The 121,896-nt window shown below is 37.9% G+C and overlaps 30 protein-coding genes across 36 annotated transcripts; 14 read left to right on the plus strand and 16 right to left on the minus strand.

Annotated features, from left to right (window-relative positions):
• The first annotated feature begins 561 nt into the window (after positions 1-561).
• Positions 562-2,147, plus strand: LOC18008000 (two-component response regulator ARR15). 3 transcript variants are annotated; one of them, XM_024153688.1, is made up of 6 exons: positions 562-668; positions 768-902; positions 1,013-1,089; positions 1,343-1,420; positions 1,542-1,612; positions 1,708-2,144. In XM_024153688.1, exons 2-6 carry the CDS (start codon positions 782-784, stop codon positions 2,021-2,023), a joined length of 663 nt encoding a protein of 220 aa, XP_024009456.1. In that variant the 5' UTR covers positions 562-668; positions 768-781; the 3' UTR covers positions 2,024-2,144. The 3 variants fall into 3 exon arrangements, with proteins under 3 accessions (XP_024009456.1, XP_006390374.1, XP_024009452.1); XM_006390312.2 differs by having other exon boundaries at positions 612-902; positions 1,711-2,147; XM_024153684.1 differs by having other exon boundaries at positions 612-902.
• A 326-nt stretch (positions 2,148-2,473) lies between these two features.
• Positions 2,474-3,720, plus strand: LOC18008002 (NAD(P)H-quinone oxidoreductase subunit O, chloroplastic). Its single transcript, XM_006390316.2, has 6 exons — positions 2,474-2,810; positions 2,912-2,967; positions 3,051-3,116; positions 3,184-3,225; positions 3,312-3,371; positions 3,471-3,720. Exons 1-6 carry the CDS (start codon positions 2,582-2,584, stop codon positions 3,498-3,500), a joined length of 483 nt encoding a protein of 160 aa, XP_006390378.1. The 5' UTR covers positions 2,474-2,581; the 3' UTR covers positions 3,501-3,720.
• A 643-nt stretch (positions 3,721-4,363) lies between these two features.
• On the plus strand, positions 4,364-5,152 carry LOC18008790 (putative F-box protein At1g67623). The gene has a single exon (XM_006390318.1). It carries the CDS (start codon positions 4,364-4,366, stop codon positions 5,150-5,152), a length of 789 nt encoding a protein of 262 aa, XP_006390380.1.
• A 207-nt stretch (positions 5,153-5,359) lies between these two features.
• LOC18008534 lies at positions 5,360-6,767 on the minus strand. The gene is made up of 4 exons (XM_024156751.1): positions 6,690-6,767; positions 6,316-6,382; positions 5,828-6,219; positions 5,360-5,776 (listed from the first exon to the last, which is right to left on the minus strand). Exons 1-4 carry the CDS (start codon positions 6,765-6,767, stop codon positions 5,360-5,362), a joined length of 954 nt encoding a protein of 317 aa, XP_024012519.1.
• A 980-nt stretch (positions 6,768-7,747) lies between these two features.
• LOC18008810 lies at positions 7,748-10,646 on the minus strand. Its single transcript, XM_006390320.2, has 4 exons — positions 10,517-10,646; positions 10,079-10,255; positions 8,273-9,298; positions 7,748-8,009 (listed from the first exon to the last, which is right to left on the minus strand). The coding sequence occupies exons 1-4, from the start codon at positions 10,529-10,531 to the stop codon at positions 7,956-7,958; spliced, it is 1,272 nt and encodes a 423-aa protein (XP_006390382.1). The 5' UTR covers positions 10,532-10,646; the 3' UTR covers positions 7,748-7,955.
• A 1,105-nt stretch (positions 10,647-11,751) lies between these two features.
• On the plus strand, positions 11,752-15,233 carry LOC18009061 (pentatricopeptide repeat-containing protein At1g74850, chloroplastic). The gene is made up of 4 exons (XM_006390321.2): positions 11,752-13,831; positions 14,276-14,590; positions 14,683-14,790; positions 14,897-15,233. Exons 1-4 carry the CDS (start codon positions 12,000-12,002, stop codon positions 15,231-15,233), a joined length of 2,592 nt encoding a protein of 863 aa, XP_006390383.1. The 5' UTR covers positions 11,752-11,999.
• Positions 15,234-17,350: 2,117 nt separating this feature from the next.
• Positions 17,351-18,978, plus strand: LOC18008499 (transcription factor MYB1R1). The gene is made up of 3 exons (XM_024155134.1): positions 17,351-17,727; positions 17,984-18,192; positions 18,365-18,978. The coding sequence occupies exons 1-3, from the start codon at positions 17,445-17,447 to the stop codon at positions 18,686-18,688; spliced, it is 816 nt and encodes a 271-aa protein (XP_024010902.1). The 5' UTR covers positions 17,351-17,444; the 3' UTR covers positions 18,689-18,978.
• Positions 18,979-19,615: 637 nt separating this feature from the next.
• LOC18009358 (probable myosin-binding protein 6) lies at positions 19,616-21,472 on the plus strand. Its single transcript, XM_006390323.2, has 2 exons — positions 19,616-21,177; positions 21,267-21,472. Exons 1-2 carry the CDS (start codon positions 19,698-19,700, stop codon positions 21,470-21,472), a joined length of 1,686 nt encoding a protein of 561 aa, XP_006390385.1. The 5' UTR covers positions 19,616-19,697.
• Positions 21,473-22,542: 1,070 nt separating this feature from the next.
• Positions 22,543-23,253, plus strand: LOC18008628 (germin-like protein subfamily T member 3). Its single transcript, XM_006390324.2, has one exon. The coding sequence runs from the start codon at positions 22,579-22,581 to the stop codon at positions 23,251-23,253; it is 675 nt and encodes a 224-aa protein (XP_006390386.1). The 5' UTR covers positions 22,543-22,578.
• A 212-nt stretch (positions 23,254-23,465) lies between these two features.
• On the minus strand, positions 23,466-31,853 carry LOC18009069 (boron transporter 4). Its single transcript, XM_006390325.2, has 14 exons — positions 31,837-31,853; positions 27,075-27,287; positions 26,813-26,895; positions 26,350-26,542; positions 26,114-26,252; positions 25,805-25,970; positions 25,540-25,706; positions 25,280-25,453; positions 25,099-25,194; positions 24,895-25,011; positions 24,471-24,808; positions 24,112-24,391; positions 23,880-23,999; positions 23,466-23,793 (listed from the first exon to the last, which is right to left on the minus strand). The coding sequence occupies exons 2-14, from the start codon at positions 27,194-27,196 to the stop codon at positions 23,734-23,736; spliced, it is 2,055 nt and encodes a 684-aa protein (XP_006390387.1). The 5' UTR covers positions 27,197-27,287; positions 31,837-31,853; the 3' UTR covers positions 23,466-23,733.
• Positions 29,160-29,780, minus strand: LOC112082195. The gene has a single exon (XM_024149537.1). It carries the CDS (start codon positions 29,778-29,780, stop codon positions 29,160-29,162), a length of 621 nt encoding a protein of 206 aa, XP_024005305.1.
• On the minus strand, positions 30,542-31,443 carry LOC112082201 (glutathione S-transferase T3-like). The gene is made up of 2 exons (XM_024149561.1): positions 30,727-31,443; positions 30,542-30,676 (listed from the first exon to the last, which is right to left on the minus strand). The coding sequence occupies exons 1-2, from the start codon at positions 31,441-31,443 to the stop codon at positions 30,542-30,544; spliced, it is 852 nt and encodes a 283-aa protein (XP_024005329.1).
• Positions 31,854-35,949: 4,096 nt separating the features above from the next.
• Positions 35,950-36,909, plus strand: LOC112082207. Its single transcript, XM_024149599.1, has one exon. The coding sequence runs from the start codon at positions 35,950-35,952 to the stop codon at positions 36,907-36,909; it is 960 nt and encodes a 319-aa protein (XP_024005367.1).
• A 4,819-nt stretch (positions 36,910-41,728) lies between these two features.
• On the plus strand, positions 41,729-45,661 carry LOC112086697. The gene is made up of 5 exons (XM_024155880.1): positions 41,729-41,741; positions 41,828-41,925; positions 44,021-44,152; positions 44,235-44,869; positions 44,944-45,661. The coding sequence occupies exons 2-5, from the start codon at positions 41,853-41,855 to the stop codon at positions 45,568-45,570; spliced, it is 1,467 nt and encodes a 488-aa protein (XP_024011648.1). The 5' UTR covers positions 41,729-41,741; positions 41,828-41,852; the 3' UTR covers positions 45,571-45,661.
• A 9,292-nt stretch (positions 45,662-54,953) lies between these two features.
• Positions 54,954-58,143, plus strand: LOC18009077 (hydroxyproline O-galactosyltransferase GALT5). Its single transcript, XM_006390326.2, has 7 exons — positions 54,954-55,979; positions 56,152-56,384; positions 56,511-56,801; positions 56,910-57,038; positions 57,139-57,312; positions 57,468-57,575; positions 57,673-58,143. The coding sequence occupies exons 1-7, from the start codon at positions 55,136-55,138 to the stop codon at positions 57,883-57,885; spliced, it is 1,992 nt and encodes a 663-aa protein (XP_006390388.1). The 5' UTR covers positions 54,954-55,135; the 3' UTR covers positions 57,886-58,143.
• Positions 58,144-58,440: 297 nt separating this feature from the next.
• On the minus strand, positions 58,441-61,528 carry LOC18009269 (HIPL1 protein). The gene is made up of 7 exons (XM_006390327.2): positions 61,125-61,528; positions 60,872-61,029; positions 59,989-60,768; positions 59,685-59,901; positions 59,422-59,600; positions 59,108-59,349; positions 58,441-59,035 (listed from the first exon to the last, which is right to left on the minus strand). The coding sequence occupies exons 1-7, from the start codon at positions 61,213-61,215 to the stop codon at positions 58,615-58,617; spliced, it is 2,088 nt and encodes a 695-aa protein (XP_006390389.1). The 5' UTR covers positions 61,216-61,528; the 3' UTR covers positions 58,441-58,614.
• Positions 61,529-61,906: 378 nt separating this feature from the next.
• LOC18008013 (protein NUCLEAR FUSION DEFECTIVE 4) lies at positions 61,907-64,395 on the minus strand. The gene is made up of 2 exons (XM_006390328.2): positions 63,838-64,395; positions 61,907-63,317 (listed from the first exon to the last, which is right to left on the minus strand). The coding sequence occupies exons 1-2, from the start codon at positions 64,306-64,308 to the stop codon at positions 62,193-62,195; spliced, it is 1,596 nt and encodes a 531-aa protein (XP_006390390.1). The 5' UTR covers positions 64,309-64,395; the 3' UTR covers positions 61,907-62,192.
• A 1,087-nt stretch (positions 64,396-65,482) lies between these two features.
• Positions 65,483-71,639, plus strand: LOC18009169 (zinc finger protein BRUTUS-like At1g74770). The gene is made up of 12 exons (XM_006390330.2): positions 65,483-65,873; positions 66,462-66,680; positions 66,812-67,006; positions 67,085-67,404; positions 67,497-67,725; positions 67,886-69,624; positions 69,737-69,958; positions 70,052-70,186; positions 70,336-70,570; positions 70,670-70,729; positions 70,914-70,985; positions 71,125-71,639. The coding sequence occupies exons 1-12, from the start codon at positions 65,607-65,609 to the stop codon at positions 71,224-71,226; spliced, it is 3,795 nt and encodes a 1,264-aa protein (XP_006390392.1). The 5' UTR covers positions 65,483-65,606; the 3' UTR covers positions 71,227-71,639.
• Positions 71,366-75,184, minus strand: LOC18008643 (pentatricopeptide repeat-containing protein At1g74750). 4 transcript variants are annotated; one of them, XM_024157429.1, is made up of 3 exons: positions 75,025-75,184; positions 74,286-74,363; positions 71,366-74,166 (listed from the first exon to the last, which is right to left on the minus strand). In XM_024157429.1, exon 3 carries the CDS (start codon positions 74,161-74,163, stop codon positions 71,584-71,586), a length of 2,580 nt encoding a protein of 859 aa, XP_024013197.1. In that variant the 5' UTR covers positions 74,164-74,166; positions 74,286-74,363; positions 75,025-75,184; the 3' UTR covers positions 71,366-71,583. The 4 variants fall into 4 exon arrangements, with proteins under 4 accessions (XP_024013197.1, XP_024013160.1, XP_024013127.1 ...); XM_024157392.1 differs by having other exon boundaries at positions 74,286-74,672; XM_024157359.1 differs by having other exon boundaries at positions 74,286-74,714.
• Positions 75,185-75,918: 734 nt separating this feature from the next.
• On the minus strand, positions 75,919-77,551 carry LOC18008254. The gene is made up of 5 exons (XM_006390331.2): positions 77,530-77,551; positions 77,257-77,447; positions 76,807-76,893; positions 76,252-76,687; positions 75,919-76,176 (listed from the first exon to the last, which is right to left on the minus strand). Exons 1-4 carry the CDS (start codon positions 77,549-77,551, stop codon positions 76,562-76,564), a joined length of 426 nt encoding a protein of 141 aa, XP_006390393.2. The 3' UTR covers positions 75,919-76,176; positions 76,252-76,561.
• A 3,186-nt stretch (positions 77,552-80,737) lies between these two features.
• Positions 80,738-83,271, plus strand: LOC18008819 (calcium-dependent protein kinase 30). Its single transcript, XM_006390333.2, has 7 exons — positions 80,738-81,392; positions 81,552-81,695; positions 81,780-81,932; positions 82,033-82,148; positions 82,237-82,404; positions 82,512-82,742; positions 82,840-83,271. Exons 1-7 carry the CDS (start codon positions 80,738-80,740, stop codon positions 83,011-83,013), a joined length of 1,641 nt encoding a protein of 546 aa, XP_006390395.1. The 3' UTR covers positions 83,014-83,271.
• Positions 83,241-84,416, minus strand: LOC18007886. Its single transcript, XM_006390332.2, has 2 exons — positions 84,124-84,416; positions 83,241-83,817 (listed from the first exon to the last, which is right to left on the minus strand). The coding sequence occupies exons 1-2, from the start codon at positions 84,271-84,273 to the stop codon at positions 83,374-83,376; spliced, it is 594 nt and encodes a 197-aa protein (XP_006390394.1). The 5' UTR covers positions 84,274-84,416; the 3' UTR covers positions 83,241-83,373.
• Positions 84,417-84,692: 276 nt separating this feature from the next.
• Positions 84,693-88,305, minus strand: LOC18008914 (protein QUIRKY). Its single transcript, XM_006390334.2, has one exon. It carries the CDS (start codon positions 88,175-88,177, stop codon positions 85,010-85,012), a length of 3,168 nt encoding a protein of 1,055 aa, XP_006390396.1. The 5' UTR covers positions 88,178-88,305; the 3' UTR covers positions 84,693-85,009.
• Positions 88,306-89,949: 1,644 nt separating this feature from the next.
• On the minus strand, positions 89,950-94,384 carry LOC18008910 (isochorismate synthase 1, chloroplastic). Its single transcript, XM_006390335.2, has 15 exons — positions 94,154-94,384; positions 93,855-94,043; positions 92,512-92,765; positions 92,296-92,413; positions 92,085-92,201; positions 91,848-91,994; positions 91,688-91,762; positions 91,543-91,611; positions 91,324-91,442; positions 91,156-91,213; positions 90,897-91,007; positions 90,719-90,803; positions 90,506-90,603; positions 90,313-90,405; positions 89,950-90,224 (listed from the first exon to the last, which is right to left on the minus strand). The coding sequence occupies exons 1-15, from the start codon at positions 94,268-94,270 to the stop codon at positions 90,171-90,173; spliced, it is 1,704 nt and encodes a 567-aa protein (XP_006390397.1). The 5' UTR covers positions 94,271-94,384; the 3' UTR covers positions 89,950-90,170.
• A 2,534-nt stretch (positions 94,385-96,918) lies between these two features.
• On the minus strand, positions 96,919-98,806 carry LOC18009177 (tRNase Z TRZ1). The gene is made up of 8 exons (XM_006390336.2): positions 98,516-98,806; positions 98,248-98,410; positions 98,074-98,144; positions 97,893-97,988; positions 97,648-97,761; positions 97,442-97,510; positions 97,273-97,347; positions 96,919-97,193 (listed from the first exon to the last, which is right to left on the minus strand). Exons 1-8 carry the CDS (start codon positions 98,789-98,791, stop codon positions 97,119-97,121), a joined length of 939 nt encoding a protein of 312 aa, XP_006390398.2. The 5' UTR covers positions 98,792-98,806; the 3' UTR covers positions 96,919-97,118.
• A 638-nt stretch (positions 98,807-99,444) lies between these two features.
• Positions 99,445-102,800, plus strand: LOC18007921 (protein IQ-DOMAIN 31). Its single transcript, XM_006390338.2, has 7 exons — positions 99,445-99,570; positions 100,147-100,247; positions 100,424-100,723; positions 100,800-101,003; positions 101,117-101,185; positions 101,317-102,415; positions 102,526-102,800. Exons 2-7 carry the CDS (start codon positions 100,167-100,169, stop codon positions 102,555-102,557), a joined length of 1,785 nt encoding a protein of 594 aa, XP_006390400.1. The 5' UTR covers positions 99,445-99,570; positions 100,147-100,166; the 3' UTR covers positions 102,558-102,800.
• A 348-nt stretch (positions 102,801-103,148) lies between these two features.
• LOC18009366 (probable arabinosyltransferase ARAD1) lies at positions 103,149-105,009 on the minus strand. Its single transcript, XM_006390339.2, has 2 exons — positions 103,826-105,009; positions 103,149-103,730 (listed from the first exon to the last, which is right to left on the minus strand). Exons 1-2 carry the CDS (start codon positions 104,675-104,677, stop codon positions 103,203-103,205), a joined length of 1,380 nt encoding a protein of 459 aa, XP_006390401.1. The 5' UTR covers positions 104,678-105,009; the 3' UTR covers positions 103,149-103,202.
• Positions 105,010-105,204: 195 nt separating this feature from the next.
• On the minus strand, positions 105,205-106,040 carry LOC18008350 (gibberellin-regulated protein 6). Its single transcript, XM_006390340.2, has 3 exons — positions 105,806-106,040; positions 105,670-105,697; positions 105,205-105,587 (listed from the first exon to the last, which is right to left on the minus strand). Exons 1-3 carry the CDS (start codon positions 105,899-105,901, stop codon positions 105,406-105,408), a joined length of 306 nt encoding a protein of 101 aa, XP_006390402.1. The 5' UTR covers positions 105,902-106,040; the 3' UTR covers positions 105,205-105,405.
• A 7,564-nt stretch (positions 106,041-113,604) lies between these two features.
• On the plus strand, positions 113,605-114,285 carry LOC18009007 (mini zinc finger protein 1). The gene has a single exon (XM_006390341.2). The coding sequence runs from the start codon at positions 113,704-113,706 to the stop codon at positions 113,995-113,997; it is 294 nt and encodes a 97-aa protein (XP_006390403.1). The 5' UTR covers positions 113,605-113,703; the 3' UTR covers positions 113,998-114,285.
• A 3,156-nt stretch (positions 114,286-117,441) lies between these two features.
• Positions 117,442-119,685, minus strand: LOC18009087 (myb-related protein 306). Of its 2 annotated transcripts, XM_024152062.1 has the most exons (4): positions 119,250-119,685; positions 118,996-119,125; positions 118,052-118,770; positions 117,442-117,466 (listed from the first exon to the last, which is right to left on the minus strand). In XM_024152062.1, exons 1-4 carry the CDS (start codon positions 119,380-119,382, stop codon positions 117,462-117,464), a joined length of 987 nt encoding a protein of 328 aa, XP_024007830.1. In that variant the 5' UTR covers positions 119,383-119,685; the 3' UTR covers positions 117,442-117,461. The 2 variants fall into 2 exon arrangements, with proteins under 2 accessions (XP_024007830.1, XP_006390404.2); XM_006390342.2 differs by lacking the exon at positions 117,442-117,466 and having other exon boundaries at positions 117,720-118,770.
• Between the last annotated feature and the right edge of the window lie 2,211 nt (positions 119,686-121,896).

The raw sequence follows: 121,896 nt of genomic DNA on the forward strand, positions 1-121,896 counted from the left end.
AAAAAAAAAAATATGGAAGTGCACCCTATGACGTAGGCATATGGATTCTGGATGGGATCATCGGATTCTATCCACACTCAACTTCAATATCAGATTTTCAGTAAAAGTGATTGAATGTACGAGAATTATTTGAGGTAATTAAAGTATGCAATATAATATATAGGTTTCAACATCCTGTGACTCAATGACAAAATCAGCTATTAACTACATGTCATAATCAAATTCAAATAAACCTCTAGACTCTAATCCTCTATTACCGATCATTTTTGGAGATATTTTTTCTATATATTATTTGTCCCCAAATAATACTATTTTCATCAATAAAAATTGTTTTTTCTTTTTGCAAACAATATAAGTAATTTTTGTATTTTAAAAATAAATGGTTGGTGAAAGTAAAAAAGGGAAAAAAATGGAAAAAATTTACAGTAGTTGAGTAGAGTAGTCGCTGTCAGAAAGAAAGAAAGAGCAGACAAAGGATTGTAAAATCAAAAAATTGGGTCCCTCAAAAGATATTGACCGTGAAGACACAATATTACGTTATCTGACAACACACATAAACACATCACTCATCGATTTTAGATTCTCTCAAGATCTTTAAACTACAACAAGATCCGATCCTCCAGATTCTCTGCGTTAAATCCATCACCGCCTCTCTCTCTCCTATTTATGTAACTCCTCGTCTTCCCTTACATTGATTTCTGTGTCCTTTGACGTTAAATTTCTTACTAAAACGCCTTCCTCTTTTATTTTTCTTTATCTTTCCCAAGAGAAAAAAAAAACAATGGCAGTCCGAGATTTATCTTCCTCTTCTTCTTCCCCTGAGTTACATGTTCTCGCCGTCGATGATAGTTTCGTTGATCGTAAGGTTATCGAGAGATTGCTTAGAATCTCCTCTTGTAAAGGTAATAAAGGCAATACCTTTTTTTCTCTCTTTCATTCTCATTCTTTTGCTTCCTTTTGTTTTGTCTCTGATTCTTTTCCGATAATAAATCTTCTTGGTTTGTTTATACAGTGACGACTGTCGAGAGTGGGACTAGGGCTCTTCAGTATCTTGGTCTTGATGGAGACAAAGGATCTTCCGGTCTTAAGGTACTGTTTCTTTATTTCTTTGTTTCCCGACAGAAAATTAAAAATTCTCTAAAGATTGAAACTTGGTGTTTTTTTCCTGCTTGTTTGGCTCCCAAGAAATCAACGATTTGAAAATTGAGGATACCAAGACTTTACCTTTACCTGAAAAACAAGGATAATTTATCGTCAGTTCTTGATATTTGATCTTTTGTGTATCCTAAAAATGTGCTTTTGACGCTATTTATATGAACAATTCTTCCAAATATGACAACAGGATTTGAAGGTAAACTTGATAGTGACAGACTATTCTATGCCGGGACTAACAGGATATGAACTACTCAAGAAGATCAAAGTAACCTTTTTTTTTTCTCTCTCTCTTCTTTTGTCAAATTTTATTCTTTTTCATTTATGACAGCAAATTTTGAATAAGACTTTACTTAAACTCTGTTTTTTTTAAATATTTTTCTTTCCAGGAGTCTTCAGCATTCAGAGAAATACCAGTAGTGATAATGTCCTCTGAGAATATACAACCTCGTATACAACAGTAAGTGACTATATATAGTTATGATACATACTGAATTAATGAATCTCAACACGGTAATCTGATTAATGTTTTTTGTTGATTCTGTTATTTGTAAGTAGATGTATGACAGAAGGAGCAGAGGATTTCCTACTAAAACCGGTGAAATTAGCAGATGTGAAGCGGTTAAAAGAACTTATAATGAGAAGTGGTCAAGCTGAAGAAGGAAAAACCAAAAACCCTTGTACTAAGAGAATCCTTCAGGACGATATTGATTCATCTCCATCATCATCATCATCATCATCATCATCCTCCTCCTCCTCCTCCTCATCATCATCATCATCATCATCATCCTATCATGATGATGTTTCTTCTCTGGATGACGACACCCCATCTTCCAAGCGGATGAAGTTAGAATCTAGGGTTCATGATTGAGTTTGAGCATTATCTTTCTTTGTTTTTGTTCTGTGGTTTCTGTAATATACATTGAGCCAAGACAGATGTTGGATAAACTTTTGTTTTGATATATGCAAGTCTTAGAGCATGATGCTCATCATATTACTCTGTTTTAAAAACAAAAAACAAAAGAGAAGATCTTTTTTTTTTTTGGTCGAAAACAACAGAAGACCAATGTATATCTGGTTCAACAATTTTGAAAATTAGAATACTTTGCACATTAAATTGTTTCCCAAATTTATTATTACATATAATCTATCATATAATTGAAAAAGTCAACGTGAAACGATTTTTACATGGTCTTCCACGCCATACACGATTTCACTTGTATTTCTTACATTAGAAAAAAAAAAAACGAATGTATAAAATTATATAAAATAATCCTATTTCTATAGTATGAAACTTGCTCTAGCACATACGTGGCACCTTATGATTGGTTCGGTGATACCTGTTTTAGACCGTTGAGACTTGAGAGGCAATTGTGATCTTATCCCCAAACTCCAAGAACACAGAAAATTTCTTGGGGTGGTCTCTCCAATGGCTTTTTCAGCGACTCTGTCTCAGCTTTCTTCTCTATCGACAATCTCCTCTTCACTTCCACTTTCTTCTAGAAGACTTCCTCTTCGACCTCTTTCTCAATTCACAGTCAAAGCAGAGGCAGAGAAAGAGAAAAAGAGCACACAGGCTAAATCCGAAGGGGAAGCATCATCAGCTTCAGCTCCAACCAAAACCCCTAAAACTCTTCCCAAGAAACCGGTTTACTCGAGTCTGTTTCCTCACACTTTTGTTTCAAATGTTGTGAATACAGTAGCATAGAATTTGATAGTTCTTTTGAATTCTTTATTTTGTGGTGGATGAGAAAAACAGTGAAGAAGGGTCAAATTGTTCGTGTAGAGAAGGAGAAGTACCTCAACAGCATCAATGTAGGGTCGAAATCTTTCTCAGTTTCTCAGTTTCTTCTTTTGAAAATCTGTTTTTGAAACTTGTTTTCTCCGTTTGGTGACAGTACTTATCAGTTGGACATCCTCCTTTCTACAAAGGCCTCGATTACATCTACGAAGATCGTGGCGAGGTATAACCCGAAATTCAATCCCTTATCTCACCAAAAAGGTTATCTAAATCTTGCTAAATTCTTGCAGGTCCTGGACATTCGTGTCTTTGAGACAGGAGAGTATGCACTTGTAAGTCTCCAGACAAATTGTTTAATTCTGCCATAGATAGAGAGAAATTGGTAAGATAATAGATCGTGAATTTTTGGAGAATTTAGGTTGGATGGGTTGGTATCCCTACCGCACCAGCTTGGCTACCAACAGATATGCTCATCAAGGTACTCAAAACTTTCTCAGTAACATCAACCATTAAGTATCATTGTCTTCTTCAGTGTCAAGTCATGATTGTTTTCTGTGTTCTTGGTTTCCTCCTGCAGTCAGAGAAACTTGTTTATGAACGACTTTAGAGTCCAGAAGTTTCCAAAAAAGAATCTTTGGGAGTGAAAATGATACCAAGGGTTGTGTGTTAAGCTGAGATGAATGATAACAATGGCACCATCATGATCATGTCTTCAAGAGTTTGACAAAGAATCAATGGTTATAAAACTGTTGTGGAATGTAAAAAATGTGATCAGATTGAATCGTATAATAAGAATGCAGATTCAGTAGATGCATTCCTTAAACCAATTTACACTACTCTCTCTCATCATCTACTTCAGAAACAACCCCTCATAGTCAATTCTAGAGGATTTGAAGGATCCATAGTAGGTAATTCAATAATGACATGGGACAGTTTCTTTGTATATCAGTTTATTCTGAATATGGTTGCAAGTTAATGACTAAAAAGCTTGCAGAAAGAATCATCATATAGAAAACCAAATGATGAAACAGGTGTTCCTCACAAAATCCTCGTGGTCAATGTACAAAGCCATATACCAAAACTTCATCAGAACAATCTTTTCCTCTGCTTCTCTTCTTTGGATTACATTTTCAGAAAATTTTCTGAGAAGACCAACCAAAGCTGCATATACAGTGAAAAATGGAAAAATTAACCTACATCGACATCTTTTCCACGCGGTTTTGACTTCCTAATTAATCTAGGATACTAGATTACGCTCATTATTAGTTTGGAAAAAAATAATGAGCGTAATCATTCTACAGATATTAATTTGACTTCCTCTATTTTTTTTTTCTTTCGAAACGAGGCCAGGGTTATGATTTCCTTTTTCAAACATATTATTGATTTTTTTCCAAATAAGGAAAAACGAAACCTAGACATATTCATCCATAAAAACCACCTCCTGACTCAACAAAGAATTCAAGAGGGACAATGAAACATGGTGTATCCTCTTCTTCTTTCAAGAAATCTCACAAAACAACAACAAAAATATCTCTAAACTCTCTACCAGAAGAACTTCTTGTAGAGATCTCTTCACGTGTTGCAGCTTCCTCTTTTTCTGATGTTCACAATCTCCAACTAGTCTCAAAAACGTTTCAAAATTATTGCAACGATGGATACGTTTTTCAACGAGTCTCCTTCCATGGAATTCCTCTTTTCCCATGGCATCGTCGCAACCGTGAAAAGTTTTCTAAATTTTTCAAGAGATGTCTAAGAAATGGAAACCCGGAGGCTTTATATCGTAAAGGACTCATCGATTACTTTCATCTAGATAGTGCTAAAGAACAAGGACATGGAGGAGGAATCGAATATCTAGCCAGAGCTGCAGAGAAAGGTAATCAAGAAGCACGATATGTCTATGGAATCATCTTAATCTGTCTTGGAGGTAAAACAAAACAAAAGGGTTTCAAGATATTGTCTTCTTTAATAAAGCCTTTAATGTCAAGTACCGTGAAGGAGGTAGCAACGCTTCGAAAAATTAACCGAGATATCATTTTGTGGCGTGGCGGACCGATGATGAGACAGCTCAAAGGAAGCTACGTTCGAGAGAAATGCAATTGCGATGGTCGAACCGAGATGTTCTTAGCGAAGAGTTGTGTTTCCAACGGTTTTGATGAAGACAGCAACATAATTACTTCTTCTTCTTCTTCTTCGTCTTCTTCATTTTGTGAGATTTGTTTGTGGCACCATGAAGTCCATCTTTTCTTGAAGAATGATTGATTGATTGATGTATTGAATAAAAGTGATTTGGCTTTATACATATATGATTCACAAACCTTAAATGAATTTTTATTGCCGAGATGACAATCTAAACAAAAACTCACAAAATTGTTCATGGTGAAACTGAGAAACTACTCAAGGCAACTAAAAAAGAGAAAAGAAAAAAGCATATCGAGCTTTCATGAAACTCTCCATCTTCTTCCTCTCTTAAGCTCTGTCAAGACCTTTAAACGATGGAGACAAGCGAACTGTGCCACGACCACGTTGCAGGAAACTTACTTCTCCACTACTACTACTACTACTTGTCTGATGATCATACTGGTTCCTGCAAGCTGGGCAACGTCCAACGTCCTCATTGATCTTATTATGGCAGAAGAGACATAGCCGAAACCCACAAGGACATGGTAAGAAACTTAGATCCGTTGCATCCATGTCTTCAGAGCAAATAGGACATTCACTTATCTCATCACCACATTCTTTCTGCTGACCAGACTTGTTTTTCTTTCCCCTGCTTTTGTTTCCGAGTGATGAAGATTTTTCACTGCGCTTGTCTTTATGAGAGAGCTTTTCAGGAGAAGAAGACTCGTTCCTCTGGCTTGTGTTTGGATTCTGATCTGCTTTTTGCTCAACATCTGCTGTCTCGTGTAAAGTCCCTCTGTTGTCTTCGTTCTCAACATCTTCTGGCTCACGTAAAGGAACTCTGTTGTCTTCGTTCTCATCAAAGAAGTTTAACGCATCGCTAAAATCGTCCCAGTTTTCATAAGCATCATCAAAAGCTTCTTCCTCTCCCTCTATGATCTGATTAGAGCAACAGAAGCAGTCGTCCCCGCTCTTACTGCTATGTGAATCTTTGTTCTTGAGGACACTCGTGGGGCTACTAGAAGAAAGATCATCATCGTTATTATCATGATCGCATTTGGTGAACTCGTAGCTTCTTTCTCCATGATCAATGCTCCAAGCTTTACCAGTGATAATTCTGTCGCTGGCTTTTTTTCTATCAGTCAGTTTGTCTCGCAAAGATCTCAGTCTAGAGCCATTTTCCTCTTCGCCTGCATTTGCTCTCTTCCCTACAATTTCACAAACAGGCCATCATCAACATTCACAAAGGTTGAACCAAGAAATTGAAAGAATAGATACTGAGATTACGATTCTACGCGACATACATTGATAAATCCATTGCCTGCGACGAGCATCAATCTTCCACTGCTTCAATTTCCAGAACCAATTAGCCTAAAAACCAAGATTCAATGAATATATATCAAATAACTTGGCAAGCCGTGACGAGTTTCAACAAGAATCTCCCTAAAGATTATCAACAATCACGACGAAAAGATCATCCCTGAACCAATTTTACTCTACTGACTGAGGATTCACAAACAGTCGCGGATCTATTATACGGGATTAGACACACACACGCACACACCATTGCCATAATGACGCAATATCGATTATATACTTTTCTTTGAAATCACGCATATTTACTCTACACAAGAATCAAATAGATCGCATCGAGTTCGAGTAAAATTTAAGAGCTCACCTTCCGTTTCATGGCGAAATCTCTAGAAATCGGAGAGCCATGAGATAGTTCAGAGTCTGTGATCGAATCAGCAACCATGATTATCTTCGAACAAACAACAAAGCACAGCGACGCACTCGCACACACACACAGAGAATAATGTATTATCAGAAATAAAAACCCTAATCCCTTAATCGGAGGAAGAGAGAGAGAGAGAGAGAGAGAGAGAGAGAGAGAGAGAGAAATGGAAATCGGAAACGGCTCTGCTACGCTCTTTCTATTTATCAGTCTCGGAGAACCGAGGCCTCTGTGTATAGCGGTATATATAATATATACACATTCGGTTATTCACATCCATAAAACTACCCCGATTTGATTCTATATTTACGTAGCTATACCCCTTTCCTCGTGTTTATGATGGTAAGGTCATTGTTATTATGGCAAAACGACGTCGAATCAATGGAATGTGAGTATAATCGCTTTTGGTCTATTGTTCAAACTTGGACTGCAAGGCATATACAGAGTTTACTTTCTCCATAACAAAATCAGGAAAAGAAGGGATACATGTGTTGATAATAAAGCAACCTATATATATATTTCTTACTTATAAAATTTAGTTACTTCTTCTTTTTATTTGGTAAATCTTGGCAAACACATGCATTATTTGCTAGGAAGATCTACATTTGATGATTTGAATATTTTTTGTTAAAATAACGTTACCATAACTAGGAAGTTGTCTACTCTTATTTTTAACCGAATTTTTAAGAAGTTTATATAAGTCAATTCAACCACGACATGGAAGGAAATGTTCCCTTTTTAAAGCCGGTAATAATCTTGAAAGTGAAACGGTCATTTATTCATTAATTTTAAAACAGAAGATTGAAGTTCAGAACTCACATCAAATCCCTTATTTATCAGACGATAGTTCATGGTGCCAGTCCAAATATCCATTAATAACTTTGACCAAGTGACAAAAAAACTATTTGATAAAAGACTTCTACGTTAGATTATAGAGAACTCTAGATTATATACGCAAGTAAAACATTAAAAAAATGGTAGAGATACAATGATAGCTTTTTGACCACCCAGGCTTAAGAATCTAGAGTTTCCATATAAACTTTGAGTTGCTCCAAATAAAATGTAACATGAATATATTTATATATATATATTAGACGAATACTTTATACTTTACTAAGCTAAAGCTAGGTTTGTTGATCAACAATGGATCCAAAAACTGCAATTGATAATATTAGAGCTTCGAGGTTACTTGCGAGTCAAGGGAAGATCCTACTGGTTGACTAGTTCTGCTGCAAAACCGTTTTTCTCCGAGAATGGTACAAGCTGCGCCCAGAAAACAAAACATTAAAGACGAAACAGAGAAATTCAGGATCCTGGACATCATATACATAAACCACCCACCAAATTGGACAAGAGTTTACATCCAGAATACAACAATAAAAGGCATTACTAGTGAAATCAGCTTTCAAACCAAACGCTAACACGGCAAAAAGGAAACAAGCAAACCAGATTCTCATAAGTTCTCCAGAAACATATTAAACTTAGTATGAATATAGCGAATTAGATGTACGTTGATATTTACTAACCTGCCGAGCCACCTGTGCTACGCATAGACTATCCCGAGATGATTCACTGGTGAAGCTAGGCTTCAGAGATTCCAAATAACCGTCGTCTTTCTCCCCAGTCTTCTGTTTCCTGCTTCTGCTCTCCTCAATGGAGGACCCTCCTTCAAGATTGCTTAAATCCTCCTTCTTTCTCTTCCTCTTGAATGTGTACTTGATACACCTGTTTTTATTAACTGCCAAAACTGGCATTTCTTCACACAAAGGAGATGCCGAAACCTCCATGTTCGCACAGCTCTCTTTTTCTTCCTTCATTGCCTCTGTTTCGACAACCGCAGACTTTCTCTCAATTTCATGTTCCCTCGGAGATGTTTTCAAATGTATCGGAGTACCACAGTCCTTCTGACAAGGGTTTTCAGACACCACTACCTCTTCTCCATCTCCAACAGAAGATATGGAGTCACTAGCATGAGCACAACCAGACAATTTTAAGGTCTCTACAATATTACAAGACGAGACTTTGTGAAGACATACTCCATCATTCACATCTCCTACTTCTACAGAGGAAGACAGATCTCCATTGGCCATACATCTATCTACTGCGTGGATCATCTGAGTGCATCCTTCAGCTTCCCTGCGTTTTGTCAATATAGACGGAAGAGTGTGGTGACAACGATCCTTGTTATCTCTTGATGAACACCGCTTAATACTATTTATGCGAGTCAAAGATGGGTTTTTTGTCCCATTAGCCAATACGGACCCACTTTGTTCAGCTGGGATGCAAGAAACTATAGCTCCTGATCTCTCGTGACTGCTAGAGACCTCAGGCACTACGGAAACTGCTGCACCACTGTTTTCCCAACAGGAGCCTTCCTCATGATCACTTTTAAGATGTGTCTGACCATTCGTAAGTTTCTTCTTGAGCTCATCACGAAGTTCTCGCAGCTCCATCCTCAGCTCTCCTACGATATCTTCAGCTTCTCCAAGCTGAGCTTCAAGTTCCTCAACCTTTTGTTGCTGCTTTAAGGATATCATCTCTGCCTCCTTGACCTTTATAACCAAAAAGACGTTTTCAAAAGTTAGATTTGAGGAGTATATGCAAAGCCAGCCACAGAAGAAAGATATACAGTTGTACAACAGGGAAAGCCAATCTTCAAGCAAAGCTGATACAGTATCTACGATGAAATAGCTATAACCCCGCATTCAGAAATATTTCACTTTATAATTGCACAATGAATTGAGGGCATGGCCAAAGTGTAAGCCTCACTGACAAGAAATTGTAAAACAAATCTAGTCAATTGAGTGATTAAGAACTTGCTGCTCAATTGGTATAACGAGCTTCAGGTTTCATTAACAATGATCGATGGATGAAGAAGAAAGCTCAATCTGTTCAAAGTGTCAGTGTAATATAGTCTCAGGCTCAAAGTGTCAAAGACATTGGCTTGCATGACGTTCATTGAAAAGAATCAGCAATGTCCGTGTAGTGTAAAAACACAGAAAAAAGCTGGTGCCGAAGCATACCATCTGAATGGAGGAATATCTTCCGGCTACTTGAAATATTAAAAGATTGAACAAACCAAACTCACAGTCACAAAGACAACATTCACTATGCAAAAAACCATGTAAGCAAGGCTCAAAAACTTGATTTCAGAAGCCATCTCACCATACAAAGCAAGAAACAATAAAATGTAATAGCATCAATTCCACAAACTAATCAAGATCCGAAAACCATAATCAGGCAGAAACCAAATAAAACCAACCGCAGCTCAGAGATGAGTGAAGAACAAAAACGAGAACTAGAAGAAAACATCTAGTAGATAGTTATTGTACCTTGGAATCATACATATGTTTAAGCCTAAGCAACATATGGAGTGCTTCATCTCTAACCGTCACAAGTTCTTGCTGATAACTACGCGCCTTCTTCTCAGAAAACATCACACGCGCCGCCGCTTCCTTCGTCGTGTTCAGAATAGTATCGGCGTAGGCTCTCTTCAACGCCGCTAAGGTCTGTTAACCAAACAAAATCAAAACAAACGAACAAAATCATCGCAAACGTAAATCACGAAAAACCCACATCCGGAACACTAATTTAGGACAAAAGTAAACGAAATCGGAAAAAAGAATCTGCCTGATAAGAAGAAACAAGGCCTAGAAGAAACAGGAAGAAATTAACGAGGAATCCAAAACTTTTGTTCACAGGGGGAAGTCCGGAATCGAAAAAAGGAACTCGAGAGCGACGGAGATTGAGGGTTAAAAAGGTAATTGTACCTCTGGGTCGGCCATTAGCGCCGATAATGCGGTTGCGGAGAAGCGATTTTGATTTTCCGACCGAGGTCGCAGACTCGCTCGTCAAGAAGAAAGAAAGGAAGAAAGAAAGGCGAAAAAGGGTGGTTTGTTTTTGTTTTTTCCATTTTTTTTTTTTACTTGAAAGCGTCTGTCTGTTAGGAACAGAAATGGGTATTGAATGACTTATTTGCCCATGACGAGTCCACTTTATTTCTAAAACGCCACACACACGTCACGCCAGCTTCCGCTCCGTAAACTGCAAACGGCGGTGCGGTTTCCCGTTTTTTGCGTCAATCGCTTTCGTACTCGCTTTTGCTTTTCACATTTTCGGCGATATCTAATACTATCATAGAGTAATTTTTTTAATGCTTTACTTACACACACTTCAATTTATTACCTCATTTAGATTTTACGACCTGCAATAGCATTTATTTACTGAGTCATCAACTGAGTACAAATGAATACATACAGTATGTTACTATATATGTTATTTTTTTATATATTAAATATCCGTATGCATATGATGTTAAAACAAAAAAGATGTTAAAAAAAATCCAAATGCATTTCAAATTCTAAACTGAAATCTAGACGAATCCTAAGATATGTAAATAATTGAGTTAACCGCATATGAATATAGACTATAGTGGACAAAGTTCAATTCACAGTCTTGATCTATATGACGATTCTCAACCACTAAACTATTATCTTAGCTAATTCTAATTTACTAAATTTTGACTTTAACTATTTTAACAACAAAAGTAGTGTTTGAAATTGCAGTCATATTTTGTTTTTTAGTTTCAGAATATTGTTCGTCAATGTGATTACAGTTTGACGACCAAGTTTTTTTTTTGCGGTACGTCAATACTGTCTACCGAATTTACATAAATTATCAAGATATGAAATGTATTTGTTTTTGCGATATGAAATTTTAAGATGCAAGAAATGCAATTACCAAATAAAAAGCGATCTCTCTAGTGTACTTGAACATTATACCAGAGCTTTTTTTAAAAAAAATTCAAGAGTATGAGAGTAACAATATTTATCTTATGATATTTAGGCGCCAAATTAGTCAGACCGAATTTCGAGTGAACCAATTCAAACCGGCAGGTATTTTGTGTAAACCGAGTAATGACCGGTTGGTTCCTGGCGACTGTTATCCACAATAAGAATCCACGTGTCTTCTCCAAGCTCTCCTCTTCTTCCATTTTTCCGCCATTTCACGGAGAGCACTTTTGGGTGAGAAAATCATCTTCGAAAACATTTCTTCATCTAATTCGTTTGTCTCCTGTCCAGAGTTGGTAGTGACTAGTGAGTGAGGCCTTAATCTTCAATCTCTGGAGTCATTTCAGATTGGATTTCGACTTGCTGAGTGTGATTTTCCCGAGAAAATCTCGTTTCGCTTTGCTGTGATTGAGAAATTACCCGGAGGATTTCTGGACCCTTTATGTGAATTCTAGCTGCCAAAATGAACCTCGCAATTCCGAATCCCAACTCACATCAGCTCTCGTTCCTCATCCAGAACACCAGTTTCGTCGGAAACCGGAGATTCGCCGACGGCAACCGTCTCCGTTTCCTCTCCGGAGGGAAAAGACCTTGCTCTCTCGCCGGAAAAATTAAGGCGAAGACGAAGGATCTCGTTCTGGGAAACCCGTCCGTATCGGTGGAGAAAGGGAAGTACAGCTACGACGTCGAATCGCTGATTAACAAGCTGAGCAGCCTTCCACCTCGCGGCAGCATCGCCAGGTGTCTAGACATATTCAAGAACAAGCTTTCTCTGAACGATTTCGCGCTCGTGTTCAAAGAGTTCGCTGGTCGCGGCGATTGGCAGAGGTCGCTTCGGCTCTTCAAGTATATGCAACGGCAGATATGGTGCAAACCAAACGAGCACATCTACACGATTATGATCTCTTTGCTAGGCAGGGAAGGTCTACTTGACAAATGCCTTGAGATATTCGATGAAATGCCCAGTCAAGGCGTTGCACGAAGCGTCTTCTCTTACACGGCTCTGATCAATGCCTACGGTCGAAATGGACGGTACGAGACCTCCCTTGAGCTTCTTGATAGGATGAAGAACGAGAAGATATCACCTAGTATCTTGACTTATAATACAGTGATTAATGCGTGTGCTAGAGGTGGCTTAGATTGGGAGGGTTTATTGGGTTTGTTTGCAGAGATGAGACATGAAGGGATACAACCCGATATCGTGACCTATAACACATTGCTTAGTGCTTGTGCTATTAGAGGTTTAGGTGATGAGGCTGAAATGGTTTTTAGGACCATGAATGATGGTGGGATAGTTCCGGATTTAACCACATATAGTCATCTCGTTGAGACATTTGGGAAGTTAAGCCGGCTAGTAAAAGTTTCTGATCTCCTAAGTGAGATGGCGTCTGGGGGCAGCTTGCCGGATATTACTTCTTATAATGTGTTGTTAGAGGCATACGCAAAATCCGGTTCTATTAAGGAGGCAATGGGGGTCTTCCATCAGATGCAGGCTGCAGGGTGTACGCCGAACGCAAATACATATAGTGTTTTGCTAAATCTGTTTGGACAGAGTGGGAGGTACGATGATGTTCGGCAGCTTTTTCTTGAGATGAAATCTAGCAATACAGATCCTGATGCTGCTACATACAACATTCTGATAGAGGTTTTTGGGGAAGGTGGGTATTTTAAGGAGGTTGTAACTTTGTTCCATGATATGGTGGAGGAGAATATTGAACCTGACATGGAGACATATGAGGGTATAATATTTGCTTGTGGGAAGGGAGGACTCCACGAAGATGCTAGGAAGGTTTTACAATATATGACAGCTAAGGATGTTGTGCCAAGTTCCAAGGCTTACACTGGGGTTATTGAAGCATTTGGGCAGGCTGCTTTATATGAAGAAGCACTTGTTGCGTTTAACACTATGCATGAAGTGGGAAGCAATCCAAGTATTGAAACATACCACTCACTGTTGTATTCTTTTGCAAGGGGAGGACTGTTCAAGGAGTCTGAAGTGATTTTGTCTAGGCTGGTGGATTCTGGTATTCCCAGGAACAGAGATACGTTCAATGCACAGATAGAAGCGTACAGGCAAGGAGGAAAATTCGAAGAGGCTGTGAAGACATATGTAGATATGGAGAAGTCAAGATGTGATCCTGATGAAAGGACGCTTGAGGCTGTTTTAAGTGTGTATTCTTGTGCACGACTTGTTGATGAGTGCAGGGAGCAGTTTGAGGAGATGAAAGCTTCTGATATACTCCCCAGTATCATGTGCTACTGTATGATGCTGTCTGTTTATGGGAAAACGGAGAGGTTAGTGCCTTCGCAAGTATTACGCTCTTTCTTATGTTGTCTTTTGCGTAAATACCTTACTAAGTATTAAGCATAACAGTCACGCGAATGGATGAAATGAATTGCAAATAAATCAAGTGTGATAGTCTAGTAGTTTCCTCTTGTTGGTCGAGGGCTCAGATCAATTCCTACTGGATGCATTCACTTGGCAATTTCAAAATTTACATGGTGGTTGCAAGCTCATGACTCAGGCATTTGACTATTCCATCTTCATAGCAGTATTCTCTTTCAGTTGCCTTGTGTTCATGCATGGGCAGGCATGGAAGAGATATGCTAGTGTAATGTAGCACCCTTGTTAATTTTTTGCAACTAACTTGAGTTTTCTGGATAAGTAGTCTTGAATCCATTGTTTTAAAAAATAATTATTCATTATCTTATTATTACACTTCTGATTTTTGTTTTCAGGTGGGGCGATGTCAATGAGTTACTGGAGGAGATGCTTTCAAATAGAGTATCAAATATTCATCAAGTTATCGGCCAAATGATCAAAGGAGATTATGATGATGACTCAAATTGGCAGATAGTAGAATATGTCTTAGACAAACTCAATTCAGAAGGATGTGGTTTGGGAATAAGGTTTTACAATGCACTCCTGGATGCCTTGTGGTGGCTGGGCCAGAAAGAGCGAGCTGCAAGGGTACTCAATGAGGCAACAAAACGTGGACTTTTCCCTGAGTTATTCCGGAAAAACAAACTTGTGCGGTCTGTTGACGTGCATAGGTAGCTTTAAGAGCCCTAAGCTGACTTCATTTCAAGTGTATGAAATGGTTGAGTACCAGTCATTCTAATTTTTTTTTTTCTATGTTCTGCAGAATGTCAGAAGGTGGCATGTACACAGCACTATCGGTTTGGCTAAATGATATAAATGATATGCTTTTGAAAGGAGAGGATCTTCCTCAACTAGCTGTTGTTGTTTCAGTGTAAGTACTTTGATGCTGGCTATGTAATGGCAGAGGATGCTTCCGAGCTGTGCTTTTATATTGTATTTTGCCTTTTGGTAACTCTTTTTCTTTCTTAAATTTTCAGACGGGGACAGTTGGAGAAAAGCTCTGCAGCAAGAGAATCTCCCATCGCGAAAGCTGCTTTCTCCTTCTTGCAGGATCATGTCTCGTCATCATTTTCATTCACGGGATGGAATGGAGGTCGCATTATGTGCCAGCGATCTCAGCTCAAGCAGTTACTGGCTACGAAAGAACCAACTTCAGAAGAGTCCCAGAATAAATACCTAGTCGCTTTATCAAACTCGCCAATTTTTGCTGCTGGAACAAGAACTTCAACAAGCAGTGACACTAACCACAGCGGTGGTAACCCATCTCAAAGAAGAACCAAGATGAAAAAAGAACTAGCAGGAAGCCCAGCTTAACCGGTATCCTCAATTTCTGTTGCTAATTTCCAGCAATCAAAGGCTTTTTCCGTCTTCCTCCATCTTAGACTGGTTGGTGAAAACTGTGCTCTTATGGTCTTTAACACTCCATGTCCATGATAATATGTTGTGGTGCCAAGCAGTAGTGTCAGCGTCTGATAGACATGAGAGGCTTATAGAGGGAGATGAATGGTCATCTTAGTTTATATGCAGAAGCAATGCTACAAAATGTCGAGTAAGAAGTCAACTAAGTCTTTTGATGGGAATTGTTAGACAGACCCCATGATTTTGCAGCCATAGATTTAATGTTTTTTTTTTTTCATTCATCTGTCTAGTTACTATGAAGCTAAATGCTGGTGTAATATCAAAGCTCTTGTTAGTTGTTACAAATACAGGATCTATCAGTCAAGATTCCCTACTTGATCATCTAGTTTGCTTGTGATCTTATGGTCTGTCACCATCTCGAAATCTAACTTATTAAGCAGCAGTGACCCTGGTCTGAATTTTAACTTGGAACACAACTTGTTATTGTGCAAGATTCTTCTTCTGTCTGATTCATCTTCTCTCTTTCTCAGATTTGTGTTTGTTTTCTGAATTTGGAAAGTCACAACAAGCTTCTCATCCTAATTGGGGGAAAAAAAAAGAAGAAAAAAAAAGGAGAAAGAAAAGCTCTTCCTCTAGTGCTTCACACACTACTCTTTAGGTTCCCACTTTGTGTGCATTAAAGTAATGGTGGTTGCTTTGCTTCCTAACCGATACTAGTGCCTTATGTTTCATTGCTGTCTTCCAAGACTATTTACCAAAATTATGTGTATACTTTTTAGATTTTTTTCCCTATAAATCTCTAACATGAATAAATAGTAGTAATTGTAATAGATAGATGTGATCATTTTGCTTATAGTCAAATCACATCCTACTAATATTTAAGTAAAGTATTACCTCTCTAATTACTGTTAGTCTGTTACAGACTTACAGTTTTCATCAAGTTATGAAAATTCTAATTTTGTAAGTTCTTGTGTTGAAACGAAAAGTTTAATCAAAAGGCTTTTCCTGTCTCCAAGGTCTATTCAAAATCTAGTCATAGATCGAGAAGATATAGTTCTTTATAAAATAAAGTACAAGGATGGAGCTGTAACTAAATATTATAAGAGTAGAGAGTACAGAATCATTTCAGAAGCACATCTTTTTCTAAGATCAAGAGCTGTAACTAATTTCTCTAAGATTGAGTTGACCAGATTCGCCTTGTACACTATTTATAACCCTACATTTTGATTCTATCATAAATAAATAGAAGGATAACGTAAAAAGAAAAAAGAAAAAAAGAGGGTCGATTTAATCTCTGTTCTATAATTCTAGTCTATATACAATTAGGTCTTTTCTCTTTCAATTTTCTTTATAACTTTTGAGTTCACAAAATTATTATCTTTTCTTATCCATACAGTTTTCATTTGATTATCAGAGGTCAGACAAGAGCTCATATTGTATCAGGATTTGCCAAGTTAGGATCGGTGAATTCATCTTTACAACACAGAAACATTATGAGTTCTTCATGTTCTATAGAATATTTAGGCTCAAGGTTGGCATAAAGTCATTGAAAAGATAATATCAAAATGACAAAGGTGATTAATAAAAGGAAGGAAATTACAGAGATAAGAAATATATTATGATGAGGAATCAAAATAGTGACAATGCTCTGTGGAAGTATCAAACCGCAAATATCTCGAAGAAAGCTTATGAATCAAATTTGTTGTATTCTTCTTTCAATATTCTGTCAAGATGATGGCTAAATAAACTCCTTATACAGTTGAATAAAACTAGATGTAAAACAAAACAAAAAACCTAACTTTTTTATATACCATAAAATATCTTGTAAATGAAACCAACAAAAATGATTATAGCTGGAGACATAATATCTAGTCAGCCAGAGAAATAAAAAAGTCTATCCAAATGAAAAACTATGTAGAGAGACAGGCAGGTAAGACAGAAGACAATGACAGACGAATAAAAATAAGACACGTGTCAGATGATACCATCACCAGCAGCTACAACATGTAATTGTTTAAGAGAAAAACACGTGGCTTTTGGCTTATAAAATCATCAACAACTCAAAGCACAGATCTACTCACACCACTCCATTGCCATTGCTCTGTACTTTTTGATCTCCTTCCGTTGAGTGAAAGGGGAAAAAAAAAACCAGCGCAGGCAAATCTTATGGCCGAAGGAAGTAATAGTTCGTCGGATTCCACCGTCTCTTGCGGCGGCGGCGGTATAAGAAGAGAGATTATGCTGTTCGGTGTCAGGGTTGTGCTTGATCCGATGAGAAAGAGCGTGAGCTTGAACAATTTGTCCGAGTATGAGCAGACGGAGGAGATTCCTAAGATCTGCGGCGAGGATGGAGATGTACAAGATAAGAACAAAACCTCCTCCGGTTACGCCTCGGCGGATGACGCTGTTCCGATTTCTTCTTCCGGCGGAAATCGCGAGAGGAAACGAGGTACTTTCCTGGGTTTTGATCAAAAAATCTGTTTCTGGTCTTCCGTATTCGTTTGATTTGTTTCCTTCCTCTTTTTTCTGGATCACTTTTGACCTTTCCAATTTGCTTTATTTTTTTTTTGGTTTCTGGCTAAGTATATGATTAGAGATATGTTTATGCTTGTTGAGGTTTCTGAAGATATGCTTTTTAAAAAAAAAAATGTTGAATTTGGATTTTGAAAGATGGCTAAAGTTATATATGTCTTGTTTATATTCAGGAGTTCCATGGACTGAAGATGAGCACAAGCTATTCTTGTTTGGGCTGCAGAAAGTAGGAAAAGGAGATTGGAAAGGAATATCCAAAAACTTTGTGAAAAGCAGAACGTCCACGCAAGTAGCTAGCCACGCTCAGAAATACTTCATCCGGCGAAGCAATCTCAACCGTCGCCGACGAAGATCTAGCCTTTTTGACATCACCACTGATACGGTAAAATCTCTAATCCTCTTGTCACTCTACTAATCAAGCCAAAAATGATTCACCCTATAAGTGGTTTTTGGTTTAGTTTTTAGCTTAGTTGCTCAGGATAAGAATCTATGGTGATTGTTGGTTAGTGAAACCTTAAGTATAACACACAGATCTTGCTTGGTTTTATTATCAGGTCATGTCCACGGAAGAAGATCAGGTGCTTATGCAGGAGAACACATCACCACAATCACCTTCTCTTGTACCGGAAATCAACAACTTCTCTATGTATCCGGTTATGCAAGTCTTTCCTGAGTTCTCTGTACCAACATCTGGTGGTGATTCATCAGGGAATCAATCACATGGACTGATTCCTTCCTCTAATTTCATCAACTTGGTTCCATTAACATTTCAAGCAAGTCCTGCACCGCTCTCTCTTAGCCTCTCGCTAGCCTCGTCTAATCTTTACGAGCCTTCTTCTTCAAGACAGTCAGCGTTCAACACGATTGGAGTCGCTTAGAACAAAATCTCAAAGGTGCATCTGCAACACAAACACACCCTGTTTGTTTCTTTGTTGTACAGATAGGTCTTGACTTTTTTTTACATTTATCGAAAAAATCTGTGGTAAAGAAGAAGAATAAACAGAGGAGTTTGTAGAATAGGACTACGTGGTTTTTTTTTTTATGGTTCATGATCATCTTCTTCTCTTTTTTTTCCTTCCATGTTTGGAAGTTGTTGTAATACTATCTGGTCATTCGCGTGGATTTATTAAAGCTTATAAATTATATCAAGTATTAACGTTATGTTTCATTCATGATCTCAATCAAAAACAGAGTCGTCCTTGCTTCTCATGTGGCCATCTCAATCAGTGTTTGGTGATTTATGGGGTTTCAGGGTCTTAATAATAATATCTGATTTTCCAAGGATAAGATATTGTAGGGTTTGTAGAATAATGTCATTATCTTCAATGATTCCAATAATGTTTCATTTCATTGGTCACGTCCATGATAGTGGAGCTTTTTCCTTTCCTATCAAAATCCAGATTCTTTTATATATATATATATATATATATATATGTAGTGCGGGATGATTAGGTACAATACCTGTTTCGTAAGCAATAATCTTCCAATCACAGAACATGATCTCCATTCATTTATAAAACAATATCATGTATGATGTACATGTCATATGTGTGTGTTGGCATGTCCTCTGTTTCGGTCATGTATGGTTTATATTCAGTTTTAGCGTCAACGACAAAGTTCTCCTCACGTCTAAGCGGGAAAAATCTACACAATTCCAAGTTGTGTTTTTTTTTTCTCTCTCTCTCTTGTATTGACATTATCTCTAAATTTGTCAATATCAAATCTGCGATTAGCCTTTGTTTTTGGGCACTTTCTCTCAAATTCCAGACTAATCTAGTCTGTTTTAGACTCTCCACGCCCAGAAATAGAAACACAAAATCACAAAACAGTGAGAAAAATCTCATGATCTCTGTTTTTTTGTTGATCTTTTGACCAATTTGATCTCACATGATTATTCAATTGCTGTGCTTCTTCTTGTTCTTGTTTCTGCTTTTACAAGCCACCATGTCTAAACGTTCTTTCAAGAATTTTGTGGAACAAGAACTCGGATCTTTCCCTCAGTTCCTCATCTACACCGTTCTTGAATGGGTTCTCCTCACCGTCCTCTTCATCGACGGTGTTCTCGCCTTTTTATCAAACCAATTCGCCAGATTCTTCGATCTCAAAACTCCTTGTCTCCTCTGCACCAGAATAGACCACGTTCTCGTCCCTAGAGATCCTAAATTCTATTACAACGACTCAATCTGTGACTCTCACAAGAAGAAAGTCTCTTCCCTTGCTTATTGCCATGTCCACAAGAAACTCTCTGAGATAAAACATATGTGTGAAGGATGTCTCCTCTCTTTCGCCACCGAGAAAGAATCTGATTGTGATACCTATAAGTCTCTCATTGGGATCTTACACAAAGATCTTGAGCTTCTCATTGACGATGAACGAGAGCTTCCCTTGGCGTTCAAGAAAGACGACAATTTTGTTCAGACAACAACAAATCTGGTGGATTACAAGACTAACAACAACAACAACACTAAAAAAGATAGCTTAAAGCAACATTGTTCGTGTTGCGGAGAATTATTGAAGATGAAATCTGAGAAGTTGCCGAAGACCAACAACTCTTTCCTTGCTCCTGCTCCATCTCCTAGGGTTCCTTACAACAAACTGTCTGAAAGCGAATCTGAGTTCAGGGATTTGGATGTGGACAAAACACCGAGTTTTGCACGAGGAGGCAACAAGTTCTTTGGGATTCCTCTGTCTGACACGGCGCAAAACAGTCCACGATGGTCCGTTCGATCTCTCAAGAAATCATCTTTGGATAAGACAGAGAATGCGTCCTCTTTGGATAAAACAGAGAATGCTTCGGACATGGCAGATCCAAACGGTGAATCCATCCTTCATCAGCTCAAGAAAGAGGTTCGCTTGGACAAGAAGTCACTGATCGATTTGTATATGGAGCTAGATGAAGAGAGAAGTGCCTCAGCTGTTGCAGCCAACAACGCAATGGCTATGATCACAAGACTTCAAGCTGAGAAAGCGGCTGTTCAAATGGAGGCTTTGCAGTACCAAAGAATGATGGATGAACAAGCAGAGTATGACCAAGAAGCTTTGCAGTCTATGAGCAGTGAATTGGCAAAGAGGGAAGAGGAAATGAAGGAGCTTGAAGCTGAAATTGAGGCTTACAGAGAGAAATATGGATGTTTGACTGATGATGAAGAGTTTCTTGAAGAAAACGGCAATGCTAGTGCAAATGATGATTGCCAAGAAACCAAACCAGTCTCTGATATTGCTGTTTGTTCTTCATCTCATGAGGAGAATGAAGACAACGTCAATCGAAATGGGTCTTGTAAATCCCAAGAATCGGACTTTTTAGTAAATAAGAAAAGTTCAGAGGAGTCTGCCGTGGCAAATGATGTCTCTGCAGAGGAAGTAAAAGGTATGAATTTTACTCGAGGTTTGATCAATCTGTTCTGTGTTCTTTAATCTGACTAAAAACATTATTCATCTTGTGATGAAATTGAGCAGGGATTGAAAGCAAAGAAGGGATAGTAAAAGAGCTTTTAGCGATCACAGAGAGGCTAAGTGCTCTTCAATCGAATGGTGAATTGTTGAAACATATTGCAGATGTTTTAGATGTTAGTGAAGGAGAAGCAATTCTACTGCAGATATCTCAGAATTTGCACATGCTTCGAAGTTTTGTTGCTATGCCTTCAGAATCCATGAACTTGTAAAACATTGTTTCTTAGAGAACAAAACAAGCATCCAACGCCTTGTCTCAACTCTCGACTTCATAACATTTCTTTTATTCTTTACCCCTAATTAACAAGTTTCAGATTTGCTCCATGCATCATTTGCAGTGAGATTGAGACTTTGATTGATTCAAACCAGATTTGTATGTTTGTACTACATATGATTGTTTTCTGAAAACGTTTTTACCTTTAAAGGCAATAGAGCATTTTTTTTTGTCAAGTCATTTTTAAGTCAATATTTTGCCAAGTGCTAATACTAAACGCAAACCAAAGCTCTTTCTTGTATACAATATTTCATAAATTGTGAACACAAAATGTTAAACAAAATGAAAAGGAAAAAAAATACTCTATCTGTTCATAATTATTTGATGTTTAAGGTTTTTGCACACAAATTAAAGATTCATTTAATTTTTATTTTTTTTACATTAAAAACATTATTAATAATTCATTTCAATATCATTTAGCCAATAAAAAAACAATCTGAGAATATAAAAGGTCAAAAACAATAAAAATGTATTTAATTTTGTATTAAAAAGTGAAAACATCAAATAATTCTGAAAAAAAAACCTTTTTAAACATCAAATAATTCTAAACAGAATGAGTATATTGTTTCGGGTTACAGATTGTAAATACAATTTAATTTTTAAAATCTAAATATGTATTTTCTGTAATATGTAAAACGAAGTAATAAACACTTAAAACGTAAAGATACAGCGTATATAAAAACAATCAACGTCTCAATGTGTTAGGGTCTATTTTCTGCCTAACAAATATCAGCCAAAACCTAGCCCTACGTACCCACTAGGTCTCAGGGAGTTGGGGTTTATCTTGAACCTAACTGATTTCAGCCCTAGCAATAAGCTTTGCCTTTAAACTGAAACTAGCACTAAATTACACAAATATGAACACAACATTCACAAAGATTCAATCTTTCACGTGTTTCCCTTAAACTCATCTTTTTCTTATCCAATCTGGTTGTAGGGTCGATCCAAAAAATACCAATTTTCTAACGCTATATAATCTGACAAGAAGCGTGCATGGTGATATATCATCATTATCAACATCATCACTATTAGAACTCCCTAGCAATGGCTAATATCCCAAAAATCTCTTTCTCGAGAATTTTATTCCTCCTTACACTCTGCATCACTCTCTTCCCGAACTCAGCTCTCTCAGCCTTAAACCTTAACCCCTTACAAGACTTCTGCGTAGCTGATCTCTCGCGAGCTTCCCCAACCAACAATGGCTTCCCTTGCAAATCACAAGTCTCCTCTGAAGACTTCTTCTACTCCGGATTGAACAAGCCATTAAACACCTCGAACCCAAAAGGTGTAGCCGCTAATTCAGCAAATTTCATGACGTTTCCAGGACTATACACGATGGGAATATCCATGTACAATGTTGCACTCGGTGTTGGAGGAGCTAATCCGCCTCACTCGCACCCTGGTGCGACCGAGGCAGGGTTCGTGCTCGAAGGCTCGTGTTTGATTGGGTTCTTGACGACTAACTACACGTTGTTCTCCAAGGTTGTTAGACCCGGTGATATGTTTGTGGTTCCTCCAGGACTCATTCACTACGAAATGAACGTTGGGAAAACGCAAACGCGTCTTTTGACAGTGGTTACTAATGACTTTCCTAGCGAGGTCGTTCTGCCGCACACTCTGTTCCTTGCGAAACCCCCGATTCAAAACGCGGTATTGATGAAGGCGTTCAAGACGGATGGTAAAACAATCAACATGCTCAAGTCCAAGTTCACTAATTAATATGTGTGTTTTCTATATTTCCTCTGAAAATGTAATCTTTTAATTTTCGTATTAGTTTGCTTAAATGAATAAGTGTAATCGGTCTCTTGTTTTTTCTTTTTTACAAAACATTCGATAACAATCTCAAAATATATTGGAGGGTCAATCTTTTATCACTACTACTTTTAGTTTTATATCTTCTCACAAACAACCATTTAGTACAAAATATGAAATGTATTGATTTATGAAGTTAATATAACGGAAATAAAAGAAAACGATAGTTTTCTCCGCAAGGTTTTAAAACATAATAACCAGTGGTTAATAGATTCATACAGCTAAGAACATTGTCTTCACAAACACGTCATCTTGATACTTGGGCTTATTTGAGGACAAAAATCCAAGTATCATCTGTGTTTTGTTTTACAATAATAGTACATGGTTTTGCATGTGACCTACGGTCACTTGAAAAATGATCTTTGATTGTGATCGATCGTTGAAAGATCACTCTCTCACAATACTAATGTCCTCATCCCCTGCTTCTACTATCTCCTTGGGGTAAATCTGCAGGTTAACAACATGAGTCTATTAAAAAACTTCTTAAGATTCAACTCAACGAAAAGATATCAAACATAAAAAAGGTATTAAACCTGGTGGCCTTTGTCAGGGCTAAGACTGGCCGGACGGACTCTGAGCTCGCCTCTGCTCGTGGTTAACTCATCTAAAATCTCAGCATCGCACTCTAGGACCTCTCTCATCGAGCCAGTCGACTTCAAAACAAAGGTTAACTCAGGCATCAATTCACAATATTCAAGTCTTTTCACAAGCTCCTGAGACTAGTATAATGTAAATATTATTATATAGAAAATTGAGTCGACTCACCCGGAAAGAGAGCTCGAGGGGGTTTCTAGGAGTTCCAGGGATCTCCTCGTACTCAGAGGCATCGAGTTCTCGGAGATGGGCTGGTTTAAAGAGCTTCGGGAGAAGGTATTGCCTGATGGCTATTAAGAGGAAGAAAGGGACCGGAAACATGATCCCGGCCACCGGAATCCACGTCACTCCGTAGCACAGCCCAAAGTAGAATATCTGCAACAGTGTGAACGCAGCTATTGACTTGAAAGGAACTTTCTCCACGAAGGACGCGTGCGCTCCTTCCAAGAGCCTGCAGGTGATATGATCAGTTCTTGCAAAGAAATCTGAGAAAAGATGAAACAAAACAGAGCATTTTCAAGAGCACATACTTGAATCTCCGGCTTGGTGGGACGAAGAGAAGCACCGTGCGTTCGAAGAATTGATTTCCCGGGAGACTATCGATGGCCATGTAAGCGAAATAGCCCCATAGGAGAGAAGTCGGTATGAGCTTAATGGCTGGTATAGCCAAAACTGTACCTGCCACTAGCAGTGACTGCAACAGGTTGCTCACTCTCTGCTCGTTGACTCGAACAGGTAAGAAAGCCTCAAGGTGCTTCTCTGGATCGAAACCGCTCTCCTCGAAGCTATCTCCATCGTCGTCACTTTTCTTCATCACTGCGTCTTTCAAGTCTTGAAGCTCCAGTATATGTGTTGCGTTTGTCTGAGGCTATAGATTAAATAAAAGATGTTACAATTTTTTTGTTGGTTCTTTTTACCAAGGGGACATTGAATTATGAGTTGAGTAATACATACAAGTGGGCTTTTGTCCATTTCTATGAAGACTTCTTGCATATTCTCGTACACTTGGGAGGAAGTTGCTCTCCTTTTAATGCTTTCTTTGGCCGTCATCGCCATCTTCCTCCGGATCAACTGAACATAGAAAAACCACCCAAAATAAACCATCAAGACCAGCTTGATCTGAAACATCTGAGTGTTGAGATTTAACGAGAAAGAAACCTGTCGTTTGAGAACAGCGAGGCTTTTGGTATGCATAGGTGACTGTGGAAGAACTCCGTTGGAGGGAGGCAGACCAAGCAATCCGCAGACCAACACCTAAAGAAGAAGAAAAACAAATGTCAAATGTTGTAAAGGTTTAGCTTGCGCAAGATAACATTGAAATGGAGGTTTGAATGATTACCATGAAACCCAACAAGAGGATGTCGTAGTGATACGAAGAAGGGTTCTTGAGGTTGAACTCCTTCTGCTGCGCGAGCTGCGAGACAACGCTGTGGTCAAAGAAGTAGAGCCCTGCGATCATCACCGCCGGTATAAACCCTGCAAATATGTAGGCCGGAGGGACCTTCCCCATGTCCTGTAAAGAACAAAGACGGGTCTTAAAACAGGTTCATATCTTGATGAAACAAGATTTTCTTTTAAAAAACTTGTAGTGGTTGCGACCTTGATGACAGTCCAGTGTCCTAAAGAAGCAGAGTCCCATGGAAGAGGACTAGAGAGTCTTCTCGGGACACCAGAGGGAAGTTTTGATGGCGTACTGAAAGACAATGCTGTCCAAACCACAACCATCAGAGGAACTCCGTAGTCTGCGATGAAGCTTCTGCACCATCCTTGTTTAAACAAAAAAGGAAAAAAAAAAAGATTCAAGATATACACATGAGAAATGGTCAAGAAAGCATGAAAAGATAAAGGCCTTGTCTTGGCTTACCTGTTCCATATCGCCAAGACCTAGCTTTTCTGCTCTTCAGAGAGGTGTAGAGAAGGCCAAAGGTAAAAATGAGGCCGAGAAGTCCGTTTGTGTAGAGCCACTCAAACTGATACTTTTCTAGTTTTGAGTCCTCATGTTCTGGCACCTTAAATTCGCTCACCATTCCCTTTCAATATTTCATTTCAAACATCCCATATGTTTAATTAATTTCGATTGATATTATATATATATATATATACTCAATTTTTTTAAGCTATATAAGATTTGATAATATATAAAATCATCATTATTAAGAGGTGGTTGAACTACCTTAATGGTTTGTTGGATGAATAGAACGGAGATCAACATACCAAACAGCTCACCAGCGATCCTCGTGAACCGGTTTATGATATTAGCCACGTTAAATATCGCCATTAGGAACAGTAACAAAGCCGTCCACACACACACCCTTCAATTTATAACACCCAGCAGAACCATAACTATACATAAACCCAAAAAAAAAAGAAAAACAACATACAAGAAAAGAGTTGTGTTAGTAAAATTACCAAGCAGCCCAAGCTAAGAAGAGTTCTTTGCCCAGTTCTGGTCTGCCTTTGGCGAAGTGGTACACGTAAGCGTACATTAAGACAGTTGGTTCTGCAACTCCAAGAATCAGCAATGGCTGTCCACCCAGTATCGAGTGTATCACCCCACATAACGCTGTTGATGCTAACGTCTCCACTGGGCTCAACGCTCCATCTATAAAATATACATACATATTATGAAAACGAATCTTCTCTTGAATTCAGAGATTTTTTTGGGGGTAAAACTGAAATCAGAGATATTTCAATTCACGTGCGCAACTTGAAAACTTTTGTTCGATGTGAACACAAACCCGTAATAAATAAATAAATAAATATCGAAGCCACTTGAAAACTTTTGTTTCACGTGAACACAGACCGTGAAGAAGAAGAAAAAAAAAAAAGATAGTCAAGTGTCTTTTTTTTGAGAGGAAGGGTTAAGATAGACCTGTGTCGCGGCTGAGTTGCTCGCCAAAGGCGATAACCGGAAGCGCAGAGGCGAAAAATATATACGTCGTTGGTGCTAAAATCCTGCAAAAACGTCCCCCAAATAATAATAATTAGTTCATCACAGTTTTATTACTCTTTCGTCTCAATAAGAATCTAGTTTTTTTTTTTTATTGTTTTTGAACAAGGTAAGAATCTAGTTTGGATCAATGAGCAGGTTTATGAGTACCCGATACCAGTTGACCAATAAAAAAAAGGAGTACCCGAAACCAGAACGGAGACCAGCGACCCAGTCATGCTTGTAACACAAGGCTCTTCCTCTGAGATCTGATACGATACCTTGAAATGGCCTCCTCTTCGAGCCTCTCATTCTCTCTTCCTCCATCTCCCAAAATCACACTCGGAGACTCCCACAACTCGTTCAGTATTTCGCCTTTAGTCCGGCTTTTTTTTCTTCCTAAAGGTCTTTTCGTTATCTAACCACAAAAAAAGGAAGCTATGTATATATCTTAGTATTACTCTCTCTTTCTCTCTATTTATAGTAAAATGATTTTCTATCATTTTCATACAAATTTAAAATATTTAATACCCCTTACTTGTACATGCATTCTTCCCTCTGGCTAAATACTTTTCCCATGAATAAATAAATTTCATAACAATAGTATTTCAATTCATTTTTAAAAATTACTGTATTGATGAATATTTCTTGAACTTCACAATTAATTTATTAACATCAGTTAATTAAAAAAGCATAAAAAACCTAATAAATCAATAATCTTTATGAAACAAGAATACATAAAAAAACTAACAAACAATTTTTATAAATCATATTTCTTTTATTTTTTCTAAAATTATAAATCATATTTCATTGACTCAAAATCTTGCATTTAACTGGGTAATATAATATACCATAATTAGTACTGATATTATCTTTCTCTAATTTTTGTGATGATGACTTTTATTTAGAAAATGATAGCGTTTCTTCCACCAGCTGTGAAAGAAGACCTTCACATGTTGTCAAAAAAAAAAAGAAAAAAAGAAAAAATAAAGAAGAACTTCAGCTGTAAAAGAAGACCTTCACATGTTGTCAAAAAAAGAAAAAAATAAATAAATAAGACTTCACAGCATCTTTTTTTTGTTTTTTTGTAATTTTGTAATTTAGTAACAATGTCAAGTTGACTGAAATAAAAAAGAAGTAGCAATATCAGTTTTGTTTTTCCTTTTTTGTGGAGGATATGTGCCCATCTCACAGAGAAGAAAGACCATAACGAACAAAAAGAAAGCAAAAAGTAATAAGCTTTTCTATTTATGACTCAAATCTAGTCTGAAAAATCTAAAACGCATATGTAGAAACTTAGAGCATGATTATCAGAGAAACTTTGTGAGTTTCTACTTGAATAGTTTATTATTAAAATTGGTAGTAAAAACTCAATTAGAAACTTTAGTTTTTTGTATGTGCATTGGAGAAATTTAGATGATTTTCCTAATTTTTTTTTTAAAGTGCAAAAAAAACTATTATTTAAAAAGAAACTAGTAATATTACATTTTTAAAATGTAAAAACAATACAAACTTAATACAATATTTATAAAACATAAAACAACACAAATTTAACAATAACACTCAATTTTAGTATTATCCAAATTTTTGCCATATGTTCAACCAAATTCTTTTTCAATTGGGCATGAATATGATTATCCCGAATTCTATTTCGAACATCGAACATATTAGCAATATTTGTAGGCATGTTTGTAGAATAATCTTGATCCACTTGTGCATTTCCGTTTTCATCTCCTTGTTGAAATTCAGAGACATTTCGTAGCGTGAATCCATCCCGTTCATCCTCTACGATCAGGTTGTGAAGAATGATGCATGCTCTCATAATCTTCCCAATTTTGGCTTTATCCCAACAAAGAGCAGGATTTTTAATAATGGCAAATCGAGCTTGCAGTACTCCAAAAGCACGCTCCACATCTTTCCGAACGCTTTCTTGATTGGTAGCAAATAATTTTGCTTTTTGACCCTGGGGAATTTTTATGGATTGTATAAATGTAGCCCAGTTTGGATAAATTCCATCTGTGAGATAATAAGCCATATGGTACTCCCTTCCGTTGACAGAAAAAGTTACTTGCGGAGCTTGACCGTTGATGATATCATCAAAAACCGGTGAACGTTCAAGAACATTTAAATCGTTTAGAGTACCTGGAGGTCCGAAAAATGCATGCCATATCCACAGATCATATGAGGCTACAGCCTCTAAAACAATGGTGGGTTTGCCAGAACCACGGGTATATTGTCCTTTCCAAGCCGTGGGACAATTCTTCCATTCCCAATGCATGCAATCGATGCTTCATATCATCCCGGGAAACCCTCTCGACTCTCCAACAGCAAGTAGTCTTCGAAGATCCTCTGGAGTGGGTCGTCTGAGGTACTCATCCCCAAAGAGAACAATTACTCCTTCTACAAAATGTTCCAAACATTTACGAGCCGTAGTTTCACCTAGACGAAGATACTCATCAACCGTATCAAAAGCGGTACCATACGCCAAGAGACGGATAGCTGCTGTACACTTCTGAAGTGCTGAGAGACCAGGTCTTCCGGAAGCATCATTCCTCTGTTGAAAATAGGGAATTTCATTGCTAAGCCTCTCAACAATATGCATGAACAATGGCTTGTTCATTCTAAAACGCCGGCGGAAGAGATTATCGGTATATGTTGCATTTTCTGCGAAATAATCATTCCACAACCAGTTGTGGCCATCTTCGCGATTCCTCTCAATATAAGCTCTTTTCTTCCTTGGATTGCTTGTCTCCTGCTGAGCAACATAAGCATTGTAGAGATTTTCATACGTTTGATCATAAATTTGATTAAAAGCTTGATCAAAATTTTGTGTATAGGCTTGCTCGAAAAATTGATCAAAGGGGTCATTTTCAGATTCCTCATAATTGTTATTGGAAGACGAGGAAGCCATGACACAAAGAGAGGAAAAGGATTTGTGAATCCGAAAATAATTGGGAAAGCGAAATTGTATTTGAGAAGAACCACAAAAATCTTGAGAAGAAGAAAAACAAACAACAAACTTGAGGCTGCATTGTCGTTTGGAGTGATGATGGAAAAGAAGATGTTTAGAAAGGCAAAGATGTGAATTATATGGAGCTCGTTTGTCATATTTATAGGCAAAGTTGCATTCAGATTTGTGGCTGTCAAATTCACAAAATATATTACATCACACACAAAAGAATAGAAATTTAGAAATGTCCATAGACCACACAGTTTTGTCACGGGCATCTTCTCTGTTATCTTTATATTGATATCTTTGTTTCCTTGTGTCACGGGCATCTTCTACAATGGCATTGTCTCTTTATGCCTTTGTCTTTTCATGTCACGAGGAGACATGAATCTCCAATTCTACAAAAAAAGGAAACACAACCACAAAAGCAGAGTTCATTAAAACAGAAACATGTATTAAAACAAACATCAGTCCTCATAAAAGGCTTCCCTCAACAACTAAACAGACTTCATTTAAAGAACAAACATAAATCCTCAACAACTAAACAGAGTTCATTTAAAGAAAACCAGCTAGATTCATTAAACAGAAGGGGTTTTAAAAACCGATACACCAACCAAACAGATAACTAAAACAACAAGGGTTTATGACACAGATAACTAAAACGGATAACTAAAACAGATAACTAAAAGATCATATGACAAATCGAACAAACATGACACAAATTATGCATTCAACAAGTCTGTTATCAGCTTCTGCTTCATGGCTTCTTCGAACTCTGTCAGGGACTCGTTCTTGGCGATGAGACGGTCAAGCAATGACATCTTCGACATTCTCTCCTTTATGGCCAGTTCTTTCTCCTTTATGCCCCACAGATCATTAAACTTGAAACAGCTTTCTCATCGATCACAAAGCCTGACTTCTTCCCTTTGGCTTTTGAGGCCTTAACACCCGGAGGCCTGCTTCCTGCTTGAACTTCATCGGCCTCTTCATCTGGACCCGACTGAGCTCCATCTTCAACCCTTCGTCGTTTACAACCTCCATCGATTTTGGAGCTGTTCTGCTCACACCACTTTTGATCACTACGAAGCTCCTTCCAGGCGTGATCCATTGTGAACCTCTTCTTATTGTCATTGTAGTAAATCTCGTGTGCAAGCTTTAGAACATCACTATCGTTTTGGCCAGATGTTCTCTGCCTTGTTGCAGCATCATAGGCACCACAGAATTTGCAAACTGCTTCATTTATCTTCTGCCACCTTTGTTTACACGCAATGGGCTCCCGGTTTACAAACTCTGATGGCTTTTGGCTTCCATTGAAGTAGTCAGCAATTCTCCTCCAAAAAGTACCTGACTTCTGCTCGTTTGCGATGACAGGATCCTTCGACGTGTTGAGCCAAGAGCTAATCAGAAGCACATCATCACTAGGCGTCCACACCCTCCTGGAGCTTGTTTCCTTCTCCTTCTCCTTCTCTTCACTGAAGGTTACATCTCCCTGAAACCCTTGAGAACAGAAGACTGGAGGCTGCGAAGATTCTAGTGGGACACAGGGGAATGTAGCCGCACTCTCCTGTTGACTGTTCAACAGGTCAAGAAAAGGAGAAGACTGGCTGAAAGGATATGAAGACATATCGAGAAAGGGAAATGGGAAGAATGAAGTTGGTGGTGTGAGAAGATAGAGACGAAGAAAGACAAAGAAGATGATAGAGAACAAAGAAGAAGAGATGATGTTTTGCTTTGACTGATCGGAGATGCAAAAACAAAGTGGCCAGAAACATCCTTTAAGTACAATGAGAAGAAGGAGATGCAAAAAGAAAACAACTGCATTCAACACACACAACCATATCGACATGACAAGCATTCATGTTGATATGCAGCTCAGTCTAACCAGCTTCTCCTAATCCAATTACAACCTAACTAACCGATAAACTAGCATTACACATTTATTATTATCAACCTAACCATTAAACTACACTAACCTATACAAACCTAGACTAACCTAAACGCAATTATAAATACTAACCTGAGATATTGGCAGGACTGGAGGACATGACTCTGTTGTTTTTAGAGACATGAAGAGGAACCCTGCAACCAAAGCTTCAGACAAACAAATAAATTATCAGAACCAAAACTCAAGTCTAACAAGGACCGAGACATTTGACTTCTTTTCATGTTAACAAACTCAAATCATCTAAAAATCCATTCAAGTATAAGACATCATTTAAAAATCCATATCAAACTAGCAGCACAGCATATCGAACCATATTAATGCATTTTCAAAACAAGTAGAAGACATATGACTCTCAAAACCATCGAACCATTTCAAACTCATATAAAACATCAAGCATGAAGCTCAAGCAATAACAAAATCAAAACATCTGAAGCAATAATCGAATACATATCATTTTGACAACCATCGATCCATATCAATCTCAAATCACAACACCTAAAACCAAATCATCTCAACAAATAATCGATTTCATATGCATGCAAGGATAAAAACAAAGCACATCAAAAACCCAAATCAAAACGTCTATAAACTATGCCCAAATCGATTTACAGGTGAGAAACATCACTACCACAACAACATAGATTAGATTCGTTTGTACTTATCTTTTTTTGTCGATTCGATGCAGCCCAAGAATCCGGCGATGATGCGAGAGGTCGTCGAAGAAAAGACACCGACGATGATGCGATTTCAGGCCGCGATTGGAAGAAAAGACGCCGCCGGTTAGTCGATTTCTCCGCCGGATGACGGTCATCGCCAATGACAGATGAGCATGGCCGGAAGAAATCGCATCGGTGGTGGCTCCAGGGTTTTTTTTCACGCGATATGAAATATGAGCCGACCCAAAAAAAATTTTGCAACACCAAATTTCCTCCAATCTTCAATAGCCAATGAAAAATGTCCACGTCACAAACAAGAATCGATCCTTTTAATCCTAAAATTAGGATCGATCCTCTTTATTAAACATGCTTTTTAGATTAAAAAAATGCTAAAAAATACTAGAAACTCTCTCAGAAACCATTGATAAACATGGTCTTAGAAACCGAATCCAACTTTTTCAGTCAACTCCATTAATTTACTTCCGTGATGAATCTAACCTACACCTATTTGTGGATGTTGATGTAAAAGGCTAAAAGCAAATAGTATAGTATATAACTTTCTATTTTTGGTTTTTGTGCATCGAAATAAGCAGTTTCAAATTCTTTGACACCTCACCAAAAAAAAAAAAACAGACAAAGAATGAAATTAAAAAAAAAAAAAAATCAGGCAAAGAAAAAATTAATGTGCAATTAGATAGAAGAGAGAGCAACATTACCGGAGCCGACTGTGTAGCGATTTATTCTAGGTCGTCAAAAAAGGCAACGGTCTCATCCAAATATATAGGCGGGAAAATATGCAGAAAGGACTCACTTACAACCCGCCACGTGTCAGTTACTGAATGGCTGATTCTTTCGTACTTAATGTTGACGAAATAACTCTGACATTTTCCTAGGAGACAGTGACGATAATTAAAAGAACAGAGCGATGGAGGACCCACTTAATTACCCACGTATTTTGCTGGTCCCACCGTGACGCCGTTTACTTATGCGATTAGTCACGCCGTGACGGTCACGGTGTCTCTTACAGCCGTGACCTTGAAGTTGATGCTGTTTGTTGCTGTAAGTCTGTAAAAGACACACTATTCAGTCAGACAAATTAGATGAAGACATCCTTCCGCTTAATTTATTTTGTTTTGCTTGACATTTTTTTAAATATAGTTTACCTTTTATTTTATTTTATTTTTTTAACTATCTTTCTTTAGTTTTCTTTCGGATTCAAAGCATAAGAAAATCTTAGAGCATATTCTCCATTCACCTAAACTAACTCATATGCACCGCACGTATATATAGTTTGTCATTTTAAGAAGAAAAACCATATTTACACAACAGATTACATAGTGTTTTTTATGGGTATATATTTGAACGGTCTTCGTTATTATGAAAATAAATTACTTTTTTCTTTCATTTAACCTATTCGGTATGTCCCATATGTCTATATTGGAGGATATAGTTATAGATGGTTTATGTCCAGTTAAGGTTAGTATCAGTTTCCTGGTTCAACTGTAAATTAAGATTAGGTGTTGGTTTAGGCTGGTTTACACATTGCAACTGTATATATTGTAAACGGTCACATTTCTGAGGAATAAGAGAAAATATTCTTCAACAAACTTTATCTTTCTCAACTTCTTCTTCTCCGATTCTAGATCGTAATAGTCTAGTTAAGAGTTATAACCCAAAAATAAAAAGCTACAAAAACTGGCCTAAACAGAGTTCACCGGACCACCGCGAACATAAATCTTCACAAAGCCCGCCACATCAACTCCGTCCTATCCCTACCGGTTTGACCTAGAGAGAAATTTGACCATCAACGGGAGAGGACGCAACTGAAAGCAAATCAAATCATATTAAACATCTTAGTTATGATATTCAGTTCAAAACTGACCTAATTACTCTCTAATATTTCTACACTATATCTAAGCTAAGATTCAGTTCTTAGGAAATGAGAAGTTTCTATGCTAAGAAAGCTTCCACAATTGCATAGTGTTCAAAGTACGGGTTTTGTTTTGTTTTTTCTCCAAAAAATATAGAAAAAAATTATTAAAACTTAATTCCGCCAGTCAATAGTCAATACATATATACTGTATATTCAAAAAAAGTTATTTGTGTTATAAACAAATGGACTTCTAGTAACCGGCCCATTAACCATCAGGTTAATGTCTCATGGCCCATTAGGGTTTCTAATACATTAGTTATGTAATGTATATATACACTGCTTATGGAAATAATAAGATTAGAGTTTTTCCCTTAATACATTATCAGCACGAAGCTCAACTTCAAACAATCATATCTCTCAAAATACAAGGAGTTAGAAGGCGATCTACATATCATTTTGAAGCCCTGGAAGAGAAGAATCTAGTGGTGAAAACCTCTCCTCAATCCGACACCAGACGCGCCCTCAAGACTCAAAACAATCGGCGCTGTCCCACCTTAGCGGGTGATTCTTTCCAAGCGGTGGTTCCTCTATAGTAGCAGCTGTTCGTCCTCCCTTCTGGCCATCATTCTCAGGAGTTTCCAGTAGATATCTGTGGTCTTTAGCTCTCAGATCATAAGCCGGTCAGAAATCCATTTGGCGAAAAGGTATTATCTAAAACTATAGATCCTAATCAAAGTTTTGGTTTTTTTTTTTTTTTGAAAATCCTAATATGGATCGGTTCTTTTCATGATTCTTCATCGTCTTTTTCGTTTTTAAAACCATAACCAAACCGATCCTCTTTCTTCTTGTCAAAACCCTAATTGGTTTTATTTTCCTAACCGGCTTTATCATATAAAACCTAAACCCTAATGCTTTGTTCAAACCCTATACCGATCGGTCCTAGCATCATCTAAACCAAACACTAAAATTCCTTGCAAACCGAAACCTAAATCTTTGCAAAACCCTAGATCTAAAATCGTTTTGGTTTGTCTATCGTTAAACCGAGATTGATCGGTTTAAATCCTAAACCGATCGGTTATTTATCTTAGATCCGATCCTTGAAAACCCTAAAACCGGTCTATGCAAGCTCCTAAATCCTAAACCAATCGACCCCTTAAACTCTAAACCAATCGATCCACCTAAACCGTTTATAAACCGATAAATTCTAATCCTAAATCGATAGGGTTTAAGTTTAAACTGATCGGTTTTTCCTAATAAAAATTAAACCCTAGCAAATCCCTTAACCGATTAATAACCCTAATAACCGGTTTCCAAAATTAAATCTAATTTAACCGGTTTTGTTGTTTAATCGATCAATCCGATCGGTTTAAGCTTAATCGGTTAATTTCAAATTAGTTTCCAAAATTAATCTAAAAAAAAAAAAAAAAAATTAATTTCAAATTAGTTTATCTATTAGAGCTAAATTTGGAAACCCTAGTAAACCGGCTAGGTTATAAACCCTAAGGTTCGATTTTAGAGTTCCCTTATATAGCAAGTTTCCTAAAATAGCAAGTTTCCTGAAATGGAAAGTTTTCCCAAGAATACCTTAAATCCCTTATTCCAATGACCATAGTCTCATACTATTGATTATTTAACATAAATTATTATATGTTTCAGATGTCAAACATTCAGAAAGTCGAATATGAGGTACTCACTGTCTCCGGAGATAACTACCTCAAATGGACCCTTGACACCAAGATCTACCTCAACTCAAAAAGTCTGGGTGAATGCATCAAAGATCCCAACACCGCAACTCAAACAGAACGGTACTCGGCGATATTTATTATCCGCCATCACCTCGCTGAGTCTCTCAAGCAACAATACCTCACTCTTGAGGATCCACTCAAACTTTGGGTGGCACTGAAAAAGCGATATGACCATCAGAAAACGGTCATACTGCCCCAAGCCAAGTTCGACTGGAAGAACCTACGGTTCGAAGATTTCAAATCCGTCGAAGAATTCAATTCCGAACTCTTTCGGATAGTTGCACTCATAAAACTATGTGGCGAGGAGGTCACTGATAAGGATATGCTAGAGAAAACATTCTCTACTTTTGGCACTCCCAATGTTGTTCTCCAACAACAATACCGTGCCATGAATCATAGCACCTATGAGGATTTGATATCTTGCTTACTGCTTGCTGAGAAGAACAATCAGCTTCTGTTGAGGAACAGTGCCATGCGGCCTCCAGGATCAGCCTCATTGCCAGAAGGAACCAGAAAAGAGTCCAACTTCGTCCAACGTAACAGATCCTCAGATCGTGGACGTGGACGTGGAAATGGACATGGACTGCGCGGCAGAGGACGCGGTAGACCGAACCAAGAAAACCGACCTAACCTCAGTTTTGGTCGGGGTAAGGGTCGTGGTATCAACAAACCAACCCAAAGAGGCAGTTCATCTAGACCAACTCCTTGCTCAAGATGCGGAATGACTAATCATTGGATCAAGATCTGCCGTACTCCCAAATATCTTGCTGAGCTCTACCAGAAGTATGGGAAAGATAATCATGAGGCTAACCTGGTTCATCAAATCAATGAAGATGACTCAAAGGATGATAAGATTGATGGCATGGATTAAGAGCTCTCCGACCTCCTTGATTGATCTAAAAAATCTGAATTTGTTTTTCATTACTCCTTAAACTTTTATCTTTTGTTTTTGGGATTTATTGTCTTTACTTTGGATTTTTAAGACCTTTTGCTTTTACATTTTAATTTATGGAGTAATGTTTTATTTACATCTCATTTTTGCATGTTATTGAATTATAATTCTTGTTTAATAAAGATATGCAAGACAATATGGATATCATTGTGGATAGTGGATCGAGCCACACCATTCTAAAAGACAAGAATTACTTCATAAATTTAGTAATCAAAACCGCAAACATTAGCACTATAGCGGGTAGTTCGAGCCTAATAGAGGGCCATGGCCAAGCTAATGTGTTGTTATCAAATGGCACATATCTAGACATCTCTGATGCCTTATACTCACCCAGTTCTAAGAGAAACCTATTGAGTTTCAAAGACATAAGATTGAATGGTTTCCATATCGAAACTCAGGATGAAGGGAACAAAGAGTTTTTAATTATCACTAAAATGATAAATGGCCATAAACAAGTTTTTGAAACTATACCCGCCGTATCTACTGGCATTTACCATGCTAAAGTCAGTATGATTGAGGCTAATGCTGCTATCAAAGCACGGTTTTTAGATTACACTATTTGGCATGATCGTCTGGGTCATCCCGGTGCGAACATGATGCGTAAATTAGTCTAGAATTCTAAAGGGCACAGCCTTAAACCAAATGGTATTTTCCCTCAGCACCTCAAGTGCACAGCTTGCTCACAAGGGAAACTGATTACCCGACCTTCACCAGTCAAAGTGTCTAAAGAGACCTTGAACTTTCTGGAAAGAATCCAAGGAGACATATGTGGACCAATTCACCCACCTTGTGGGACATTCAGATATTTCATGGTCCTCATTGACGCATCGACCCGCTGGTCGCATGTCTGTCTGCTCTCTTCTAGGAACCAGGCTTTTGCTAGGTTATTGGCCCAAATCATCAGATTACGAGCCCATTTTCCAGACTTCCCATTAAAGACTATACGTCTTGATAATGCTGGTGAATTCACTTCCCAAGCATTTAATGAATATTGTATGTCCATGGGGGTAAGTGTTGAACATCCCGTTCCACATGTCCATACACAAAATGGATTAGCTGAATCCTTCATTAAACGAATTCAATGGGTTGCTAGACCATTACTCATGAGGTCACAACTCCCGGTCTCAGCTTGGGGACACGCAGTCTTACATGCCGCTGAACTAATACGCATACGACCATCTAGTGAGCACAAATATTCACCATCCCAATTGCTAACGGGTCATGAGCCAGACGTCTCCCATATTAAAACATTTGGGTGTTCAGTCTATGTACCCATTGCACCACCACAGAGGACTAAAATGGGACCTCAAAGGAGGATGGGAATATATGTTGGTTTTGATTCTCCCACCATCATAAAATATCTCGAGCCAACTACAGGAGATCTGTTTAAAGCCAGATATGCAGATTGCCGATTTGATGAATCGGTATATCCTAGATTAGGTGGTGAGACAGACAAGCTGGTAAAAGAACTTTCATGGAATCAAACATCCACACAATGGCAAGATCCTCGGACTCTAGAATGTGATTCAGAGGTCCAAAGAATTATACATTTACAAAAGCTAGCTAATCAATTGCCAGATTCCTTTGCTGACCCGAACAAAGTTACCAAATCGTACATACCAGCTTGTAATGCACCAGTACGAATAGATGTCCCCTCAGGGAAAAGTCAAGTTGCTAAAGAGTCTGACGCACGTAAGAAACGTGGCAGACCACCAGGTTCCAAAGATAAGAATCCCCGGAAATCAAAGAAAGGTGCAATGATTGAAACCGGGATTCAAGAGAACACGGATACAGCCTCAGCTGATACTTACCCTATCGAACCCTCTCAAGAGGTTTGGGACGCCAAAACTCAAGGTTCTGAAGGGATTGATAATAATGAGATCTCAATCAATTATATCATATTCGGTTCTCTATGGAACAGAAAAGATGTCGACATCAATGAAACTTTTGCATACAAGGTAGCACTTGAGATTGTGCACACGCAAGAGGATCTAGAACCCACGTCTATAATTGAGTGCACTCGTAGATCAGATTGGCTGAAATGGAAAGAAGCCATAAACGTGGAGTTGAATAGTTTAAAGAAACGGAATGTGTTTGGTCCGATCTTAAGGACACCATTCGATGTTAAACCAGTGGGAAACAAATGGGTCTTTGTGCGTAAAAGAAACAAACTCGGCGAAGTCGTTAGATACAAGGCACGCCTTGTAGCACAAGGATTCTCACAGAGACCCGGAATCGATTATGAGGAGACTTATTCTCCAGTGGTGGATGCAACTACATTTCGATTCCTCATAAGTCTGGCCATAAGAGAAAACTTAGATTTGCGGTTAATGGATGTTGTAACCGCATATCTTTATGGACCACTGGACAGTGAAATCTATATGAGATTACCAGATGGTATTGAGCTCAAAGATAAGCATGCATCTCGTGATAAACACTGCATTAGGCTGAACAAATCCTTATATGGACTGAAACAAAGCGGACGTATGTGGTATAACCGGTTAAGCGAATATCTCATCAGAGAAGGCTACGAAAACGATCCGATCAGTCCATGCATCTTCATCAGAAAATATCAAAACAAAGGATTTGTAATCATAGCAGTATACGTGGATGACTTGAACATCCTCGGAACATCTGGTGAAATCGCCCAAACAGTTGAATGCTTAAAAGCAGAGTTTGAAATGAAAGACCTAGGCAAAACTAAATTCTGTTTGGGATTACAACTTGAGTACGTCAATGACGGAATCCTTGTGCATCAATTGGCATACACTGAAAAGGTACTCAAGAGATTCAATATGGACCAGGCCCACCCATTGACCAGCCCAATGGTTGTGAGGAGCCTTGGATTGGATAGTGATCCATTCGGTCCAAAGAAGGATGATGAAGAAATCCTCGGTCCTGAAATGCCATACCTCAGTGCCATAGGAGCATTAATGTACTTGGCTAGTCACACTAGACCAGACATCTGCTTTGCCGTGAGCCTCTTAGCTCGCTTTAGTTCGTGTCCAACTCAAAGGCACTGAAACGGTATTAAGCACATCCTTAGATACCTTCAAGGTACTAAGGACTTGGGATTATTTTATTCTAACCATAACAAGGATGGTCTAGTTGGTTTTGCTGATGCAGGATATTTGTCAGATCCGCACTATGCCCGGTCTCAAACCGGTTATGTTTTCACGCATGGAGGAACAGCCATATCTTGGAGATCCATGAAGCAGACTATTGCCGCTACCTCATCCAACCATGCGGAAATCTTGGCCATTCACGAAGCTAGTAGAGAGTGTGTTTGGTTGCGGTCCATGACTCAGCATATCCGATCAGATTGTGGTATGGACAAAGATAAGGAGCCTACGGTGATGTATGAAGACAATGCAGCTTGTATCGCTCAACTCAAAGACGGCTACATCTAAGGTGACCGGACGAAGCATATTCTGCCCAAATTCTTCTTCACTCATGAGCTACAGAAGGATGGTCAGGTCAAGGTTCAGCAAGTCCGATCAAGCGAAAATTCAGCCGATCTATTCACTAAATCATTACCGACTTCTACACTCCGGAAGCTCATTCATCAGATAGGAATGTGTAGACTTAGAGATCTACAGTGATGCCTAAACCAGGGGGAGTAATGCGTGTTGTACTCTTTTTCCTTCACCATGGTTTTTCCCACTGAGTTTTCCTGGTAAGGTTTTAATGAGGCAACGTTCCCCAGCGCATTATAGAGATCCCGGTTTTGTGACAGGCACGGTTACCTTGTCCAAGGGGGAGTGTTATAAACAAATGAACTTCTAGTAACCGGCCCATTAACCATCAGGTTAATGTCTCATGGCCCATTAGGGTTTCTGATACATTAGTTATGTAATGTATATATACACTGCTTATGGAAATAATAAGATTAGAGTTTTTCCCTTAATAATTTTGGATTATTCGAACTTTTGTTGCACCGTACATTAGCTTTTATTCTAACCATTTGTTATCACTTGTTCAGTTTGTTCCAACCAATTGTACATTAGCCACATTTATTCCTAGAGCGTTCCTAATGTTTTAGAGGTAAACAAAGTATAATCGTAAAATTAACACTATAAAATCGTAATTTGATATAATTTAAGCTTAAGAAAAAAATTACACACCAAAAATTAACACATAAGATAGTGAGTAGTAATATCTTCAATCTGCAAAATATTTCAAATTAACCAAAAACATTTTTGTCCAAATTTATAAAAATATATCAACGAAACTGACCAAATATGAAGAACTTTACATGAAAAAGTATAATTTTAACAAATAAAATAAACAATATAAATTAAATAGTTATTGCACAAATAGTGAAATAGGGATAAGTATAAAAGTAAAAAATATATCAAAAGAATCAAACTAATTAAAAATCCATGCAATATGATAGGAATATGAAACGCTTACCAGTACTCAGTACTCACCACTACGTTAAATATCAAACTATATAATAAGGGCTCAAATGTTTTTTTAGAAAAGTATGAAATGTCTGCAAGTTGTTTCCATTTTTTCTAAGGTAGGCACGGCTGACGGCCCTGGTTACTTCCAGTGATCCACTTGTCTCCTTATAATCATCCAAATTTCCTCCTTCGGTTTTCTATTGTAAATCACAGAAATCTTATCGTCAAATTTACTTTCCATACATTTCTTATCTTGATTTTCAGCATTTCAAATTATGTAAAAACTAAAATATATAGGAAACTATAAGAAATGAATTTGAAACTAACACTCACAAAGAAGAATACGTACAGTTCCTTGCGTTTTTGGTGAAATGTTTTCCTCTTTTTTTGGTTCAATCTATATGCAACTATAAATGGCTAATTGAATCCAGGGCGTGCTAGCTCTCTGTGGCGTGCATGATGCAGAAGCCAAACCGGTATTGCTATGCTCGTGCAATGACAATTCCTTGCACCTCTATGACTTGCCATCGTAAGTCCTTCCAGTGTCGTTAGTTTCAAGAGTCTACAATTATGTTTCCATTTTCAAAAGTTTAATTAGTAGTTGTTGATATGCAAATATCGACAAGGGACTAAACAGTAATTTAGATTGGAAGTTCGGTTTTATTAGATCAAATCAAGCAAAATACAACTGAGTTCGGTTATTTCGATAGGTAATAACGAACTAAGACTTAATGCGACCAAGAAGCTATCGTAATGAGTTCTCAGTCTTTAAGTCTTCTCGGGAAATAACTTGTGTTCTCTGGTGTCGATTCGTCTCCCTTTATATATATATCTCCTAAGTCGGTCTTCAAGCCCGCCTTAGACGATATGGGACCGAGAGGAGTTTCCTTTTCTCTCGGTTCCTTTCCTTTTCTCTCCCAAGTTTCCTTTTTCCATTAGGAAACTTTCCTGTTTCGACCGAACTCATGGAAACTCTCTATTTCTTTGAGAGGTTTCTCACCGACCTCGGCCTGATGGGCCGTATTCGGCCCATCTTTGTTCGGCCCATCTTTTCTCGGTACGTCCCTTCGTAAACCAGACTTATGGTTTACCGATCTCGGTTTGTACCGGAGAAAACCGGGGTGCGGTTTTCACCTCCAACAGTTAGCCCCCCCTTCAGTTCGGTGAAAGGGGATGACTTTCAGTCGAACTCATTTCTTAGTTAATGGATCACGAACCGAGCTCGGCAACTGCCGTCGATTCGCATTCCCGGACGTTTCGCCCCTGTCTTCAATGAGGCGCGTGAATTACGGGATCCTTGCAAAAATCGAGGAACCCACGATTCCCACTGTGTATAAAAGGCAAACTTCTTCTCGCATTCATTATTCTCGCCTCAAGCATATATAAGGTACGCCGCTTTCCCTTCTCTCTAGATTTCATTTCTCTCTCTAGCTTTTGTTCTTTGTTTCCTCTCGTTTCTTCAACTCTCGCCGCCGCGAATCCTTGATTTTTCCGAGCTATCTTCGAGTTGTCCGTTCGATCTTCAAATTATCCGATCAATCTTCATTCTTTTCTGGTTGATCTTCATAATGTTCTTCATTTCTCCCAGATTCCCTTTAGATCTACTTTTCCGAACTCAAAGATGTCTTCCAGCTCTTCAATTAACTCTTCTTCTAACCAAATCCTTCCGGAAGATCGTCGCGAATCCTCAGAACCGAGCTCTTCCTCTTCAAACCCTCATCTACCGAACTCGTCTCAAGAAGAGAATAGCCCTCCACAGTTAGTCCGAAAAAACTCAAAATCGGTTGATGCCAATAGTAGCCGTTCTCGACCACGAGTCAAAGTGACCGGACAGCCAGAAGCTCGTGAGACAGATGCTCGTGCTGGGCCGAACATCGATGAGGAGATTGAGGAGATCGAAGGGGTCGAGGAGATTGAGGAAGGCAATGCCGAGGAAAACGTTACTGAAACAGGAGGTGCCGAAGACGATCTTGAGGCGGTAATTCATGCTTCACCACCTCTTCCGAGACGAAAAGTCGTTCGCCCCCACACCGTACCTTCTTCTTCCGTTTCTCCTGGCGCCGTTCGTGCCGTGCTTGAAGAAAATGGGCTTGAAGATAAAGTTGTCTTTATCATCCCGGAAGCTGGAGATCGGCCATGGGACGTCCCCGAGGGCTTTCTCTGCATCTATCTGACGTATTTTACGCAGTGCGGGCTCTCCTTCCCAATTCCTTCTCGCTTGATCGGCTACTGCAATCGTCGCGGCGTTGCTCTCTCGCAAGTGATGCCAGCTTCGATAACGAACTACGTAGGGTTCGTATCTCTTTGCGACGAGCTTGGCAGGGATCCAACTAGTCGGCTTTTTGAAGATCTCTTCTCGGTCAACATCCACAAATCGAAGGAGTGGTTCTTCGCTGCGAACGCCAAGCCGAAGAAGAATATTGTTACTGGACCGAAACCCAGTAAATTCAACGACTGGGAATCTCTCTACTTTTATCTAGAGATGAACGATCTCACCGTCAGCAACTCTGACATCCCAACTCAATCGGAGTGGAAGATTCCGATCGGTGAACTAGACGAGCTTATACTTTTACTAATTTTTGACCTCATATTTGACTAACTTTCTTTTGTTTCATCTTTCGCAGGTCGTCATCTCCCGAGCCTTATCCTCAACTCCGGACTCACCTCTGAGTTCGAAGAAGCCTTCAGTGAAGCTGGTAAGCGTCGTTGGCCTGAGGTTTGGGAAGAAATCCTTCAGCGCCGAGCTAAGAAAGCAGGTTTGTTTACTAAATTCCGTTTTTACTCAGTCTACTTCTTTATTTGCTTCGACTTCCTCCTTTTGACAGATTTTCATTGTAGGTTCTGTTCGCGAACCAAAACCGCGGAAACTAAAAACTCGAGCTAGCAAGCCTCGAGCCGCTCCTAAATGCAAAGCACCGAAGTCGCGAACTCAACGCACCCGAACTGCCAGGATGCTCTCAATAGACGAGATCCCAACTCTCTTCGACGAGGAGGAACCGAACGTGGCTGATCCGACTCCATTCCTTGCTACCGAACAGGCCAATGTACAGCCGGAGGAGTTGCCACCTGCTACGAACTCATCTGACCAGGTTGGTCAGAAGAAGACGAAGAAGAAGAAGTCTTCGAAGAAGACTAAGAAGACAGAGGATTCTCCTCGGGTGCAAGATGTACCCGCTGAGATCGATCCACCGGCGGCTGTGGCGTCGGACCTCGCTCTTTCTCAAGACCGAGCTGAAGCTTCGCACTCCCGCAAAAGGCAAACCAGAGACCATGTCGAGGGTTCTCCAGAGCACGGGCCGGCTAAGAGGGTCCGAGTTTGTTTTGACTACGATGAGGAGACTCCTTTCGAGGAGAACGTAGATGCCTGCGCCGAGCTTTATCACAAGATCTCCTCAGAGGTCCCAAGCCTTCCTTCGGTTCCCGAGCTCCAGTTTCCCAACATGTACAAGGGAATCGCTCACACGACTGCAGTGGTAATCTACTTACTTTTTTATAGATTTGGACATTTCTCCAAGTATGAGTTTTAATTATTTTTTCCTCTGTGCAGCTCGCCAGTCAGACCAATAACTTGGTCGCTGCATACGAAGTAGCCCTGTTCGACGAGCAAGTAAGGATCTCCGAGCTCGAGGAAAGGGTAGCCAAGGCGGAGGAGCGTCTCGCCACCGAGCTTCAAATTAACGAGACTCTGCACTCTTCGGTGGAGCTATTAAAACAGGAGAGCGCGGAGCTGAAGGCGGTGAAGGCCAAGCTGACTGAGGCTCAGAGCCTATTTTCCAGGGAATTCGAGAAAGACAAAGGGTGGTTGCAGGACCTGGTGGCACATTGGAGGGCTCGGGCTAGGAGCGTGCACGCAAAGGCTTGCGAGCGCCTAGAGAAGGTTATCCGAAGCTTGGATGACGCTGACCGAGCTCGTAAGCCGTACCTGGTCTACAACCAGCTCACTGGGGTCCTCGGTTTTATCAAGCAGCTCAAGAGGAAAGGCTTGTACATGGTTCCACCCGAGATGGTGGCGGACATTGAGGCGAAGCACACCAAGGCCCTGGAGGAGTTCCGTTCGGTCGACGCTTGCGTCCTTACTGAAGAGGATAAACGGATGTGTCCTTTTGCTGAGGAAGAAGATGCCCCGGCTGTGAACGCGACTCAAAGCGCTCAGGATCCGATGATTGGTGAGTAGTTCGGTTCTAACGAAGAGATGCTGAAGGTCGATCAAGCTGCCACCTCTAAGACTGCTTAGTTTTTCTCCTTTCTTCCTTTTAATCGAACTCGACTACCCTTGCATGGGTTCTTTTGTAATTTTTATTTCTTTCTGGGCCCTTGGTGGGCTTCTTTTGAACTCGTTTGCCTTTCAGGAGGCTTTTAAGTAGTAGATCGGCATCTAACTCGAATTTTAACTTTGTTTCGTCGGTAATGATTTGAGATTAGTGCTCAAGTACTAGATCGGTATATAAGAGATGATATTTGAACGTGGTTTTCATCTTTTGATAGCGAATTGCGATAATTCGGCTTACGTTTTGCGAGTGTTGTGAACTCGGCTTATGGTGCGAATCTGAGGAGTTCGGCTTATTGTGCGAGCATACGAGCTCGGCCTGGGGAACCCAAGTGAATCATTTCGTACTGGAAGAGTGAACTAGTTCGAACTCCTGTAAACGCACGAAACGAGTTCAAGGTTTTTCTAAGTCGAACCTAAGTATGCGAGATGTGCTCGGCTTATTGTTCTTGGTGACTTAGAAATTCAACTGCGGGACAGGGCCCAGCTTTTGATATGTGGCTTAACCACGACACCATGTGGGTGCTCGCGAGACGGATCTCGGCTTTTAAGTTTGCATTCATGTGGAATGCTATCGAAAAACTGGCCAGGAAGTCGATGTAAAGACAAGGAGTTTGGTCCCTTGTGATTTCCGAACTAAAACTTAGTCATATTTGACTTAATAAAATTTTATTGATGTTATAGCTCGACTCGGTAACGAGCTGCCTACGTACCCTTTAAAGGGATCAAGCCATTCGTAGTTCTAAGTACAAAAGGGGTTTTTGCTCCGACTAAGTAGTTCAGAGGCTTTTTTTTTTCTTTTTTTTTTTTTTTTGATCGAAGCTCGAAACGAACTAGTAGTAGTATCGTTTGAGATGCATTGAGTTCCAAGATCGCGGGATCGGAGTTCTATCTAACTTCATGAGTTGATAAACACAGGGCTTAACAACCTTCATAATCTGATATAGTCCTTCCCAGTTCGCGCCAAGTTTTCCTGCGTTCTTCTCTTCTGTGTTTTGATAGACTTTGCAAAGTACGAGATCGCCATCTTCAAAGTGACGGCCCTTAACTTTTTTGTTGTAGTAACGAGCTGCAAGTTGTTGGTAGTTCTGTATCCGGAGCAATGCTCGTTCGCGATGTTCTTCAACTAAGTCGAGTGCGTCGATCATCATGTTGTCATTCGCGTCGGGTTGCTGGGTAAGCATAGTTCGGCGAATACTTGGGACGTTGAGTTCGGCTGGACACATAGCTTCTGCGCCATATGCAAGGAAGAATGGTGATTGACCGGTTGAACGTCGTGGTGTAGTTCGGTGAGACCACAAGACGCCGTCAAGTTCGTCCGCCCAGGTTCCCTTAGCGGTATCGAGTCGTTTCTTTAGTCCATCAATGATGGTCTTGTTTGTGGCTTCGGCTTGTCCGTTTCCTTGCGGGTACCGCGGGGTAGAGAAACTTAGTCGGATTTTCCACTTGGCGCAAAAATCTTGGAAAATGATCGAAGTAAACTGGGTTCCGTTGTCCGTAACGATCTCTTACGGGACTCCGTGTCGGCAGATGATGAACTTCCAGACGAACTTCTTGACATCAATTCCATGGATCTCGGGGTATGCTTCGGCTTCGACCCATTTGGTGAAGTAATCCGTGACGACCAGAACATACTGCTTCTGGGTTGTAGATCGGCAAAAGGGACCGATGATGTCCATTGCCCAGCGCATGAAAGGATATGGTGCGGTCGAGGTCATCAGGAGCTCGGTAGGAAGATTGATCATCGGACCATGACGTTGGCATTTCTCGCAGCGTACCATATACTTCTCGCAATCAGAGAGCATAGTGAGCCAGTAATAGCCAGCTTTTTTGATCTTGAATGCCAAAGACCGAGCTCCGGAGTGATTGCCTCCTTCTCCTTCGTGAACCTTCTGCATTACTTCCATGATGTCGTTGCCGTGAACACAAGTCAAAAGTACCCCGGAAGCATCCCATCTGAGAAAAGTACCTTTAATGACCACATATCGAGCTGCGCGAGCCTTAAGGCGCCGATTCCGACTTGACGTTCTGGCCTTAGTTCGTCGATGCAAACTTGAACGATCGACTCCTGTTTAGGTTTTGTATTCTGGACGATGAGCTTGTCAGTCGGTCCTAACGAGCTAATAACACAGGCTTGGTTGGCCGAATGAAGTCTGCACTCGTTTATGTAGCACGATCGAGCAACGGCTTGGTTTCCTCGGAGAGTGTTAACACCGTCGGGAGTCGGGAACTTTAGGCATTGATGGTACGTCGAGGCGACTGCTTTCATTGCGTGTAGCCAAGGTGTTCCGAGAATAGCGTTGTAGATCGCCGGTTTATCGAGGATAAGGAACTGGATAATCTTTGCGACTCCACCGACGTAGATCGGAATATTGACCATGCCGACCGTCATACAACGTTCTCCATGGAATCCGGTAAGTGGTTCGATAAACGGTTCAATCCTATCTGATGCCAACTCGAGTTGGTCAAGTGCTTCCTTGAAGATAACGTTAACCGAGCTGCCCGTATCGACCAGAATGCGGCTAACTTCGACGTTGTCGAGGATCAGCTCGACAACGAGAGCGTCGTTATGTGGTTTATGCAGCCCGATTGTATCGGCCTCGGTAAATACCAAAGGCGTTCCCTTCGGCGGATCATGCGGGGCTTTGGGCGCGCTGGCGGCCTGTCTGATGTACTCTTTGATGGCTCGGACCGAATAACTGCAAGCTTCGATGGCCCCCATTATCATGTTGACGCGTTTCCGCGCCTTAGGAGCGTGATTCTCTGGTGCTCGGTCATCACGATTCCGTTTCTGTTGCTCGGGCAAAACAGGTGGATTCGGTGGTGGCGGTGGTAGTGTCGGTAAAACCGGTGGAGTTGGTGGATCTTTGGCGAGTGCTTTCTCAAGCTGTTCATTGTTTGGTCGAGGCATATGTGAACGACGGAGATCGTCAATTGAAAGTTGCCCGCCGCTCTTAGATGCGTTTGAGCGTCGGAGTTCGTCAACCGAGATCGGCTCCTTGCGATATAGGCCGAGTAGATATTCTCGCAGATGCCTGCATTCTTCGGTGCTGTGGCCCCTTCGGTTGTGGAATTCGCAGAATAATGACTCGTCTTGGTCTTCTTCACCGCGGACCCATTTATTGTTCCACTGCTTGTTCGGTTGTTGGATTGCGTTTGCGTAGAACTTCTTGCGATTCTCGTATCCTCGACCGTATCCTGACTACGGCTCATTAGTCGCGGCTTTTGGACGTTCGGGTTGCTTCGTTGAGTAACTTTGCTCGTACGCAGCTTCTTCTTCTTCTTCAGCAATGTAAGTATTAGCTCGGTGCAACGCATCTTCTAACGTCTGCGGAGGGTTATGCGTGATCGCGCTTCGGAAGCTAGTCTTTATCCGAGCTCCTTTCTGAAGACATAAGAGAGCAGCTTCGTCGCTAATCGTACAATTGGCGACGATCGTCTTGAAGCGCTGGATGAAGTCGCGAAGGCTCTCGCTTGGTCCTTGAGCTATTTGCCAGAGTTCGGAGTTCTTGGTGTTCTGTCCAATGAACATGGAGAAGTGTTTGACGAAAGCCGTTGTTAACTCCTTGTAGTTGTCAATCGAATTGGCTTCGAGCCGTGAGAACCAGTCGAGGGCTACTCCTCCCAGACTTTCCACAAACAGTTGGCACTGAACCGCGTCTCTTTCCTCGGCGGACCTGAATTGGTATCGGTTCATGCAGATGCCGAACGATGTCAAGAAGTGTCGGGGGTCAGAGTTGCCTTCATAGACTTTTATCTTTAGTTTCTCCATGTGTTTGACCGGCGTTCCTGCTACGCGCGATGTGAAGGGAGTCTTCTGTGTTTCCTGTATGACGCGCTCGATTTCCGGAGCCGCGCTTGTGGCTTGATGTATCTTTGAGGTGATATCGCGAAGCTGCGCCTTCATTGCTTCGAACTCGGCGTCTCGGCTTAAATCTGATGCTGGTGCGTTTGCTGACCCGGCTGCGGCTGACCTCATAGTTCCGGCTGGATCTCCGTCGGTATTGAGATCGTCAATGATGTTCCGAACTCGGAGAGGAGTTCGTGTTTGACTGAGTTCGGCGATTTGCGCCGCCATCTGACTAAAACGTTCCTCACTTCTTTTGTTGATGGCTTCGAATTGGGCATTAAATACTTGAAGTAGCAGTTCGGTTCCATAACCTCCTAGGGGAGTCTGGCCGGCTGCAGTTCCAGCATTTTCTCCAGAAGTTCCTCCTCCTTGCCCGGTTGGGGCGTTGGCATTCTCTCCTCCGAGACGATATGGGACCGAGAGGAGTTTCCTTTTCTCTCGGTTCCTTTCCTTTTCTCTCCCAAGTTTCCTTTTTCCATTAGGAAATTTCCTGTTTTGACCGAGTTCATGGAAACTCTCTATTTCTTCGAGAGGTTTCTCACCGACCTCGGCCTGATGAGCCGTATTCGGCCCATCTTTGTTCGGCCCATTTTTTTTCGGTACGTCCCTTCGTAAACCAGGCTTATGGTTTGCCGATCTCGGTTTGTACTGAAGAAAACCGGGGTGCGGTTTTCACCTCCAACAGTAGTTCTTCCTTCTTATGTAAGGTTTACGGAAAGTGGCAGAATTTTAGCAAAGCAAGAGATAAGGTCTATCCAGATAGGTCCAGGAGGCATATTCTTCACCGGTGACGGAACTGGTCAAGTTAAAGTATGGAAGTGGTGTACATAACCAACTGCCATTCAGTCTTGATGGTTTGTTATACAGACTGCTAAGATGGATTGAAGCATTGTTGAGACGTTTATAAATGTTTATGAATACAAGAGTTACTTAAGAATTGTGTATAAATGTTTGTCAATGAATTGTTGAAATTGAAATGACCGGTTGTTTAAGTTTTTCATTTCTTATAGTTGAATAATTGAATAATAGTGGGATAGTATTATAAACCCACATCATAATTTTTTACAAAATTAACATTAGTATATAGGAGGTTTAGGTCAAACCATTTATTGTCAATTAATTTTAAGTCTGTAACCTAAAAAATGTAATATGATTTCAGAGTTTTGTTTATTGATCAAAGTAGAATAGCCTAATAAAGTGTTTTTTTTTTATCATTTTAAAGTGAGATTATGTTTGAAATGTTCATTAAAATGCATCATCCAAAAATGAGTATTAAGATCTCACATCCGAAATTTAAAGAAACCTATATTACTAATACATATACTAATACAAAAAGAATACTAATACATAAAAGTCTTGGACAATAGATTCATTGTTATTTCATTTTAAATTTGAAACTCATCATCAATCTTGACATATTATTACTAGCATATGGGTGGTAGATCATATCATTTTGAAAATAATCAGGACTTATAAGAATTGAATAATGAAACAATTAAGTGGAATAATTACATGCACATGTGTGGTACTGTAGATCGTTTTAGAAAAACAATGAAAATCCAGCTTTGATAAGTAGTCGAAACTATAGACGTCGTACCATGAGATCACATGTATATCATTTTCTATTGATGAATCATTGTTTATAACACTCAAACATATAATCATACACTAACATTTTCTATGTTAACCGTAAATATAAATAATATTAATTCTGCCCACAACTTATCTCAAACAGAAGGACAAAATATAATTATTCGTGGTCTTGAATAATAAACATGTCTTTGCGATGAAAAAATATAACCACATTTGGAAGCGACTGACCAATTATTGCTAAATAATCTGAGATGATAGACGAGTTAATTTGAAGTTTTGGGGCCATATGTCGTATTAAATATAAGCCTTTATTCATAAAGTCTTGTGAGCGTAACGAGCATCCACGTCTCTGCGAATTCTTCTCTGTGTTAGGCCAAAGAAACAATACCAAAAATAAAATCAGTTCTCTTTTCATCATTTCTTTTTCTTTCAGTTTCCTCTTTTCAATTTTCTAAATTTTATAAGTGTGAACAGAGTTGATCCAAGATTATTACTATTAGGGAACAAAATCTGGGCAGTTCTATAGAGAAAAAATATTTTGGATCTTTTATTTAGAAGAGAATAAATCTAAAATCCTTTTGAATGCCTATATATTTTGAGAATCAGAACACAAAATAATGGATATAAATATAAGGGGCAAAGCATTCAGCTATCAGATTGGAATAATCCCTAAAATATATATAAATTCTCACAAATTTTCTCATTTTGATATATTTTGAAAAATTTGGATAGGTGAAGTATTTTTGTTTACATAGATTTTTTTTTTGCAAAGTTAATATGTTCTCAAACAGTTAATTTGAACTATACCTGCTATATATGCTAAATCTATATTCGAGATTTGTACATGATAAAGAGATTGTAAGATTAGATTTTCTATATAAACACTTACATTGATGAATTAGATTTGTATTGATTTGATCGAATATGTTAAAATAATTTGACTTCATGGTTTTAGAACCCATATCTAAGTTCTGAGTAAATTTTCACATTCTATAAAATGTCTAGAGCTATATGACATACAAAACAAGAAAACTATACACTATCGAGTGCTATCCAAAATTAGAAGAACTGAATCATGAATGATTGGGATGATTATATATGGGTGGTAGATTATATTAGTTTAAAAAACAATAAGGATGTCTAAAATCCGAGTAATGGAAAACTAAGCGAAAGAAAAAAAAGTGGAAAAATTACATGCATATGGGACCATGTGTGATATCACATCATTTTGAAAACACAAAGAAGATCCAGCTTTGAAAATGACTAGAGATTCTAAGCGCCTTGCCGTGAGACCATTTGTGAATAATTATTTTTTGGGTTCTCTGACAACATGTATATCATTTTAAATTTGATGTATCATTGAGTCAAACACTCAAACATAATCATGCACATATAAACATCATAATCACTTTCTCATCCATATCTACCTCTCTCAATATAGATATGAAATGTAACCATGCAAACGTAGCTTATTGAATTTTATCTAGGTTATTTTTAGCATTAAAAGGAATTATCACAAAGTGTTCCAGTTTTTATAAATATTCTATATAAAAAAGAGCTAATACATTGTTTAGTTTTTGGACATTTTATTTTGGAATACATATAACATTTAAACCTATATATATACATACATTTTATATATTAGACAAAAATTACTAAATTATTATTTAAAGAATCATTTAAAATAATGATTTTTTAAAAACTTATTACATATTATACCATTACAAATATGAAAAGGTTAATAAATAATAATTGTCTTTTAAAATTATTTAAAAACATAAATTATGTATTTTCCATTGAAAATGTTATTTACTATCTAGTTTATTAATTATTAAGATATTAAAATATTCTATTCTAAATAATAATTAATTATTTAATTTTAAATTATTTTTTAAAAAATTATTTATGTAGATTAAATCTTAGTATATAAATAAATATTAATTCTGTAGACAATAACCGTACTGTGAGATCATTTATATATATATTTTTCTTCTGTAGGATCCACATTAGAATAAGCCAATAGCTAAATCTCAAGTAATAATTAACAATTGTTATTTAATCGGATCTTCTGAATAATTTTGTTTTTGTCGTCTCTCCTGAATAAAATTATGGTTAGTTGAAGTTCTCACGTAGCCTCATCACCTAATTTTATCCCCATAAAAAAACCCTTACATGATTGGGGGGAAAAATGTTTTCGTAGGGGTATTTGGCCATCGTTAAATCTCAAGTGATTTACGAAATAATTTGAAGTTATGGAGCCATGTAGTAAGTTGTATTGAATAAAAGCACTTATTTGTAAAAACACGAATATGTTTCTAATTACTGAGCATATATGAGAGCATCTCTACTGGGTACTATCTTAAAAAAATGAGGTTCTTTCAAATGAAGAAAACGATAAATTAGGATTCTATCTAATTGTTTGATTCATTTTTTTTTCTTCAAAAGTAATATTTCATTTATATTGATCTTTATTTTACTACTAGTTTTTTTATCAATACCTTTATAAAATTAAACTTTACAAATTTAAACATAATTAGTTTATTTTTAGCAATTATTCACAGAATCAAAATTTTATCGAATAAACATTTGTTTTATATATTATATAAGTGATACAAAATTTTATTGTTGGCTATGTTATTGTAAATTTTTGTTGATAAAGGTAATCAATTGAAAATGCATTCTAACTATTACGAAAGCTAGGATCTTTTGAGTTTTACAGTTGGTAAAATAAGTTTAGAGAACAATACGCATACACTTAGTCTACCTGCAATAACACTCAAAGAATCACCTGCGGAAGCACTAAAAAAACCACACAATAAGCTAATATTTTTGTGTTCCTATTTAATAAATGTTAAATTGCATTTTAATTCATAAAGTGATAGGAGAAATAAAAACACATAATTTTAAACTAATTACATAAAAGAAAAACACATAATTTTGTTTGGATATGAAAAAACATATCATAAATAAAAGTTCATCTTCAAAATATGAAATAATGAATAGTTTCCTTCAAAGTTATAAGTAACATTATTCATTGGATGGGCTAACGGCAATCGTCTCCGCCAGTTTTTCTGTGCGTTATGAGGCCATGTTGAATAAATCACGTTGTTCGTGTATGTGCTTTGTCAAAGTGAAGCTCTAGTTCTTTTCACAAAGCTAAGGAAATTGTGTGATGTCTAACTTCTTCTAGCCCATTGAAGAAGATATGCATATATGGGCCTAGACGAATTTTCTAGCCTTCAAATTTTCTAATGGCGGGTTAAATTATTTTATAGTTATATGATAATCTAGTCACTACCGTTATTTCTTCTAAGATATATTATGGGCAGTCATTCACTCTATTACTTACAATGAGAGAAACCGATTTTATCGTTGGTCTGTTCAACAGTTCATTTTCAATATTTATGATTTATTAGTTTTGTATGTTTTTCTTTTATATATCGTCACCTTTGTTTGGGTTTAATTACGTTTTGGACTTTTTGTCTTTGAAGATTTCGTTGTATTTTTTTTTTTCTTGCCGGCGAATATTTCGTTGTATTCTGTCGGTTTTCGTACTTTTTAAACAATTAAATAAAAAATAATTATGGGCTTATGTGACTATGTCACATCACATGTGTCACACATACACATGTTTTTCGATATGTTAATTCATATAACACACAATTATGTCCATCGGAACTCGAACGAATCTTTATGTATTGGTGATTTTTTTTTTTTTTTTGTATATCTAAAAAACTAAAAAAAGAGAATATTATTTTTACGGAAGTAATATTTAAAAAAAATAATAAGAAAATATTTCTCTACTAACTTACGCCTAAAAAATTTCCACTTACGCGTATCTCAAGAATCAAGATCTCATTTTCTCCTTGTTCATCTCTCGTCATCATCGGCTGCCAAATTTTGTTCTCTTAATTCTTGCTCAGTGAACAGATTTCCGAACTTTCTACCACTTTCGGATCCCTCTTAATGCAAAGTTAGGTTTTTATTTTGTTTATTATATTGCTTGGATCCTAAGCAAAAACAGAAGAAATGAAGAAACCCAAATCGTCGAAAGTGGAAAAAATCGACAAGCTTGATCTGTTCTCCTCACTATGGAAGCAGAGATCGGTTCGTGTAATAATGGCAATTGGGTTTCTCTATCTGCTAATTGTCTCAGTAGAGATACCACTCGTATTCAAATCCTGGTCGAGCAGCTCCGTTTCCATTGATTCTCTTTCCCGGCTCGACACCGAGCAAGAGCCCGAAGTCGAGAAAATCCCTAATCCACCATCGAAGACAGTTTCTTACGACCCGACCATAAACCGGACGGACCAGAACAAGGTCCGTGAACATCACCGAGGTCTTCTCTCAAGCTTGAGATTTGATTCGGAAACTTTCGACCCGAGTAGTAAAGACGGGTCAGTGGAGCTTCACAAGTCAGCTAAAGAAGCTTGGCAGTTAGGTCGCAAGCTGTGGAAGGAGCTTGAATCAGGAAGGCTTGAGAAGTCAGTGGAGAAGCCTGAGAAGAACAAATCAGATTCGTGTCCACACTCGGTTTCCTTAACCGGGTCAGAATTTATGAGCCGGGAGAACAAATTGATGGAGCTGCCGTGTGGTCTGACATTGGGCTCGCACATAACCTTGGTAGGGAGGCCGAGGAAAAGTTATCCCAAGGAAGGAGATGGTTTCAAGTTGGTGTCTCAGTTTGTGATAGAGCTTCAAGGTTTGAATTCTGTTGAAGGAGAGGATCCTCCTCGGATCTTGCATTTCAATCCGAGGCTAAAGGGAGATTGGAGCCGGAAACCGGTGATTGAGCAGAACACTTGTTATAGAATGCAATGGGGATCTTCACAACGGTGTGAAGGATGGAGGTCAAGAGCTGATGAAGAGACTGGTGAGCTTTATTCTTTGCTATCTGATTTCGAGGTTAAATGTTAGCTAAAGTCACCTTTTTTATAATCGTTTTTGTGGTCCATTTGCTAGCTAACAAATTAGTTGCAAACCTTGTGCTTCAATTTTAGCCTTGACCACCAAGTGGAGTAATTAATACTTTAGTGTGGTTGCAGTTGATAGTCATGTTAAGTGTGAGAAGTGGATCCGTGATGATGATAACTACTCAGAAGGATCGAGGGCAAGATGGTGGTTGAATCGACTAATAGGACGGAGAAAAAGGGTCAAAGTAGAATGGCCGTTTCCTTTTGTAGAAGAGAAGCTGTTTGTTCTCACTCTTAGCGCTGGTTTAGAAGGTTACCATATCAATGTTGATGGACAGCATGTTACATCTTTCCCTTACCGCACTGTGAGTATATATATCATACTCCATTCTTACATGATTGTGTTTAGATTAATGGCAATGAGTTGGTTGGTCTGTTTTGTTAATTTTTTTTTTTTTGTTTGTTTGCCATTTTTTGTTATATGTTAAAAGGGTTTCACACTCGAGGATGCAACAGGGCTAACCGTTAATGGAGACATTGATGTCCATTCTGTTTTTGTTGCCTCTCTGCCAACATCACATCCAAGCTTTGCTCCCCAAAGGCATCTCGAGTTGTCAAGGAGATGGCAGGCCCCTTTAGTTCCTGATGGGCCTGTGGAGCTCTTTATCGGCATTCTTTCCGCAGGCAATCATTTCGCTGAGCGGATGGCCGTGAGGAAGTCCTGGATGCAGCATGTTCTTATTACATCTTCAAAAGTTGTTGCTCGTTTCTTTGTGGCACTCGTAAGTTGGATTTAACATTGTTCATCAAGTACAAGTCATGAAGGCTTAATAGTAAGGAAGCCGGGACATAATTCTTATTTTATTGTTTCCGTGATGTGCATTTCACAGCATGGGAGGAAGGAGGTGAATGTGGAATTGAAGAAAGAAGCAGAGTATTTTGGAGACATTGTACTTGTTCCTTACATGGATAGCTATGATCTTGTCGTACTGAAAACTGTTGCCATATGTGAACACGGAGTGAGTTATCAGATCTTATAGGAGATGCTTCCACGTAATCGTTCATGAGTAAGTGCTTCTGAGGAGTTGATTGTTGAACAAATTACTCTGATTGCCGCAGGCTCTTGCATTCTCTGCAAAGTACATAATGAAGTGTGATGATGATACATTTGTAAAACTTGGCGCGGTAATCAATGAAGTGAAAAAAGTACCCGAAGGTAGAAGCTTGTACATTGGTAACATGAATTACTACCACAAACCTCTCCGTGGGGGTAAATGGGCAGTCACATACGAGGTATACATTTTTCTGCATCACACTCCATCTCTGTATGTTTCATGATGCATGAATTAGTTCAATGGTTTTGAGTGTTTGTTTATAAATTCTTCTTCGGTGCGTCAGTTCTATGGATACATCATCACTGATACATGTTTGTTTTGCGGATATATCAGGAATGGCCAGAGGAGGACTATCCGCCCTATGCAAATGGACCCGGATATGTTTTATCTGCTGACATTGCACGCTTCATCGTGGAAGAGTTTGAGAGACACAAACTACGGGTAAGCAGAAGAGAGAATTATAACCTATTGTATCACATCTCTTTTTTTCACTTGTCATTCTCACTGTCTCCAATTTTTGTTGATTCACATACACCAGCTGTTCAAGATGGAGGACGTTAGTGTGGGAATGTGGGTGGAGCAATTCAAAAACACATCAAACCCAGTGGATTACAGACACAGTCTGAGATTTTGTCAGTTTGGTTGTGTTGAGAACTACTACACAGCTCATTACCAGTCGCCAAGACAGATGATATGTTTATGGGACAAGCTCTTAAGACAGAACAAGCCAGAGTGTTGTAACATGAGATGATTATTGAGGGAAACAGTTACGTTTGCTGATATATATAACATGCTTTCAAGCGTGCTGTAGAACGCCTAGACAGATTAAGGAACCAATTTTGCAAGCTCACCAAAGAGAGACTCTTGACTTCCGTTCGATTGGTCTGCGAGCTTCAAGCCTTCTAATCTGTAGAAGAAATGGAGAAGAGTAGGGAAGAAGGCATATAGTCTTACTGTATGAATTAATTAATTTATTTTCATATGTATAAAACCCATCTCTTAATCTAAATGGAATTTTGTTCTTTCTTTGTCTTTCCACTTTCACAACAATATTGGCTGAGAGCAAGAAACAGTGGCCTTTATAAGGATTCTCCATGGCTACACATGCTAGAATCAAAGAGAGTGAAAATGTTCCTTTTGGTTAACTTAGTACAAAGTTAGAAAAAAGTTAATTGTACACTTACTCAGAGATGACATTCAACAGTAAAAACATAATCTACGTACCTCTCAAAACAGTTGATGTACAATTTAGAATATATCCATGAATTTGTTAATATTTCTAACTACTTTTCCAATTCTTTTTGTGAAGTTTGAAAATTTTACCTCAATCTGTCTCATTCATCATACATGTATCCTCTCAAAACATCCTGAAGATACAATTCAATAACAAAACTCACGAATCTTCTTAAACACAAACAAGGGACAACTTTTGGAAACTTTCATCCTATGAAAAAGATTAAACCTTTTCAACATTGTACATTTACACTAACAAAACCAGCAGAATCAGAGATAGAGACACCAATAAAACCACCGAGCTTCCATGGAAACCATTCATATGCCTATAACAAGAAGACGCTGAAGAAGAAGGAGAACTCGAGGGACTGGGGTTTCTTCTAGCCGCCGTGGTATTCTCCTTGGAGCAAGTCAAGTTGCAACGGCTTGGCCTAACCACTCTATAGACACCATTGCTTGTGAGCAAGTAGATGTCTTTGTTGTTATCCTCCCCAAAGGAGAAGATATAGCCTAGAGTTAAACCTGTAGATCCCGGAGAATCGCTGCATTTCATTGGTGAGTCACCAGCACAGCTAAAGGTTGTTCTGTTGCTCACAAAGTTACCGCTATTAGCGGGCGTCTCAATCCCTGCCCACACTCCATTTCCATATAGATCAGCATACAAGTACCTGCAAAAGAACATTTCAGTTGCAATGTGTTTTGTTTGACAGCAACAGAGCAAAGAGAGTGTGTTGGCTCACATTCCAGCTATGCAAGGATCAGTCTCTGATCTATAAAAGTATCCTCCAGTGATTGAAGCTGATTTTCCGCTTGAGTCAACTTCGGAGTGATTGTAACCCATCACAGGAAATATCGAGTTTACGGATTTAGCAGATGTCTTTCCTCCAGGGGATGACTCGGGATGGAAAAGATCCGGGCCTTCGTAAACACGCCAACCGTAGTTTCCTCCTTTGGTAATGAGATCAACCTCTTCATATGTGTCCTATTAACCGCAAAACCACATCAAGAACAGCAAAAGCCAGCAAACAAACTCATTGTCAAAGCGAGCCATTACCTGTCCAACATCAGCACACATGAAGTAGGAAGGCCTAGAAGAATCAAAGCTGCATCTCCAAGGGTTCCTCAATCCAACAGCCCATATTTCTGGTTCAAGCTCTTTGTCTTCACGGAAAGGGTTGTCTTTTGGTATAGAGTAGTTCCCCCAAAGACCCATTTTGGAAATCTCAGAAGCACCTTAAGACATTTGTAAATCTTGGTAAATGATATACTGTTGTGTTACAAAGAGAAACCATGCAATAAATCTTAAAGTATACCCACTAGGAATGTTATCTACATCAAGCCTCATGATCTTTCCAAGCAAAGACTTCTTGTTCTGTGCGAAATTATACGGGTCTGCGCCTCCACCTCCATCTCCCATCATAAAGTATAGGTACCCATCTGAAGGACCAAAGAGAATCTGTCCAGCATGGTGAGATGTGAAGGGAAGTCCCATTGTGAAAATCCTCCGGACTTCAGTCGGCTTAGCGTTCTTTGCCTGAACAATGAGAAGAAAAAGGCTTAAAGGCTCTACGAAAAGCAACAAAAGATTAAGATGCTGAAAAGGGTCCAGAAGAGTACACACCTTAGAAGGGTCTGAGGAAGTTCCATTGGTTGTATACTCAGCTATTACAGTTTGGAATTGGCATGGTTGAGAACCACTGTCAGGAGTTAGTTTAGAAGGATCACAGTTCACATCGGAGTTGCACGAGCATCTTCCAGTACAGCCTGGCCACTTGGACTTATCACAGTTGAAAGAAGCGAAAAAGCGCCCATTTTGAGCAAACTTTGGATGAAAAGCCATACCCATCATCCCAAACTCTGTATCAAAATGAACTTCATCAGTCAAATCTACAAACGGGCTAGATGGATCCACATCCAGTACCCCGCCCGAATCCTGATCCGGTAGACCAGCCAAGAACACTATTCCAGGTTGTGTAGAGAAGAATGCACGGTTCGAGCCATCAGGGTGAGGAACCATGTTGAGGTAAGAGCCGTTGCCGATTTTCTCAAGGCAAAGACCAGGAGGCGGTTTGTCAGGAGTAGTGTCATTGAGAGTAACTGGCTCACCGCTAAAGCAAACAGTTTCATTGGAGCTAGCTCCACCAAAGGAGCTGCAGAAATCGGTTTTGGACTGCCATAGATCAGCGAGCTTAGAGGCATTGTTGTTAGCTGGCGCTCCGACTCGGCCTTGCAACGAGGCAGCGAAAAGAGAACCCGATATGGATACGTTTTGGCATGTCTCCCATGTCTCAGAGCAAAAGTCCTTTGTGGAATTTGCTGAACTGGTTGAGTTGCAGAGGATTGGAACAGACTGCTGATCTGAATTATCTCTGAATAAGTCCGATGAAAAAGGATCGCATTTCTGTGACATCAGACAAGGTAAAACTTAAAACAAAGTTTCCTCTTTTGCAGATTCTTTTCAAACTAAAACATCACAATTTGGTTTCAATTCAGATTGTACTTACAGCACAGAGGATTGACTTTACAATAGAAGCACAACCCTTGTCCGAAATGTTCATAGCTTGAAATTGTTTATTCAAATTGGAATCTTCCATTGTATCGCAGCATGTTTTTCCTTTGTAAGGGCAAAAGCTCAATGTTGAATTCACCTCCAAGGGAGCTCCTGAAAACACAAAAAAAAAAAAAATGACCATTGAATCAATCTACAATACAAGAACTAAGATCAAGTCCATAAGCGGATTAGAAAAAGAAACTCACTTGAATCGGAACATAGAGGAAGAGCCCATGAAGAAAGAGCGAAGCATGAAAGGAACAAGAAGAAGAACACAAGAGATCGATGAAGCGTCATCGTGTCTCAGAAGAGACAAATCTTGGGGATAATGGATAATGACAGTAGAAAAGAAAAGAATAAAGAAGCCTCTGTTTTATACTGCATCTGATCTCAGGACAGGACAAGAGATGAGCAAATAATAATAAAATTAGTTTGTTTGACTCTACAGACAGAATAAATGCAGTTGCGATGGCGTTTACTGTCTTCCCATGACTACCAACAACCATATCCCCAGAAATCTCTCATCTGTTATCAATTATTGAATATCATCATGTTTGAACTTTCAACTGTCTCGTGTCAAAGAAAGAGAGGACGATGTACAAAGTTTCCGTCTTTTTTTCTTTTATTTTGCTTTGCTAGCTTCTTTTTTTCAACTCTTCTCTCGTTCACGGACTTATCTTCTTTAGATTTTGAAAGTCAAGTTAGTTGACTTTTTGCATCTGGGTTTTGGATTTCTAGGAACTTATTATAGGGTTCGAAAAAGTAGGTTTGAAGTTAATCAAAAGGTGACAAAGAATACGACTTTTTTTATACTAATAAGATAACTCTTAGATTATGTGGAAATTGTCAAAAAGTATAACTGGAAACGCAATGAATAGGTACTGGTGAATGGTGATTGGTGATTGGTTTGTGATGAGTCTGCACCAATAAAAGGGACTTGATGGCCCGCAGTTATTATTGAAATGCATAATTATCAATTAAAGAATTTCAACATCTATTATCTGAGAAGATGTGTCTATAGTATACAGTTCATAAATCAAAACTCACATTTGGTAGAAGGAACTCCAGAAAAGAAAAGAGAGACAAGATATCAGCCTTCTGTCTTTCCATTTATCTAAACACAGACAATTGATATAAACATAAGTTACAGAACAACTTATAGGTATATATAATTGTTGTACACTTGTACCTATGCCTCTGGGAATCATAAACTACCATCGATGTGGCAAGAGAAGCGGTATTCGTTTTCCTATGTTTCATATTCACAAGAACTCTTATCGACGATGCTGCCTCTTCACATGGATCTGCCGATAGAGCGTCTTTGTCCGAAAGAACAACACAATGGCGACAAGAAACCCAAAGAATGCAACAGAAGCCATTATAACAAAAGATAGCCTGAAGCAATGAGAGCCATAACATGTGTTTCCTTCTCCAGAAGCAGTCTTGTCATATATATAACCGATCAATCTTACAGAGAAGATATAGGAACCGATGGGACTAGCCACTGATATGGTGTTGAAAATGGTTCCCATGTGTCGAACCCCGAATAGTTCAGAGGTGATTGTAGGCATCAGTGACCATTGTGAACCATAACAAACGCCAACTATAACAGAACCGACATAGAGGTTTCCTTGAAAACCAGAGGCTATGATTAGATGGCCTATGGTCATTGTTCCAAGTGTTGCAGCCATTAGCAATGGACGAGGCCAACCTTTTTTGTGTAGCAATGCATCTGAGGCATAACCGGCTCCAAATCTACCAAGGAAGTTCCATATACTCCACAAGGAGACCAATGAATTTATCTCAACGGAGGAGTATCTAAGAGACTCACCTATTTGTCGGATGTTGTTTATCGTCGAAAGTCCGGAGCCCATTCCACATATCATAGCAAGAAACAACAACCAGAAGCTTAGTTTTTTCATAGCTTGCAGAAGATTCAGGTTCTCACTCAGACCAGGTTCTATTTGACTGCCGCCTTCAGAACTTTGGTTAACGGAGGTTGTTGCTTTTGGACTGCTTATGAGAGGGGATTTATCAGGTAATGCCGGTTTTTCCATGCGGTCTCGATGTGCTCTTCTCGCAATAAGTAGAGGCAAGCCAAGCAGAACAAATAAAAATACAAGTGTGACAACATTGGCCCATGATGACAAACCAAAAGTGTTCTTCAGAATGATAACGATCATAAGATAAGCTGCAATGATAAGAGATACAGCTGAAAGGCCATTTAAATGTTTTTTATCATCGGCTGTGCTTGTCTCATAGATCCTGACTAGAGGCATGACCAAAAGGGAGAGAAGTGTTGGTGTTATTGCCAGTAGAAGAATGAAGCTAGCTGGATCTCCTGCGCAAACTGTCTCATACAGTTGAATTAGTATCGCTCCGCTAAGACCAAGAAAACCCTGTCAAGAAAGAAGGCGAGATAAGCTTAGTTCTTTCGCTACGATCAAACAAACCAAAACACCGTATCAACAGAGCAAAAACATCTTGAAAACAGATTGACCAGTTTGCGCAAGACCACGATGTACTCTTTGGAAATGCATCATATTACCCACTGCAATTCAATCATAACCAGAAATTAAATTTCAGAGATAAGAATAATACCAACAGTTTCTATGGCTTTTTGAAAATAGAGTCCATCCAAGACATAAACTTAATTATGATGAATTAATCAACTAGAAACACAACCCACAATTCTGGAAACCTCTGTCAAGATCTAAGATTACAACCAAGATGGAATCAACAAAAACATCATCTACATCTCAAAAAGCTTCCAGCTTTAATAAGTTAGCTCCCAAAGCCACTATATTATTTGAATCCATATTCCAAACTTGAAACCATGAGTCACAATCTCAAGCGTGATCCAGCAACACAGACCCATTCTAGACAGCGAGAAATTGAAAGGGTATAGTAGAATCTCACCTTCATGATTCCAACGGCGGTTCCACCATAGTCGGCGAAATTCTCAACGGCACTAACGACGTTGGCCGTATTGAAGTACGTTTGCGATTGCGCCGCTAAGAACATAAAGAAGCACATCAGCGTCACCGGCGGCTTCCCGATCATCCCAGTGACGGAAGCCCAAATGAGAAAATAACCGGCGAAGCACTGAATTGCCCCAATAGCGAGCACGACCCAAGGCCCTCCCGCGCCTCCGCCTCCCTGAACGCGGCGGCGATTAGAAGTAGCATATGTATATAGAAGCCCAGATAAAACGCCGGCGTTTGCGCCGATGTCCTTGAAGACGGAGATAGTGTCGAGTGTGGATTGATCATACAATTGGGAGGATTTAAGAACAGCGGAATAGATGCTGAAGGTGTAGGAAGCGCCGCTTGTGCATTGTATCCAGATACTAGCCGCCATGGCCACCCATTTCGTCCTCAGAATATCCATCGCCGCCAGTTACTCACCACCTCTCTCGCCGGAAAAAGAGAAGGTCAACTCCAATCCTTTTCCCTCCTAGAGAAGACGAAGCGAACACGATCACGAAAATATATTTACAGTATTCGCAAATAAATTACTTTGGACTCCAGACAAATCCTTTTTCTTAATGGGCTGAAAAAATTGAGTTAGGCCCATCTACTTTAGAAGGCGCGGTCTTTTTGTTCTGCGAGTCCAATAAACTGGAGATAGTTGGAGAGCCACGTGGAGTTAACATGAAGAGCAGAGCACACGACAGCCACGAGACGGCGCGTGGAGGAGTAAAGACGGAACGGGGCGTTAATAACGGAATAAACTAACGGAGTCAAGACTGACCGGTCAAGGGATGGAGAGACAACTGTACGGCCGGCAATAGTCATGCCATTTTTTTTTGCATAACGTATGTTTAAATCGAACTATCGTTTTAAAAATCACGAGGCTGACTCGACCAATCACCCGCAAATCACGAATTTCTTTTTAATGTTCTTCTAAACATTTAACAATTCTCATATGAAAATACCAAATCTGATACTATAATATGATCTATATGTCGGATCACGCATTTGTTAAACATCTAATTAATGTTTACTGTACTTATATATCATAATCAACGACGTTGGAGAAATAAACTAATGTTGAACAACAGTTGACAAACAAAAAGTTTATTATTTCTTCTTTTTTTACTGATGAAAATTAGTGTTGAAGAATCGTAAATGATACCTCCGTTCGTGTTAAATAATTAAAGGTTTGGCCATTGAAGACATTCTGAAATAAAATACTTCATCTGTTCTTTCATAAATAATGTTTTAGGTATGTTCTAAGTCTTATTTATACTTTTACACAATTTTCGACTTTTTTTTTTTTTTTTTTTGACTTCTCATGCATGCGTGGGAGAAAAAAGCAATACTCAAAAATACCGAAAGAAATGAGCAAGTAATGTTAACAAATAAAAAGAGACAAAACAAATAGAGTAATGTTTTAATCCCGCCAGAAGTATGATATAAGCTTTGTTGGTTTTCAGCTGCAACGTCTCGGTCACTTCCAATATAATAAAGGATTAATTTGATTAATTAAACCATAAACCCCCCCCAAGTTGATTAAAAAACTCTGGCTAGCTTCAGCAGAGAGAGAGAGAGAGAGAGAGAGAGAGTGACGACGACGAAGACGATGATCAATGCCTTACAAAACCTTCTCAACTCGTCAACTCGTTTCCTTCTTTCCCTTTTTTCTCCTTCACTCCCTCGTTTATTCACGGTGGTTGTTGCGGGTAGATGGGAGGCGGAGATCTTCATCGACTTCCGCCGGAAAATGCGTCGACTTCTTCTGCTTCCGTCGGAGATACCAAGCTCTCGGATGCTCCTGTTCTGTTTTTCGTTTACTTCCACAAGGCTTTCCGTGCCCAGCTCGTGGAGCTCCGGCGTTTCGCTACCGACGCCGCAGCTGCCGGCTCCTTTAGCCGGGATCTGGCCAGGGAGTTATGCCGGAAGTTTGAGTTCTTGAAGCTTGTTTACAAGTATCATTCCGCAGCCGAAGATGAGGTTTATATTCTATCATTTTGAAGCTTCTTTATTCTAGATGTTACTTTACTACTGTATGGTAATTTCGATAAGAGTTTGTTTCTTGTTGATGATGTTGATTTGATTACCCAGGCCTCATATGTCACTTCTCTCTATGTTTACAAATACATCTTTTCGTTGCTTGTAGCTAATTCAACTAGAGGAGATCTTTTTTATTTTATTCAAATGCTTTGTCTTTCAATAAATTGTCAAAAGAAACATGTGAAAAGAGTTGCGGATGAGTGATGTCGTATGGATAATATTGTTGAAGAAGATTAGTACATTGATGTTAGCCAAAATGAAAAGAAAAAAAAATTGCATTTTGGTGCTAAATGATGCCCATTTGTATACACAAGAGCTTTAAGTAGTCATCAACCCATATAATCTTGGTGACTACTTAAGCTTTCGATGTCCTCTGTTTTTGGCTTATCTACATACTTGCCTCTTTATTTCCTCTGTTTTTAGGTAGACTCTGGTTTCTACGTTAAAAACCTTGTCCAAGTTTCGTTTGTTGTAAATTCTTAAAGTTTGATGATTGACAGTGAACTGAAATGATTTTTCTACTGGCAGGTTATCTTTTTGGCGCTCGATGCACGTGTGAAGAACATTGTTTCTAATTATTCGCTCGAGCATGCTGGCACGGATGATCTCTTCACTTCTGTTTTCCATTGGCTAAATATTATTGAAGAGGAATTGGGTAGCATAAATGATGTACTTCGTGAAGTTATATTATGCATCGGCACCATTCAATCATCCATATGCCAGCATATGCTTAAAGAAGAGCGGCAGGTATATATATATATATATATATTGTTGCTTCCCATAACTGATTAGTCTTTGAAGTGCGAATCAGATACTTTCGTGTCTTCTAGTTAAGATCTTAACATATTTTGCTTATGGTGTGCATATGCTTCATGCAGGTCTTTCCTTTGTTAATTGAGAAGTTCACTTTCCGAGAACAGGCATCACTTGTGTGGCAATTCATTTGCAGTGTTCCAGTGATGGTGCTTGAAGACTTTCTGCCATGGATGATGTCTTATCTCTCTCACGAGGATAGAACTGAAGTTGAGAATTGCATAAAAGATGTTGTCCCAAACGAAGACTCATTGCAACAGGTATACATCTTTAGCTGAGATTAATTATATGTTTTCTATCGTCTTTGTAATTCTGATAAGAGAAAAGACTTTATCAAGGTCATAAGCTCTTGGCTCCTTGAGGACACTCAATCTACAAAAGTCATGAAAGGAGTCCAGTATGAAGATGAAGAGTCTAGGACACATCCATCCAGTGGATGTTTTCAACGGTTTTGGCAATGGAGTAAAAAGTCCCTTTCTATTCCAGACGTAGGACACAACCCGATTCATGGTCTTAATCTTTTTCAAAATGCAATTGAGAAAGATTTGAGAGACATTCAAAAAGGACTATGCCAAGCAAAATTCCCAAGCCTTCTTTTGGACCTTGATGTACTGATGGCTCGGTTAAACTTTCTTGCTGATGTTCTTGTTTCTTATAGGTAATAATTTGTTGGATAACTTGATTTTATTTTCTCTTCGTGTATGGTGCCTAGCTAGTCTCTTCAAACATGTCTTGTTTTTTTTGTTGCAGCAATGCATTTAAGAAGTTCTTTCACCCGGTGTTAGAAGAAATCATAGATGGCTGCTCTTCAACTCCCAAACAGTTCACCATAGATGGCTATCTCGAGAGTTTTCAGAGATTGCTATACAAGAGTGCTGATGATAAACCGAGGACGGACAATTTTCTATTGATGCTTCAAGAGGAACTTGAGTCCCTTATAGTCCAAGTAGCAAACCATTTTTCCGTACAGAGAACAGAGGTAAACTTCATGATACTATTACAAACAGTTTCAGTTGAAAGAGAACTCTAAAACTTAATAGAAGCTTTTCAAGGACTAACTAATTTATGTTTCTCTTTAGTTTCAATTTGCCTTGACTGCATATAAGATCCAATTTTTTTGACTCACTCTTCTCTTCCAGGTGTTCCCAATCATCAGCAAGAATTGCAACCATGAAATGCAGAGGCAGCTACTATACACAAGCATACATGTCTTACCTCTTGGCTTGCTAAAGTGTGTCATACTCTGGTTTTCTGCTCATCTATCAGAAGAGGAATCTCAATCCATTCTTCATTTCTTAACTTTGGAAGATTCTTCTTCCAACAAATCATTTGCACGCCTCTTGTTGCAGTGGCTTCGCTTTGGCTACTCAGGCAAAACCTCTGTTGAAAGCTTTTGGAAACAGCTGTCCGTAATGTTCAAAATAAGATGCTTCTGCCAAAAGGAGCACACTGAAGAAGCATCTGGATCCTTTTCCCATCAAGCACAGCTCCAACCATGCAAAGGGTCTAGACTTAATTTGCTTGTATGTCCTGGCAAAAGAAACAAGTCTTCAACCTGCTTCCTCTCTATGGATCCGGCTGCTGGAGACATGTGTGAGACACCTTACTCTAGTCGAATGAATCAGCAAATGCTTTTCTCAGGAAAGCTTAGGCCTCCTCTCCATCTTCCAAAATTTTTTGGTGAGAAAAATGTGGATGATCCATTCACTATGGACGTAAAACCAATTGATCTCCTTTTCTTCTTTCATAAGGCAATGAAGGCAGATCTGGACTACCTTGTTTGTGGATCTTCTAGATTAGCAGCCGACTTTCGCTTCCTCCGGGAGTTTCAACAGCGATTCCATCTGATAAAGTTCTTGTATCAGATACACTCTGATGCAGAGGATGAGATTGCATTTCCAGCATTGGAGGCAAAGGGAAAACTACAAAACATTAGTCACTCATTTAGTATTGATCATGAGCTAGAAATTACACACTTTGATAAAGTATCATTCATTTTGAATGAGATGTCAGAACTAAACATGTTGGTTTCTACTATTAAGTCCAGTGCAGCCGACCAAAGGAAGATGAAGTATGAGCGGTTATGTCTGAGTCTCCAAGAGATCTGCAAATCCATGCACAAGATATTGTCGGAACATTTCCAACATGAAGAAACTGAGCTATGGGGTCTGTTCAGGGACTGCTTCGTTATTGAAGAACAAGAGAAAATCATAGGATGCATGCTTGGGAGAATAAGTGGGGAAATATTGCAGGATATGATCCCATGGTTAATGGATTCTTTAACCTCTGAAGAACAACATGTCGTGATGTCCTTGTGGCGTCAAGCAACAAGGAAAACAATGTTTGTCGAATGGCTAACAGAATGGTACAACGGTCATTTCATACAAGAGGAAGCAGAAGAAGCAAACAACGATCCATTTGGGGATTCAGATCCACTAGAGATTGTCTGGAAGTATCTCTTTGAAGGAGGTTCTGATGGGGATAGAGGGAGCATTGACAAAAAACTTGTCGAACTTGCAGAGACAGACATGGCAGGTATCATGAATAAGTCCCTTGGAAAGACTGTTCCTAATGAAAATGTCGAAGTTTGCAACAAAGAGGACGAACATGAGCAACTTTCAAAAAGTAAAAAGATATGTAGAGGAGCCGACAAAAAGGAAGACAAGGAACAAGCTGCTGTCAACAATTGCCAGATCATAAATCCTGCTCAAACTTTTCCAGTGTCTCAGAAAGCTAGCCAGTTTTGTCAATCCAAGAAATATGAACACTTGTTAACATTGAGTCAAGAAGAATTGGCGGCTATGATTAGAAAAATATCATGCGACTCTTCTCTGGATCCTCAGAAGAAATCATATATCCGGCAGAACTTGTTAATGAGGTAGGCTCTGCTTATTGTCCTGTTAAGCTTATAATTTTGTACTCGGACAAATAACTTTGTAGATTATCAGTTTTTGTGTTGAGACTAATACTATGTCAGATACTTTTTTCAGCCGTTGGATTATCTCACAGCGTATATATAATCTAGAACCATCCTCTCTCTCAAGCAATATAGAAACAGTTCCTGGTCAGCATCCATCTTATCGAGATCCTCAAAGTTTGATCTTTGGCTGCAATCACTACAAGAGGAATTGTAAGCTTCTTGCTCCTTGCTGCGAGCAGCTCTTCACGTGTATACGATGCCATGATGAAGAGGCTGATCACTCGGTGGATAGGTAGTGTAGCATCTTCTACTTCCATGTAAAAAAACTTGTCGATATTCTTGTTTGGCACTCAACTATCTCTGGTTATCGTGACTTCTTGTGCAGGAAACAGATAAAGAAGATGATGTGCATGAAATGCCTCCTGATTCAGCCAATTGGTGCAAACTGCTCAAATACTTCGTGCAAGCTGTCAATGGGAAAGTATTTCTGCAAAATATGCAAATTATATGACGATGAAAGGTAACTATTCCCTTGCTTCACCATATTTAACTTTGGATGCTGCCTCAGACCCTTTACTTCTTACCTTCAAACGATGAAATGAAATATTGTAAAGTATATTACTTCTCACCCTTTGACAGTGGAGACTAACAATAAAAGGTTGTTAACAGGAAAATTTATCACTGCCCCTACTGTAATCTCTGCCGATTAGGGAAAGGATTAGGCATAGACTACTTCCATTGCATGAAATGCAATGCTTGTATGTCACGCACTTTAGTAGAACATGCTTGCAGGGAAAAATGCTTAGAAGATAATTGCCCGATTTGCCACGAGTACATCTTCACATCCAGCTCCCCAGTAAAGGCTCTTCCATGCGGTCACTTGATGCACTCGTCATGCTTTCAGGTACTTTTAACTTGGTCAAGATATGTTTTTGGGTAATAATGAAAACCAGAAACACATTGCTAAAATCACTTAAATTTGTTCTTTAAATTTTGTTGGTAGGAGTACACATGTTCACATTACACATGCCCTGTCTGCAGCAAGTCGCTAGGAGATATGCAGGTCAGTTAAACCACATTTTAAACAACATTTTGTTTTCCCTGTTAAAGACTAGTAATTGCATCAAAACGCTCTCATACCATGTATAGATAATTCTGCTTTTCTTCTGAAGTCCAATTACGTGAGTCTTTATTGAACCAGTTAATACTTTTCATTCACTAAACATAGGACTGTATCACATGTACAGGTCTACTTTAGGATGTTAGACGCATTACTTGCAGAAGAGAAGATGCCTGAAGAATACTCAAACAAAACTCAGGTTTACATCTCTCTCTGCTTCTTTTATTTCCATATTGTTACATTAGGACAAAGAAAAGCATCTCGTTCTCTACTCCTCTTATCTCTAGATGGATTATTGAGATGCAAGAATAACTGAATGGAAAGATGGTTTGGTGCAGGTGATACTGTGTAATGACTGTGGAAGAAAAGGAAATGCTCCTTACCATTGGCTATACCACAAATGCACATCTTGTGGCTCCTACAATTCAAGGCTCCTTTAGATCTTCCTTCGATTTTCCTTTTCCATTTACAACATTATAGAATCAGCAGTATGATTAGTGCATGGCTGGCAAGTAAACAGTTTTGTAGTCTTTGATGTTGTATAAAAATAAAGCATACAAAAAATATTGCAAATACTAATAAATTCGGGTCTCATCACCCTGAAAGATTGATTTATATATTCCCATTACAACCCATTGCAAAAGGAGATAAATAACAAAAATCTGGAGATAAATTCCAGTCATCACTAACCTTTAAACTCAAACTTACGACATACAAAACCAAGCCACTGAGATCCATTGAAAGATTCATAAATCAATAGGCGTTAAGAAGAAGAAAACAAAACAACTAATCTACAACTAGAGCAAATGCATCCTCTCCACATATGATTCAAGCAACCAATTCTTGAGAGGCTCTCCGCATCCAACAAAACACCCTGAGTTTCCATTCTCAGTGAAAAACGGGAAGTTGAAGATGTTGAGCAGTTCCTCAACTGCTTGTCTTACCATTGACGTGCCCGTGACCCTGCTTCGTCTTCCCCAACCAGTTACTATATCAATCCGTGAAGGACATTCTCCTGAAACCAACATCTGCTTACGGAACCATGCAAGTGTCCTAGATAAGGCGGTGACTGCAGTGCCTTCTGACATTACATGTAGATTTATAAGCCAATAGCTGCAGCTTTTCTCCCTCAATGCATCTGGGTACACATTCTTAACTGCAGCCACTTCCCAGACCGAGCCCGCCTCTTCTTTTAGACCTGACTTGTGCAGAAAATCCACCACTGCATCCATGAGTCCCCGCTTACTCTCTCTGTCCTCGCTGTGCATATAATCAAGGAAATTGCTGACATGGTCACGCACCTTTTGGCCATCAGGACCTGCAGATGGCATTTTAAGGAGAAACATGTGTGCCGGATGACCTGAGACTGCCATTAGCTGGCCACAGAAATCCATGTCAAAGTTTGACTGAGCGTCTGTGCAACAACTTAAGAGCAATGTGTATGTCTGCAAAGAAGACTCCAAACCAAGCGCCAGCATGCTCTGTAATAAACTATAGGCTTCAGACAGCCTATGAACCCTTAGGAAAGTACTGAGAAGGGAATTGCATGTGGGAACATTAGGTCGCAGACCTGCGTGAAGCATTGCTTGATACCACTGCCAAGCTTTTTCCACGTTGCCAGCTTTTCCCCACAAGTCCACCAAAAGACCGTAAACCGGTTCATCAGGAACCCAGCTCTTACACTGCATCTCTGTGAAAACAGCCTCTGCTTCCTCGAGATATCCACAGTGTCCAAGCACCTCCATAACTATACTGTATGTCACTTTGTCGGGTTGAAACCCAGCATTTTTCATGTCTCGGTAGAGCTTCAACGCGCTCTGATAGTTCCGCGCCTTGGCATGCAAAGTTATCATGATGTTGAATGTGACCAAGTTAGGGGTACAACCTTGACCAACCATCTCGCAAAAGAGCCTATGGGCAGCAGGTAAATGCCCCGCTTTTCCAAGACAGTTTATTATAACACTGTAGGTGAAAGTATCAGGAGAAAGCCTCGCTGCTTGCATTCTGTGGTACATGTCCATGGCAATGTCAAGAAATCCAGCTTTAGCATGGATGTCAATAAGGGTACAGTAAGTCACACGGTCAGGCTCACATCCAGCCTCTTGCATTCGATAGAAAACATTCATAGCTTCATTGAGGTAATTTGCGCGGCCATAGCTATGGATAAGCCGGTTATACGTAACGGTATTTGGCTGACATCCATCGCTAACCATCTCGTTGAGAAGCTTGTTTATCTCTCCAAATTGCTTTGCACGGCCAAGGTTACCTACCATAGTGGTATAAGTATGCCCATCATGCTTAAATCCAGGTTGTCTTTTTAGCCAATAGAAGAAACCAAGCGCATTGGCATAATTATCCATCTGTTTAAGAACTTGGTTTGCTTGATATGCATCCATCCTGAAACCAAAACTTTGAAGAGCCTCTTCAGCAGCAGGGCCCCATTTGAATCTCCGCAATATACTAGAAACATTTTCTACCACATATCCAGAGTTACCATACTGCCTAGGTGTTGGAGCGGTACCTGGTGTCACTCTCACCATTTCCCTTGAGGGTTTACTGAAACCTTCAACAGAAGAATGCACATTATAGTCATAACCACCCGACGCATGCCTGGAATCAATACTGGGTCTTTGCGGCATGCTTTTCCTCTTTCCAGATGCAGTATTTGTGGGTAAACCCTGAGCTTCAAACGGATTCCCTGCCACATCATTTGAAGCGTGGTTCAAGCCTTTGACAAAGCCAGATCTTTCAGCTACTTTAGTACCACGAGAGTTGTTTACATGAACTTGGTCTGGTGAATCTTTTGAAGCGGACCTAGGGTAGACTTTAGCAAGGTGCTCTCTTCTGATGACTTTCACATTTGAAGATTTAACACTTGAAATAGGCCTAGTGGGATCAACCATACGGCTTTTAGGCAAACCAACAACTTCGGTTCCACCGGATAGAGGGATCTTGTAGCTTGCTATATCCGACAGGAAATTTACAGTTCCAATACCAGCCTTGAAAATCTGATCCCCAATAGTTGCTACCGCGTCTTCTTCAACAATAGCGGAAACATGGTTTACAGAATCTGATTTCATCGGCAAAACAGGAGAAGAAACATGTTGGGGAAGAAGAGATGGTCTAGTGAAATGCTCAACCTTGGTCGGTTTACTAGTCTCTGCTGGTAATATATTTCCCGCTAGTCCAGCTGCTAAATTAGATGCTCTTTTCCCAGTCTGTACAACTTCAGTCCTAGTTTGCTGGCGTCTCAAGACGCAGCTTTCATCCTCGGCGGATGTACAAGAATTACCATCAGCTGCACTAGATCTTGTCCCACTGATAAAAAAGGATCTTGCTGAACTGGAAAGATTACTGATGTGCTTTGCACGAATCATTGTCTGCAAAAAAGAAAAAAAAATAGCACCAGCTCAGAGAAAGCTCAAAAAGATTCAAATATGGAGCAGAAAAACCAAAAGAGGGGATTCCCTTAAACTATCTTAGCAACCTATTACACTACCTGATATCTCTCACCAGAAATATGTCAACGGAGCCACCAACGCGGTAATTAAGGTTCATGCATGGTCGTGTAACCAAGCTATGAATTAAAAAGAAAAATTACATTTAATTAGCCATATAGCTCTCTTCACCACAAAGATGTATACCTCTCTGTCAAACTTTGTACATTACTTATTCAAAAGTCACCCTTAGTCTTGTACAATTCCACATAGACTCACTAAACTATTTAACGGAAACAAAAAAACTGAGCCTTCCATTTTTCTTTCAGCTTCTCCATAAAGTATCATCCTTCAACACACCAGGAAACCCAGAATATACCACAATGTCTATTAAACAAGAATACTTTTGAGCATCCCCATTTTCGAGATGCAATCTAGCCACATGCAATCTAGCCACAGTGAAACTGAGCCTCTGTTAGAATTTCCACCATCTGAATTCACAGAATCACAGCTAGCTAAATTTAGACCCAACAACTATAGCATACAGTCATATGTTTTGAAAACGTTTAGTCTAAAGGAAAGCTTTAAGAACACTAAGTCCCATAAAACTGAAAAGCAACCCGAGTTCCAAACTCAATCGCTGGGAAAACACCGAGAACGACTCTGAACAACGAAAAGCAGAGAACCCAAGGAGACAAGAGGAGAAACCCACAAATATGTGGTATTTATAGCTAAGAAAGAAGCGAGATTTCCATCGGAAAAGTAAGACAGAAGCGAGATCAACGAGACTAGCAAAGTCACCTTAGAAATGGTGGCGTTTGACTTCCTTCGTCTTGCTTCGTGTTCCCCAGATAACAAAAGATAATAAAGACGAAATCTTCAGGGGAAAGGGAGAAACGAAAACGAGAGAAAAAGGCTGATTTGCCTTCTCCCTCTGTGGCCGTCAAATGTGGAAGCTTCAGGTTTGTTTTGCTCTCCAAGTAAAATTGGGCAGCTGCTTACGACCTTGCAAAGGTCACGACTTTTTGCTTTTACTGTCTCTCTTTTTATTTTTATTTTTATTAAAGGCTTTCTTTAACCTATACCTACTTTTTCAACTATACCCCTTACATTTTTATAACTATTATATAACACCCAGAGACGATAAATGTTTTCCTTTAGGAACTAGCGTAATTGACTGACTACATTTTCAAACTATTAGTAATTATTAGAAAATATTATTTTTTAATATAACAACTCGATTTTCCCTGTCAATTCTATACCAATGTAATGTCGAATTTGTTACTTTTAAAAAGTTAGTGGTTGATTTGCGAAAAGAAAAAGAATATCCGGGTTTAGCTATAAAAACGGCACAAGTTGAGATTTTTATTTGTGTTTATTTCGTCTTAACTTTGCTCCCCTTTGTGCAACGTTTCGGGTTTTCCCTCCTCAAATGTCGCTGTACACGTGGCTTTACTTTCATGTCTTGAATACGACAGCTTCGTTACTTGTTGAGAGAGAGAGGGAGAGCGAGATTTGGAGGATTTACAGTAATTTGATCCGAACTAAGAGCATGATTATCCCCGAAACAGAAATGGGTTTTTTAAACAATTATTTATTATTATTTTGGGTTAAAAGATTTTGATAAGAAACATTTAGTTTTAGGCTGATTAATGGTAAAAACCCAAATGGGTTTCTTAAAAAAAAATGTGATAATAATGTTTTATTATAATATTACTTAATACAAAAATCAAGAACAACCTCTAGAGAATTCCTTTCACTGTAAATAAGAATTTGAATTTTGGTTTATGACTTATGAGTAAGATGTTCGAAGCCTGAAGGAACACATATCTCTTCTCTTCTCTTCTGCAGTTAACCTATCTGGTTATCAATGCCGCTACGACACGTCCATATATGAACGTCTGGCCAAAACGCTGCAGCGCTCTCGTATTCTTAATTGTATACATTTATGATCTGACAGAAAATAAAAAAAGATGTTCAAAAATCTGCTTTGAAACCGATACGAACCACTTGAGGAAGGAAACTTACTTGACGACGATACACAATGTAAGCAAGGGCAAAGAAGACCAAGATAAAAGGAAGAAGCATTGGTGTCACAGGAGCATAGACAAGACCGAGAAGGAAGTAGAGCTGTATCTGAGGCTCCCCAGTGTTAAAACTTAAAACCAATGCTTCCAGGGTCCATTGCTTCCTCTCTGTCTTTCTCAGTCTTAACCAAGAAGGCGTTTTCGAGATGGAACATAATCAGAGGTTTCAGCATCAGAATCTGAAACTATTTACAAGCAAAGCTAAAACAGCTTGCAAAGTAACGGATCATCTTTGGAGCTTTTGTTTATTTTTAGCACTCATGGTGTCTTTGCTTCATCTCTTCCATCTCTTCAGCAATCTTCAGCGACAAATCTTGGTATCTTCGTTTCAGCTCTTCGATTTCATTCTCCATCTTCGCATGTTTGCGTCTGATTTCCTGGTAATCAAATATGAGCAGAGAGAGAGAGAGACTTTCAAGTGTTTGAAAGAAAGAACAGTGGGGAAGAGTTGTGGAAAACTCTTAGAAAGTAACGAACAGAGAAGATGCAAGCTCACCTGTAGTTCTTCTTGTCGCTTCTCTTCTTTTCTAGCTTCTCCTCTGGAATTTTTCTGCACCTCATAGACAAGAGCAGCACCTGCAACCTATAAGAGAAGAAGAATATGTTTGTCAAATTTCATAACCAATCCAATTGATAAAAACAAGTTTAATTAAGAGGAGCAGGTGATCTAATGGGTATTGAGTATTTGATGTTATGTTCTTGGGATCTTGCAGACGCAGACGAATTGAATGGAATACGAAGAACTACGGCTGTAAAAAAGTCTCCTATTGAGTTCTTAAGAGCGATTAAATCAAGAATACGCATGTTCGGGGAAACACTTATGATCAGATAATAAAGACACACACAGGAGTACTCGTTCCGATGGATGATAATAACCCAAGTCTCAATTTTGGTGGAGAATCAAACTCAAAAGATCGGAAATTGGGGGCGTTGAAAAAGGGTTCACCTGTGCAATGTTGATGATGAATTGACGGAATCTAGGGTTGACTCCAGCTTCCTTTTTGAGGCGATTAGCGATGGGTTTGCAGATAGTCTGAAGAGCTAGGGTTCCTAGATTCAGAAGTGGAAACACTATGCTCTGCTGCAACAGAGTCTTCGGCTTGCTCACGAGAAAAATTATCGACGAAAGAAAGAAAACTGAGAAATATCATTTTCTCAGCAAAAAAATTTAACCAATAACGAATGTACACGTGGCCGCTAGAAACGTTTCTTTAGGAACAAATAAGAAACGTTTCTTCCATATTTAGGCTAGATTCGATTATATTTATTATTAAATATTGAGAAAAAAGGCTTAATAAACAGGCGATAAAGATGGTCTAATATCCGTCACCTCCTCTTTAATTTGGACTCTTTTTTTTGGTTCTTACTTGTAGATTTTGTTTCTTTACAAAGTAAATTGAATCAAAGACTATTATAGTAAAAACTGAAGACTCAAAAGATAAAAGACAATCCCAAAACGCACAGAAAATTTTGTGGAATGATGAAGTCAAATAAGTTAGAGATTTTAGCCTATTGATGTGATATTAAATAGGGATAAATGTAAACTTTAAAAAATTTGTAATCAGGGTAACCATGAGTATGAGATCATTTGCATTTTGCAATATTTCGTTTTAAAAAAATGGGCTTTTGTATCTTTTAGCCCTACTAGCCCATTTTTATTTGTTCCGAGCCCAACCATCTGTGTTTTTTTTTCTTTTGAACTGAAGAGCCCAACTATCTGTATTAGCTCGGATCATTTTTCTCTACTAAGAATATAATGCAGAAAATAAATCACTTGATTCTTTTTTTTTTTTGGTAAAAAAAATCACTTGATTCTTGATCCATGCTTATTGGCTTTTATCTTGCTGCCTTCTTATTGTGCTTCATGAAAAGAAACTAAACTCCACCGGATATACATCTTTTTTGAGTTTTTTATTATTATTTATAAGTTTTTATAGTCGAGATTATTTAGGAGTTTATAAATTATAACGTTTGAAGTGGTAAAAAGAAAACTTGAAAAAAAATGTGGTAAGAAAAAAGAGAGGAGCAATCAAATTCTATGGATGGTAAACAACCACACCGAACCCAAATAATAACTAGTTACAGTCTTCACGGTCGAAACACAATTACTGGTGTGTCTCCTCCATATAAACTTAAAAGCCAAAAGCATGGATTCATTTGTATTCTAAATAAATGTTTAATTAGGGTATCCCATAAAGTATATAGTTGTAGCGTTGTAGTTTTGTAGATAAGGGTTTATATGCAAAAGGTGATGGGACTTCAATAAATTAAATAGTTGGCATGACAACGCCACATACACATGCAATCTCAAATATTTGAGTTGAGCCCATCATTTCATACACAATCTCATGTTTTCTCTCATCAAACAAAGTCCCTTTTACGATTTTTTTTTTCAATTGTTATTTTCTTTAAATCATTTGCCAGCTTAAAAGTTGCACAAGATAAAACATGGTCCATCAGCTTGTCCTCTTTTTTTTTTTCTTTTGTGAAATCAAACCTCATCGATATTACCTCCGAAATCGTAATTAATTATGTTTCATGAAATTTTTAAAATAAATTTATACCATATTATGATATATATTTTTTTGAACATAAACCATATTATGATATTAGTGTCTATATTCTTATATATTTATATATTTGAGAAAGTTAATGAGTGTAAACATAAGAAAGTTCGAAGAAAATGTAGCATAAAGTTATTGAATTTTTTTGGGGCTTGTATATCTTATTTTTCTCAACCTAATGTTTTTAATTCCGCTACGTGACTTTCAACTTTTCCATTCTCTTTTGTTGCCGATTGCAATAATTGTCGGTTGGAACTGAAAGTATAACCGGCAAATAAATCTAAGACCTTCTTTCACCTATTACATATCAGTTTTATTAATTGTCGATGGGAAATTAAAGGACGATATGGTTTGCGCAAATGACATATTTGATGTTGTTGTTTGGAAGAAAACAGATAGTTAAGTATTTAACCTTTTTCGTCTGTAAAATCTAAATTGTTAACAGGGAACGAATAAGAACCCGACATGCGGACACTTATGTCAATTCATTTTGAATATGAATTGAATTACTTATTAGGGAAACGAAAAACAAGTCGTTCCCATTTGTTTGCCTTTTTGTTGACTTTGATCAATGGAATCTTCATATTTACTTTTCATTTTATTTGATATGTCACAGAGTAAAAGTACGATTGATTGACAAAGTCTACACCTAATTTCTCCTATCCATATTACAAATCTGATAGGTTTTGAAATTATCTTCACCAAATCTTTTTGCTGATACTTTCAATTCACCCATATACGTAAATGAGTTTTTATATCCTGATGCCAGAAGTTTTACAACCAGAAGTTATTTAAGTTTCATACGAAAATCTTTGAAAATATTAAAATCTTTATGGTAAAAAAAAAAATCGAATCGAATTTAAAGAGTACAGTATATCTATATTTTTAATTTTAGAAAATCTTAATTACAAGTAGAATCCATCAAGCGGATAATTTAGGTAATGTAATTAGAAGGACAAGACAAAACAACTCCCACAAGTATAAATTACACAGTTTTATTTAATACTTAACACCAACTCAAATGAAACCAACGTCACATTTTGTGAGTCTTTGACAATATCATCACCATATCCACTTCGATGGTCAACAACTTCATCAAACTCTCCCTTCCACGTAGCTATATCTCATCCCTTGATTTTACCACCTCAACAAATTGACGGCTATTATTTTTTTCCGAATCATTTCTTTTAATCTCTGTACCCTTTTAAATACACGGAAAGACGAAAAGAGTAGGCAGTACATAAAGTATAAATATAAATTAACCATTTAAAGAACTGAAAACATGCCGTAAAAAATAACAAAATCGCTGAAAACATGCCGTAAAAAATAACAAAATCGCTGAAAACATGCCGTAAAAAATAACAAAATCACTGAAAACATTTCATAACCTTTTTATACATTGTTTGGATAGCAAACATAATTATATGATTTTTCTACAAAAATCGAATTGCGCTAGAATTAGTGCTTAACATCGTATTGTTTCTATGTACTAATTTTTTGGTTTAATTGTACAGATACTGATCAACTTGCTTCCTAACTAAATAATTTATGTTTGATATAATCAAAAAATCAACTTTGCTCAATTTTTTAGCTGATGATATAATATAATTTTTTTTACACACTATCATCAATTTGATCATATTGAAGTTTACGAAAAGGTCGAACCTTTCATTTCTTGAGCTAAACCCGCGTTTTCTCTTCTCTGCAAGACTGCAGCAACTCACCGCTTCGCCGGCGAAAATCCGCCGTCACCGTAGTATTTCCCAGAAAACCCTCCAGGAATTAGCATTAAACGAAGCTTCTCCAAACTAATACTTTCTTCATTTTCGTCTGCTGAGTTACTGAGTTTTGAAAACTCGGAGCATGGGTAATTGTATCGCCTGCGTGAGGTTTGACCCGGAAAACTCAAAACAAACCCAGAACCCGAAGAAGAAACGACCCGATCGGAAACGTAACCCGTACGACGATCCCGATGGTCTAAGATCCCACGGGCCGATACGCGTCCTCCCCGACGTGATTCCGATGAGTCATCGGACTCAGATCAGCGACAAGTACATCCTAGGTCGAGAACTCGGTCGCGGAGAATTCGGAATCACATATCTCTGCACGGACCGGGAGACTCGTGAAGCTCTGGCTTGCAAATCGATCTCAAAGAGGAAGCTCCGGACCGCCGTCGACGTGGAGGACGTCCGTCGCGAGGTCACGATCATGTCCACCATTCCCGATCACCCGAACGTCGTGAAACTCAAGGCGACCTACGAGGACAACGAGAACGTGCATCTGGTGATGGAGCTCTGTGAAGGAGGCGAGCTTTTTGATCGGATCGTCGCCAGAGGACATTACACCGAGCGTGCGGCGGCCACCGTCGCGAGAACCATCGCCGAGGTCGTGAAGATGTGTCACGTCAATGGCGTTATGCATAGAGATTTAAAGCCTGAGAATTTCTTGTTCGCTAACAAGAAGGAGAACTCTGCACTTAAAGCCATTGATTTTGGCTTATCCGTGCTCTTTAAACCTGGTACTTTCCATCAAAATGAAAAAAGGGTTTTTTTTTTCTTTCTTATTTCTAAATTTAGTATCTTTGATCTCCACTGATCTTTTACATCACATTGTTCAAGAGTGTGGTTGACAATTGCGTTCTTATAACAAAAGAGATCTTTTTCTGATGCATTTGCAGGAGAGAGGTTTACAGAGATTGTAGGGAGTCCATATTACATGGCTCCAGAAGTGTTGAAGAGAAATTATGGACCGGAGGTTGATGTGTGGAGCGCTGGAGTTATCCTCTATATCTTGCTCTGTGGTGTTCCTCCGTTTTGGGCTGGTAAAAAGCAGTTTTCTTTCCTGCTAAGAAGATGTTGTATATGCAGATCTATACTGATTGACTGATTCAAGGTTTTGATTGCAGAGACTGAACAAGGTGTGGCTCTTGCAATCTTGAGGGGAAATCTTGATTTTAAGAGAGACCCTTGGTCGCAGATATCCGAGAGCGCAAAGAGCCTTGTGAAGCAGATGTTGGACCCTGATCCCACTAAGCGTTTGACTGCTCAGCAAGTTCTTGGTAATGATAGATGGATCTTGTGATTTTTCATGTTCTTTGCTACTTGTTTCTTGTATAGGGAGCTGAAGCGAAGACACGGTTTCTGTTTTCTCCTTTGCAGATCACCCTTGGATTCAGAATGCAAAGAAAGCTCCAAATGTTCCTCTAGGGGATATCGTTAGGTCAAGGTTGAAGCAATTCTCCATGATGAATAGATTGAAAAAGAAAGCTCTGCGCGTAAGTGTGCTGCCTCTACTCATTGTTTTCAGGTGATTTTAGACTTTTGTTTTTATTGGTTTCTCTTACTCCCTTTTGATGCTTCCAGGTTATCGCTGAGCACTTGTCTCTTCAAGAAGTTGAAGTGATCAGAGACATGTTTACACTGATGGATGACGACAACGACGGTAAAATAACGTATCCGGAACTCAGAGCTGGACTAAAGAAAGTCGGTTCACAATTGGGCGAGCCAGAGATCAAAATGTTGATGGAAGTGGTAAAATTTTACCATTGACACTTTTTTGTCATAAGAATTTGTCTTGATCAAAAGATGAAAAGGATGTTCTTCTTCTCTGGTACTAACATTCATGAATTTTGATGCAGGCGGATGTTAACGGAAAGGGATGCTTGAACTATGGAGAATTTGTCGCAGTGATAATCCACTTGCAGAAGATGGAGAATGATGAACATTTCAGACAAGCTTTTATGTTCTTTGACAAAGATGGAAGTGGATACATCGAATCAGATGAACTACGGAAAGCTTTAACCGACGAGTTGGGTGAGCCAGACAATAGCGTTCTACTCGATATAATGCGAGAAGTTGATACTGACAAGGTCTTTTTCTAAAACGCTATTAACATTATAAGAGACTCTTGTTATAGAAAGATTATTAAATGCTTAGGGGAATCTTCGATGAATTTTGATTTTGCAGGATGGAAAAATAAACTATGATGAATTTGTGGTGATGATGAAAGCTGGTACCGATTGGAGAAAAGCATCAAGACAATACTCAAGAGAGAGATTCAAAAGCTTAAGCTTAAACTTGATGAAAGATGGGTCATTGCATCTCCACGACGCACTCACTGGACAATCTGTTGCCGTTTGATCTTTACGTTTGTTTATCACCTAAACAGAAGCAATCTGATGGCTGTGTTTTCCTCTGTTCAAGAAGAAGGAGGTTTTTATTTACTGGGATTCTTCGTATGTAATTTTTGTCTTACTTCACTTTGCTTCTAAAGATTCTTTTTTTTTGGTTTGGGAAGTTGAAAATTTGTAAGTTACGGGCTTAGTTTAGGCATTTCCACTGGAGAATGAATGTATTTGTACGTAATGTTTGTTTAATTGTTATAAAGCTTCTTTCTGACTTGGTCTGACCATAGTACAGTTATGATTTCAGCAAAACTGACATAAATCAATTGGACAAGAGGTTTATTTGTGTTTGGTTTACAAAGAGAAAGAAAAAGAGTTAGTCAGCTTCTTGAAGTCCATCCAAAACAACAGATCCAACTAACAAAACGACTCCACCAAGAGAAAGAGCACCGGCCAAAACCGCTTGAACAACGACCAGAGTAGTTGAGTCATCGGGAATCAGCACCACGGCTACAATTGCTGCCGTCAGAACCGGGAGTGCAGCCGAGGCTAAGACCGAAGGCGATGTACCGGCTAGCGTTTCAAGGAGACTGAGAAGACCAAGCTCCTCTGCTTTGGAGAAGACACCAAGCTTCTCAAGAGATGACAATGTAAGTCCCAAGCCTTCTGCTTTTGAGAGCAGACCAGATTTCTCAACCTTGCTTAGCACTTTTCGTTTCTCCAGCTTCTTGAAAACGTCAACGTTTACATCTTCGCTCCCTTCGAAGAATAATCCGGCTCCGTACCATTGTTTCTTCCACTTTGCATCATATTTGTTCACCTTGTTTTTGCCCGATTCACAATTACACAAAATTAAGAAAGGATTTATATTAAAAAAAAAAAAAAAAAAAGCTCTGCAAGGGACATCAATAACTCAAATGTGATGTCTTTGTTTCATTATTGAATTGTCTGCATTCTGAAAGAAGCGACCTAATATACATCTATATAGATCAATGTTCATCAAAGTTTACTCCTTTTGAAAGTATTTGACAATCAACTGATGTAAAGCTACTAAACTGTTTACTAAAACCAGAGAAGAACAAATGGAAAGGAAAATGGAGATAGAAAGTGGATTATTGAGAGTTACCTTCTTTTGGGGAGCCATAGAAACGACGGAGAAAGCTGCTGGTGATTTCACGGCGGAGAACGACGGGCGAAAGCGGGGGAGAACGGGATTGGAGAGAAACTGTGTTCGCGGGTGAGCCGCCGGAGACGATATCGGAGCGTTGACAGCCATTGGAGGAATATCGATTCGTAAAGCGATGAGATATTTCCTTTGGAGATGTCTTCGTGTGCTTGTTTTGCCGTTCGCACACACTATCTCGAAACTCTGGAGACAGAGAAACTGCCACGTCAGATGATGTATTTGTGGTTCCAACCAATCATACTCGTTAGCGCTTTATCTCCGGTTTTCACATGTTTATTAGATAATCAGACTTTCTTGACCAAAACTGAATCAGACAATGTCAGTGGTAAAATGATTAGTCAAAATTAAAACAACAGAAAGAAATTACGAACGATTTCCGAAATATTTTGCAAATGGTATGTCATTGAAAATTATGTTCTGTACTTGTTAATCACGAATAATGGTGTATGTGTAAATAATTGTTAAAAATGAGTAATCAATCAATTATTTCAGATTACAGAGTAAACTACGACAAGTTTGACTATTTTTATTGTTAACCTCGCAAATCTGAAATCTCTCTCGTTTGCTTCATAATATTACAGTCAGGTCTCAAGACTCCATAGTCCATACCATCTGATTATAGTTTCCGACAGAATCCCACTAATAAAATAACGAATCATAATAATATGATTAAAATCATAGCTTCTTAGCTTAACCCATAACGAATCTTTTTTATTCTATCTCCTCCTCAGCTCAAATATCACAAGAAACTGCTGAATACTCAAAAACACCTAACTTAGTAAATTTACTCTTCATGACTTCTTTCTTCCTCTCAAAAGTTAAGCCCTTAGATGAGCCGATCAGACAAGCTAGGCAACCGCCGGAAAAAATTGAGACTCGCCGTAGGCATAGTGTCCCGGAACATCGGATGCCGGAGGTAGTAAAACCCTAGAGCCACCGCCACCATTTTCGCCGGAACCACATACAGAACTATTGTGATCGCCAAACAGATTGCTATGAACAGCTTCGTCGCTCTCGGATCTCTCCAGCTAACCAACGCTTGAATTCGTTCACCTTGCGCTGCAAAATCGCCTAGAATGGTCTGAATCCTCACCGCTAAGATCCTTAACCGGTCGTACCTAGCTCGGATTACTTCTGGTCGCCTTGAGCTCGGTATGGTGTCGAATTCTTCGTCTAGTTCATCAGGATCAACGGTTTCCGCTTGTGATAACCTGATATCCATACCAGCCGGTATCTTGGGTCTAAACCGGTAGTACCAAACTCCGATCATCACCACGTACAAGAACGCCGTCGGTACAACCAAATCAGGGTACCAAACAAGAACCAGATACAGAATATGGACTAGCACAGTAGTCACCGGGTTCCTCCACCGCCGGATATTATCCAACCACTTAGCTAAACCCACTGCCCAAGCTAAAACCCCAACAATCCTATACCAATTCGCTTTGCTCTTCCTCATGCTCCACGAGTGAGAATCCGCATCCAACATATATCGAACCACCTCCGGTCCCAACGGTGGTTCTGCTCGAGCCAGCCACGCTGCAACCATTTTCGTAGCGGCTCCTCTCAATGCATCCTGTTGTGCTACACCTAAAGGCCTTATATAGTGCATCCGAGGCAGAAGTGGTTGTCCGTAAGCCGCGCAAACATCAGGTAACAGCGACGGGCACGCGAACCGGACCGCCACTTCGATTTCACCCATCTTTTTCAGACCGCTAGGTAAGAGAACCAAGAGAGGATACGAATTGGTGTACACTTTGTTGCTCTCTAACGTCGAGACTCGAATCCGTATCTTCCCTATCCGAGTGTCAGGTCTATCATCGGAGACGTCCGAGAACATCCTCCAATTGTCAAATACCCCAACGGTTAGAACAGTGCAAGGATCGTAAACCTGCCACGTGTACTGCTCGTGCCATCTCGGGTCGAAACTGTCTGTTATGGTTCGTGTCCGGACCCATTTCTTGCCGTACTTAGCAACACAGTAAGCATCAGTGGAACCTTTACCTCCGTTTTTAGCCTTCATCGGCAACAACCCACGAGCTCCGAGAATCCCCAACTCAAGTATTCCGATTGGTGGTTTCCAGAGCTGTTTAGCCGTCGGTCGGAAATCGCTGCACACGTGCGCCGCCTCTTCAAGCACGTGATACCCACCTTCAAGACAAAGCCTAAGGCTAATCCTTCCGCAGTAAGGTCCACCACCACCTCCTCCTCCTCCACTTTCTCCTTCTAAACTGTGCCATTTCGACGGCACGAAGCGTTCATCGATTCTCTGCTCGATGGAGCTCACTGGGATCATGGCGTGCCCTAGAACCGTTGGTTCTTTAGTCGTCCGGTCTTCAACCATCAGCATCAAGCAGTCTTCCAATGGTTCTCCAGCGACGAAGATCATATCCTCGTGCCAATGGAACGACCCGCTGTGGTTATTCATTGAGCCTCGTCTTGTACGCGCCGACTGAAACCCTAATTGAGCTTTGACACGGACCTCAGGCGCCGTCAATGGCGGAAGGTTTGGAGCAATGTGGAGATCCTGTGCTTCGAGAACCGTAACCCTCAAGTACCAGAGCTTCGGCGATTGGTATACCTTTGAGCGTGTGTGAGCTACGTGTGGAGCGTCGGAGCTCCACGCCTCCGGGAAAGCTTCGTCTACTTGAGTGCCGATCCAAACAGAGAGCTGAATATCGCCAGAGACTCTCCCGGAATTCTGATCCGCGGCGGATCCTTCGAGCCGGTACCACTGAGGCGCGAGCGTACTGTCCGGCGGATCGCGAACGGGAACCTCGGAGAGATCGAAACATACTCCTCCGAGAAATCCCTCCGACGAAGCGTCCCAAGCGGAGATCTCGAGAGTCGCGCCGGAAGCAGCGGAATCTGACCGGTTATGACCAAGTGCGAAAACCTGATTCCACTCCGGAGAGTCTGTTGATTCGCCGGGCCGGTTAACGGCCGGTTTAGACCGGACGAAATGGTTCGATGTCCGGACTTTGACGTACGCGCTCTCGTTTGGCGGTAGCCCACGCGCCTTCACAATCCTAACAAACAGATACTGCATTGGCTCAACAAGATTGTAAGGATGATGAGTCTTCTTCTCTATCGTCGCATCTCCTCCGATTTTGCTGTTGATAACCCTAGGCGAGAAATCCCCATTTGGTCTCTTCGTAACCCTAATTCTGTCTCCGCCGGGAGGTCTCCCTACCTGCATCTTCCTCACTTCCGGTGGATAATAATGCACTTCCCCCGCCGATGGACGCGACGGAGGAGGTGGCGGAGACGGCGGCCGTGGAGGATGGTTATCACCGGGACCTTGCATTACTTGTTGCGGTGACTCCACGACGACAACCACCGGTGGCTGTTGAGCTTCCGGATAGCTACGGCACATATCCCCATGATTTTGAACCGATTCGAAAACCCTACCTTCGTCTACCACGACTACATTAGGTTTCTCCGGCGGGAGATTCTGCATCTGCTGCGGCGGCGGAGGAAACTGTTCATCCGCTTCTTGCGGCGGCGGCGGTTGCTGGCCACCAATCGCCATGTCTTCGTCGGCGACCTCGTCGTAGTAGTAAATCTTAAGCCCAATCTCACCGCGAATCCAGCTGAAAACGCTCTTCTTCTCCAAGGGGAAATAGACGAGACCTTCCTCGCCTCTTCTAGAGAACTGGCTTCCATAGATCTTAACCCTACCGAGAAAATGGTTTTTCCGGCCGCCACCGTTGCCGAACCTCTTGTCGTTGTAGACCTCGACATCGAGCTCGTCGTAGTCCATGTTTTTGGGGTCGGAGACGGCGAAATCGAGCATCTCGTTCCAGATAGGGTTTAGGTCACGGAACTTGGTGGAGGTTCGTTTCTTCTGAGCATCGAAATCGACGACGACGTATGCGCTTGAGCTGCCTTGACCATCTTTGGGGAGAATATTACGCGCCTCCACGACCTCGACGACGAGCCTCCGCTGGGTCCTCGACGGCGGAGGATCCGATTGAAATGGCGTCGTGTTCATAGTAGTCGTGCTCTCATTTTTCGAGAGTGTTTTCTTCTCATAAGAGAGAGAGAGACAGAGATAGCGTTTTGGTTGTTTGTGACAGAGATTACGTTAATCGCGGTAGAGAGAGAGAGAAAGAAAGTGTTTTCTTTTCGAGGCCTTCCTTTATTTATTTGAATATATTCCTCCTTTTAAGCTTTTCGATTACATGTTTTCTAATTAAATTTTCGTTTCTTTAACGAAAAGATAACGACCTCATTAGCGAAATTTGAAAAAAAAAACTTAATTCTGGTGGATGGCATAAAGGTAGGAGGAATATTTGGCGTAAGAGTGGAGATAATGGGAAATCTGATTCCATTCTCTATCGCCAAGGCTTCGTTTTATTCTCGCTTTTTACGTGCTCTCCGATTTTATTATTGTACTATCTCATTTATTTATTGGTGTGTTGATTCTGCATTTCTTTTATTATAGTATTAGTAGGGTACTTTTTAATGTTCCTGTTAGACATTACATGAAAAAAATTTGGCGAGCGAGGTTGTTGGATGAAATCGTTACTACTCCCTCGGTTTCATAATAAGTGTTATTCTGACATATTTCACACATATTAAGAAATTAATAAAATATAAAAATATACCCCTAATTAATATATTTTTATAACATTTAACTATAAAGACTATTATTTTTAAATGAAGGATAAAACGGGAAATAAGAGTAAAAAGTTACATTGAAAATGCAAAATAATACTATTTTTGAAACAAAAATGAAATCTAAAACGACACTTATTATGAAACAGAGGGAGTATTTACTTAAGTAGTTTCTTAATCTAGCAAAGAAAAGCATGCTATTGTTATCCTATCACTATTATAAGGATGATTAATGTTTCCCATTTAAAGTCCTTTATATTTTATAAATGCCACTTACTATTGTACTCGATTCCCGAAATCAACCCCATCATCAAGGCCCAAACATCCGCCCCATTTTTATTTTTATTTTTGGTAAATCGAGGTCATTGTTGTAGCTAATTTTTGTTGACTAATTTTAAAACGTTTTAGGTCAAAGAAAAACGATCAAATTATTACTTGTGACTTGTGAGTTTTATTCACTTAATGTTATTGGACTTTCACATCAGAAGGTAGATATTCACTGATAAATGAGCACAATTACTATGCAGTGGGTTCTTTTTTATGACAAATAAAACCAAGAAAATCTTGTTTTTATTGCGTTATGATTTATGAATACTATCATTTAATGTGAGAAGAGAAGTAGGTAGGGACCATTATGTTCCTTTGATTTTGTATCCCACGGTACACGATAAAGAAATTAGCCCCCTCGTGCTGTCTTCGCTAACCATTGTTTCCTTAAAGTTTCAAAGCAATTGTTTTTGTTGTATTGTTAAATAACCGGTTTATTTATAAGCAGAAGAACCCGTAATCGGTTTGTTAAATGTATCGACCCGGTTTTGTTCAGCACAACACAAAAGTGACGAAATTAGTCAAATGGAACATGAAAAGAAATGAATATATACTTCTCCAAATAGTGTATAGCTCATGTGTCAAACCTCGTTTTCATAAAACTGAAAAAGCATCATCGTTTTCATTAAAGTTCGATTTTTTTCCCACACCTTCTTTTCTTTATCACACAATACCTCCATTCAAAGAGCGTGTGTGGAAATGATTATCTCCACTGATCGCTCCGGCTAAATATTCACTGCTCTCCTTATCATTGCCATCAAATTGGTATCTCCATGGTGGTTCCAATTTGATAAACAATAAATTATAACACCGATGATATAGAAAACCCATTAGCAATCATAAAAAGGCTCGGTCGATTAACATTCAGAAAAGGCCCGGCCTAGTTACAACAAAGAAAGACGTGGCCTATTAACAATCAGAAAAGCCCATAACTTCCAGCAATAATTCTTTTTATTTACAAGATAAGACAACACACATTGATTGATTCTACTGTAAACCCCATTCCCATAATACAATGAAAATACAAATGCTACTCTTCTTCAGTTAATCGGCTGCAGAGTTGTTGTTGCCTCATGCTCAATTGACTTGGTGAACTACAAAAACAACAACACAAAGAATCAAATTAGGGTTTAGGAAACAAGGAAGCGCGATGTTAGGTTACATTTTCTAAACAACTCGCACCTGAGAAATCTTTAGATCAAGCTCATTCCACTCTGAGGTTGGGTTGCTTCCTGCTACTATCCCTGTCCCCGCATAGATCAATGCCCCAAGACCCTGTAATAACTCAATATAAACGATTTAGACCGGTTTGCTAATACTTAGGAAAATGTTTTTTTTTCTTCTTGGCTAGGGAGAGATGTCAAAATAAGCTCACCTTTTCAACTAGAGCTGATCTGATTCCGACTGCAAATTCACTCTCATCACCACCAAAAAACCCAATAGGCCCGGCGTACATTCCTCTATCAAATGATTCTGTAAGAAGCAAAATGTTTGAATACGGATTATTGTTAATCTCTAAGAAAAAACATAGGCATTTTGGTACTAATAGACTGTTGAACACCCCCCAGAGAAAAGTCAGATACTTTACCTATTTCCTTAATCAAAAGCCGGGCTTCTTCGGCTGGAAGCCCACAAACAGCTGGAGTTGGATGCAGAGCAGCCAAGATGTCAAACTGTACATCGATATAGGACAAAAGGTTAAGCCTAAATGAAGGAAGAAGAGCTTGGCCTATGATGTAATATAATTCCAATACTAGTTATCTCACCTCGTCATCTTCCTTCCTAAGGTTCCCCGCCAATTGAGAATATAAGTGTTGCACTCTTGCAAGCTTCCTCACAGTTTTTTGGGGCTTAACAACTACCCTGTCACATATAGCCTGCAAAGCAAGAGAAAATATAATAAGAAAAACAAATCTAAATATTATAGAAGAATGGTTTCTAGATTGACATGTATTGGCCTCTGCATTTGATCCTGCTTAATAAAAAAAAAAAAACTGAAGTTGCAAAACTATGAATTGAACTTACGTTTAATTTTTCTCTAATATTCTCTCGTACAATAGAGAACTCAAGGTCGTCTTTGGGACTGCAACAGTTGTACAAATCACATCAGTATGCATATCCGGAAATTTTTAATGCATAAGACTGGAGATATGGATTCTATAACTGTTCAAAGCACAAAAGCAAAATATTTACTTGGTTAGTAAGTCACGCTCTATCTCCATATCACGAGCCCTTGATGCAGCTCTAGGCCTAGTTGCAGCCAAAGCTTCACTGCAGACACCTAACTGACTCCTTTGGAAAAGTCTCTCAGGCTGTTTCAAATAGATATATATAACTCTTAAGTAAAATTATATTAAAAAAAGTGCACATATCTTTACTGACAATCGTAACAACAGACTACTTAAAACTTACCGTGTTTCCTATAAAAGCTGGTGCACCTGGTGGTTGAAGACAGAACTGATACGCATCATGCCCTTCACCCTGTCGTTTGAGTGAAATCTAAGTCTTTAAATTGTTTTATATGCTTACTACACAACATCCAGAGACAAAAACGAACCTGTAACTGTGCTAGCCAAGCAATGGGATCAATATCGGTATCCGTGATGACCCTGCTGTTGCGAGCAAGCACAACCTGATTTTGCAAACCGAAAACATAAGTTAAGTGGAAACCATAATTGTGTAAGAATAGATACGGATATTGTAACTAAGAAATCTACCTTGCTAAGGGATGAACTCTTTTGCTTTATCATCTCCAAAGCCTTCTCTACAGCAGGGTAATAAGCCCCTTTTGTAGGAACATGATTCTTGCTAACAACAGATACACCTAAACATTCCCTCCGTAACTTCACTACATGAGAAGAAACCTGACACACAACAAAGTTTGAAGCAACAATAACGCCGTTAGTATAAAGACCATCCCAATAAAAACAGGGACTTTATTTAAGCTATGGAACCTGAAGCATCGTCTCCTGGAGTGCTTCAATGGCGTTTTCCAGCGTCCAAGAGAGCTCATCGTCCCAAGCAACAGTTGCAGCCAACATTGAGCTTCCTAGAAACTCATTAAACTCAACCTGTGCGTGTAAATGCATCAGTCAATAAGTAGGCATCCCAAAAAAACTCTTAGAAAAAAAAAAAAAAAAAAAAAAAACAGAATTTTCAAGGTACCTGAGGCACTGCAAAGTAAAATGCACCAAAAGGTTCCCATTCTACAGAGATCTTTCCATTGGGATCAAATCGCATTCCCCCATACGCACGAATCAGAGGTGACTTAGAAGACAGAAACCTTCAATACACGAATTAAAAAAAAAATTGATGAATCTCGGAGAATTTTAACAGATCTAAAAGGCATAGGAATCGACGAAATTGTAAAGATTTGTTTACCTTCTGATGGATCTCCAGTCATCATGAGAGAAGGGATCAAGGTCACGGAAGAACACGGCGGATCCGATACCGGCGACGCTAACCAGGTTACGATCAGAGGAGGCTCCTCCGTTTCCGTTATCATTGTCGCTGGCTAAGTCGAGAAGAAGATCGGGACGACCAACGTCGCTGCGACGAGAGAAGAAGCACCGAGGCTGAATCTCGTTCTGTGCCTGAAGCCAATCGATTGCTCCGATTTTCTGGTCAATTGGCACCTGCGCCCCAAAACCGAGTCTAATTAGGGCTTTTCAGATAAACTGCGCGGGAAATATTCGACTTTGGTTGTTTTAAAAAAAAAAATTGAAAATATGCGTTTTTTTACCCCACAAACTCAGTCAATACTTTTTCTAGCTAAATATGGCTAGATCCTAATCAATAATCAAAGGGGTATAATTAACATTGTTAAATTGGATTAAAACCAGTTATTAATCTTTCGATGATTTTTCTTTCTCGAATGTCAACTCTGAACTTGGTCAACGTTAATTTGACATTTTGACTAAAGGACGATGATCTAATTCAGTAGCTAGATTGACTAGCGGATTCAGGTTCTTTCTTCCTTAGTAATTATTGCTACGAGCCAATAGTCAGAATTTCTTTCTTTGAAGAGATTGTTTATGATTAGTAAGCAAAAGCAACAATCATTTATATAATAACAATAATAGTCAGTATTTGACCGATGACATCGACCCGACCTTCTTGGCTTCTTTATAAAAACAGATCCTATATTCTACGTAATTACTGTAATTAAAGTAAGTGAATACCCCACTTGAAGCCTTTATGTCTGCTTGTTTATGGAGTATTACAAATAATAATAATATTTTTTTGACTCATCCTAAACTATAATAAATTATTTAAACTCGTTCGTCTACTGATTAAGAAATATTTAAAACATTATCCCAACCAAACTTGATTTAAAAAAAATTAGCATAGAAAGTTCGTAAGTTGTATGTTTCAAAAACCGTTCGAGCTAAACAAATAAAACGTTTTTATCTCAAGAAAATAATGAGTTTTTCTCCAAAAAAATAATAAAATGAAAAGGTAGTAGTATAATAGTATTATTATAACTATATCTCCTTTTTTATATGTTTTCATCAACTAAAAGATTCTCCTAAATGATTCGGCTCTTATTATTAAAAAAACTTAAACGATTAGGCATAAACGATCCGGCAAGGAAACAAACTGAAGAACGATATCACCATAAACCAATCCAAAAGAACCACGTGGCGTGATCTGATTCTTTCACTGACAGAGAATCGGATTTTGTCTAAAACAAAAACAGAGCAAGAGTCATCAGTCATGTGTACCTGTAACCGGACGACGCCTGAGGAAAACGACGGAGGTTGAGATTTCAGCTTCGACACGGCGGAGATTAACCTCTCAGTGGCGGCTTCCGGCGACAAAACAGTCGCCGTAGTCCTCGTCTCCACTGTTCCAAGTGGCGTCTTGAAATCACCCTCGCATCCGTTCATAGACATCGAGCACGACATAAACCTCTGCAATTATCAAGAAAAGTTTCTCAATTAGTCTACGCTCTTCGAGAAAGATAAGCACAGAACAGAGCCCGAACAAAAAAAAAAAAACAGAGAGAAAAACAAAAAAAAACCTTGCGGGAGAATAATCTGGTGAATGGGGTTGGAGAGTAGTTACGAGAGATGGAAATGGAGCTGTGTTTTTTAGTATTTGAGCCCAGAAAACGAGAAGAGAGCTGAATTGACGCCATTTGGTGAGAGTGAGTTTTAAAATATTTTTTGTGTGGATTTTTTAATTTGCTAGCTGTTTGTAGCAACTAGCAAGACACTAGAGACTATTTTTTGGTTTGTTTTTTGTTTGAAGAAGAGAGATTGCAAGAAATAGACTTGTGGTACGTCTGAATAAATAGAGGGCGGGTTTGAGTTGGGTCCCATTATACTGAAGATTCATTTCACTTTCACAATTAAATTTCTTAGAATTTCTTGTTTTGTTAAGTAAACGACTCAGAAATTTTCGTATTTTTTCTTTCAAGTGTACTTTTCTTTCCTTCTATCTTTGTTTATTCAAAGAACAGTTTTTTTAAAATTGTTCGTCCACCATTTTATTTCCTAAAAAAACTGGTCTAATAAAGAAAAAAACAAATTTGTTGCACAAACAAAAGAAGAATTTTTTTTTTTGTCTATTTATGTGAAGCGTGGAATTATATTGCAACATTAAAAAGTACAACTGAATAAAAAATGATGTTAAGAAGAGGAGATATAAAAAATAAATAGAATACCATACCAAAAAATGTAAAATAAACATCATACTTGGGGTACAAGTACTTCAACCGTATTACCAAAGGATGAAAAGGTTTAAGATTTTTAAAGTGAACTAATTTGCACCCACCAACATTAGAGAGGTTCTCCAGAATATATACCATTTAAAACAAACAAAAACCCACAATTTTTAACAAAGTCTAAAAAAAGGTATTTGAAGTCACAAACTTATTTTCTGTAAAAGGTTATAGAAAACTAAGAAAAGGTAATGTTTTCATAATGTTTATTTGTATTTGAAGTTTGATAATATGACACGGCAGCAAAAATGATATAAACCATTATACTATTATGTACATGTATTTTATGTTTTTTTTGGTAAATGATGTATTTTTCTGTTACTTGTTTAAATTAACCAAAACAGAGATATATAAATATATGACGGGTCATAATGTCTCCATGTGATAATGGTATTTGTTGTATCTTAAATAGCAGGAGAAAATGACAATAATAATGCAGGAGCTAAAGTAATTTGATTGACCAAATGTAATAATGGTATTTGTTGTATCTTGATCTGTCGTTCATCAAATTATAATCGTCGTAATGGGAATTTGAGTACACTGTTGATTTAAGGACTTTTTAATACAAATATACATAAAAAACAATTTGGATTTCTGCGAAAAATTGCAGGAGGTATATTCATAAATCAGAAAATGTCAAAAATATTGTATATCATGCCGCGTTTTCTGATTTATGCGTTATGGATTACACCGTTTCATTCATTGCAACGAGGTAACAAGTGTGGTAGAAGTAGACATGCATATTGACATATTGTTTTAGTTGAAATATAAAGACCCTTAAATATAAGGACATGCAAATTATTTTTGATAAACAGATTTTGTTGTTTGAAGAAAACAATAGTATATTTTAAAGACCTTGCAGACCCTTACATTATTTGAGGAGTCAATTTATTCGAATCATCTTCTTTGCTGGCCAGCACACTTTGGCTTTTTGAACATAATCGTGATTCATGGATGGAATATAAATTATTTCAAACGATATTTGTATGTAAACTGAAACATAAGTGAAACTACAAAGGTCGTTAAAAAGGTGAAAATATAAAGATTTGTTTTCACTTATTTAATTAACATTTTGAGTATATCACAGTTTCGTTACAAGTGAGAGGAGTGCATAGTGGAGAGTTGCAGCAATTTCCCCTACATTTCTTTGAAATAACCAAGATACACATATTAGTCCATGTCCATATGATGATTATGATGGCTCACCGGCTACTTTAGAGAGAATGGTTGTTTTTCTTCTTAGAGGAGTCTAACTGAATAATCGTGGTCAAAACGAATATCTTAAGACTATAAAAGACTTGACTTCTAAAGTCAAATTGTTTTTTTATCATCACGAGCTATGAAAATTAGGAAGTCTTTTAAATAAGCCAAAGTAATGAAACCAAACCACAATTCAACTAGCATTGGCTGATGTAAAACTGAATAAACTGTAACTACACACGGTCCTAAGATATTATATAATAGTATGACTTTAAGGTCATGAAATTTCCGACGCGGTCACTGATGATCACAATTTTCTCTATTATTTAAGACTTTGAACGGTTGTTGTGGATGCTATGGACTCATCCGTAGTTCGTCAATTTGATTAACTTTTTCTTTAAGTGTAATGACTTACGATATGGTTCAGAATGTTGAACACAGTTGGTAACACTGTTTCTTTATTTTAGTACTATACAGCTTTACATTATAAAAGCTAAATAATTATACGTACATATATATATATATATATATGTTGAGTTTAGACAACTTCTACAATTTTCTCGGAATTGAATAGTTTAGTTCTCATACTGCTTTTTTTTCAATAATTATTATAAACACGTTCTAATTAATATCGATAACAACTGTATAAAATTGTCTAAATGTCAAGATATTATGGTGGTTAGGAAAAAAAAACAAGAGATCTTGCATATGCAATTAATTAGCTCCCTTTACGCGGCACAAACCAAACTTGCTGGTGATCGAGCAAATCCGACAAAAAGAAAATTAGAGACTATGGAAACATCGAATCGCAATAAATCATCTTTCGCTATCCGTAAACACTAGCTTTAGTGACAAACAAAATCTATATTTCTATGAGCTTCAAAAAGATCCAGATTTCGGCCAATGAGCTTCGAAGGATCTTGGAAATCACATAAACATGTGTATCTCGGGAGAGAAAATCTTAAAGTCAACAACAAGAGTACAATGTCTACCTGTGCAAATACAAAAACTTGGGCAAACAACAAAAATACAGTGTGTAAAAGCTACAAAGAGTATTTACTGTTTAGAATCCTTGTGTTAGAGCAAAAACACGTCCCTTTAAAGGTGGAGGCAATGCAGAAACCGCATCTTCGATTTCCTGTGAAACTCGCAAAGATTCAGGGAAGAAAGTAACTGTCTTTTTTCTACTGTTACATAACTAGATTGAGAAAACACACCTTCACTGTATACCGAGCCGAAAAATGAATCAGTAGGATTGCTTTGTTTTCAAACTTTTCAGCATGATTAACTATCTGCAGTTTTTAAGTAATTCACAATGAGGGAAAAAATTATACGAGCATCAAGAGACAGAGAGTAACAAGGTTTCAGAGAGACGAGGAGACTCACCTCAGACAAATGGATATGTCCAAAATCTCTCGCATGCTCTATGGATACCGAATCATTAAGAAATGTGCTCTGCACAGGTGGAAATAGAGACAACAAAAGTTTCCCTTTAAAAAACAAGGCAATGAAACTTGAACCAGGCAAGAGGATAACGTCAAGCATCACGCACATTGTCCTAATTCATATAATCAGCAGCAACAAATATTCACCTCCATGACGAGAACCCTTGCCTTGAGAGCATCAGCGTTATTCTCATCAGCTACAAAATCTGACGTTGTATCCCCTGTAAAAGCGACTTCAGGAGTTGTTATGCTGTTTGTTATCTGCCACCAAAAACCCTTACCAATTAAACAGGCTTATATTTTTGAAAATAAATATTCCACAACTACTCACTGTGTGATAGACCGACGTAAGAAAACATTGACAAGCAATTTAAGGGAAATTAGAGACAAACCTCAACACCTGAAGCCTTCAAGTTCTTAATTTCATTTCCAGAAAGGCCAATATACTCCTGCTTGAGTTTCTGTTTAGTTGAGTAAACTACATAACCCTGCAATGTCCCACAAAAAGCATGAATTGAATGAAGAATAGAAAGAACAGTAGGAAGAGACTGATGTGAGAATAGTTCAAAGAACCTGGCTTTGGATGACATGGTATGTCTTAAAGGCTTTCACTTTGAGATCTTTCCTTATAATAAACTCCTCCCCTACACCAACAAGTGCCCAAGGTTTAAAACAAAAAAAAGAACAAAAACCCCACAAAATAAACCCCAAAGCTCAGGCTGCAATGGATGCCAGAAGTTGTATTACCAATGTCCAAGCCAACAAGATTGTGCTTTAGCTCTGAAGAGTCTAACTTTCTGTGAACCTCGAACAAACTCTCGACGCATTCTTTAATGGACTTGGGCACTATAATTGTTGGAGGCTTCATTTTGTACAAGCCTCTAGTCGCAACATACATTGGTAATCCACCCTATCAATTGAGTTCACAGCTAAACGAAAGTGACACCAAAAACGAATAACACAGCATAGGCTAATGATAAACACATGATGGGGTCAAAAAGGAGTTTGTTCTTACGATATGATCCATGTGGGAGTGAGAGATGAAGAGGAAGTCCTGAGAAATCGAGCGATGTGGGCAACGACCAATGTCGAAAGCTAGCCGAAGAGAAGGAAATATGATGCACGTCTCGTGCCCTCCAATCGACAATCCATCGATCGGGTACCCTTCGATTTCCATTACTTTCTTCTTCTCCATCTCACGCGAATCTTGGCTCTGACTTCCTTCTGCTGACTCTTGGGAATTGAGCACAAGGTGTTCGATGATTTGTCTCACGAGCTTCCAGCCTTCCATGATTCAATATTTTATTATTTTCTCCGCTCTCTCTTTCTTTTTGATTGGGCTTAGGCCTATAATACTTAGGCCCATAATAGTACATCTTCACTCGAGCGGTTTGATTTGCACGCGTGGACGCATGTGCAATCGCACCGGCTAATAAAAAATTCCCCACGCGCCTCACTCGTGCAGAAGCTAATAGTGTATTCCATATTCATCAACAGTAGAAGGGTCTAAATGTAAATTTACTACGAATGCTTCATATGAACGTAGCGGCATTCTTACACTTGTTCTCGAAGTAATGTCGACGATTTCGGACAATTTGAATTCGTTATCTGTAATACTTTAATTAATGTAGATTTAAAATGGTCCGAGTCCATACGAAATACCCAATTTCTGAATACTCCCAAAAAAATTTACTTTACCATTTTGGCATTGAATGTTTTTCCTCTTTAAATATTGCTCTCTTTTTTTCCCTTTTCGAGTTCTGATTTTGTTTTTTTTTTGTTTCCTGTAAAAAAAGTAATAAATTAATTAATTAATTAATTAAAACTTTGGAGATGATCCAACGGTTAGAAATCAACGGCGTAAGTTTGGAGTTATGGAGATGCGCTTACTTTTTGGTTAAAATTAGAAATATATGCTGGAAGAAATATAAGTATATATATTTTCTCTTTCCTTCTGGTCACTGAAACTATCACCAAAGAGGAGGAACAGTTCTTAAAGCTCCGGGAAGAGGAATACAGAGACGCAAATGCAAGCATTTCACTAAAAACCTCTTAGTTTCTCATTTCTCGGTATAATTTTCTTCCTTTTCGTTTTTCTGTTGTCTGAATCGGGCTCGGATTTTAGAACAGAGATCCGACGGTTACTCGAACCGACATTTTAGGACATTGTTCGAGTAGTGTGGATTTTAGAGGGATCTCTCTATCTGGGGGTTGTTTTATGATTCTGTCGGTTTTTCTTCCTGTTTCTTTATCGTTGTTCATTTGGAGTAACAAGTGTTGGTAGATTTTGGAGTCCCTAGGGTTCTTCTGCTTTGCAGTGTGAGTTTCAGATCTGGTTTTGTACAGTCGATAACTTTCTCATCTTGAGTATTATTGTCACATCCAAACTTTGTTAATCATTGTTCTTAATGATTAATGTTTATCTTTTCAAGCTTATTATTAGAGTTGATTATAAAAAGAAAAATGATGAACCGTTTTTTTTTTCTATGATTAATTTATAAACGTTTGATTTAATGTTAATTTTCTTCATTTTTCACTATTTGCAGTAGTACTTGTTCCCATATTCACATAGTCATGACTCATGATAGAGAAATGATGCTATCTTCTTGAGTAATATAAATCTGTGTTATTGCTTGGACAATGCAGGTGATTTAGTTCTATACATCATGGGCAAGTCTACAAAGTGGATAAAGAATGTACTACTTGGAAAGAAACCATCTAAATCTAGTGGTTCCAGAGGAAAGGAGGTAACTAGTTCTATATATTATATGATGATGCTAGTCTAAAGTGTGTGGAATTTGGAACGGAATCGTGAGTTTTTGTGGAGGAGAAAAGTAGTGGTTTTCGACAACGAATTTGCTCGATACAATGACATGAGTTTTTTTTTTTTTGGTTTTGATCTAACTAGTGTTATCACGCGCAGAGAGTTGTGAGTGGAAAAGAGGTACTGGTTACTGCAAAGGTAGAAGAATCCGATGTGGTATCAGATCTTCCATCTTTTGCAAATGCAGCAACCAATAGCGTTGATAGAGGCAGTGGTATGTTGGAGACGCAAACTGTAGAACCTGAGGAGATCTCAGATGACGACATACAGCTTCCTGAGAGCAAACCAGCAGATTCTCAAAATGCTGCACCTGTGCAAGACAATTTACTGTCTGATGCTGAGAGAATTCAACAAGAGATTGCAGCAACGTCTGTGCAGGCTGCGTTTAGAGGTTACTTGGTAATGAATCGAGCTATTTGGATTGTTATTGGTTTTTCCTTTTCGGTATATCCTGATCTGATCTCATTATGTGAAGGCTCGTCGTGCGTTTTGGGCACTCAAAGGCATAATAAGGCTACAAGCACTTATTCGTGGTCACCTGGTTAGGAGGCAAGCTGTTGCAACTCTTTGCTGTGTCATGGGAATTGTCAGGTTGCAAGCGCTTGCTCGAGGACGAGAGATCAGGAATTCTGACATTGGAGTTCAAGTTCATAGGCATTGCAGGTTGCAGCTGCTTCAGGTACTAATACTTTTGCTTCTCTCTGTAGATTTTCAGTGACTTTTAGTCCAGAAAGATATTCTAGTTGGGATATTTGAGGAGAAATAACTTTTTGTTTTCTCTCGTCAAATTAGAACAATCCTGCTGACACAGATCGTTACCTGGGAATCAAGAAACTAACAGCCAACGCTTTTGCTCAGAAGGTATGCTCATTGACAGAGCTACTATATATTACAATAAATTAGTACCATCTAAATAAGATGAAAAAGAGCAATCTTCGAAGTTATAAAATTTTGTTGTCTTATTTTATGGAGTTTCTAATCTTTTGTTTCAGCTTCTTGCTTCATCGCCAAGAGTGATACCTGTACACACCCCCTATGATTCATCCAATCCAAACTCAAACTCAATCTGGTTGGAGAACTGGTCAGCCTCATGTTTCTGGAAACCAGTTCCTCAACCAAAGAAAACAATTGGGAGAAAACTCCAGAACAGACTTGCCAATAATGCTCAGATAGTCGAGGCTGAATCTGCTAAACCTAAGAAGAGTGTCCGTAAAGTCCCTGCTGCAAATATTGAAAGTTCCTCAGTACAGACATCTTTTGAGTTTGAGAAACCCAAACGCAGCTTCCGAAAAGTTTCAAGCCAGTCTATAGAACCACCTGCTGTCGAAAATCCTCAGATTGAACTTGAAAAGGTTAAACGTAGCTTGAGGAAGGTACACAATCCTATAGTTGAGAGCTCTATACAACCTCAACCAGTCCCTCATATGGAAGTTGAGAAGCCAAAGCCTGTTGAAGAGAAGACAACTGAATCATCATACCCGATGGTTCATGAAACCGTGGAAGAACCCGTGAATGTCTTTGACGAGAAGAAAAAGCAAGAATTGCCCGAGCAGCTCGAGGAGGTACATGTTCCTGAGGTGGAAGTACATGTTCCTGAGGTGGAAGTACATACTCCTGGACCATTGGAAACAAATGAAGCACTTGATTCCTCACTGATCAACCAAATTGACAGCATCGAAGAACCCATGGTTGAAGAAAAACCTTCAACGGAAAAGAATGCAAAGGAAGATAAAACTCCCAAAGCAAACATGAAAGAGAATTCAGCCGGGAAGGAGAACCAGAAGTCCAGGAAAAAGGGTTCAGCTACCAATAAGACCGAGCGTGAAGAGAATAATGGACACAGCCCATCAATCCCAAGCTATATGCAAGCAACGAAATCGGCGAAAGCAAAACTGAGGCTGCAGGGCTCACCAAAGTCTGCTGAGCAAGACGGGACTGAGAAAGCCAGTGTTCCCAGACGTTACTCTCTACCGTCTTCAGGTAATGGCAGGATCACCTCTCATTCTCCAAGAACAACGAGGCTCGCAAGCTCAGGTGATAAAACCGGAAATAAGAAGGAGAAACCTCTTCTGTCATCTCGAGAAGGAAGTGGTTAGTGCCAAAAACCAATACATGCTTAATGAGATCAAACTAAACTCTGGGAGATTTGGAGAATTTTACTTTCATTTAACTCCTCTTGACTGTATTGTTGACTTTTGCAGCAAAGACAACTCCGGTAGAGCGGAAGAGGTGACCAATAGCTTCAGAAAGTTGAAGCCTTTCTCGTTCTTGATTCTATAGTAGCCACATTGTCAACATGAGGAATGCCACCGTCTATCTATATAAAAGCTATATTTTTTTAGTTTGTGATTGTGTGTGTGTTTATATGCTGGCCAAGTGTTACAGTTGGCCGCTGAGTTTCTGCATTTGTGAGTGTCCTATAATGTTGCATCACAAGGCTGTTGGATTTTGTTATTCTTCTTCTTATGGTTTTATCGTTACATTACTCTGATTACTATCTAAGAATTTATCTTTTTATGTTTATGTGAATCTGTGATTATTTTGGGAATGGTCTTCTCATTTACAAACTTTGGATGAAGGATGAAGGAGGGAACGGTGAAATTTTTGAACTTTCTATGTTCGTTTTTTCTCATGCCTCTAAGACATAGTTCGAAGATTGCCACAGACAAAACTGCAGAGTGCAAGCTTATATTGAATCGTAATCTGTCAAATTAACTTAGTTATCGAGTCCAGTCTTTAAAGATTTGATAGGTTTCCCCAAATTTACGACTTTCTTCTAGCCTTTGATCTTCAACTCAAGAAAATAAAACAGAAATGAGGCAAGAAGAGAAAATGGATCTTCTTCAAATAACATCTTTCATATATGACATATATGATCTTAAGTCGATTGATTTCTGTCAAAAATTTCAGACCTATGGTACCGATTCTTTCTTTGAACACCAAAATGAAGTGAGGAAAGCTTATGCGAAACCGACGACCAAATCAAATCCACGGAATCTCCAGGCTGCGAAGGAAAACGATACTCGAAAAACCTAACAACCTCTTTTAGTCTCTCCCACTTCTTCTTCCACTGATCCTCTGTTATCCCTCTAAGGAGATTCACCAAAAGCCCTTTCTTTACAGCTTCCGAAGAGTGCACAAACACAGAGAAGCCCGAATAGTCTAGAGTATCTTCGAATGGAAGCTCAATCTGGTCACTGATGATAACAGGAACACAATGGCTCACGATGGAGTCGAAAAGACGGTTAGAGGAAGGCGTGTCACCTGCGATATTCAGACAAAACTTGGAGGAAGCCATTCCTTTACCAGTTTGTTTAGTCCCGTTCCCTTTTACGGTTCCAAATGCAAAGTGAACGTCTTTCTCATCTTTAAGAAGGTTATACAGTTCTTGGCGAATAGTTCCACCCTGCAAACGAAACATTTGATGGTTAAATCAGTAACATGATTGAGATGTGATTACTGCGACACAACAAAGACTTTATGACTAAAAAAACACTTTACATCTTTTCTGTAGATTGCTCCTTGGAAATACGCCAATACAGGACGGTTCTCAAACGTAGCAGACTCATTGTTAGGGATAGTCTTGACGACGTGGAAGTAAGGTGCAATGACGTCTTTCTCAAGATTCGCAATCGAGGATGGGTATCTTCCAAAATCCGAGAGAACAAACATAGCGGATCCAAGCGAGTTTCTTGCATAGAGCAAACTGTTTGGATGGTGAGCTATGATCAGATGATCTCTCCCATTAAATCTTTTCCACTCCTCTTGACTTTTCAAGAACTCAACTAATCTTTCCTGCAACAGTTTATCAACACTGGTGGTTTCGTTTCCACGGAGCTTAGATTTCCGATTGTAACTCAACGAGGAGAAGAAGGGCACGAAAACTATGTCAGCTTCAATCGAATTCTTCACTCTAATTGCAGTACATGGTCTCTTAATCTCAGGTGTCTCTGAAGCTAATAGGTCAAGTGTAAGCCAATACTCTGCACTGTGTTGCCGATTTAACCCACCGGGATAAGATGGGATTGTGCTAATGTTCTTGACATTTGGCCAAATCTCAGATCCTTTTCTGTGCCAATTCAATATCCCAAAATGAAACTCAGGGGGCAAATCGTACATAAACACCTTCAACACATCTCGATTTAGACCACATGAGACCGGTTTAGAATCGGTTTTCCTGAATCCTTCGTTCTTGATGTCTGTTCTTGGAAGAATTAGCTTGCGAACTAAAGTTGAAGTGAAAGAAGATTCGTTGCGTTGGAGGAAGAAGAGGGAAGAGAGAATGAACAGTAGCGTTGAAACAGTTACTGTGTAAAAGAGGAATTTTGAGGAAAGCAAGCTCTTTTCCGACATTTTTTCGAACCTCACTCAAATCATCCACAGAAAAATTCGATTTGCAGGCAAAGGTTTCAGCTTTCGTCCATCATCTAATGAAGAACCATTGGGGAAAATAGTTAGTACCTGAGGAATTAGTGCTTCTGAGGTTTTACGCCATCGGAGGAGAACATAGACTTTGATGCACTGCTCTTGTAATCTAATACTTTCAGACAATTTCTATAACTGAAGAGGACTTTGAGTTACAAGATTTGGCCTTTGATCTACAACTTTCTCTGACAAAAGCCAAGACTTTTTTTTTTTTTTTTTTTTTTGGTATTGACGCCTTTCTTTTGTTGACGACACTTAACCCTTTTTTTAGGAGGACAACATGTAAAGAATCAATTTCTGAAGAATAAAGGGTATATATTTGTTAGTGGCTATTGGGGGAAAAACCATGATCGGACCCGAAATTAGCAAAGAATTGTTTCTTTGATATTTATATTAGTATGAATCTTTGGAATTATTTTTTTAAATTATTCACTACAAACTCAAAGAATTTGTAATTAATTGAAATGTATTCCTTAATTGGAAGAAAATAACAAAAGACAAATAGAAAAGAAACATGGAATTATAGGGGATCGGGAATTACAATACAGTTATACAGGCAAATATTACTGAAATTAATTTTCATTATCATTACAATGAAAACATACTAGAGCTAATTGAAGAAAGTACTAGATAGAAGTCTCTCTTTTCGTTTTTTCTCATGGACATTTTGGTCCACCTTGTTGAGTTTTCCAGTTATTGTAACAAGGACACACTTGTTTGTTGCCGTAAAAGCCTGGAGGGACACAAAGGCATTTAGCACAACACTTTTGGCAGAAGAACATGCATGGCTTATGGTACTGCGTGTTGCTACACCTCCTCGTGCATTCTCCTCCACATTCTGCAGTGAGTTTTAAATTGCGCGCTTTTATAATCAGATATGATATTAAAAGAAGAAGAAGATGAGGAGGTTTTTTACTTACGGTATGATTTGAGACTTCCAGGTCCATACTGTTTTCAAAAAAAAAATGAGAAGCGGGTTTTAGGTCTTATTGTAATAAATATAGAAATGGAAAGGGAAACAAAATTCCAATGAAGATTTTTGTAACAATAGCTTACCCTTTCTGGATGGTACTCTGCCTCTTTTGACATAGTGAGAAAGGTGAAAGAGAAGAGAATGGTGATAAAGAGAAGGTAAGTTACGAGTTTGGCCATGGCTGCCTTTGATCCACTTGGCTCTTGAGAGAGAAGATGTGTAGTGAAGCTCTTAGTTTGAGAGATTTATGAGTGTGTGACTAACGGTTGTCTGAGCTATTTATAGAAGGTGTGAGTAGGTCTTTAAGCTTTCTTTATTCCATGTATAATAAGTTGATAACGGTTCCTATATGCTTCATGTCTCATACTAATTACTACCACTTGTTTGTCTACAACACAGCGCTTATGAAAAATACAATTTGAAATACAAACGTAAAAGTAAACGCAACAAACTCAAGAGAGAAAAAAAAAAAAAACAATTGACCCTAGTCTATACATAAGAAAAGGGAAAATCACATTTTTAAATTTAAAAAAGTAGTTTCAATTAATCAGATGAATTTGGAGAAAATGTACACCAGACTTTTAAATTCGGGGCAGTTTTTTTTTTAATTCGGGACAGTTAAAAAAGATAACTCGCAAAAAAAGTTATACATTCAGAAAAAAAAGAAATATAAATCACAAAATAATTAAAAACTTAGTGAATAATCCAATAATATCATCTCGTTATTAAAAATTTGAAAGCCAACGTACTTTCAATTAACTTTCTTTTTTTAACATATAGTCGTAACAATGAATAGAATAAGAAAGAAAGTGAACAAGCTGATATGGTTATGCCACATTAGAACACTTCTATCAGAAGTTTATAACAGGTTCTTGGCACAATATATATATATATATGAATTTAGGTTTAAAAATAAATAAGAAATGGCCCAAAAATTAACAACCGATTGTTAATATCTCGTGGAATTGTTACGCGATGTAGTCACTTGTAATTGGTCAGATTTTATTTTTATTTATTTATTTTTTAAGTTAAAATTCTAACTTTTCTAAAGAATAAAATATTCTTAACAATCTAAAGGAAGGGTTTACTGGTGGATGTGCTCTTAAGTCAAATTTGGGGACAATCCAAAATTCAAGTAAAAGGAGGGTATGATGGTAAAATAGGGAGGGAGTAACATGGAGGAGCAGTTACGTATCCATCGCTAGTGATTGGGACCAACCAAAAATGGACCGATAAGAGCAATCTCGGCCTGGATTCATGCTGCTTTTCCTCTTATCTATTAGCAAAGTGATCCGAGGAGATCCGTTCGATGTAGAAGAGGAGCCACGTGTTTAAATCGCAAAGGTGGATATATAGATGATGCAAGTTAAGAGGTGGGAATTAATTGGAGAAATGAGAGAGGGACAAAAGGGTAGAGGCAGTTTTCTTGCATGCATAACTCCATGTGCACTCACATGGGGGACATATCTATCCAATGCTTTCAAGTTTCAACAAACTTAACGATTTTTCTCGTATTTGCATTTTTGGCTTTTTTTTTTTCTCTATGAGAAAAATAAATAGCTTATACAGTTTTGTAAAAGTTAGTTTGAAATGAAAGACCAGAAAGATTAATATGCTTTTGGGTTTTAAATATTTTTTCATTTAAAAAAATGTTTGTCCAAAAATAGCAGTTATGTTTTCTATGAAATTGTTCGTATTAAACGTTTCAGTAGATACGGCATCTTGTTACTACACTGACAAATGAAGTTGAAGTCGATTTCTTTGATGTCTCCCCTTCATTTATTTCTTCACCTTACTCTACCGTTCAATAGATAGCGTCTATGTCCATTTATTTAGGCTTCACGTTTTTCTTCCACAAAAGAAAAAGAAAGAGTAGCACACGTTAATTTCAGCATACTAAAACCTTTGTATAAGTTTTGAGGTCATTTTGAATTATTATTCAAATACTGATTTTATACTAAGTGGCCACCTTCTTTCGTTCCTTCATATCTACTCCCTCTGTTCAGAATTATTTGATGTTTAAGGTTTTTGCACACAGTTTAAGGATTCATTTAATTTTTATTTTTCCTATACTAAAAATATTATTTATAATTCATTTAAATATCATTCAGCCAATAAGAAAACAATCTGCAGAATATAAAAGGTCAAAAACTATAAAAATTCATTAAATTTTGCATTAAAAAGTGAGAACATCAAATAATTCTGAACAAAAAAAACCTTCTAAAACATCAAATAATTCTGAACAGAGGGAGTATTATTTATTTCACCATAAACATTCATAGATTTCTTATAGCTATTTCCCAGATATTTACTATATGTTTAAGCTATGTTTGGTTAGAAACAGAAGGATTTTAAAAATCTTACTTGATCCTTTATCCTTTTATTTGTTCAAATTTGATCCTTTATCCAAAAATTGTAAAATTTCATTCGATAAGAGCATGTTCAACGAGCGTTTTTAAGATGGTTTTTAAAGATATTTTTTGATTAAATTAAATCAAAATAGAATAAAAAAATAGAACGTAACCTAAACAAGCGATGTAAGAGACGTCTTTAAATGCTACGTGGCGTGTGTGTTTTGGTTTAAAGTTTTGGGGAGTGTTTTCTATCTTCTTTCATTTCATTTTCTTTCTCCTACGTGCAGTGTGTATAGTTATTATAAGTTTTTTTTTTTTAAATCCACGAAGGTCTTTCCATTGCACTCTCTAAAATTTCAAAATTTTAAATTAGATATTTACTAATAAAACAACCTATTTTAATAATAAAGAAAAGAATAAAAACCCATAAAAGTCTCTTCATTGAACATGCTCTAAAATTTCTTAATGAGTGGACGAGGCCCAAGCCGAAGTGATACGATAAACTTCAAGAAGTTTACAGATACTATTCTGCAAGAAAAGGCCGAAAGAATCGAAAGAGAGGATATTAAAAGCCCAGTACCCGGTTTTAAAAATCCATATCCAAACGGTGAAAGGAAACATCAGTCACATAATCAAATTACGATAGCTTTGTTTGGTTAATTTTGCGCATTATTTTTTTTTTTGACTAATTAAGATATTTTTTATTGAATTAAATAAGGCTGCTTCCGATGAACCAAAAATCAAAATATAATTTAAAGATAAAAAAAAAGAATTACATAAGCAAGTGACAGACAGAGAGAAGAAAAGTAGATTTCATGTTTAGTTTCCTTAATATATTTTACCTTTTTAGAAATAGCCGTAGTTAGTTGTTTAATACTAATCATTATTACGTGCCCTTTCTCGTATATTTCGTCTTTAACCGTTGCTGCTAGACTGCTAGTTATAAATTATTATAAGTTAATATATCTGGATCATCATATCTAACATGAGATATTATAATAATTATTAATCTCATTATGATATTAATTAAAATTTTAAAACGAAAAGACAACATATTGACTTATGTATATAAATCACAAAATAAGTTGATTTTTAGGGGTTGATATGATTCTAAACTTCACGAGTAGGGCACGGTGGGTGAGAAACAGAGAGTCTTTTCAACATGATCCCCCATCTATCTCGTTCTTAATTACATGTGTCTCTGATTAAAAAAAAATAAAATAAAAAAGCAATCCTATATTTAATTAATTCCACTTCGAAATTAATATATAATATATAATAATGAAATGAACTCAACAGTACGATCCTGACTATTGACTAGTAACTGAGGAGCGAACAAATAAAACCAAAACTCGTCGTCAAAGATTGATTAAGAACTTACTTAATTTATTAATTCATTTGACAAATCAACTTCACGACATTCTTCCTTGAGTTTCAGCTTTTAATACCTTAATTACGCTTTTCTTAATCGCATCATCGACAATTATAGCATTTTCTTAATCTAAGTATTTGCATGTCTTCCCTTTACAAATTTTTCCTTTTTTGCTGTGTTTCTGTTGTCGCTATGGTACCTGTTAAATGTGTATATATATATATATATATCGGTGTATGTGGGAATTAAACATGAAGTTAGATTTTTATTTTTCTCGTTACATACAATCAAAAACTTATTAAAAGCCAGCTCCGTTTATTTAACAAACAAGGAAAAAACAAACTTATTCTCTTATTATCTGGGCAAGGTGAATAAAAGTCTTTACAATGGACTTTTGTGTGTCAATTGGGACCCAGTTTAGTTGGTTCATGTTGTAAAGAAGTCAGTTTGACTAATTAGGCAGTAATAATATAACTTAAATTGTTGGTTAATAAAACAAAATAGTCAGTAAAATTCAATTAGAAAACATAAATCATTTGCTTACTTTTGGAAAATGTCACGAAAATCATATTCCTTCTTTACAATTTTGTATTCCCGTTTATTTGGCTTACAAAATCGAAGCTGGTTCAGTTTTGTATTGAATAGTCATTTTGTTTTAACCTTACAAAATACAAGGTGGCACACGAGAGATAAAAGTTATCAACGTGAAACAAAACCGAATTCATCAATTATCTTGTATTAAAATGTACCGGTTATATGATTAATGAATTTAGTAGCTAGAGAGTTCTAGGAAAGAAAGATACTTTAGGAATAAGAATGCATATAAATATTTTAAGTTTTTGTTTTTGTTTTTATGAAGTTGTGTCAAACTCCAAATTTCTAACAAATTATCTCACATCATTTTTGATAGTTCATATTTTTCAATAACTCACGTATGTATTCTGATAAACATAAGTACGAATGACGACACGTCAACAACATAAATGTTCACAAAAAAAGAAAATCAAAAACAAAAATGACATAAATAATCCTCTACTCAGTTTATAAATTGAGAAAAAATGAACTTCTTCTCATTTGATAGTCTGTGCTTTTTTATGATGTATAAGTATAAGTGTATAACTAATATGTATAATTGATCTGCTCAAAGTTTAATCCCTAAGTTACTCTGCAAGACCATAGATGTGCAGTTGTAGTATATAGGGGTCGAACCACAGAGATAAGAGATCACTCAATAAACCTTATAGAGATCGAATTACGCTAAGCAGAAATATTTTAAATAAATAGCAATGCAACAGAATTAGACTAAGCAGCAATAAAAACGGTTTGTAAGATTCAGATGGATGGAGATTAGGCTTAGGGCGTTTCTCAGGAGATCAATGAATGCTGAACAATCGATTAATCAGGGTTCAGGTTTAAGCACGGTTCTTGAACTCGAATCACAGAATTATAATTAACCAACTTCCGTTGTGAGAATTATCTAAGTTAAAATCCTAGAATTCTAAATTCCTTTGCAAACCCTAAAGATTTAAACCAGCATGCACAAGTTCGATATATTCACAAAGTATCTAAACCAAATTCTTTTGCGAATAGCTACTTTGCTCACCCTAGGTTCTTTCCAGTTATTCAATTACACTTCCGTGTCAATCAATTAACCTAAGATCTAAGTTGTAAGTGGCCAATCCAGAATTAGCTTTAAGAACAACATATGGTGAAGAACTAAATAGATTATGAACCCTAACTAAATCAATTAATCAAACATCCAGAGAAAACTTTTATGAGAACCCTAAACCTAACAAGCAAACTACTCAGACATAGAGATTGAAGCAATAAACATGAATGAATAGATTGCAGTAAGCAGTAAATAGATTAATAAACAGGGGTTCGAAATCTTCTCTCTCCGGAACAGAGTTTCAGACTTGTCTCCCCAAAAGCTCTCAAAAACAAAAGTTCTCTCTCATAAAATCTAAGGTATCGATATAAGGTGACTAAAAACCCTATTTATAACTTAAAAACACGTTTTGGGCTTCCTTGTAATTATTGGAGACTTTTGGGCCCAACTCCTTCTTCAAATAGGAAACAAAATCACGTTTTCCTTATTTCTGCAACAGGTGTCGAGCGTCACTCTCCATGGTGTCGAGCGTCACTCTCCATGGTGTCGAGCGTCACTAAAGCACATGATTCATCTTTGACGAATTTGATCCTGATTAGCTCTAAAGTGCTCCAAAATGCTCTAAAGTTTTCAGTTAAGCTTCAAACGTACCTATGATTTATAAAGACTCCAAAAGACTCGAGAAACACTAGAAAGACTCTATAAATAAGACATATACCATGGTTAAAAACCATAAAAACCATGATATATCAATCAATCTTGAACAAATGATTTGTTATAATCATTCCATTTAGTTTGAGACATGTTACTGTAAGCCGCAAGCTTATTTGTTTTCCTTGTTGGAACATTTTTTTCTTCAGAGTCATCTAACTTACGCATTCAATTATATATGATTTTACTATTGCTTTCAAACCACTGGAGGTTTATTATCCTTTTTATGTAGAAAATTCAATATTCTAATAAGTATTTTTTTTTCTTTTTAGAAAATGATATCTATTAGCTAATGATATATAAAGATATATACTCAAAAATACCACTAATAAATGTTTAACGTTTTTTACACGCTTGGTAGATCTTAAGTAATAAATAGTATGTATGTGGTGGACAAAAAAAAGTGTTCTTTGCTCCCATGTTTCTTTCTTTGTTTGCCATGAAAACAATAATATATAATAAATTTATTTAAACCTAACAGTTTACTTTACTTAACAAAAAAAGACTTGTTCTTGTGAAAACTTGCAGCTATAATATAGATACATATAGGAAGTTTGGATTAATATTGAGATTCAAAACAAAACAAAAAGTTTGGAACAATAATAAAAGGTGATTGGAAATGCGATTGCATTCCAATATTAACCTGTCATTGTCTATTGCTTGTGGGAGCAAGTCCGTTGGACTGAGTCGGATTCGCATTTAATTTACGTATTCAAATAATTTATTTCTGTTCTATTCTATTCTATTACATATAAATGAATTATCTGTATAATGCATTGCACGTGATCTCGACGGTAAAATAAGGCTGGCTATTGATTTCTTCATTTCTTTGTGATTTTTTAATGTTCCACTAATTAATATATCTTTGTTATTTCTTATGTTCCACTAAATAAGGCTTCCCTTATAATCTTATATGGTTCACCTGTAAGCTCTAACTAGGTATGAGTATTCGTATGCCAGATTTTTAGATTTCGGGTATTTTGATATTAGAGGTTTAAGACTCACTGAATACTTTTAAAAAATATAACTGAAAAATTTCCGATATTTCAATTTAAAAATAACTAATATATTTAATTTATAAAAGTAGTTTTAAATAGTTTTAATTATTTCAAGTTTAGATATACATACGACACCTTCTAGTTCAGTTTGGTTTCTGGTTTTGTTTTTTTGGTTCTAGCTCTAACAATTGAGCTTAACATGAATTTGTTATTTCATCTGTATTCTTCTTCTTCTTCTTTTCTCGCTGTTGTCACTAATATTCTTTATACTAGTATTATTTAGACAACTTGAAGACCATTTAAGATTCAAAAAAAAAAAAAAGAATTGAAGACCATTTATAATCGTATATTACCCTTATGTCGCGTTTGAACATGACAAATTGACAATAGGGTGAAATAATGGAAGAGAATGAATATCGTTATATCGACAGAGAGACAAAACCACACCCATTTTAATAGTATACACTGTAGTCTGTATAGATTTCATCAGATACAGTTTCAAAATAGAACATATCATCACTAACTATCGAACACGATACAATAAATGAATGATTTCAGCCGTTTGATAGTTTATAATCAGTTATTAAGAAAAAATATATAGTAAACACATGTATTAGATTAAGATAATACATATAGTACCGTATACAGTACATAGATATTTTAGTCGTATGCATATAAATTTCAAAATAACTTATAGGGAAAAAAAAAGTAGCCCCATTTTTAAGCTACTTTGTCGACACCGTAGGTATATAATTAAATCCCTCTAGCTAGGTTGGATAGTTTAACAAAGCCTAACTAATATATAAAAGGGGGCAAGTACACATCTTCTAGTCTTCACTTCGTTTTCATATAAAGAGATCTTTCGTATGACCAAAGAGCCATTTTCAACTTTTAAAGGGTAACCAAATCGATAAAAACTAGGGTTTCCAAGATCCTGATGAAGAAGAGACAGATGGTCCTAAAGCAAAGATCAAGAAACTCCAACACGTCGTCGTCTTGGACTACTACTTCTTCATCGGCGATCAGTAACGTCCGTTACGTGGAGTGTCAGAAAAATCACGCTGCTAACATCGGAGGTTACGCCGTCGATGGTTGCCGTGAGTTTATGGCCGCCGGCGATGAAGGAAGTGTCGATGCTTTGAGATGCGCGGCTTGTGGTTGTCACCGGAATTTTCACCGGAAGGAAGTCGATACGGAGGTTGTTTGTGAGTACTCTCCTCCTAACGCTTGATTTTTCGAGGATTTAGCCTTTTTCTCTGTGATTTGGATTTTATCGATTAATTTTCAAGATGAATTTATCAGAGGATATATTTGTATATAATTATTGATGTGTATATCAACAGCTCACATACTGCCGACCTATATGTATTTTTAAAATGGCTTTGTTGCTTTGACATCTTGTATAGTTCTGTACTTCTGTTTGTGATGTAAACAATAGTATGTTTGATAGGTTTAGCTTTGTGGATCTTAATGAGTGCCATATAAATGAGTGCCATGTTCAACAAGTGACATTATAGGATCGAAGCAAGATTTGTTTTTAATTTGGAGAATGATATTCGATTTATTTATTTCATACGATTAGAAGCATATGATCAAGTATATCACACTATATATACTGGCCATTCTTCGACCTTCTATATGGGATAATTCGTAGGAGGCCTCTTATTTTTTAAGTACAGAGTTAAAAATCGAATACAAGTTCCAATACATGTGTGTAGCAGCAGTCTTTTTTTTGAATAATATTGAACCCTGATATGTGCTTAATTAAACGTGTGAATAAAAAGATTGTGTGAAATGTATATATATGAAACACTAATCCATTCAATTATTAACTTTTTTTTGTCGAGTTCAATTATTAAATTTAAGGAAATTTTTGTATATATACGTCATAAAAGATCGTCTTGATTACCTACATGTAATATTTTTCCACAAAAACCCTTTATTTTAACATACGTTTTAGAGTCATGTTATATATCTGCCAATCACAACTCACGACCAATTATATATAATAAGATACTTGTTGAGTAGGAAATATGAGGATGTTAATGATATATAGTAGACTGATGGATCAGATTTTTTAACTCGAAGATAGGTGAATCTAATTCCAATTTTGTTGGCTTCTTGAATCTAATTCCGTTTAAAATATACTAATATTGCGTGTGTTTGAAAGCGTGAATTTTTATAGAATAACGTAGGCAATTTCTTTTATTACAAACGGTCCACATATCGAATCATGTTTTCTTATCGTCTAGGTTAATGGTATTTGTTTATTTATTTGTAAAACCTATGGAATCAAAAGGAGAGGCGGAAGCAACTACGATTTAATATTAATGTAAAATCATGGCCATGGAAAAAGATTTGGTTTTGTGATTAACAAAATGATGTATTGGCCGCTTGCCATCATCTAAAGTGGCCACTCAAATTTGTTGGAAAAGACCACTATAGTTTTTAATTATTATAATTGTTTGAAACGAAAAGAGCTTTATATCCTTCTATTCCAACTTTTTTTTTGTTAACTAGAACGTATCGTGAATCTCCAGAAATTGAACTGTATACAGTCAATTTTTAATATATTGGCATTATATGACACGTATATTTAAATACAAAAGTTTTGTGCATTGTCATTTGTGGATCTCTCTAAAGACAGTAGTAACTCGGAGTTAATACCACCATATCGCATGAAAAAGAATGAACGGCAAATAACTAAGCGAAGAAAAATTAATATAAGTAAGTTTTAAATATCTCAATCTCCACAGACTTTTGTGATCCCTAAACACATGCGAAATTGCCTAATCATTTTCCCGGCATCACATGAATTTCCAATCAAAATCAATATTGTCGAAAGTTTTTATGCAAACTACATAATCAAACGTAGATCAAAATTAGGATCCGTTTTTTTTTTTTTTTGGTCAAAAATCCGTTTCTTTCTTCTCTACCGGAGCCTCGAAGTGCATGAATGTAAACATCCGAAAAAGATTTAAAGTGTGTAAAACAAAATATCGGAACATCTTTTCAATTAGGTGGTATGCAATTGTCATGGAGACCTTGAAGTTGAGATTGGTGAAGGCCCGTTATTGGCAAATCAATCAACATTTAAAGACCAATGATAATATTATTTTTTATAAAGTCAAATTGGTTTTATTTGGGTGAACAATCGGCATTTTTTGGTTGATAATTGGCTCTTTCGTAAATGTGCAATGTTTATACGACCCACCCACTAATTAGTATGATTATAATTAAAGACTTTTTTTTCCTTAGTAATGGACCGATGTGGAGAGCCTTAGGGCACATTCAAAAGCTTATTAAAGGCCCATGGTAGGTAGCTTTTCTTTATTGATTTGTTCATTAGAATAAGGGTAAATGGGTAATAATCACTAAATTCTAGTTCATATCAAGTTCTATGTAATTCAACTTCAGTCACTAATTAGTACTAATTAAATTATAGGCACTAAAACTTTTAAAACAAAAGGGGGTCACGAAGAAGGAAATTTAGTGGAATGACAAGGCAATTTAAATAATAATAATCTCTGTTGAAGAATAATGAAAAGGGGCCAAAAATGAACAAAACAAGTGGACCAAGACAGCGAAAAGAAACCTTTGGCTTATCTAACAAGGGAGATATGGGTTTGAGAAAATGATTGAAGTGAAGATGAGTTCCTTCGATACATGGGATCGATGTGATTTCCAAAGGCCCGCCCTTAAAGATCACATGCTTCTGTCCTTTTAATTCGACATTCACATTCTTTTTTTTTTCCTTTCAATTCGTAGATGATGATCAAAGCATGCAGTAGATGTATTTATTTTTATTGGAAACCAAAAAGGAAAAAAAATTATCAATTCTTTTGTACAAACCAAGCATGTAATAAAAGAAAGAGAGATATATCAAGGCCTATGTTGCTGGGTATAGAGAAGCCCATTAGATTAAATGGGCTTAGGAAACTAATCTCTATTTCGTTATTGACTAGGTCAATTACGTTGACTTGATGTAACACATTTTTTTTTTTTGAAGAAACCAACACATTTGGTACACCATACTATACAATGATTCATCAATGATTAAGAGTTTGCCGGTCTATTCAATTTCATATTGGGGCAGCCTTTTTTTGTAACAGCTTTCTTTATTAGTTAGATAGTATTAGAGAAATACAGAAAGTTCATCAACCACCGACGTGATATAAACTGAATAATACATACTGTATCATTTACAAGAATAATTATAATAGTCGATGACATAACTGTCCCAACCCAAATACCCAATAATCATTAATGCACGTAGACTTCAAAGATCTAATGAAGACTATTAACACCATTTATTTTCTTCACAAACTAAACATCATTCACAATATCACACAGTTGTTTGAGTAGTGACATCAAACTCTTAATGATACTATTAGGAAAGGAAGATGCCTCGTTGGAAAAAAGAAAAAAAGAAAAACAAAACTCATTTCAATAATTCCAAAAACATGTACAATGCTGATAAAACCTAAATAAAGTAAATATCTGGATCAATTCTTTTTTATCTATTTAATTGGATGATCTAGACTCCGACACCCGGTTGGAGGGAACGGGATTCAGTTTGCTTTGCAAAGACCATGCTAACACACTTGGTCAATGACTCTTTCCTTTTGTGAACCGGAGCTTCTTAGTACTAACAGCTACCTGATCACAATCACTCAGTCTATTGACTCCCGGGCTTTAGTCTACACAGTTTCACAGAAGAGTCAGATCAACATTTAATATGAATAAGTTCAACATAGGTTAAACGTGGGTTGAATCTGACCAGTGTCAACTACGACATCACTAATAAAAAAAATTTAGATAACAAATTTCAATCCTGAAAAGTATAAAGATATTGATTTATCAAAAAGAAATAAAAAAGAAAGCTTAGTTTATTGCATTATTTTTTTTAAAAAAAAATCACACTCATTAAGTAGATCACAATTCATAGTTTTCTTCATCGACTTGACAAGAGCAAGCCACGCAGTGAAATAAACTCTAACTAAAAATGATAAAAGGATACTAAAAAAACGGTAAACCTAGATAGCTTTTTTTTTTTTTTTTTTGCTTTTCTCAAGGAAGTTCCGGCCGTAGACTTCGTTGCCGGGACCTGCTTGTGCTATCATACATCTCTCTCAAACAAGGTTAAAACTAGGGTGCAGAGAGCACAACATCCTTTTGGATGAGACTAAAACCACAAGACTACCTATACTTGGTAGAACTATAGAGTTGCTCCACGTTTTCCTTTTCGTAGAACAAATCTTGACTGTTGCTATCATTATTTTTACCTTTCAGAGACACATCAATGAGATCTTCTTGATCGTGATCACACTGAACCAAGCCTTGATCATCAAACAACCATTGCTCGATCAAAGACAACGAGCCATGATTATCAGTAGTAGCATTAGTAGTTGCTTCCATGTCATTGTTTGCTCTGCTCTCACCTTTGAATATACTTGTCTCCGCCATCAAATTCGACTTCTCATGATCAACTGATCCAGATTCTGAGTTCGATGAGAACAAAGAGTGATGATCAAGAACCCCTCCTTCACCGGTGCTTGAGCTCCGGTTGTTGGAGAGTGATGAAGTGTTAGGCATTGAAGAGGATGAGCTTGTCCAGTTCTGTAGTAACTTAGAGATGTTGTCTGCGCTTGAGGCATATGTACCGTTGGCAGAATGATTATGAGGAGGTTTTGGTGAGTCGAGATCAGGAGGGATCGATGAAGATGGTTGGTCAAGTGATAAGGCTTGGAATAAGGCTCGTTTGGCCATGTTGATGTCTGTTTGAAGCTTTTTCTCCCATTGTCCTTTGTTGGCGAACCTTTTGTTGCTGTTGTTGTTGTTGTTGTTGTTATCACAAGACGACATCTCTGTCATATCGGTGTTGTCTTCGTTGGTGGTATCGTTTTGACGCTGCAGCTTGAGTTTCTTCTTCAGATGAGTGTTCCAATAGTTCTTGATATCGTTGTCGGTCCTCTGAGGTAGATATGATGCTATGGCTGCCCATCTGATTTTCAAAGACGATAACCAATAAAATAAAATAAATTTTAAAAACAAAACATTAATCGACAGATGAAGACTGAGAGATTATATTAGAGATGAAAATAAATATTTAATCATGAGCTTCGAACACAAAATCACTTAGAAGTGTCTATTCTTTAACATCCATCAAATTAACATACAATTTATAGAAATGGTGAGAATATTTAAAGGAGCATTTTCAAATATATACCTGTTACCCAAAAGAGCTTGGAGGTGGATGATCGTTTTCTCTTCAGGTTGAGTGAAATTTCCTCGTTTGATCCCGGGGCGAAGGTAATTAGTCCATCTAAGTCTACAACTCTTGCTACACCTTAGCAAACCTGAAATATATATATATATATATACATGTATATTTTATGTATGTAATAAGTTTGAAAACAGATATATATTTTATATATGTAAGCTGATAATTAAGGATTAAGAAAATGGAATGAAGATCAATACCGGTGTTTGAAGGAACAGATCTCCAGTTTCCAGGGCCATGTTGTTGTATATAAGAGACCAAGATTATGTCTTCTTCGGGAGTCCATGGTCCTTTCTTCACCTCGATCTTCTCGCAACAAGGTGGTCTACCCATATCCACACGCACAAGATCTTGATCGTCTTCTCTGTTTCTCTCCCTATTATATATACGTAGGTATAGTGTGTGTGTGTGTGTGTTTGTTTGGAAGCTATAGAGTAACTAGTAAAACTCCAAGATTGGATTTTTGCAAAGAAGGTCTTCTAAAAATGTCACTTTGGACTTGAAAGAGTCTTCCTTTCTTTCATTGAATCTTTCTCTTTAGCTCTTTTTTGTTGTTGTTGTTTGCTTATTACAAGGGAGGTTTCACTAAAGACTTTGAAGTTTGGATGTTGAGGAGAAAGACAAGCGTCTAAGTCACATGGGTCGCTCTTTGGATCTATTTGCATTGGAATAAAGACACCCATAACACATATATAAACCGAAACGAGCGCTAGCGCATGAATTAATTTTTTTTTTCAAGAGGATAAACAATTTTATGCCTTTTTTTTTAGAAATTAATTTATTTTTGCATGTCGTTATCATATGAACATAGTCATATGAGCACTGAATAACTTTTATGTTTTGACGTAAATAAATTAACGTGGCTATGAAGTAAACCGCAACAAACAGATAAATATTGATAGAAAATAATAAAAACCAAAGAATTCCTCTACGTGGCCGTTGATCCCAAAAAAAATCCTTTGATTTAAGAGGAAAGGAGTCAATAGAGATAGCGAAGAGCATTTACTCATCTTCTCCTTTGTTTCTCTAAGAAGTCATATCTCTCTCTCTCTCTCTCCTCTACGTGGCTATACTAATCAAAGGGCCGGGGCGTGGCACACTGGCACTGCACCTGATTACGAGTATTTACTATTTACCGATTATGTAGGTGACATTTTATATGCTTACTGTTGAGAATCATTGTGAATCATGCATGCCCTTCGATTGGTGATATTATATATCCCTTTTCTGTATTATCGCGTGTTACTGATAGGGTAAAGAAATTGTGGTAAAGAGACATAGTAAGGAAATTGTGGTAAAGAGAGATGTAATACAATTATTTTGTTCATAGTACGAAGTTTTGTACCACTATCATTTTGAAATAACAAAGATACAGTCTCTTTATTTTACCGTATCAGTTATCACGTGATAATACAAAAGTGATACTATTATATAAACAATTATATTTCTGTTTTTACTTTTATATTTTAATTTAAAATTGTTTATAGAAGTGTTATTGAATGAAGGTTTAAATATATAATCAGTTATTTTACGATTTAGTTACTATTTATTGATCGTCATGTTTTGTCATATCGTCACGTTTATCAATCAAATTATGATTAATCTGATATCTCTTTTTTTTTTTTTGAGAAAATTAAACTGATGTCTATTATCGTGATACTATATTTGTCTAACTAATTATACCATAATGTTTTGATATAGTTTTTATTTACGGTTCTGTATCATCAATCGAACCTAACATTTCCATGATCCTGTCATATATAAGAACAGGTAAAAAAGAATATGCCACAATATTAATGTTAAAAAAAAACTATTAACCAAAAAGTTGTAATAGAGTAGTTCTCTTCTAGTGGAAAATTTGATTTATAGGTCTAAGTTAGGATCGAATTTTTTTTATGCAGAATTATCACATTAACTCTTGGCAATTCAATCATGTAAACTGTTATTAAACTTATATATAAAAAAAAATATTGGGCTTAAGGGAGATTTGTCTGAATCGGAACGGCTAAATTTACTACGGATATATGTAAAAAAATTATACCTGAGTTATTTCCTTTTTAAATCGGCCATGCATGATAGGCCTCATCAGTGTTAATAGTAAAGGACAGCTGGACTCGTGTCGTAACAAAGATTAAAGATATGACGGTGTTACATATCGAATGACAAAATACTGTATTCCTAAATTTACGGTTAGTATTCTACCAAAAAAATTATAACAATCATGAAAAATAGCTAGTTATTGAACCTCTTTTTCTTCCCTGCTTTTTTGTCAAGATATTGTTTAATAACGTCCACGTTTACTTTTTTGAAATTTTTGTTTTGAGGAAAAATTCTCGTCCACTGCATCATTTGATGTCTACGCGACACAATTAAATGGTACACCAGTGAGGTCTAGTTACTATTTCTGGCTTTGGCCCATTTTGTTTTACTATTTATGGTTTTGTTTCTTTTAACGTTTGTAATGTTTATGTCGAACCGTGATTCGTACTGTCTTGAATTCGATGACAGTTGATAGTACTATGTTAGATCAAATAAATAAATTTGCTGTTTTCTGGTAACCGCAAGATTCCAAAAAAAAAAAAATATATACAGAGTAATAGCAATATCTGTAAAATAGCTGGATGTTCTTATTACTTAAGACATTTACAGTGTCAATCATACTTAAAATTACAGTGAAAATATTTAAATCATATATTTTGTAGGTTTTTGGGCGAACCCTTGTTAATTACTAGCCCTCATTCTAATAAACACATGCATTTTCCTACAATTGCCTTGATGTGAAAAAAAATATAAAATCCAAATGTAATGTTCACACTTTTTTTCATGAGCTACACAAAATTAAAATTT

The sequence above is a fragment of the Eutrema salsugineum genome, unplaced genomic scaffold, assembly GCF_000478725.1.
Source record: "Eutrema salsugineum unplaced genomic scaffold, Eutsalg1_0 scaffold_9, whole genome shotgun sequence".
Taxonomy (NCBI): Eukaryota; Viridiplantae; Streptophyta; class Magnoliopsida; order Brassicales; family Brassicaceae; genus Eutrema; species Eutrema salsugineum.

Bases quoted from the DNA above. Each gene is read 5' to 3' on its own strand.
- LOC18008000 (XM_024153688.1), top strand. From the start codon at position 782: ATGGCAGTCCGAGATTTATCTTCCTCTTCTTCTTCCCCTGAGTTACAT. The intron at 1,090-1,342 runs GTACTGTTTCTT...ATATGACAACAG, and splicing joins AAGGATCTTCCGGTCTTAAG to GATTTGAAGGTAAACTTGAT. The intron at 1,613-1,707 runs GTAAGTGACTAT...GTTATTTGTAAG, and splicing joins ATACAACCTCGTATACAACA to TAGATGTATGACAGAAGGAG.
- LOC18008002 (XM_006390316.2), top strand. From the start codon at position 2,582: ATGGCTTTTTCAGCGACTCTGTCTCAGCTTTCTTCTCTATCGACAATC. The intron at 3,117-3,183 runs GTATAACCCGAA...AAATTCTTGCAG, and splicing joins TCTACGAAGATCGTGGCGAG to GTCCTGGACATTCGTGTCTT. The intron at 3,226-3,311 runs GTAAGTCTCCAG...TGGAGAATTTAG, and splicing joins AGACAGGAGAGTATGCACTT to GTTGGATGGGTTGGTATCCC.
- LOC18008790 (XM_006390318.1), top strand. From the start codon at position 4,364: ATGAAACATGGTGTATCCTCTTCTTCTTTCAAGAAATCTCACAAAACA.
- LOC18008534 (XM_024156751.1), bottom strand. From the start codon at position 6,767: ATGGTTGCTGATTCGATCACAGACTCTGAACTATCTCATGGCTCTCCG. The intron at 6,383-6,689 runs GTGAGCTCTTAA...CTTGGTTTTTAG, and splicing joins ATTTCGCCATGAAACGGAAG to GCTAATTGGTTCTGGAAATT. The intron at 6,220-6,315 runs GTATGTCGCGTA...GTGAAATTGTAG, and splicing joins CAGGCAATGGATTTATCAAT to GGAAGAGAGCAAATGCAGGC.
- LOC18008810 (XM_006390320.2), bottom strand. The intron at 9,299-10,078 runs GTACAATAACTA...TTGGTTATAAAG, and splicing joins AACATATGTATGATTCCAAG to GTCAAGGAGGCAGAGATGAT. The intron at 8,010-8,272 runs GTTAGTAAATAT...TTCTGGGCGCAG, and splicing joins TAGCACAGGTGGCTCGGCAG to CTTGTACCATTCTCGGAGAA.
- LOC18009061 (XM_006390321.2), top strand. From the start codon at position 12,000: ATGAACCTCGCAATTCCGAATCCCAACTCACATCAGCTCTCGTTCCTC. The intron at 14,591-14,682 runs GTAGCTTTAAGA...TATGTTCTGCAG, and splicing joins CGGTCTGTTGACGTGCATAG to AATGTCAGAAGGTGGCATGT. The intron at 14,791-14,896 runs GTAAGTACTTTG...TTAAATTTTCAG, and splicing joins CTAGCTGTTGTTGTTTCAGT to ACGGGGACAGTTGGAGAAAA.
- LOC18008499 (XM_024155134.1), top strand. From the start codon at position 17,445: ATGGCCGAAGGAAGTAATAGTTCGTCGGATTCCACCGTCTCTTGCGGC. The intron at 17,728-17,983 runs GTACTTTCCTGG...GTTTATATTCAG, and splicing joins AAATCGCGAGAGGAAACGAG to GAGTTCCATGGACTGAAGAT. The intron at 18,193-18,364 runs GTAAAATCTCTA...TTTTATTATCAG, and splicing joins TTGACATCACCACTGATACG to GTCATGTCCACGGAAGAAGA.
- LOC18009358 (XM_006390323.2), top strand. From the start codon at position 19,698: ATGATTATTCAATTGCTGTGCTTCTTCTTGTTCTTGTTTCTGCTTTTA. The intron at 21,178-21,266 runs GTATGAATTTTA...GAAATTGAGCAG, and splicing joins CTCTGCAGAGGAAGTAAAAG to GGATTGAAAGCAAAGAAGGG.
- LOC18008628 (XM_006390324.2), top strand. From the start codon at position 22,579: ATGGCTAATATCCCAAAAATCTCTTTCTCGAGAATTTTATTCCTCCTT.
- LOC18009069 (XM_006390325.2), bottom strand. From the start codon at position 27,196: ATGGAGGAAGAGAGAATGAGAGGCTCGAAGAGGAGGCCATTTCAAGGT. The intron at 26,543-26,812 runs GTCTATCTTAAC...TATATTTTATAG, and splicing joins GCAACTCAGCCGCGACACAG to ATGGAGCGTTGAGCCCAGTG. The intron at 23,794-23,879 runs GTTTAATACCTT...GTTAACCTGCAG, and splicing joins GCCCTGACAAAGGCCACCAG to ATTTACCCCAAGGAGATAGT.
- LOC112082195 (XM_024149537.1), bottom strand. From the start codon at position 29,780: ATGGCTTCCTCGTCTTCCAATAACAATTATGAGGAATCTGAAAATGAC.
- LOC112082201 (XM_024149561.1), bottom strand. From the start codon at position 31,443: ATGTCTTCATATCCTTTCAGCCAGTCTTCTCCTTTTCTTGACCTGTTG. The intron at 30,677-30,726 runs GTGATCGATGAG...TGGGGCATAAAG, and splicing joins AAGGGAAGAAGTCAGGCTTT to GAGAAAGAACTGGCCATAAA.
- LOC112082207 (XM_024149599.1), top strand. From the start codon at position 35,950: ATGTCAAACATTCAGAAAGTCGAATATGAGGTACTCACTGTCTCCGGA.
- LOC112086697 (XM_024155880.1), top strand. From the start codon at position 41,853: ATGATGCAGAAGCCAAACCGGTATTGCTATGCTCGTGCAATGACAATT. The intron at 41,926-44,020 runs GTAAGTCCTTCC...CATCTTTCGCAG, and splicing joins CACCTCTATGACTTGCCATC to GTCGTCATCTCCCGAGCCTT. The intron at 44,153-44,234 runs GTTTGTTTACTA...TTTTCATTGTAG, and splicing joins GCGCCGAGCTAAGAAAGCAG to GTTCTGTTCGCGAACCAAAA.
- LOC18009077 (XM_006390326.2), top strand. From the start codon at position 55,136: ATGAAGAAACCCAAATCGTCGAAAGTGGAAAAAATCGACAAGCTTGAT. The intron at 56,385-56,510 runs GTGAGTATATAT...ATATGTTAAAAG, and splicing joins CATCTTTCCCTTACCGCACT to GGTTTCACACTCGAGGATGC. The intron at 57,576-57,672 runs GTAAGCAGAAGA...CACATACACCAG, and splicing joins TTGAGAGACACAAACTACGG to CTGTTCAAGATGGAGGACGT.
- LOC18009269 (XM_006390327.2), bottom strand. From the start codon at position 61,215: ATGACGCTTCATCGATCTCTTGTGTTCTTCTTCTTGTTCCTTTCATGC. The intron at 61,030-61,124 runs GTGAGTTTCTTT...TTGTGTTTTCAG, and splicing joins TCCTCTATGTTCCGATTCAA to GAGCTCCCTTGGAGGTGAAT. The intron at 59,601-59,684 runs GTGGGTATACTT...AAATGTCTTAAG, and splicing joins TGATGTAGATAACATTCCTA to GTGCTTCTGAGATTTCCAAA.
- LOC18008013 (XM_006390328.2), bottom strand. From the start codon at position 64,308: ATGGATATTCTGAGGACGAAATGGGTGGCCATGGCGGCTAGTATCTGG. The intron at 63,318-63,837 runs GTGAGATTCTAC...CTTTCTTGACAG, and splicing joins CCGCCGTTGGAATCATGAAG to GGTTTTCTTGGTCTTAGCGG.
- LOC18009169 (XM_006390330.2), top strand. From the start codon at position 65,607: ATGGGAGGCGGAGATCTTCATCGACTTCCGCCGGAAAATGCGTCGACT. The intron at 66,681-66,811 runs GTATATATATAT...TGCTTCATGCAG, and splicing joins TGCTTAAAGAAGAGCGGCAG to GTCTTTCCTTTGTTAATTGA. The intron at 67,405-67,496 runs GTAATAATTTGT...TTTTTGTTGCAG, and splicing joins GATGTTCTTGTTTCTTATAG to CAATGCATTTAAGAAGTTCT.
- LOC18008643 (XM_006390329.2), bottom strand. From the start codon at position 74,163: ATGATTCGTGCAAAGCACATCAGTAATCTTTCCAGTTCAGCAAGATCC.
- LOC18008254 (XM_006390331.2), bottom strand. From the start codon at position 77,551: ATGGAAGAAACGTTTCTTATTT. The intron at 76,894-77,256 runs GTGAACCCTTTT...CTTCTCTTATAG, and splicing joins TCATCATCAACATTGCACAG to GTTGCAGGTGCTGCTCTTGT. The intron at 76,688-76,806 runs GTGAGCTTGCAT...TTTGATTACCAG, and splicing joins AGCGACAAGAAGAACTACAG to GAAATCAGACGCAAACATGC.
- LOC18008819 (XM_006390333.2), top strand. From the start codon at position 80,738: ATGGGTAATTGTATCGCCTGCGTGAGGTTTGACCCGGAAAACTCAAAA. The intron at 81,696-81,779 runs GTAAAAAGCAGT...TTTTGATTGCAG, and splicing joins TGTTCCTCCGTTTTGGGCTG to AGACTGAACAAGGTGTGGCT. The intron at 82,149-82,236 runs GTAAGTGTGCTG...TGATGCTTCCAG, and splicing joins TGAAAAAGAAAGCTCTGCGC to GTTATCGCTGAGCACTTGTC.
- LOC18007886 (XM_006390332.2), bottom strand. From the start codon at position 84,273: ATGGCTGTCAACGCTCCGATATCGTCTCCGGCGGCTCACCCGCGAACA. The intron at 83,818-84,123 runs GTAACTCTCAAT...GGCAAAAACAAG, and splicing joins CTATGGCTCCCCAAAAGAAG to GTGAACAAATATGATGCAAA.
- LOC18008914 (XM_006390334.2), bottom strand. From the start codon at position 88,177: ATGAACACGACGCCATTTCAATCGGATCCTCCGCCGTCGAGGACCCAG.
- LOC18008910 (XM_006390335.2), bottom strand. From the start codon at position 94,270: ATGGCGTCAATTCAGCTCTCTTCTCGTTTTCTGGGCTCAAATACTAAA. The intron at 91,763-91,847 runs GTAGATTTCTTA...TTGCAAAATCAG, and splicing joins AGAGTTCATCCCTTAGCAAG to GTTGTGCTTGCTCGCAACAG. The intron at 90,406-90,505 runs GTGAGCTTATTT...GAGTTATTACAG, and splicing joins GATCAGCTCTAGTTGAAAAG to GGTCTTGGGGCATTGATCTA.
- LOC18009177 (XM_006390336.2), bottom strand. From the start codon at position 98,791: ATGGAAGGCTGGAAGCTCGTGAGACAAATCATCGAACACCTTGTGCTC. The intron at 98,411-98,515 runs GTAAGAACAAAC...CTCAATTGATAG, and splicing joins ACTCCCACATGGATCATATC to GGTGGATTACCAATGTATGT. The intron at 97,511-97,647 runs GTGAATATTTGT...CCACCTGTGCAG, and splicing joins CAAGGGTTCTCGTCATGGAG to AGCACATTTCTTAATGATTC.
- LOC18007921 (XM_006390338.2), top strand. From the start codon at position 100,167: ATGGGCAAGTCTACAAAGTGGATAAAGAATGTACTACTTGGAAAGAAA. The intron at 101,004-101,116 runs GTACTAATACTT...TCGTCAAATTAG, and splicing joins GCAGGTTGCAGCTGCTTCAG to AACAATCCTGCTGACACAGA. The intron at 101,186-101,316 runs GTATGCTCATTG...CTTTTGTTTCAG, and splicing joins CCAACGCTTTTGCTCAGAAG to CTTCTTGCTTCATCGCCAAG.
- LOC18009366 (XM_006390339.2), bottom strand. From the start codon at position 104,677: ATGTCGGAAAAGAGCTTGCTTTCCTCAAAATTCCTCTTTTACACAGTA. The intron at 103,731-103,825 runs GTAAAGTGTTTT...TTTCGTTTGCAG, and splicing joins GAGCAATCTACAGAAAAGAT to GGTGGAACTATTCGCCAAGA.
- LOC18008350 (XM_006390340.2), bottom strand. From the start codon at position 105,901: ATGGCCAAACTCGTAACTTACCTTCTCTTTATCACCATTCTCTTCTCT. The intron at 105,698-105,805 runs GTAAGCTATTGT...TTTTGAAAACAG, and splicing joins CAGAGTACCATCCAGAAAGG to TATGGACCTGGAAGTCTCAA. The intron at 105,588-105,669 runs GTAAGTAAAAAA...AACTCACTGCAG, and splicing joins TGGAAGTCTCAAATCATACC to AATGTGGAGGAGAATGCACG.
- LOC18009007 (XM_006390341.2), top strand. From the start codon at position 113,704: ATGAAGAAGAGACAGATGGTCCTAAAGCAAAGATCAAGAAACTCCAAC.
- LOC18009087 (XM_006390342.2), bottom strand. From the start codon at position 119,382: ATGGGTAGACCACCTTGTTGCGAGAAGATCGAGGTGAAGAAAGGACCA. The intron at 119,126-119,249 runs GTATTGATCTTC...TATATATTTCAG, and splicing joins ATCTGTTCCTTCAAACACCG to GTTTGCTAAGGTGTAGCAAG. The intron at 118,771-118,995 runs GTATATATTTGA...TTTGAAAATCAG, and splicing joins CAAGCTCTTTTGGGTAACAG to ATGGGCAGCCATAGCATCAT.